The 128,173-nt window shown below is 40.8% G+C and overlaps 1 protein-coding gene across 1 annotated transcript; it reads right to left on the minus strand.

Moving 5' to 3' along the window:
• Window positions 1–2,649: 2,649 nt before the first annotated feature.
• Window positions 2,650–111,990, minus strand: MCUB (mitochondrial calcium uniporter dominant negative subunit beta). The gene is made up of 8 exons (XM_043969644.1): window positions 111,686–111,990; window positions 22,069–22,144; window positions 20,537–20,707; window positions 12,985–13,089; window positions 10,131–10,291; window positions 7,503–7,706; window positions 5,757–5,873; window positions 2,650–3,067 (listed from the first exon to the last, which is right to left on the minus strand). Exons 1-8 carry the CDS (start codon window positions 111,755–111,757, stop codon window positions 2,990–2,992), a joined length of 984 nt encoding a protein of 327 aa, XP_043825579.1. The 5' UTR covers window positions 111,758–111,990; the 3' UTR covers window positions 2,650–2,989.
• Window positions 111,991–128,173: the final 16,183 nt, after the last annotated feature.

The following is a 128,173-nucleotide window of genomic DNA, read 5'->3' on the forward strand; positions in this document are numbered from 1 at the left end:
TTTTATGCCTTTGTATCCCCAGGACTTAGCACATAGTGGGTATCAAAATCTCATGGTTTGGGTCATTGAAGTCAAAAGAGCAATTTACGTCACTTGTAATTTACATCATGTCAGAATGCTAAAAATGCAATTGGATGTGCAGTGAGTGGTCCAGTTACTTAAGCAAAGATAGAAATAGTAAATACAGGACTGTCGGTTCTTGCATCCTGGGTCTTGTGCTTGAATTGTGGTGAGCAGTGCCAAATGAGGCCATGGGCTCAAAGAAATGATTTGCCTGACATTTGATTGCACAACTCTGCCTCACTTAAATAGAATTTCATGTACAAAGCAAGATATATATCACCAATGATGTTATTGGTCCTCTGAAAACAAAGGATGAAAAACTAACTGTGAGTGTAGAGACAAAATGTGAATCATCAAATTGTTACCTGACATTTTCAGCTTTGATATTTTGATCCCAGGTATATAGGTCCTCATGCAGATTTTTAATAATACATACTCCTCCAGAATGACTCTGTTCTTATCTTTCCTGAAATCTTTTCTAGAGCTTTTGATACTATATGGATACCACTAGAACACAGAAGCTTTCTAGCTTTGCCCTTGCCCAATGACCTGCCCATCATCTTTTTTTAAAAATACATATTGGATTAGTTGGTCAGAAGCATTTATTAAGTACTTATTGTATACTAGGCACTGAAGACAGAAATGAAATAAATAGTCCCTACTCTCCTCAAATAAAAATATATGCAAAGTAATTTAATCAAGGGGAGAGGGAGTGGTAGTAGCAACCTTAGATCTGAAAAAGCCTGTTGTATGACCCAAGCTGACCTTTGAAGGAGATTTGGGACTCTAAGATGTTCTGATATACAGTTCTTTGTTGGTAATATGCTGTGGCTCACCTGTGTCCACCATGATTTTTTTTCCCTTGGTTGATGGTCACATACACTGGAGAATATGTTTAAAACATGCATGTTTGAGGGAAAAGTTTGTTAAAAACTTCCTAAATGCAGTGCAACCCATTCTCTGCCATTTCAAGCCTGGTTCATGACATACATATGCCTTTCATTCAACTGCATGATCATAGTCTGAGTAATAAGACATTCTTCCCCCACTCAGGCTTTTCATGTGTTAATTGTTAGGCTAAACTTGAGTGATTATGACTCTCATTTAGGAGGCTTTACAGTGTCCAGGGCTTGATGGAACGGGCAAAATGTCTTTCACATGTGGCCAGAGGCCCTCACCATTCATAAGGTTATAGGGGTATTATGGGGATACAGGGAGGACTCACCCCTCTGGTGGGAAGGCTTGCTGAGACCCCTTTTCAGGGCACTCAACTCTTACATGCAGCACGCACCTTGGCCACACCCCCTGTAAAGCCATCTCAGCACATGTGCTAAACCAGGTTGAGGGTAACTGATAGGCCTCAGATCTGTCGGTGAGTTAGGGGGGTGTCTACCCCACTTCCCCTGGCGGAATGGGCGAATGAAAACAGTTTGCTACAAAGGCAGCCGAAACGGGCATTATTGGGCTTGGTAGACATCGAAAATGCTAAGGTCATCTGCTGCATCCGTGGCCATCACCAACCATCTTGACTTTTGTCTTGACTACTGGACTCTGGAGGAGAGAGTGAGGCTGATGACTTTGCAGCTGTGCCTTACATCTAATTCACACAGGAGTCAAGACATCACTCTGTGATGTCACTGTTGGGCTTCAAAAACAAGGTACGAGAAAACAATTCTTTTAACTGCACTGGATAGCCAGCATCCTTGACAGTGTAAGCATGTATCTCCCTGTCCTATGCCTGCTTGATATTAAAATGTTAAGCAAGACAGCAAGATACTAATGTCAAGCCGATTGCTGAACAAAATCAGTGCTTTTTAAGAAACTCTTGTCTGGTCTTAACATTTATGTGGCAGATACTTTCTAGGAGGAAAAGGCTTTAAGGCAGAGATAAGCTATTTTGTAACCATGAACCCTTTGGGGAGTCTGATGTGGCCTACAGACTCCTAAGAACAGTAACATTTTTAAATGCATAAAAATAAAGTAAAAAACAAAGCAAACCAATTATGTCAAAATACAGTTAGCAAAATATATATTTTTTAATTACTCCAGGGACCCCAAGTTAAGAACTCAAAGGTGACATTCCTGTTTGATCAAATCCGTTACATGAAATAGGAGGTGGTGGGGGATCCCTGTTATGTATTTATTCTTTACCTTTCAGTCAAAAACATGACTAAAAAGATATATGTGCATATCATTTACTGCCTGTTCTCTTCTCAGGACTCCCATCAAGGATGCCCTTGACACATGCATTGAGAAAAGTCTCATAAAGTTTTTGTAGAGATTGGAAAAGCAGGTACATAGGTGGAAGTCACTGGTATTTTCTTGATTCGCCTTTTTAGCTGTAATTATTTTCCAAGCAAGTTAACCCTGAAGTTATTTATCTCTCTGGGCCTCTTTCCTTATCTGGAAAATGAGGGAGCTGGACTAGAATGACCAGATCTTAGATAACCAAACACTTGTTCAGTTGTTTTTCAGTCATTTCCAACTTTTCATGACCCTTTTTGGGGTTTTCTTGGCAAAGATCCTAGAGTGGTTTGCCATTTCCTTCTCCAGCTCATTTGGCAGATAAGGAAACTGAGGCAAAGGGGGTTAAGTGACTTTCCCAGGGTCACACTGGTAATAAGTGTCAGAGGCCGGATTTGAACTCAGGAAGATGAGCCTTCCTTTCTCCAGACCTGGCATTCTATCCACTGTGCTACCTAGCTGCCCAGTGTAACAACAGACCCCTCATCAGCTAATTAGAACTGAAAAATCAAAACCTCATAAGATTTAGAATTCAGAATATTTCTATCTTCCAAGAAAAACTTCATTAACTAAAAATGTTTATTTTTTCCTCGTTGAAACATTTAAATCTATAGTAATGGTCATGAAACATCCAGTTCCTAAGACAAACTAGTAAACATTCATAAAATAATAAAAGCAGCTGTTAATTCTTCTCTTTGATTTCCTGGACTGGTAGCCGCAAGTCAAGAGGCTGGCGCAGACGCTGCAGAGACTCTTCAGCCTAAGAAAGTAAAAGGATGGAATAAAAGAATGAGAAACGTAATTGGGCAAACTCAAAATGTCTTTTTCCCTGTCGTGAGACACTGGCTCATCATGGCTGCATTTAACATGTCCCTGGTTTATCTTCAATTCATGATTTGTATAATCAGCTTTTGCTGCTACAGAGGAGAAGCCAAGGGACCTGCAAATCCAGGGCCTCCATTACAGGCCTTCATTTTCCCTCCTTTGTCCCCATCTTACTATCCTGAAAATACACACTGGGTGGCACATGGGAAGTGCTTAATAAATGTTTATTTGACTTGAAAACTGCCATCAACAGAGGCCCACACTTTTTGGGTTACTATGAGTCCTAAAAGGCCATATGGCATAATGCTTGAGTCAGGGAGACCTGGGTTGAAGTCCCACCTGACTCCTTCTGGCTGTGTGACCCTGGGCCAGTCACTTGATCCTGTGCCCCCAACTATGCTCTTTATATTCTTAAATTGTAGAACCAGTGTTGATTTATATTGGTAGAGGAAGCAGACTCACTAGGAATTCCCTACACTAATAAAACCACAGCTTTAGTTTTATTTTTTTCTAGGTCTAGTCTTATTATTATTTTTTTAATCACATAGCAGGAAAAGCAATTGCTACCTTTCTAGGACTAGGATGCAATTCTAATTCAGTGTTGTCTTTCTCCTATAAGGTGTAAATTTTCCCGGCATTAATTTTTTGTTTGAACTTTAAATTTTAAAGGGCCAGTTTGATGACCTTTGGAATTCTCTGCTAGCCAACATAACAGTGTAACACTTCCTAAACACCCTTTTAAGAGTGACTGCAGGGGCAGCTAGATGGCGCAGTGGATAGAGCGCTGGCCCTGGATTCAGGAGTACCTGAGTTCAAATCCAGCCTTAGACACTTAACACTTACTAGCTGTGTGACCCTGGGCAAGTCACTTAACCCCAATTGCCTTACTAAAAAAACAAAAAACAACAACAACAACAACAAAAAAAGAGTGACTGCAAACCTGACTAATGTGGAAATGTTTTTACATGTATAACTTATCTTGAATTGCTTGCGTTCCTCAAAGGGGGTTGAGGAGGGAGGAAGGAAGAACATTTGGAACACAAAGTTTTAAAAATCAATGTTAAAAATTGTTTTTATATGTAATTTGGGAAAAAATAAATTCTAGACAAATGGGGAAAAAACAACTAGTTTTCATGGTGAAGGAGGGAACAGATGGCCTGGGAATCAGAGGTCAAGGAAACGAAATTTCATCCATGTATTTAAGGGAAGTAAGTTTTAGAGGTAAAAATTCTCTGCTGGTCTAAGCCATACATATTTCCTTAGGCTACTGACACTTCAGTAACCCTCCCATCAAAAGCTTTGCCCACTAAGGTGCTTAGAACTATATGAGGAAGATAACATATGTCTTGTATAAGCCTATATCTTATATACCTTTATGTTGCTGCCCCAACCTAGGGGCACACACACAACGAGTGATTAATAAGCATTAATTCAACTGAATTTTTTTTTAAAAAGAGTGACTGTGTAGGGTGGCTAGATGGCACAGTAGATAAAGCACTGGCCCTGGATTCAGGAGTACCTGAGTTCAAATCTGGCCTCAGACACTTGACACTTACTAGCTGTGTGACCCTGGGCAAGTCACTTAACCCCCATTGCCCCGCCAAAAAAAAAAAAAAAAAAGAGTGACTGAATTAAAAGAGCTGGTCAATACTTCATGATTTTGAGATGAAAAGATCAGCCTAGCCGAAGAGTATGGAGGAGCAGGTAGCAGAGAAGGTACTTTATGTATTGCCTGAAAGGAGTGATGAGTTAAGATCACAGTTGTTACTCTGAGCATAAGGAATTTCTTCACTATCATGTTAAGCAAGTGTGCGCCCACTCTCTTCCCTCAGATAGTAGTAAAGTGTGACTCAGGTATAAATACAGACTGGTTTACTCTTGAATTTGCTTATAGTGAGTGCCTGCGATGTTATTATTGCTTTTATTTTATTGTTAAGTAGACAGTTGTATTTAGGATCTAGTGGTTATCATCACTGAGTGGCTGGTTTTATATAAATGGGGCACACCAGTCAATATATTCTTGCATAACAGTTACCCCATGGGACCTAAGAAAGTGTGAATAGAGCCATATGGGGTATTATCTGAGAACTCAGTCTTGTCAGTACAAGGGCAGAATGGGATGAGCAAGCCAAGTGGGTGACCAACCCCGACCCCCCCCCCCCCCGCCCCATGTATACCAGTAGAACCCTAATGCACACATTATGTAAGGAAACACACTGTAAAGTATAAAACATTATATAAATGTGAACTCAAGATAAAACCTATAAAATTCTAAGGAAGATATACTGGTATGGAGCCCCATTTCATATTTCAACATTCATCTTTTTAAAATGGGGGGGAAAAGCAACCTGACTTCATCTGGGAGGAATTTTGAAACCAGAAAGCCAATAACTGGACAATCCTGAGGCAAGGCAGCACAAATCTGGCTTTGAGATACTCAGATAGATACTTTAAAGAAAGATACCGGGGGCAGCTAGGTGGCGCAGTGGATAAAGCACCGGCCCTGGATTCAGGAGTACCTGAGTTCAAATCCAGCCTCAGACACTTGACACTTACTAGCTGTGTGACCCTGGACAAGTCACTTAACCCCCACTGCCCCGCAAAAAAAAAAAAAAGAAAGATACCTCTTCAAGATCCTCTTTTAACTTGTTATATTGTTCCACATCAAAATCCTTCTTCTTCAGTCTTTTGTGGAAGTAGTAGAGGAATTGTCTATCCTTAATGAGTGAGTAAGAATAATCCTAAAAAAAAACAAAAACCCATATATTAATGTACTTCTGACTCCAATTTTGGCTTAATAAATAAACCAAGGGGCATCTAGGTGGCACAGTGGATAAAGCACTGGCCTTGGATTCAGGAGGACCTGAGTTCAAATCCAGCCTCAGACACTTGACACTTAGTAGCTGTGTGACCCTGGGCAAGTCACTTGACTCCAATTGCCTCACCCAAAAAAAAAAAAAACCCAAGGTAGAGAGAATCATCAATGATTTGTGTTGGACATGGCATTTTAAAGCTAACATGTAAAGCAGCAAGGACTACTGGATGAGAGTGCGGGGCTTGGGAGTCAGGAAGATCTGGGATCAAGTTCTGCCTCTGAAATTGACTAGCCGTGTGACCCAGGACAAGTCTTTTCACCTTTACACGACTGAGACAATTGCTGACACACCTGCAGACCTCAGTCATGGCCTCCTCATGCTCCTCAAGTGGTTCAAGTCCCCTACTCTGGTGAGATCACAAAGAACTCTTAGGTAAGAGGAGGGTGTAACATCTGGCATCATTTCAGATCTATGGCTACTTTCCAAGACATACTTGACAACAGAAGCCAACTCTATTTTGGAAAGATTCTGATCAAATGTCTTTATTATTGTGGTATTTTGAACTCCAAGAGCCCCCAGACATCCTCTGGTTCAAGCCCTTCATTTTATCAATGAGGAGCTTGAAGTCCAAAGGGATTGAGCAGCAGAAATGGGATTTGAACCCACTTCCTGAGAGACCAGATGCAGTACTCTTTTTTTTTTTTTTAAGTGAGGCAATTGGGATTAAGTGACTTGCCCAGGGTCACACAGCTAGTAAGTGTTAAGTGTCTGAGGCCGGATTTGAACTCAGGTACTCCTGACTCCAGGGCCGGTACTCTATCCACTGCGCCACCTAGCTGCCCCCAGATGCAGTACTCTTAACCTTATGCTCAACTGCCCCTATTCGATTTTATCGTCAAGTGAAAACATAGAGAAAAGAACTGGAATTAAACTCAACCTTCATGATAGTAATGGGTGGTCTCTTCCTACATGGGCATGGTCCCTTAGGTAATGGAATTGCTTGTAGTTGTTATTGTTGTTGCTATGACTACTATTACTACTAGTATTACAACCACTACCTGCCGCCACCACCTGCACCACAATAACAACAGCTACTAACACTACCACAATAATCACCACCACTGTCCCCACTACAAGTACAATAATAAAAACTACTACTACCACCACAACCACCACCACTACTACTAGCTAGGATTTATATAGTACTTTAAGTTTTGCAAAGTGCTTTATAAATATCTCGTTTGATCTTCATAACAACCCTGGGAAGTAGGTGCTATTATAATCCCCATTTTGCAGATGAGGAAACTGAGTTATGCAGAGGTTAAGTGACTTGCCAAGGATCACACTGCTAGTAAATATCTAAGGCCACATTTGAACTCAGGTCTTCTTGACTCCTGGTCCAGCTCCTCTATGCACTTCGCCACCTATTAAAGTATGAAGGGACAAAAAATTGACAAGCCTATCCAACCACTGATTTAAGCAGTCACTGATTCTGATAATTTATATGAATAGTCTTTCCTAGCCACAAAAAGATTGTCCTATCTGGAGACGCACCTGTCGAGTAAGGAGGAAATAAGCAAAGAATGTCATGGAGCTGCCAAAAGTGATGAAGTAGGTCACAGGTTCCATGATGTCCCAGGAGTACACCCACCATGTGAGCCATGCCAGGATTCCACCTTGAGTGGACATCAAAGCCAGCCCAGTCCACAAGAGTCTGTTGGTTTTGGCCTCTGAGCCAGCTTCAATTTTGGCTTTCAGCTGAGGAAGAAAAAAAAACAATACCTGATTAATCCACTTAGGACTGCAACATCTGCCCCTTTTTGGCACAAACCCATGATTTCACTGGTGATGAGCAATGGTTCCCACTTATTTGTATCATGGTCCAAGGAGTTTGAAACTAAGAATTCTTAATGACACTTCAGAGTAAATAGAATTCTAGGAAACACTCAGTGAAGAAATGCCCTCTGCCAATGCAGATGAGTACCTGTTCTCCAACTTGTGCTAAGAGGATTGGCTGAAGACCTGACAAGTGAAGTTACTTGTCTATTAAATTGTAAGCTCCTTGAGGACAGGCACTGTCTTTGGCCACTCTATGTATTCCTAGCACTTAGCATAGTGCCTGGTGCATAGTAAATGATGGATGGATGGATGGATGGATGGATGGATGGATGGATGGATGGATGGATGGATGGATGGATGGATGACTGAGATGGCCGAGATCCAGGCTGTCCTCGACACAGCAGGGGTGTCAAATACAAAAACAGATCGCTGTGGGCAACATACTGACTTATTTATTTTGTTAAACATTTTCCACTTTCACGTTACTTTGAATCTGACCAAACTCAGGCATTCTGAAGGCACCTCTGGGCTAAATCACTTAAACTTAATCTGACACCTCTTCTGAGATGCTATGAAAGCCCAGAGTGACAACAGATAAAACACTTCCAAATGGATCCATTAAAATGATGGCTTCAAAGAGTAATTCTCCCACCTGTCCACCCACCCCCTGTCAGTGCATTGCAAATATTGTTCCACTTATATCCAACTGTGGGAACACTTTGCACGTAAACTGACATGAACAAGGAAGTGATCGAGGCAGCATCTAAACTGGGCCATGCTGGGCCCTCTGAAGGGACCACAGGGTCAAATGCACTCATGTATCCTTTTACTCCTCCGTTATTTGGAACTCTGGCCAAACCAGGGGAAGAAGAGCACAGGGACAAAACGCAGCGTTTGAGATGGCGAAGAGGCTGGTTATACTTACACTCCGCACCTTTGCCCACACATGGCGCTCCCCTGCCGGGAGTGCTGCCTCTCCTCCCCTCGACCTCCAGCTACTGCTCTTGGTGCCTGAGCTCAGGTTCCCAAACCCTCCAGGTGTTAGTGCCCACCCCTTCCCATCATGCTCTCTCACTTCATATGAATTCTAGACTTATCTATGACCTTACTGGTCTATAAACTCTTCAAGGTTGGGGGCTGTCTTCCTTTGTATCCCCAGCCAATCAGAAGAACAATTATATATGATATTATCCCAGCTAGCTTTATATAGGCCTACTGTGTGCCAGGTGACATAAATATCTCATTGGATCCTCACAGCCACCCTGGAAGACAGGTTATAACTGAGGCAAACAGAGCTCCATAGCTAGCCAGTCAGTGTTTGAGGCTAAATTAGAACTCGGGTCTTTCTGCTTCCAGGCCGGTACTCTATCCACAGCCTCACCTGCTGGACATTGATCGGGCACCTGCTATGTTCCAGGCACCGTGCTGAGTGTTGAGGATTCAAAATAAGGTAAAAGCCTGTTCCTGCTCTCAAGGAGGCCCCTATGAGGTGCAGGGGACATAGCGCCAGGCCTGGAGTCAGGAAGGCTCTCATTTAACTGTCTGCCTCATCTGTAGAATGAGCTGGAGAAGGAGACGGGAAACCCCTCCAGGATCTCTGCCGAGAAAACCCCAGATGAGGTCACCAAGGGTCAGACAGGACTGAAAACGACTGAACCACAACAGTCCTGAGGAGCATCCAGTCTAATGGAAAGAGACAACATGCAAACAACTACATAGAAACAAGTTACAATACCGGATAAATAGGAGATGATCAATAGAGAGCAGGCACTAGAATTAAGAGAGATTGGGAAAGGCTTCTGGTTCCTGACATAGTAGGTGCTTAATAAATACTTATTTATAATTCCTACATCTAGAGCCGGAAGGGAGTTCAGAGGATATCACTAGATGGCTAACCCCCTTACTTTACAGATGAGGAAACTGAGGCACACAGAGTTTAACTGACTTGCCCAAGGTCACATAGCTATCAAATGGCAGAGGCAAGATTTGAACCCAGGTCCTCCTTTGGCCTTGAGAACCATCATGCTTTCCACAACTCCCACACAAGGGAAGAGTCAAGTGAAATGATTTTTTTCTTTGCTAATGTTTTGCTTGTACTGTTTAGCTTCTTAGAAAGCACTGGATTCTCAGGTCTTGATGCTGCTTGTTGGGTTGAGCCCCAAGGGCACCATATTCAGAGCCCCTGAACTGTGGACTGACCAGCTTTGGAAATCATTGCTTGGCTCCCAGGTCTCTCCCGGCTTAGCCAAGCTTGGAGCCCAGGGCAAGGGAGGCCTTCTCTATGAATTCTGATGCTCTTCTGGTATGTCCAGAGAGGATGGCCAAGGGCTGCCCATCACCAACCTCCTCCATGGGCCGCAGCTGTTCCTTCAGCTCCTCAATCTTCTGTAGTAAACTGCGCTCTTTCTTGACCTGATGCTCCTCCACGTGCAGGGCGGTAAAGAGTCTCTGCACCAAGGCCCTGATGTCATCCATGTTGGTCGCGTGCTCGCTACTCAGTCTTTCTGAGAAAAGACACAACAGTGACCACAACTGAGGGGGGAGCAAGTCAGGCCTGACACTCGCTGACAGCCTCAGTCCTTTGCCAGCCAGCTCCTGGACAGGTACTTCAGGTTTTTGCTTTGATATCATCTCCCCTCCCCATCTTTTAAAACAAAGACATGTTTTTATTTATTTATTAGTTTTACCCCTCACAAAGTAATTTATTTTCATTCAGATTTGAAATAACAAGGACACTCACCATTCAAATATAGTTCTATTTTTTTTTTTTTGCGGGGCAATGGGGGTTAAGTGACTTTCCCAGGGTCACACAGCTAGTAAGTGTTAAGTGTCTGAGGCCAGACTTGAACTCAGGTCCTCCTGACTCCAGGGCCGGTGCTCTATCCACTGCGCCACCTAGCCGCCCCTATAGTTCTATTTTTAATTTTTTTAAATCCACATTTTTTTTAGTTTAATTTTCCAATGAGCAAACATTTTCTCTTGCCCCACTGGGGGGAAAACCCTTGTAACAAATAAGCATTTACTTTCTCTCCTTCCCATCATCCTCTCTCCCCAGCTAAAGCTTGTAACACAAAAGATCAGGCGCAGTGAGACAGAGCCAGGCTTGGAGTCAAGAAGACTCATCTTTTTGAGTTCAAATCTAACCTCAGATATTTACTAGCTGTGTGACGCTGGGCGAGTCATTCAACCCTCCCCAACTTTGAAAGGCCCTAATCTTTCCTCCAATTAGAAATCAGATTATCTAATGTTATATATCCTGGTTAATTGTTTCCTTTTGATTATTTTAATCTTTTTTTTATTAATTATTTAATCTTATTTGATTGTTTTTGATGTATAAAAGTCTGTCTCCCCCTGCCCCGTTTTAGGGATACACGCCTAATCTGAGAAGGTCTGCTCCTGGTTTATTAGGCAACTGCCATGCACTGCTAAATAAATCAATATGCTCAGAAGATTGAACCTTTGTTTCCTCAATCATTTCATCTTTCTCCTGCCAAAATATAAATTATGTTGGCTGGTTTACCGAACTGCATTTTTTTTTCTCTCTCTTGTTATTCTTTGTAACAAGAAGTATCTCACTGGGTAAAGTGGAGAGAAGGGGAGTTGTATCCAGAAATAAAAGCAATATGAAGATAACATATCTTTCCCCCCCCGTCTTCAATTAAAAAAAATAGAATAACAAGTACATGGCAATGAAAAGACATTTGGAGGAGCCAAATTAAAAATATGAGCAGGGAACGTTGAGCTTTTTGGCACCTATTACGCTGCTTGATAATACTTGTTAAATTATTTAATTTAATTTAATTACATATTTATGTAATTGTTTTTTAAAAAGCAAACTCAAACACCTCCTCAAAAAGCACACATACATATATACACAAAAGATCTATCATTTTGATGGCTATGGTGGGATAAAGGAGTCAGAGTTGGGACGCTGTAGGCCTGGTGCGAGATAGTAGAGGTAATGGCATCCATGACCAGCAGGGGCCTCAAACCCTTCTTTGGCCAACAGGTATTTAACAAACACTTGGAGTCAAAGTATAATGATGAAATGTCTTTTCACTGTTCAAGGAGCTCACTTAATGTGAGAATCAATATGAATGCCTAATAAGTACAGAAACAAACAAACCTCCAGAGGAAAGAAACCATAGGTTGTGTTGGGATTAAAGGGAAAATCTTAAGAAAGGTGAGGTCTGGGGCAGCTAGGTGGCGCAGTGGATAGAGCACCGGCCCTGGATTCAGGAGGACCTCAGTTCAAATCCAGCCTCAGACACTTGACACTTACTAGCTGTGTGACACTGGGCAAGTCACTTAACCCCCATTGCCCCATCAAAAAAAAAAAGAAAAGAAAAGAAAAAGCGGGCAGCTAGGTGGATAAAGAGCTGGCCCTGGATTCAGGAGGACCTGAGTTCAAATCTGGCCTCAGACACTTGACACTTACTAGCTGTGTGAACCTGGGCAAATCACTTAACCCCAACTGCCCAGCATCTCCCCCCCTAAAAAAAGGGAAAAAAGAAAAAAAAAGAAAAATGAGGTCTGAGCTGAGCTGCAATTTACAGAAGAGGAAGAAAATCTAAGAGAACTCTGAGCATCTCCACCGGAAAGGATTACTGTTGGAAATAATAGGCGCCAGTCAAAGCCTAGGCTTTCAAAGCCAAAGAGGAGGAGCCAGATGACTGGGAGGAGCCAATGTCCGGGCTGAAAGTTCTACAAATACGGATTCTTCTCAGATCTCTTCATCACCAGAAGAACCCAAGGCCCTCCTGCCCCAAGCCCCCCAAACTCAAGGCAAAAATGAAGATTTCTGGATGCTTGTGGCTGTAAGGGCTAAAATTCCAGCTAGTCTGTCTAAAATATCTCATGAATGTTCCGCCAATAAATTATAAGCTTTAGCAAGAGTTTAGACTTTTAAGCATTTATTAAGGAGAATAAGAATTTGGTGAAGACAGAGAGAAAGGCCTAGATTCATCTATCTATAAAAGGGAGAGCACATTTTTAGCTCCACTCTCCACCAGAGTCCAGATGGAAACAAAGCTAGAGCGCCAGACTCGCCCCTTCTTCCTCCCACAAGCAAACATCACTTCCTGACACCAAAGAAAAGCCCCATGGCTAGCCCTCAGACGCCTTCTCCTCATGGCAGAACTTTCCTAAAGTAGCTCTCCAATAGGTGACATCATTCCAATCATTACAGGCTTCTTACCTTTCTTAGGACACTGAACATCATATGTCATATCATTTATCATCAATTTAAAGTTATTCATCAGCAAAATCTCCATCGGGGTTGAAGCTGGAATACTGTTCCCATCTGTAAAAGAGAAAGAGTTCATTGAGTGAAAGCAAAATCAAGTGTCCAGCCTACAGATTTCTCCATAACAGGTACACAGAGAGTGAAATAAATGAATCTGACACAATTACCTTTTGTAATCGCTACCAAGAATGTTGTTTTCATGTCTAATCCAATGCTGACTTCTCATTCTCAGCTGAGATTTGTGCCTGACAATGACAGATGAGGAAAACCAACCCAAAGTAGCGATGCTGACTAAGCAAGGGAGACAGGATAGGCTTTATTCGATGAGGAACTGAAATGTTGTATTTGCTTGGAAGACCTCTGTGCCTGTCTCCTTCCATAGGAGGCATGTGGTATGGTGGAGAGGGAGCTTGAGATCAAATCCCACATGACCTTGGCCAAGTCACTTTAAACCTTTCTGAACCTTGGTTTCCTACTAAGGGATTTTATATCTCTTTAGGTTACTTTTGTCTCAGATCCTATGATCACAATGCTGATGTTTGATGGACCCTTAGATATCTTCTAGTCCCACCTCTTTATTTTAAGTGGTAAAACTGAGGCAGGTGGAGCCAAGATGGCAGAGAGGAAGCAGCAAGCTGCCTGAGCTCTCCTTCTGTTCCCTCAAAAAGAACATTAAATCAAGCCTCTGGACGGATTCTGAAACTACAGAACCTGCAAAGGGACAGAGAGACACAGTCCTCCAACCAGAGATAATTTAGAAGACTTCAGGAAAAGGTCAGTCTGACTGGGGCAAAAGGGAGGCCCAGCGCAGGGCAGCAACCCAGCGCCGAGGGGGTCGGGGCAAGTCAGCAGGAGCTGCAGGCCACAGCTGAACAACTGAGGCCCCTGGAACCTGGTTCAAAAATCGGGTGGCCAAGAAGGACAGTGGAAAAACCTACCTGCACCGGCCGAGAGGGCCACGAACGGGTCAGGCGGGATTAGGCGCGAGATCGGGCGCCTGGCTGGCCGAGCATAACCAGACAGGAAGTGCAGGGCAGGGGATCTCCACACACCACAAAGGCCTCAGAGTAAAAAGCTGGTCACACAGCACCTATACCCCCGCACAAGAAGCCCAAAACAGGGACCAGGTGCCCCCAGAGCAGACCTCAACTTAAAAAATAAATAAATAAGCTGCAATAATGAGTAAGAAGCAAAAAAGAGCCCTCTCCATTGAGAGCTTCTGTATCAATAGGGAAGAAGCAAACACAAACTCAGATGAGGACAATAGCCTCAAATTGCCTACATCTGAAGCCTCACGAGGGAAGGTGAATTGGTCTCAAGAACAAAAAGCCTTCCTGGAAGAGCTCAAAAAGGATTTTAAAAATCAATTGAGAGAGGTAGAAGAAAAAATGGGGAGAGAAATGAAAGCAAAACAAGAAAACTATGAAAAAAGGATCAGCAGCTTAGAAAAGGAAGCACATAATTTCACTGAAGAAAACAAAGCCTTAAAAAATTCATTTGGCCAAATGGAAAAAAAGGTGCATAATCTCATTGAAGAAAACAATGCCTTAAAAAATTAACTTGGTCAAATGGAAAAAAAGGTGCATAATCTCACTGAAGAAAACAATACCTTAAAAAATCCATCTGGCCAAATGGAAAAAAAGGTTCATAATCTCACTGAAGAAAACAATGCCTTAAAAATTAAAATGGGACAGTTGGAAGATAAGGAATCCATGAGACACCGGGAATCAGTCAAGCAGAATCAAAAAAATGAAAAAAATAGAAGAAAATGTGAAATGCATCATTGGAAAGACAACTGATCTGGAAAACAGATCGAGGAGAGACAATCTGAGAATCACTGGACTGCCTGAAAGCCATGACCAGAAAAAGAATCTAGACACTATATTCCAGGAAATTATTAAGGAGAACTGCCCTGATATCATAGAATCAGAGGATAAAATCATCATTGAAAGAATCCACCGATCACCTCCTGAAAGAGACCCCAAAAGGAAAACTCCAAGGAATATTGTAGTCAAATTCCAGAATTATCAGGTGAAGGAGAAAATACTCCAAGCAGCCAGAAAGAAGCAATTTAAATATCATGGAGCCACAGTCAGGATTGCTCAGGACCTGGCAGCTTCAACATTAAAGGACCGCAAGGCTTGGAATATGCTATTCCGGAAGGCAAAGAAGCTTGGATTGCAGCTGAGAATCTATTACCCAGCAAAAATGTGCATTTTCTTTCAGGGGAAAAGATGGACATTTAATGACATTGTGGACTTTCAATCTTTCCTGGTGAAAAGACCAGAACTGAATAGAAAATTCTATCTCAACATACAAGACTCAAGAGAAGTTTAAAAAGGTAAACAGAGGGGGAAAAAAAAAAGGTTACCCTATTAGGTTAAACTGTTTATATCCCTACACAGAAAGGTAATACTCATAACTCTTAAGAACTGTAAATGTATTTGGGCAGAGAGAAGGGCTTTACATAGAGGGTATAAATATAAATTATCTTTGATGTGATGATACAAAAAAGAATTAAGGGGTTAAAAAGGGAGTCTATGGGGAGGAGAGGAAAGGGGAGGTGGAATGGGATGAATTATATTATATGAAGAGGTGGAAAAAAAAGCCTATTACAATAGAGGGAAAGAAAGGAGGGGGGAACATTGTTTCAACCCTATTCTCATTAGATTTGATTCAAAGAGGGAATAACATATACGATCATTGGGATAAAGAAACTTAACTCATTCTTTAGGGAAGCAAAAGGGGAAGGGAAAGGGGGGACTGATAGGAGGACAAAAGCAAGGGAGAAAAGGGTAAAGAAAAGAGAGGGGGGTGATAAAAAGGGAGGGCAGATTGGGGGAGGCAGGGGTAAGAAGTAAAACGTCGGTGAGAAGGAATAGGGTGAAAGAAGGGAAAAGTACAAAGAGGGTAAATAGGATGGAAGGGAATAGACAGTCAGTAATAATAACTGTGAATGTGAATGGGATGAACTCTGCTATAAAACGGAAGCAAATTGCAAAGTGGATTAAAAGCCAGAATCCTACAATATGCTGTTTACAAGAAACACATTTGAAGCAGAGAGATACACATAGAGTAAAGGTAAAAGGCTGGAGCAGAATATATTATGCCTCAGCTAAAGTAAAAAAAGCAGGGGTAGTAATCCTTATCTCAGACAAAGCGCAGGCAAAAATAGATCTCATTAAAAGAGATAAGGAAGGAAATTACATCTTGCTTAAAGGTACTATAGATAATGAAGTAATATCAATATTAAATATGTATGCGCCAAGTGGTATAGCATCCAGGTTCTTAGAAGAGAAGTTAAATGAGTTACAAGAGGAATTAGACAGTAATACTATACTAGTGGGGGATCTGAATCTCCCCCTCTCAGAATTAGATAAATCGGTAGCCGAAAAATAAATAAGAAAGAAGTGAAAGAGGTGAATAGATTACTAGAAAAGTTAGACATGATAGATGTCTGGAGAAAATTGAATGGGGATAGAAAGGAATATACCTTTTTCTCAGCAGTACATGGCACATTTTCAAAAATTGACCATGTATTAGGGCACAAAAACATCATAGTCAAATGTAGAAAGGCAGAAATAGTAAATGCATCCTTCTCAGATCATGATGCAATAAAAATTACATGTAAGAAAGAGCCAGGGAAAAGTAGAATGAAAATCAATTGGAAACTAAAGAATTTCATTCTAAAGAATGAATGGGCCAAACAAGAAATCATAGAAAACAATCAATAACTATATCCAAGAGAATGACAATAATGAGACAACATACCAAAATCTATGGGATGCAGCCAAAGCAGTGCTTAGAGGAAAATTTATAGCTCTAAATGCTTACATGAATAAAAAAGAGAAAGAGGAGATTAATGAACTGGGCATGCAACTTAAAAAGCTAGAAAAATAACAAATTAGAAATCCCCAATTAGACACTAAATTAGAGATCCTGAAAATTAAAGGAGAAATTAATAAGATTGAAAGCAAAAAAACTATAGAATTAATCAATAAAACTAAGAGCTGGTTTTATGAAAAAACCAATAAAATAGATAAAATATTGGTTAATTTGATTAAAAAAAAGAAAGAAGAAAACCAAATTACCAGTATCAAAAATGAAAAGGGTGATGTTACCACCAATGAAGTGGAAATTAAATCAATAATTAGGAATTATTTTGCCCAACTGTATGCCAATAAATTTGACAATCTAAATGAAATGGATGAATATTTACAAAAATACAAACTGCCCAGGTTAACTGAAGAGGAAATAAAATCCTTAAATAAACCCATATTAGAAAAAGAAATTGAACAAGCCATTAATGAACTCCCTAAGAAAAAATCCTCAGGGCCAGATGGGTTTACGGGTGAATTCTACCAAACATTTAAAGAACAATTAATTCCAATATTATACAAATTATTTGGAAAAATAGGTGAAGAAGGAGTTCTACCAAATTCATTTTATGACACAAATATGGTGGTGATACCAAAACCAGGCAAAGCAAAAACAGAGAAAGAAAATTATAGACCAATTTCCCTAATGAATATTGATGCTAAAATCTTAAATAAGATATTAGCAAGGAGATTACAGCAAGTGATCACCAGGATAATACACTATGACCAGGTGGGATTTATACCAGGAATGCAGGGCTGGTTCAACATTAGGAAAACTATTAACATAATCAACCACATCAATAAGAAAACCAACCAAAATCATATGATTATCTCAACAGATGCAGAGAAAGCTTTTGACAAAGTACAACACCCATTCCTAATAAAAACACTAGAGAGTTTAGGAATAAGTGGAGCTTTCCTTAGAATAATAAACAGTATCTACCTAAAGCCATCAGCAAGTATTATATGCAATGGAGATAAATTAGAGGCCTTCCCAATAAGATCAGGGGTGAAACAGGGATGTCCATGATCACCCCTATTATTTAATATTGTCCTAGAAATGTTAGCTTTAGCAATCAGAGAAGAGAAAGGAATTAAAGGAATTAGAATAGGCAAGGAGGAAACAAAACTATCACTCTTTGCAGATGATATGATGGTATACTTAAAGAATCCTAGAGAATCAACTCAAAAATTACTTGAAACAATTAACAACTTTAGCAAAGTAGCAGGATATAAAATAAATCCACATAAATCATCAGCATTTCTATACATGACCAACAAAGTCCAGCAGCAAGAGATAGAAAGAGAAATTCAATTTAAAGTAACAGTAGATAATATAAAATACTTGGGAGTCTACTTGCCAAGACAAACCCAGGAACTCTATGAACACAACTACCAAACACTCTTCACACAAATCAAATCAGATCTAAATAATTGGAAAGATATCAATTGCTCATGGATAGGCAGAGCTAATATAGTAAAAATGACAATACTGCCTAAATTAATTTACTTATTCAGTGCCATACCAATCAGACTACCTAAAAATTATTTTATAGAGCTAGAACAAAATTCATCTGGAAAAACAAAAAATCAAGAATATCCAGGGAAATAATGAAAAAAAAAAATCACAGGAAGGTGGGTTAGCAGTACCAAACCTGGAGCTTTACTATAAAGCGGCAGTCATCAAAACTATCTGGTACTGGCTAAAAAATAGAGTGGTAGATCAATGGAATAGGCTAGGCTCAGGAAATACGGGTGTACTTCCCATCCCACTCAATTGCTCTGATTTTTTCTCTTATAACAGGATTAATGCAGAAATAGGATTAATGTTATTATGTGTATATATATGTGTGTGTATAGATATCTATATCTATATAGATATATAGATATAACCTATATCAGATTACCTGCTGTCTAGGGGAGGGGGGAGGGAGGGAGAAAAATCTGAAATTGTAAAGCTTGTATAAACAAAAGTTGAGAACTATTTTTACATGTAATAAAAAAAATAAAATACCTTATATGTAAAAAAAAAAAAAAAGAGGTAAAACTGAGACCCATCAAGGTGGAGTGATTTTCCTGAACCAAATGTACTCTAGATGGTTAAAAAAAACCAAACTAGCAGCTTTATTAAACCATGAACAAAGATCTTCTGAAGTTTCTCTACCCTCTTTATCACCTGCAGGAGTTAAGTAATATATGGAGAAAGGTTAATGGAATATTATTTACATGCTCACCATTCACTTGACTGAATGACAACAGACCCAAGAAGGTTACTTCAAAGATGTGCACAATGATGGAAAGCTGTCACTCTTGAGTTACAACATTCAAGGCACCTTGCCCCTCTGCCGACACTTGTGTTTTGTTCTTCCAAGGAGGCAGGAAGTCAAGTCTGCACCTGCCTCCTTTTGGACCAGCTGGTTTCCTGTTTGTCTGCCTTGGGTGAGATTATTATACCCTCAAACTGACAAAGTACTCAACTGTTAGCCCACACAATGGATAAAAGAAAAAATGCAGTAGGCTCAAAACACCAATTTCAAGCATAAATTAAATACGGAGGCAGACACCCTGACCATGTGGCCTTAAAAAAACCCTGTGATCTTTTCATCTAACTTTGCAAGAGACAATAAAAACATTTCCATTTAAACAAGTTCCAACAGCCCTTTCAAAATGATCTCACTATAGAAAGGAATAGTTTGAATACGATTTATGGAGTATGTTAGTGTATTACCCCATCTGCAAAATCGCAAGAAAGCTCTTTTAAGGAATCAAGAATTAATTTTTTTTTTTTTTTGGCGGTGCAATGGGGGTTAAGTGACTTGCCCAGGGTCACACAGCTAGTAAGTGTCAAGTATCTGAGGCCGGATTTGAACTCAGGTACTCCTGAATCCAGGGCCAGTGCTCTATCCACTGCGCCACCTAGCCACCCCAACAATTAGTTTTTAAAATTGTATTTCCTCTTCAGGAGAATGCAATGTATCAACAAGGAGCTTGTTCTTAGTTCAAACCCATAGTAAATTAAAGTGTAATCTGAAAAATGTTCAATATTTTTCAACATATTGATTGATTTTGCTGAAATTTCTCTCTTTTTTAATTTAACTATTGTTTAACGGGATGGCTCTCTAGGAGAGTGATATAGGGAAAACAATCGAGGCAAAGTTAGAGATGCTAGGACTCGAATGCAGATCTTCCTGAGCTCAAAAGGCAAGTCATTCTTCTCCCATTAGGCATATAAAAATGACTCATTTCACAAGAGTTAACCACCAGCCCTGCCCTTCTGCTATATACTTCCTGACCAAACACTATTTTTGCACTCTAGTTAAAAGAAAGAAAAGATTAATAACCAAGTCTGCATTTTGATTCTGCGTCAAGAACTTTAATCAGTGAAACCTTAATTTTATTTTCTAACGATTCAAGGATTGTTGCCCAGTTTATAACTAAAAAAAAAAAAAACAAAAAAGAAAAAGAAAAAGTGTTCAAGAGATGATGATGATGATGTGAAAGGCTTGGAAAGAGCCCCCCCCCCCCTTTTTCTCTCTGTGGAAAAGCAGAGAACCAAAATGAAGTTTGGGAGGCAGGGAGTGAGGAGAAGACAGGGGAGTTAGGCACAACTGAAGGTTAATAAATACCTGTGGTGAAGACAGCTGCAGTTCGAATACCTCTATCCTCATTCTGAATGTCCTGAAGGAATGAACCAACTGTGGTTAACATGGGTTTGATTGTAAAACGACAGCGCTCCTGCCTTGATGGCAAAGTTAGGGTTATCAAAGGAAGACCACATCTGTAATTAATGACCACCTCTGTTAAAGAAAGGGAAAAAAAAGCCAAATTACAATGTGGGATGGGACAAGGTATTTCTTTTTTTTTTTTTTAGTGAGGCAATTGAGGCCAAGTGACTTGCCCAGGGTCACACAGCTAGTAAGTGTTAAGTGTCTGAGGCCGGATCCGAACTCAGGTATTCCTGACTCCAGGGCCGGTGCTCCATCCACTGTGCCACCTAGCTGCCCCTGGGACAAGGTATTTCAAAGCTACTTCTTCCTTTCTGGAGAAAAGCAACAGGTACTGAAATTAAGAGAAAACTATAACTTTTATTTCTGCACTCATTCTAGAATCTTAGGATTCCACTTAGGATTTTAAGCTTTTTGAAGACAGAGATGGTTTTTGCCTTTTTTCTTCATCCCCCAGTACACCATCCAGTGCCCGGTACATAGTAAGTGCTTAATAAATGCGTGTTGATGGACCAAATGGCATTTTGTACTCCACTGAAGCTTGCTCAGCTTATACTATATGTAGCTATTTACAGTAAATGTCTTATTTCCTCTACTCAACTATTGTCAAAAAGGAAAAACAAATACAATTCCACATACTTATGGGCAGCTAGGTGGTACAGTGGATAAAGCACCTGCCCTGGATTCAGGAGGACCTGAGTTCAAATCCGGCTTCAGACACTCGACACTTACTAGCTGTGTGACCCTGGGCAAGTCACTTAACTCTCAATATCCCATAAAAAAAGAAAGAAAAGAAAAAAAAAGAAATACAATTCAACTGTCATCAAGTCAAAAAGCATTTATGAAGCACTTATTATGTACCAGGCACTGCAGGAAGCATTCAGCACACTGAAAAAAAAAAAAAAGGCCCCAAACCCCAGCATCTGCCCTCAGGGAGCTCACTTTCTAATACAGGAGGCATGCAAACTAAGCAGATAGATGAGATAGCCAGCTCTGAGAAATGCAGGAATTAACAGCTGGGAGAGAACCCCCATGGGATTTGAGCTGAGTCTTAAAAGAAAACAAGGAGACTAAGCTGAGAAGGCAGAGCATCCCAGGCATGGGGCAGGGACATGCGGCGTCCGGGGCAGACCCGGGGAGTCACATACAAGGAGTCTGGGAAGGGAAGAAGGGGCCAGGTTAGGACGAGATTTAACTGCCCAACGAGAAGTTCACACACACACACACACACACACACACACACACACACACACACACACGTGTGTATGCAAGTAAATCAAAAGAACCTTGGAGGTCAATGGAAGCCGGGGAGCTCACTGAAGGGTGGTGGCGTAGTCAGACCCAACCTGCTTTACTAGAAATTGAAATCCATGGCTGCGACTTTCTTTGAAAGTGCCAAATCAAAAAATCAAAGAAGACGGTGACAGACTTACCATCAGATGGCACCAGCACACCATAATGGCGTGATGGATGGTACTTCCTATTTCCAGTTGGCCTCACCCACAGAATCTGGAAGAAAAGAGAGAAACTTTGACCGGGCACCTTTCTATCAGGAGTCAAGAGACTCATTAACACTGGATTCAGGAGAAGCATTTATTAAGCACCTGCTATGTTCCAAGGCACTGCTCTAGGTGGCAGAGATATAAAGACATTAAATAGTACCTGCCTTCAAAAAGCTGATGTTCTCCTGGAGGAGTAAATTACTCAAGCCTACACGAGTTTCCAAACTGGTTTCCCTCATGCCACATCTCTTCTTTCGAAGGAAGAGTCCTACAAAGTGCTGTGGTTCATGTAATTCCCTCCTTGAGAAATCTTTAATGAGTCATCTTCCTCTTCAACATCGTCCTCAATACTATGCGCCAGGCCCTGTGCTCAGCACTTTACAAACATCTCATTTGATGCTCACAACAACCCTGGGAGGTAGGCTCTATTATTATCCCCATTTTACAGGTGAGGAAACAGAGGCAGACAGAGGGGAAATGACTTGTTGACTCTATACGTGACGACTATATTGGGAGCTAGGTGGTGCAAGTGGATGGAGTGCTGAGCTTGCAGTCAGCAAGACCCGAGTTCAAATCCAGTCTCAGAAACTTACTAGCTGTACGAACCTGAAAGAATCACTTAACTCCTATTTTCCTCACTTTCCTCATCTGTAAAATGAAGATAATAGCACCTACCTCCCAGGATTGTTGTGAAGATCAAATAAAAATCGTAAATCGCTCAGCCCAGTGCACAGCAAGTTCGCTATCATCGTTATTATCAATGATAAGCAATCTGGGTTGCAGTGAGGGTCAAATGAGATAAAATTTGCAAAACACTTCAGGGCCCAGATCAGGCAAGTTAAATAAAAGCTTGTTCCCTTTCTCCCTTACTATACACTGTGCATAAATGAATAAATGAATGATCCCTCAGTGGAGGGAGCACTTCATTTGAGAACCATCCCCACCATTGCAGATTGCAAGCACTCCGTGCCTTTATAAAATCACAGATGAGGGGCAGCTAGGTGCTGCAGTGGATAGAGCACCGGCCCTGGAGTCAGGAGGACCTGAGTTCAAATCCGGCCTCAGACACTTAACACTTACTAGCTGTGTGACCCTGGGCAAGTCACTTCCCTGATGTTTTCCTCAGTTTCTTCATCTGTAAAATGAGGAGATGGGACAGTTGGCCTCCAAGGTCTCTTCCAGCTCTAGATCTATGATTCCAACTCTTTGGGCCTCAGTTTCTTCATTTGCACAATGATAGTTGGCATCGGATTTAGAGCTAGAAAGCCACAGTGATTTCTTTAAAAACCAAAACACTTCTGAGGAGGAATAGGAAAAGAGAAGAGAGAGGAAACGTCACGGGAAGGGACCGGGGTGGAGGGAAAGAGTTAGGATGATCGATTATAATGGCAAAACACATGGTGCCTACTTTGCTGGGCTCTTATGAAGAAAACTCTCTGTCAAGCTTAAGGTACTGTATACAGGTTATGATGAACAGGATACTGTCAGAATAACCTGGAGAGACCCACATGAACTGAAGCAGAGTGAAATGTACTGTATACAAAATAACAGCCATAGTGGGGGATGATCTGCTGGGAAGCATGTGATGATTTTCAGCAAGGCAATGATCCAAAACAACCCTGAAGGACTTATGAAGATGGCAGCCCATCTGCAGAGAAAGAACTGATAGTATCTGAAAACAGATGGAAACACATCTTAAATTTTGTTTTTCTTTTCCTCTTTGACAATTCCTTAATCTGAAGTTTTAGGGTTTTTTGACTATTTTCTCTCACAACTAGCTAACATGGGAATTTTTCCATGACTACTCATGTATAACTTATTTTGAATTGCTTGAGTTCTTGTGGGTGGGGGGTGCGAATGGAGGGGGGAGGAAGAGAAGTTGGAACACAAAGTTTTTAAAAAATTGATGTTAAAATTTTGTTTTTACATATATTTTGGAAAATAAAAGTCTATTAAAAAAAACAAACAAAAAACCTAAGACTGTCATTCCCGATGGACAAACATCAGATGCAAATAACTGGGGCAGAGATTCTCCAAGCGTCAACAACAATCTTCAGAGCGAGCTCCCCACAGGAGTACTTAACGCGATCAGGAAGTAAATGAAAAAGAAAGAGAAATGGCTGCACTGACCATCCAGGAGAATTGATTCTTCATCCCAACCCCAGCCAGAAAGCTTCGGTCTTTCAAAGAAACTGAAAATAGCCCCTAATAGCCCCATTATGGGACTAATTCCTGAGCAGAGACAATCAGTTCGGCCACCCTCAAGCGTTCTGATCTTCCTAACCAAAGACAAAGGCAAAGAGCCAAATCAATAGTGTAGTGGTTCTTATACCTCAATCATAATGAATCCAATTTTTAATTGCCAACTTCTCCCTATTGCTATGGATGTATAGGTGGTGGAGTGGATAGAGCATTGGGCCTGGAATCAGAAAGACCAGAGTTGAAATATGGGCTCAGACACTTAAGAGCTACGTGACCCTGGACAAGTCACTTAATCCTATGTGCTTCAGTTTCCTCATCTGTCAAATAAGCTGGAGAAGGAAATGGCAAATCACTCCACTAGCTTTGCCATGAAAACCCCGAATATGGTCATGGAGTTGAACATAAGTGAAACGACTGACCAACAACCCCATTACCATCTGAATGTTATATCTGCGGGATGGAAAAGGGAGAAAGGCAGGCCTGGGGTTAAGGGGTCTATTCAAAATAGGACTTTGACAGAGTAAAACCTGGAATTCTAAGTTGGACAGACCTGGCACTAAATAATTAGAAGAAGCCACAAAAAGAATCTGGAAGTGGTTTGGGTTAAGTAAGATCTGTACAGTGTGAAGCCGACTTGATTGACGGATGTATGGACGAGGCTTGACTAAAGCCAGGGTTGCTAGACAATACTTAAGAAAAATTAGCAAAGCAACGTTGAAATTCATGTGTTAGGTAGTTAAACTGAGGGCTCTTGGGCGTCATGAACCCCTTTGACGGTCTGATGAAACCTATGGACCCCTTCTCAGAATCACACTTTTTTTTTTTTTTTTAGTGAGGCAATTGGGGTTAAGTGACTTGCCCAGGGTCACACAGCTGGTAAGTGTCTGAGGCCAGATTTGAACTCAGGTCCTCCTGACTCCAGGGCCGGTGCTCTATCCACTGCACCACTGAGCTGCCCCAGAATCATACTTTTAAAAAAATTCCTAATTAAAGGAAATACCAATTAGAAGGTAGTAAAAATAAAGATGTAATTTGTTCCAATCCAAGTTCAGAGACTCCCTAAAATCTATCCATGTAGCCCTTGGAGGGAGGGGGGGCCTATGGATCCCAAGCTAAGAGTTAGACCCAAGTCTTCCTTCATGATTTCCTCTAAAATTATGTAACAGTCCCCAAAAGTAAGACATCCCATTTACCTCCTCAAAGGACCACTTCATCCTGGCACCACGCTAGATCTTTCCATCCAATCTAGTTGCATCTACTCAAATCTGAACCAGTTTTATTGTTAGGGCCTCCTCGGAGGCAGCAGGGTAGAATAAATAGGATGTGGTATCTGGAGTCAGGAAGAGGGAGGTTTAAATTCTGCTCCAAAGAACATGACTGCCGGAAGTGGCTTAACCTCTAGAGGCCTCAGTTCTCTAATCTTTAAAATGAGGGGATTGGGTTTAATGACCTTTAAGGTACCACTGCAGCTCTTTATCTACGATCCTATGGAAATACTTTGTAAACTTGAAAACACTGTATAGACAGTCAGCACAGTGCAGAGGAAAGAGCAATGGAGCTGAAGTCAGAGGACCTGGGTTCAAATTCAGACCCTGTCATTTAATACCTGTATGGTCTTGGTAAAGTCACATCATTTCTGTGGGCCTCAGTCTCCTCCCTGTAAAATAGACTGGGGAAGGGGAGGGGTGGATTGCATGATGTCTAAAGTTCCATCTAGCTTTCGACCTGTGTTCTCTGGATCATCTTCCACATCGTATCAATCAATATTTACACGTAAGACAGTTAGGTGACCCAGTGGATAGAGCACTGGGCCTGGAGTCAGGAAAATTTGAGTTCAAATCTAGCCTCGGAAACTTACTTAGCCATGTGTAAATAACTTAACTTCTGTTGGCCTTAGTTTGTGAAAGTGCCCGGCACATGTATAGGTGGTGGACTGGATAGAGCATTGGGCCTGGAATCAGAAAGACCAGAGTTGAAATATGGGCTCAGATAGTAGGTGTTTTATAAATGCTTATTCCCTTCCCTTGAAAACCTCTACTAGGTTTTACAATCATAGTGATCTTCTTTAATATGCCTGAAAATGGTGGACTTAGTTCTCCCAGTTCCCAATGCATCCTGTGGTTGTAAAGTAGCTACCATTTCATAGAGTAGAGAAATCATTCAAACCTGGAAAAACTGCCTGACTCATGCCCTAAAAGAATGTGGATCACTGACTAGGATGATAGGAAACCATCCACAGAATGTAGAGCCTGACTCCCTTGTCCTATGATGTTGGGCTTCCAATCCAGCACTGCTGTAGAGCCAGCATCCAGCACCATCGATGAAGGGGAGAAGCATCTCTATGGTGCCTACTACATACTACTGTGCTGGTCCTCACAACAACCCTACCAGAGAAAGAGGTTAAATGACTTGTCAGTCTTCCTGACTCAAGGCCCAGCATTCTCTCCACTGCCTCTAGATGAGGCTAAGGGGCTTTGTGTATCCCCTCCCCTGAGTATTTTTGCCCTTAGGCAGTTATCCTGCACTCCCCTGCATTGGTCTGCCCCCAACATACACACCATGTTTGCCTGGCCTCCGGGTCTCTGTTCCTTCAAATGGAATCGTTTTGCTGTCAAACTCTTTCTGGGCAGGTCTCTCTCAAAAGCCTGCTATGCTAAGCCTTCCTTTATCTTCCTCTGAGGCTGCCCAGTAGAACACAGCCCCACACTGGTTTGTATCTCTCTTTGGTGCTTAGCTCATACCACCAGGGAATGATAAAGAGAACTGAGATGGCAAGAAGCAAAGAACAACAGATCTGGGAGTCAGATACCCCAACACTGAATGCCATTTCTTCCACTTACAACCTCACGTGACTTTGGACAAGCCACTGGACTTGTCTGAGATTCAGTTTCCTTATCTGTTAAATGATCAGGTTGGCCACTTTAAAGCTATCATCAGATGATTCCCCAAGAAAAGGTAAATTCCTCAAGGAAAAGGCCCACTGACTCATCTCTGTACCCTTGAGAAGGCCTGAATACTTAAGAAATATTTATCTGGTGGTGAATGGGTGAACATCAACCAGATTCAGTCACCAAAAAAGTCTCTGGCATCTTAAAATACTGTTGCCCAGGGTTCCCTGAGGTCAGTCTTTATTCTCATAGTCTACCCTCCACAATCTTTCTGCACAAAGATTTTTAATCATTTTTAATGCTTTTATTTGGGCCTTCTCCAAGAAGGCTTTTTGAAAGCCTTTAAAAGAATGCACGTGGGAGACTTTTCTTTCATCCTCTAATTGTCTTATGTATTAGAATAATAATGATACCAGAATATCTGATATGAAGAGCCTGAGTTCTTAAAAGTGGCATTTGTTATTTTAAACAAAAGTGTAAACAATATAAGTAGAATGGGACTAAAATGGTGCAGGCTCTAAGTTATAGTTTTATTTCTACCATGAGCAAAGAGAAAGAGACAGCACGTATGTGTATGTGTGTGTGTGGGGGGGGGAGGGGAACAGGCACACATGGTAGGTATGGATAAATGATTTCCAATTTTGATTATTCAAAATGTAGGGTCTCATTTTGAATAGCTGTTGTTTTTTAAGCCTATTCTAACCTCTCCCTAAACTGTGGCTTAATTCTATTCAGCACTAGGGAATTCAGCACATGGTGCCTGCAGTTGAGTTGGTATTAACAAATGCTTGTTGAATTGAGGTGGGAGAGCAAGAACTAAAGACCAATATGCTAATGAATTCTGATGCAAAACTTTTAAGTACATTTTAGCAAAGTGATGACAGGAATATTCTTTTTAAATTATTCATTATGAACAAGTTGGATTTACCCTAGAGAGAGAAGTTTGGTTCAACATTTGGAAAACAATTAGTATAAATAATTATATAAATAACAATTATATACATATGATTATATCAGTAGACTTGAACAAAATAAATAATTTCTTTAGTTAAAAAACCCTAAAGGTTAGAAGAACTCTTCTTCAACATGATTAAAAGTAATATCTAGGGGCAGCTAGATGGCGCAGTGGATAGAGCACTGGCCCTGGAGTCAGGAGTACCTGAGTTCAAATCCAGCCTCAGACACTTAACACTTACTAGCTGTGTGACCCTGGGCAAGTCACTTAACCCCAATTACCTCACTTAAAAAAAAAAGTAATATTTAAAACTAATAACTATAATTATTTGAAATAGAGAAATAGTGGAAACTATTCCAGTAAGTTCAAGGACAAATCAAGACTATCTCTTTTCCCTGTCTCCCATCCCTTTTATTTCATATGGTACTAGAAATGCCAGCAACAGGAGTAAAACAAAGAAAAAGAAACTAAAGAAATAAACATATTCAAAGAAGAGAAAAAATATGCTTTTTTGCACACGATTTAATATTTTACTTAGAGAAATCCAGAGAATAAGTGTGAGGAAATGGGGATTGGTCTCCTCTCAGTAAGAATATGATAGTCACCATTCAAATTACACTCCTCCGCACCTGTTGGAGGAAAAAAGGTCTCCTTCTATCAGTAGAACTACAAAGTACTCTTTACAAAAATAAAGGAAGATTCAAATAATTGGAGACACTGTTCATGGCTAGGACACACCTATATAATAAAAATGGTGATACTTGCTATAACAATGGTATACCAATCAATCTATTGAGGGGCTATTTTAATAACAAAATATTTTTGTAGAAACAGAAAACCAAGAATTTCAAGGGAGATTATGATCAAAAGTAGGAATGAATATTTGGTATTACCAGATCTTATATTATAAGCAATATTAATTCTATTAATCATATCATATTATATTTGCTTATATTATAAAGCAATAACCATTGAAACTATTTGTTTTGTTGTTCAGTTGTTTTTCAGTCGTGTCCAACTCTGTGACCCCATTGGGGATTTTCTTGGCAGAGATATTGGAGTGGTTTGCCATTTCCTTCTCCAGCTCATTTTTCAGATGAGGGAACTGAAGCCAAAAGAGTTGCCCAGGGTCACTCAATAGTGAGTGTCACTCTGAGGCCAGATTTGAACTTAGGAAGGTAAGTCTTTGTAATTCCAGGCAGGGAACTCTATCCACTTTACCACTTAGCTGCCCCATATTTGCTATTTGTTAAAAAAAATAAACAGAGAAGCATATTAGAATAATAGATTAGATAAAAAAAGATACAGAAGTAATATAATGGTCAATAAATCCAAGATCACAAACTATTTGGGTGAAAAAAAATCCTTATTTGTCAAAAATGATTGGGAAAAACTAGAAAGCAGTTAGCTAGAATATTGTTTTACCAAGTAACTTGCTTCCACAAAGTACAATAAACTTCAAATAAGCAGACAATTTAAATATAAAAGGTCACCTCAGAAAAATTAGAAGATCTCTTACAAGTATGATTAAGGGGAGGGGCAGCTAGGTGGCGCAGTGGATAGAGCACCAGCCCTGGAGTCAGGAGTACCTGAGTTCAAATCCGACCTCAGACACTTAACATTTACTACCTGTGTGACCCTGGGCAAGTCACTTAACCCCAATTGCCTCACTAAAAAAAAAAAAAGTATGATTAAGGGAGAATTCATAACAAGGCAAGGGATAGAGAAGATCACAAAAGACAAACAGCCAATCCCACTTTAATTCTACATAAAATCAACAGACTAAGAAGCTACAAAACAAGTAAAAATGTTTGCAAAGAGCAGTTCTGACATTCCAAATTTAAAGGGACTTGACATAAATACACATGAAGAGGCACTTCCTAAAAGATAAGTTATCAGAAGGATATGAACAAATTGTTTTCAAAAGAAGACATGCAAACTAGCAACAAACAGGAGAAAAATTCGTTAAAAGAAGACGGTGAGGGGCAGCTGGGTGGCCCAGTGGATAGAGCACTGGCCCTGGAATCAGGAGGACCTGAGTTCAAATCCAGCCTCAGACACTTAACACTTAACTAGCTGTGTGACCCTGGGCAAGTCACTTAACCCCAATTGCCTCACCAAAAAAAAGAAGAAGAAGAAGAAGACGATGACAACGGTAAGATATCAACAGCAAAAGGACAAGTCCAAATAACTACTAATACAAGAAAGAACAATAACTTTGGAGTTAGAAGTTCTGGGTTCAAATCCCACTTCTGTTGCTATTTATATATGACTTTAGGCAAGCACCAAACCTCTCTCTGGTTCAGTTTCCTTATCTGTAAAAGGGGTGAGTTGACCTCTAAGGTCCTTTCCAGTTTTAAAGTTGTGATCCTACACACAAAGAGACATACACCCTCCTAAAACTGGCCAAGATGGTAAAACCCAGCAACAGTCACTATTTGAGGGTCATGTATCAGAAGACAGGCACATGAATATGCTGTTAATAGAGTTATCATTCTAGGAAACAGTTTGGAATGTGAGAAACATTATTGATTCATTTATAACTCTGATTCAGTGATCTCACCATTGAACATATACCTCAAAATGTATATGCCAATGACAAAAAGTTCCCATAAATGCCAAAATATTCCCAACAATGCTTTTTGTAACACACACACACACACACACACACACACACACACAGAGGAATATTATAGAATCCATGAATTCAGGAATGGCTGAACAAATGATGGAAAGTGAATGCTATGGAATAGTATACAAGAGGAATAACTATAAGGCATTCAGAGATACATGGGAATAATAGTATGAAATGAACAATGTCAACAGAAAAATATATATAATCACAATAATAATGTGAATAAAAAAAACTACAACAACGGAATTTAGATTAACTATGTTATCAGTGGTGCTTTCTCAGGTCTGATGATGGGACATGTTTCCTTTTTGAAAGAGGTGATAAGCAATGAATACATTTAATCTTACACACTCCATTCATAGTCTTTGATGTAAAAAATAGTTCTTTTTCTCTTTCTTTTTTAAATAAGGAAGGACATCATGGAAAGGAGAGTTTACTGGGAAATAATAATAACATAAATATAAAATGCATCTTTTAAAAAACTATCTAGGGGGCGGCTAGGTAGTGCAGTAGATAAAGCACCAGCCCTGGATTCAAGAGTTCCTGAGTTCAAATCCAGCCTCAGACACTTGACACTTACTGGCTGTGTGACCCTGGGCAAGTCACTTAACCCCCATTGCCTCGCAAAAAACCAAAACCAAAACCAAAAAAAGCCCCTATCTAAAAGAAAGGGAGGTGCAATGCTGAGAAAGACAAACTTTGTTTTGCTATTTTGTTTGAGTCTGGTAGCAGCCAGGGATTGGTTCTGCCAATTTATTGAGGGGAGGCAGGTTTGGGGGGTAGGTTTGGAATATGTATATGCTGAACAGTGATTTTATATATATATATATATATATATATATATATATATACACACACACACACACACACACACACACACACACACACACACACACACACACACTTATGACATTTCTTAGTTGAAACTGTAGCAAAAACTCATCTTCAGATCAACCCTCAGGAGAGGGAGGTACAAGCAAGGACCAAGACAACATAGGAGAGGAAAGTTATCTGAATCTCTGAATCCTGCAACTAAGGCAAAATAATGGTGCCCTAAGTCCACTGGGCCCAGGCTAGTCATCTCGAGGTTGGCCAATGAATGGGTAATTAGGAGCCATCACACCAGGCCTTACCAGGCAAGATAAACCATACAAACTTAGGGTCTGGCCTCAGAAAGGCCTGAGGGGGAATGGAAAAGCCAACCACTGGGTCATCCTCTCCCCCTCACCTCACATACCAATTCACTGCCAAGTCTTGTGAGTTCTACTTCAACATTTCTTCCCTAAGAAGGCCACCAACCTAGGTCATGCATTTATCACCTGGACTATTGCAAGTCTTTTTTTCTTCTTCTTCTATGATGTCCTTCCAAATTTATTATTTATTTTAAACATTCTTTTCCTTTTAAATTTTGAGTTCTGGGACAGGTAGGTGGTACAGTGGATAAAGCACCAGCCCTGGATTCAGGAGGACCTGAGTTCAAATCTGGCCTCAGACACTTGATACTTCCTAGCCTGGGCAAGTCACTTAACCCTCATTGCCCCACCAAAAAAAAAAAGTTACAAAATACTTCTTTCACAACTCTAGGAAGTAGGAAGAGTAAGTATTGTTTAAATTTTGAGTTCCATGTTCTCTCCCTTTCTCCCACTCCTCCCCCACCCAATGAAAAGGGAAGCAATATATATGTGTGAAATATATATGTGTGTGTGTGTGTGTGTGTGTGTGAAATCATGCAATGCATATTTTCATATTAGCCTTAAAAAAAAGCAAGAAAAAGAAAGTGAGAAAGTGATACTTCAATTTGCACTCAGAGTTCATCAATTCCCTCTCTGGAGGTGGATGGCATTTTCCATCATGAACCTGTGAGTGAGATTTTCCCTACCCCTTAGTTATAAGAGATTTAAAAAGATTTAATTATGATAATAATCAGTATATTAACTAAAAATTGTGATTTATTATATTTAGATATTTTATTGTATTTTATTAGTAGATTAAGTCTCTCTTTTCTACTCAATGTCAGATGATATTTTCCAATATTAAGCAATATCAGATAATATTTTAGAAGTCAGGAGTAATATGCTTGACTAAAGGGTCATGCATTAAAGTTATGACCATATGTTCAGGGAAGGGGTCATCTATCAGAGTTATGACCCTGTTACTGCAAGAAGGCTGATAAGATTATTGGAAAATGATGATGACTTTGCCACGTGGGCTGTTTCAATATTTTCTAAGAAGATTGTCTTAAATTAACATGTAATATTTTCTAAGAAGAGTGCCTAAAATTAGATTGTAGTGGGACAGTTAGGTGGCACAGTGCATAGAGCACTGGCCCTGGAGTCAGGAGTACCTGAGTTCAAATCCAGCCTCAGACACTTAACACTTACTAGCTGTGTGACCCTGGGCAAGTCACTTAACCCCCATTGCCTCACTAAAAAAAAAAAAAAAATTAAAAAAAAAATTAGATTGTATTAAGCCCTGGAGGGGTATAAAACCCTGTTGAGTACTTAGCTCTGGGTCTTTCAGATTCTGCCTTATTGTAAGATAGGCCCTCTCTCAATAAACCTATCTTTAAATGGCTTGGAGACTTTGCTTTCTGTTTCTTCGTCAGATTGTCTTGGATCATTGTATTGATCAGTGGCCAAGTCTTTCACAGTTGATCATCATTACAATACTGCAATGATCTCCTGGTTCTTCTCACTTCACTTTGCATCTGTTCATAGAGGTCTTGCCATGTTCTTCTGAAATCACTCCCCTTGTCATTTCTTACAGCACACAGTCATATCCAACGACTTGTTCAGTCACTCCCCAACTGATGGGCAGCTCCTCAATTCCCGATTCTTTGCCACCACAAAAAAAAGCAGCCACATATATTTGCGTAGATGTGGGTCTTTTTCCTTTTGCTTTGGGATACAGACCTTGTGGCAGCCTTCTAACTGGTCTCCCTTCCTCAAATCCTCCCTCCAATTCATCTTCCCCAAATCTGCTGGAGTGCAGATCTGACCACATCACTCCCCTACTCCCTTAACTCCAGAGACTCTTTGGCATAAGCTGTCCCCTACCCCACCCCCAGAACGCATTCCTTCCTCCACCCCTAAGGATTTCTAGGTTCCCCCCAGCCTTGGCTCAAACACACCCTTCAATATGAAGCCTTTTTTGATCCCCACAGCTGCTAGTGGCTGCTCCGGCCCCACATCCCCTTGTACTCATTAGTTGTGGTCCTTCATGCTCAAAGAGGACCACAATGACATCAGTATGTTGGGGTCAGGGTACAGTGTGTCTGGCTGTGGCTGACCAGACCTACGTGGGCTCAGAAGGCTCAAACAAGCATCAGAAGGCGCACAAATAGTCCATATGAACAAGTGGAGTGGAGATGTCTCTAAATTTGCATGTCTCACGTTTCTTTTGGGCTCCTGCAATTCTTCTTGGCTCAGAGAGTACACGTCTATGCCTCCCCAGACAGAACGTTAGCTCCCTGAGGACAGAAACAAAATGTTTTTCTTTATACTTCCCCGTTCCCAGATTGACTGATTTGTAAAAGGAAGGGCTTACTCAGACCAGACAGATCATCTCAAGTTTTCAACCTCCACATTCTTGGACCTTGTGATTCTAGGTTAGACTGACTGATAGGCGGCTCCTGCGTGCTAGTCAGTCTAGGTGCTAGACACCAAAACAGGCATAAAGATTCCTCTTTAATACTTGAGCATTTCACCCAAATGTTTGCTGACATCACACACAACACCCACAATGCCTCTCCATGGGGTACACAGTTCCTGTGCTCACTGACAATCACATGTATTTGAATAACCACTTTTCTTAGCTCTTCCAGGGAAAGAATTGAGAGCTGGTTTTAATGATGATTAACCAGACTGGGAAATGCAGGGCTGTTAATTGGACGACAGCCTATTATTTGCTAGATAATGCAATTTATGCTGTCTGGGCCTGAAAGATGAAGCTCTAGGCAACACAGGAAAACAATCATACCCATCAAAGAGGGCAATTACATAGCTGTTTGATTGAGAAAAGTTTGTTGGGATGTGTGGCAAGATCATTAAAACCCAGAGCTCATCATGAGGCTGTAAAGGAAAAGAAGGCAATGCTGCAGGGGAGCTGATGAGTTTCAAAGAAAAGTGGAGGCATTTTCAAAGCAATCTATACCATTATGTTTGAGTCACTTACTCTAGAGGAAGGGGGCCTCATTTCAGGGGGTAGGTGAAACAGGACACAATTGGGAATGAGTTTAAAAGGCAGTCGCCAAACTGCTGACTAGTGGTCAAGCATTGTCTGGGAGGAAAACATCCAAAAGAACAGTAGCAATCACTACTAATTTTAAAGTATGTGTACGTGTACATGCATATATGTATATATGTACTACATGGGAAGCTAGGTGGCACAGTTGACACAGCACTTAGGTCAGAAAGACCTTCAAATTCAGCCTGAGACATTTATTGACCATGTGACCCTGGGCAAGTCACTTAACCCTGTTTGCCTCAGTTTCCTTATCTGTAAAAATGAGCTGGAAAAGGAAATGGCAAACTACTCTAGTATCTTTGCCATAGAAAACCCCAAATGGGGTCACGAAGAGTCATACATGAAGAGGATCACAAGAGTCAGACTGAAAAATGACTAAACAATAAGAAAAAATGTATTTGTGTATGTGTGTTTGCATATATGCATGAAGTATCAAATCCTAACTGTGATGCCCAGAATTGTTTCCCTATAAGGTCCAACCACAAACCATGCTAATCATGAGATATGCATATGTGTGTGTGTGTGTGTGTGTGTGTGTGGATAGATAGATAAATAAGTAGTTATATACATATACACATAAATGAAGATAAGTAGTTATCTGACAGTCCCTTGCCCAACAAGCTCAATTAGTCAGAGCAAATAGGTCAGAACCAGTAAGCACCCCCTCAAAATGAAAACAAATCAAAGTCAAAGTAATACAATTCACACATTTAAAAGAATATGTTAGAGCCTCACTCAAAACCAATTTACTCCCACTTTAGATATAATTGTAACAAACCTGATCCCTTAGCACACAACAATATTGGAAGCAGAAAACTAAAATACTGCACTGTATTTATTGTACTGGTAATGATCTGCTAAGTGCTAGCATTACCAACAGCCCTAAAAAGTTGAGGAAACTGAGGCAAACAGAGGTTACGTGATTTGCCCAAGGTTATTCAGCAAGTAAGTGTCTAAAGCTGAATTTGAACTCAGGTCTTTCTGATTCTAGGTCTTGAGCTCTATCCACTGTGCCACCTAGATTCTAGGTTGCAAACTCTAGATCAGCAAACTTCCTCTGTCAATGAGGACTTGGGCCTGCTTAGAGAGTTGTTTACAGCACAGAGAGGGTAAGGGATTTGCCCAGGGTCATGCAGCTAGGATATATCTGAGGCAGGACTTGAACCTAGATCAGCATTCTGTACACCACTCGATGTTGTTTACGTAGTAATTAAGTTCATTTTTATTGTAAGCTCTTTGAGGGCAGCCTCTTTTTCTATCTCCAGTGCTTAGCACAATGCCTGGTACATAGTAGGTGCTTAATAAATGTTTATTGATTGATCTTGGGGGGGGGTTCCCCCATGGGAGAAGGTTTATGTATATTAAAAATCTAACCATTCAATAAATATTTATTATTGTTGTTGTTCAGTTATTTCAGCTGTGTCAGACCGTTTGGGGTTTTCTTGGCAAAGACACTACAGTGGTTTGCCATTTTCTTCTCTAGATCCTTTTACAGATAAGGAAACTGAGGCAAACAAGGTAAAGTGACTTGCAAAGGGTAACGCAGCTAGTAAGTGTCTGAGGCCAGATTTGAATTCAGGAAGATGAATCTTTCTGGCCCGGCACTTTTTTCACTTACATTTTAAAAGATGGGGAATACAAGAAATAAACCTGAGACAAGTGAGTAAAGGAAACAAAATGTCCTCCTTGCATAAATTTCAGAAAGAATAATTTTCCGGGAAATACTTGCTCTCTAAAGAGGGATGCTCACTTAAAGGTCATTTCTGAATAACATCTCTTAGAAAAACTTTACTGAAAATACCACTAGGTCTGTATCCCAAAGAGATCATAAAAAAGGGAAAAGAACCCACATGTACAAAAATATAGCTACTCTTTTTGTGGTGGCAAAGAATTGGAAATTAAGGGAATGCCCATCAATTGGGGAATGGCTAAACAAGTTGTGGTATATGAATGTAATGGAATACTATTATGTTGTAAGAAACAATGAGCAGGGGCAGTTAGGTGGCGCAGTAGATAAAGCACCAGCCCTGGATTCAGGAGTACCTGAGTTCAAATCTGGCCTCAGACACTTGACACTAGCTGTGTGACCCTGGGCAAGTCACTTAACCCCCATGCCCTGCAAAAAAATTTTTTTTAAAATTAACTTAAATTAAAGAAATGATGAGCAGGCAAATTTCAGAGAAACCTGGAAGGACTTACATGAACTGATGCTTAGTGAGATGAGAACCAGGAACTAATGCAGAAATATGTATAATATAATTGTACATATATAACCTATATCAGATTGCTTGCTGTCTTGGGGAGGGGGAAGGGAGGGAAGGGGAGGGAGAAAAATTTGAAACTAGAAATCTTATAAAAACAAATATTGAGGGGCAGCTAGGTGGCGCAGTGGATAGAGCACCAGCCCTGGAGTCAGGAGGACCTGAGTTCAAATCCAGATTCAGACACTTGACACTTACTAGCTGTATGACCCTGGGCAAGTCACTTAACCCCAATTGCCTCACTAAAATTTAAGAAAACAAAACAAAAACCAAATGTTGAAAACTATCTCTACATGTAACTGGAAAATAATAAAATACTTGAAAAAAAGAAAGAAAGAAAATGTTCTCCACATCCAGAAAAAAAGAACTGTGGATTCTGAATGCAGATTGAACCATACTGTTTCTACTTTTTGGCTATTTTTTTTCTCTTTTGAGGTTTTTCTCTTGTGTTCTGATTCTTCTTTCACAATGTGACTAATGCAGAAATATGTTTAATGTGATTATACATATATAACCTATATCAGATCGCTTTCCGTCTTGGGGAGGGGGAAGGTAGGGGAGGGGGGGAGAAAAATTTGGAACTAAAAATCTTATGAAAACAAATGTTGAAAATTATCTTTACACTTAACTGGAGAATAATGAAATACTTTTATGATTTTAAAAAAGGAGAGCAAAAAAAGAAAAAGAAAAAGAAACAAACAGAGACAAAGAAAGAAAAAACTCTACTGAAGCCAGGAAGCTCAAAATGGGCTGAATCACTAGCTGAGATCTTAACTCCAAACACTAAATCATCTAAATATTATTCATTCTATCATTTCCTCCTAAGAGTATTTATCTGTAAAAGCCCATAAGTTACTAGGGGTTATTAGGGTTATCCTACTACATCCTAGTTATTAGGGGTTATCCTGTTTCTGAAGAAGAAAAAGTTACTCATAGATTAAATATCTTCCAGTACATTCACCTAAGTCATATTTTGGAGCATCAGATATAGATTTAGAACTCAAAGGGGCCTCAAAGGTCATGCAGTCATAGAATCACAGATTAAGAGCTGGCCAATCTCCTCATTATACAACTAAGGAAACTGAGGCCCAGAGAGGGAAGGTCACAGTAGTAATAAGTGACAGCATTTGAACCCAGGTTCTTTGACTCCTAAATTCATTGTTTTGGGTTTTTTTGGGGGGTGGAGTTGTGGAGCAATGAGAGTTAAGTGACTTGCCCACAGTCACACAGCTAGTAATTCATTATTTTTTACACTATTCCTCTCAAAGTTAGCTTAAATAATTACCTTAAATTATTCACCTTACAATGTTAAAAAAAAAAACACCCAAAACTTTAAAATCTAGTAGAGGTGGTAGAAATGACCCTGTAACTGATGAAAAAGCCTAGGAATACATCTTTTTCAAAAAAAGCTAAGTATTTCATCTGAATTTCAACTTTTGGATTACATTATAGAGAGTGGTAATAGTTCTAAATGTTTTAAAAAATAAAAAAAACACCACCACTGGTAGGAAATGTAGATGACCCAGAAGGGCATTTTCCAGGTGAGTCTAGTGCCAAATTGTAACAAAATTTTGCAGCAGACAGCAGAGTAGCCCAGTCACCCGAATGTTAGGCAGTCAGCCACTGGAGATGCCCTTCCAGGGCTCAAATTATATTCTCTGCATGCCCACTAAACTGGGAGAGCTATTCTACAGAATGGCAAAGAGCCCAGGAATATGAAATAAACTGAAGACCCTGATTAGAAGCCACTGGAGGATGCTGGTGAAGCTGGAACATACACTTTAGAAACACTTGGGCAGCCTGGACCAAGACGGGAAGCCATTGTAGGGTTTAGGAAGGGCGCCATATTGATCAGGATCTACTCCTCCCAAGATCCCATTTCATCCTTGGGACAGGGGCAGGCCTGTAACAAAATCTAATGTTATCAACACCCAGGGAAGAGAGGAGGTGTCCAATATTACTGCCAGCACATCAACAGGGTCCTTTGTGTAAGAGCATGCTTCGAACAGACCAGAAATTCTGCTGACTTCATCTCACAATTGCAGCCAACAAAAGTTATACATGTAGAAGCCCACAGGAAACCAACCCTCTCTCTTGTGTATGCTCACAGGTCAACAACTGGGTCCAACTATACATGTCCCCTGCTAATAGAGGTGCTGATAGATTAGCTTGACATCCAGCTGAAATTTAATGGCCATGAAGTTGGTAATTTAATGAAGCATCATTTTGGGGTCAGTGATCTAATGTGTTCAGATCAACGTTTTTGTAGCGGGGAATGCTAGGTGGCGAAGTGGATAGAGTGCCTGGCCTGGAGTCATCTTCCTGAGTTCAAATCTGGACCCAGACACTTATTAGCTCTGTGACCCTGGACAAGTCACTTCACCCTGTTTCCCTCAGTTTCCTCGTCTGTCAAATGAGCTGGAGAAGAAAATAGCAAACCATTCCAGTATCTTTGCCAAGAAAACCCCAAATGGGATCACAAAGTCAGACACAACTGAAAATGACTGAACAACAAAATAATAAATGTTTATTGATTTTAGGATCATTGATCTTGAGTTGGAAAGGAGGTCAGAGGCCATCTAGCACTGGGAATACAAATACAAACAGTGTCCTGCCCTCAAGGGGTCAGGGAAGAAGCCTGGTGGGAAACCAAGAATGCTCTCTCCTGTTTGCCACCATGAGACACTGCTATCCCTAGCACACTGCACTCCTACCAGGATATCCTGTTCTCAGTTCTCCCTCCGGACACTCCTTCTCCTGCCCTCTTAACTCTGCCCCCCAGCATCCTTCTCTTCCTATAGATGAAGCCAAGCACTATCATCTGCATGAAGCCTTTTCTGATACACTGCTCCCCTGCCCCCGCTGCCAACTGCCTTGTATTGAACAACTTTGTATTTATTTGTATTCATTCCCTTTCTCCATCACAGACAGTGCCCAGAAAATGAACACTTCATGTCTTGTGATATTTCTCTCTGATGCCCCCACACCTAGCACAGTGCCTGGCACAGAGTAAAGGCTTAACAAATGTGTACCAATCCATTCTTGCTGCATGCCACAGTTTCTCCTTGACTCCAAACTACATCTCCCAGTGATTAATTGTGGATTATTAATAATAATAATTAATAATAATGATAAAGACAGCTAACATTAATACAGTGCTTACCACCTATGGGCCAGGCACTGTGCTAAGCAAGCACTTTACAACGATTATCTCATTTAATCTTCAGAATAACCCCGAGAAGTATCCCCATTCTACAGATAGGGAAATTGAGGCAAATGGAGGTTAAGTGACCCTCCCAGATTCACAGAGCTAGTAAGTATCTGAGGCTGGGGCACCCCCTCTAACAATCTTGTAGATTGTCAGGGATGGAGACTTAAAGAAAAGCAACTGAAATCAGTACACACGGTACACATCCCAGAATCCCCAGAGGTTTTCTGCCAATTCCACCCGAGCAAGGAGTCACTTTAGGTCTTTAGACTTGAAAAGCCTTCCATTTAGAACCCTTCACTTTATAGAGAAGAAAATATCTAATAATGATGTGCCCAGGCTCATAAAGGCAGGTCAGTATCCAAGCTAAGATTTGAACCCAGGTCCTTTGACACCAGAGCCAACATTTTCCCCACACTAACTCCCCCTCGTATTTTGCCTTCCTCGAGTGGTAGAGAGTGACTCACAAGCCCTTAAATCCTACTTTGGTGTGATTCTCTACTGACTTACTTCAGACCTCTGGATGCCCACATGGTGACCCTTTGTGACCTCATTGGGGTTTTCTTGGCAAAGATGCTGGAGTGGTTTGCCATCTCCTCGAGCTCATTTTACAGATGAGGAAACTGAGGCAAACAGGGTTAAGTGTCTTACTGAGGGTCACACAGCTAACACAGTCCGAGAGCAGAGGTGAACTCACAGAGATGAGTCTTAGATTTGTTCTCCTCCAAATCAGAGAATATCTCCTCCAACCCAGGTGGAGATCATTCTTCCCCAGCCTGATCAAGGGCCAGGTCTTCACAGGAGGGGATGCAATAACACAACTAATAAATATTAGAGTTGGGGGTTGCATCCATGTCCCCTGACTAAAGTCCAGACTTCTTTGTACTACCCCTGAGGTCCATAATCTGTGCACCCTTAACTTGTGTTTAAATGCATTTCCAATGGTTTCTTTGGTAATCCTATGGATTTAATTTTATGCATTTAAAAGCACTGTTGACCAGCCTTGCATGAGAACCTAGGAGACACGTGGAAGGTTAAGAAACCCTGCATTACACCATGCAGCGTAGGCAGCACCCGCCAACCCTGACATTTCTCCCTTAAAGGGCACCTGCAGTAATATCTGTGAAGCACCTTGCATACTTTAAAGTGATATGTAAATGCTAGCTATTGTTGTTGTTGTTGTTGCTATAACTGTGACACACAGGTATAGGGAATTAAAATAACAGCAATGTATGCCTAAAGACAAACATTTGTGTTAGCACTGTAATTACAGTCCTGCAAAGGCACTCTGTCTGAAACTGGTCTCAGCAGGAGGCCTCTGACAACAACACATGGTGTTGGGATTCACCCCTCCCACGTGGGTGACAACTCAGTTATTACTGTGATTATTCAGGGAGCGAACAGTTATCCACGACATCTCATTAGACTGTGTAACTTAAAATGGCTTGGAGTAACAAGCTTTAAAAAACAACAACAGGAGATGAAAGAGAAAACACCAGACACAGCCCAGAAAATGGATGACTTGAGCCCCATAAAGGGTGAAATGATGATGCCTTATGTGGAAACTGAGTGCTTCACAGAGGGCCAGATGGTGCCGCATGCAGGCCTAGCACATGGCCAGAAAGGGACAAGGCTGATTTTCACAGGTGGTTTGGGAGAGCAGAAAAATGTGCTGTTTCAAAGAGCAGAGGCTAAATGTCCATTTTAGCTGGTCAGCGTCTGCCGATGTTTGTCCTGAAGAGAATTGGGAGGGCTTTCATGCTGGCATTTTAAAAATTAGTAGCCATCATAGAGAATGAACATGAATGAAATGTGATGTGAAATTAAAGTGGGACCTCCCTGAAATGTTAAAAGACGTTCCTGGGGATGAAGTAATAAGAGCAGTAGTAATTAACTGTCATAGACATAGCATTTTAAGTTTGGAAAAGTGGTGTGTGTGTGTGTGTGTGTGTGTGTGTGTGTGTGTGTGTGTGTGTGTGAGAGACAGACAGACAGACAGACAGACAATTGGGGTTAAGTGACTTGGCCAGTGTTACACAATTAGTAAGTGTCAAGTGTCTGAGGCTCAATTTGAACTCAGGTCCTCCTGACTCCAGGGTGGGTCCTCAATCCATTGCTCCACCTAGCTGCCCCCTGGGCAAAGTGTTTTACATACATCTCATTTGAGACTCACAAGAACAATAATAGCTATCATTTATATAATACTTTTTTCGTTTTAATTTTTTTCTCAATTCCATGCAAACAATAATTTTTAACATTTTTAAAAAATGTTAAGTTCCATATTCTCTCCCTCTCTTCCCTCTCTCCCCCTTCCTTGAGAAGATAAGCAATTTGATATTGATTATACATGTTCAGTCATGCAAAACATTTCCATTATGTAGTACTTTTATGGCTAACAAAATGTTTAATACATATTAACCTCACAATAACCCTGGAAGGTAGGTGCTACTATTATCCCCCTATTATTCTTTGTCCTTCATTCTCAAAGAAGACCATGACAAATGTCATAACTTGCACTGGATTGGATTGAAGTGAGGGAGGGCTGTGCAAAGTCACCAGCCTCACTCCTCCAGAACCATCTGGGTCCAGTGGCAAGATATATATCAGGATGACTGGAGATGGCCCCAGATGTTTAAGGCTAGTGGGATTAAATGATTTGACCAGGGTCACCCAGCTACTACGTGTCTGAGGTGATATTTGAACTCAGGTCCTGCCAACTTCAGGGCTAGTGTTCTACCCACTGCGCCACCTAGCTGCCCGCTATTATTCCCACTTTCCAGATGAAGAAAGTGAAGATCAGAGAGATCTGTTGATTTGTTTCTCATTCTATAATTGGCATAAACCACTGGCAGAAGTCAAAACCAAGTATCTCCTAACTCAAGGCTCAGCACTCAAGTAATGTCAACAGTAAGTAAGAGTTTCTGACTGATGCAAAGGGTAAGATGTCCAGGTGATGTGTGAAGTTGTAGATGAATAAGTTGCAGGGTTTATGACAATCTTGCCGAAGTGTGAAAAGAACATTGGACTTTAAAGCCAGTCACATCTGACTCTTTGGGACCCTGTGCACGGGGTTTTCTTGGCAAAGACACTGGAGTGCTTCGCTTCACCATGTCCTTCTCCAGTGGACGAAGGCCAGCAGAGGTTAAATGACTTACCCAGGGTCACAGGGGGAGTAAGTGTCTGAGGCCGGTTCTGAACTGAAGAGCCTCCTTGACTCCAGGCTGAATGTTCTCTCCACTGCACCTTGCTGCCCAAGTTGTTTTTTTCCTTTTCTTTTTGGAGACTGCAAATGGAGCTGAACTGGTGAAGTAGGAGAAAGAGTTTGCCTGGTGCCCCATGGGTCAGAGACAAAACACAGCATTCCCTAGGACAGGGTCTGTGAAAGCACATGCCTATGCTCTCATTGGTCATAGCTTTGGAAAACCCTGAGTCCCCTTGGAGGAGTGTGAGGAGGAGGCAGTACAAGCACAATGTGTATTCGTCCGGCCCAGGCTTCTGGAGGAACTTCAGCTGACTCCACAAGGAAGCGAAGAGGATTTAGGGGGACCAAGGGGGTAGTGGAGGAAAATCAGTCACATTCCTCAAAAAAGCACCTGGTTCTCAAGCCTGGTTTATCACAACTCATTCCGTTTAGATCTCTCCCAAAATATTCTGGACCTGGTCTGGGGTCTGACCCTGCCTTCTTCCTCCCCTATCTCCTCATTCATAGGAGGCTTTCTTCATTTTGATCACGTGGTGCGCAGTTCTGAGCACTTGTTTCAGGAATGTGCAAAGGTAGCTGGTGCTGCTGAGACTGGCGATGAAGGCAGGCACATAGGAAGAACCAGCACATTCTTCTCTCCCTCTGTCTGCTTGATCTCCTAATTCACCAGGACTCAGTTTCAGGAGGAGGGGGACTCATGGACCAAGCCCTGGAAGGGCGTTCTAGACCAGCTCTATCATCTAAGAGGCAAGGAAACTGAGTATCAGAGAGGGCTAATGACTTGCCACGGTCACACAGCTATTAGACATCTGAGGAAGGATTTAAATCTAAATCCTCTGACACCAGAGTCTGTGCTCTTTCCACTATAATAAGGCAAGTCACTTAATCTGTCTGCCTTGGTTTCCCCATCTGTCACATGGGGATGAAAATAGCGCCTACCTCCCAAGGTGGTTGTGAGGATCAAATGAGTTGAATATTGGTAATGCAATTTGCAAACCTTAAAGCACCATGTAAATGCTATAATTATCTAATTTCTAGGCATATAAGAACTGCTGTGTAAAACCAAATCTTATTAACCAACAAGCAGTTATCAAGTAGAAAAGTGAACATTAATCAAAGTGAGAGAGATGTGGCCTTGAGCAAATGACTTCACATTCTCAGTAAATATCTTTTTTCTTTCTTTCTTTTTAGTGAGGCATTTGGGGTTAAGTGACTTGCCCAGGGTCACACAGCTAGTAAGTGTTAAGTGTCTGAGGCCGGATTTGAACTCAGGTACTCCTGACTCCAGGGCCAGTGCTCTATCCACTGTGCCATCTAGCTGCCCAGTAAATATCTTTTGATCTTTTCCTTTTTTAAAAAAAATTGAACAGAGAACTGAGTGAAATTTATGAGAATACAAGTCATTTCCGAATTGATCAATGGTCAAAGGATATGAACTGGCAGTTTTCAGATGAAGAAATTAAAGCTATCTATGGTCATATGAAAAAATGCTCTAAATCACTGTTAATTAGAGAAATGCAAATTTTAAAAACTCTGAGGTACCATCTCCCACTTGTCAGACAGCCTAATGTGACAGAAAAGGAAAATGATAAATGGTGGAGAAGATATGGGAAAACTGGACCACTAAGTCTGTGGAGCTGTGAACTGATCCAACCATTCTTGGAGAGCAATTTGGAATTCTACCCAGAAGGCTATCCAAGAGCATACCCTTTGACTCAGCAATACCAACAAGATCATTAAAAAGGGTACAAAAATATTTATAGCAGCTCTTTTTGTGGTGGCAAAGAAATGGAAATTGAGGGAATGCCCATAAATTAGGGAATAGCTGAACAAGTTGTGGTATATGAAGTAATGGAATACTATTGTGCTTTAAGAAGGCAAATTTCAGAAAAACCTGGAACTGATGCTGAGTGAGCAGAACCAGGAAAACATTGTACACAGTAACAGCAACACTGCATGATGATGAACTGTGATGGACTTAGCTCTTTTCAGTAATACAATGATCCAAGACAATTCCAAAAGCTTCATGATGGAAAATGCTCTCCACATCCAGAGAGAGAAAGGACTATGAAGTCTTTTAGAATACTACAATGTGGCCAATTAATAAGAAGGAAAAACAAAGTTGTTTGGCCTATGATGATTACAGTCACGAGAGTCATTCATTTATTAATCCAGCATTAACATCTTCTCCATATGACATATCCATTTGTCTACCACTCTTAATTTACTGTTTCTCATTTCTACCCTTCACTGCATAATGACTAATCTCAATTTGAATTTGCTTTGTGAAAGGAAAGAAGAAAGGAGAGAAGAAGAGAAGGAGCAGAGGAGAGAGAGGGGAAAGGAGGGAAGAGAAGAGTAAGAAGGGGGAAGAAGAAAAGGAGGGAGATGGGGAGAAGAGAAAGATGGAGGGAGGGAGAGGGGAGAAAAAAAGAGGAAAGGAAGGAGAAAGGGAAGGGAAAAGGGAAAGAAGAAAGAGCAAGGAGAAAGGAAGAAAAGGAAGGAGGGAGGAAGGGGGAAAATGTTTTAATTGGGATTTAATTAAACCTATTTCACAACCACTGTATCTCAGCTTAGCCAGTAAAAATTTTCCAACTCCAATTTACCCCGGCCTCCTCAAAATAGAATTCTTCTTGGCAACTCAAATAATTAACAGCAGATCCTTTAGCATGGATGCCAGCTTCCATTTAACATAACATCCAGCCTAGGTTTAACATTCAACAGCTGTCGGCACTAGTTGCCACCCCCTTCCTTGCTTCAGCTGTTTGTTTGAAAGCTGAAGTTTAACTTACAAAATGAAGATGAGCTACACTAAGCAAACAGAAAGCATCTGAGAGCTGGCTTCATCCTCACTGGTGTAATTAAGTCTGACTGGTTGAAATTACAACTAGGCATCTCAACGGTAATTAGTGTATCACCTAAGTGCTCCAGACATGACTTCTTAATAATAATCTGCATTGAACTCCTGCCTTTCCTTTCCCATGACATAAAAATATGCTATAAAAAGGCTTACAGCTTTTTAAAAATTTGTTTTAGGATTAGATTGTATTTTCCAAAAGTTTGTCCAAAGAAAAGGCATTACCTTGGGGGACACCTTTCAAAGAAATAATATATAGGCAATATGTTTCCATAGAGAAATCTGAGTCATGGTATACAATCATATCCCAAGGCCTCCAATTTCTGTTTTATCGAGGGATACAATTCTGTTTATCCGCAAAAGGCAGACTGACCAGTTGTGGACATAACACTGTGGACTGGAATAAAGATACAAGATTTCTAGTCTCAGTTCAGCCCCCAACTTAATTTTATGCATCTGAAAATATTCTGAGAAGGGGTTCACAGGCTTCACCAGGCTGCTTGTGGAGCAATAAGGTAGATGTAGATGCAAAAGCCTACACTCCAGTTCTGTTCTCATGCCTCACTCACCATGGCACAGAAAAGACCCTTTGTTCTCAAAGGTTATGCCAACATAATGCTACCTCTGAAGGTCCTACCAAGCTGGAAGGGCCTAGACATGGACCAAGAACCAGCCCCGCCCCCCACCCCAGTTAAGCCTGGAGAGGCTCCTTGACTTTTTAGCTCTACTTATATTTTTTTTCAGTTAGAGCAACACATGAAGGATCAGGGTGGGGGCACAATTTACACCCCACATGAATGAAATCACTGATCTGAAGAAAGCAGACATTTACCAAGGTCTAGAAACAAACTCATGTGCTGACTGGAAAAGGAAGGAGTTGAGGGCAGCTAGGTGGCACAGTGGATATAGCACCGGCCCTGGAGTCAGGAGTACCTGAGTTCAAATCCGGCCTCAGACACTTAACACTTACTAGCTGTGTGACCCTGGGCAAGTCACTTAACCCCAACTGCCTCACTAAAAAAAGAAAAAAAAAAGGAAGGAGTTGGGTGAGAGGGTCTCTTTTGCGAGGAGCTAAATTCTTGGACTCTCTTCTCAGTACCTGGCCTGTTTCCTGTTTCCTAAGCCCCATATTTTTTTCTCCCCTAGTAAACACTGTTCTATGTGTGCACAAAGAGTAATAACTGGTATTTACATATCATTTTGTGGTATGCAAAATACTATACATGAATTATCTCATTTGAGGCTGAAAACAACTTCAAAATGCAATGAAGGAGGTGCATACTACTCTCTTTTCACATATGAAGAAACTGAAGCTCACAGATATTAAGCTAGATTTAAACCTAGGTCTTCTCCATCCTTGTTCAGCACTCTAGCTACTGTATCCACACTAGACATCTCCATGGATTCACCTTCTTTTGAACTGCAGTCCTCACTGGTGTCCCCTTGGATGAGAAAGTCATCCTTCATCTTTGAAGGTAGACTCAAGAGTCTGATTTTAAGTTAGGCATGAAGTCAATACCGGAGGGGGAAACAGTAATACTGTAATCAAGTACTACAGTGCTGGCCAATCGATATTTTCCATTACACTCAGTAGTCTCAATTTTAACCCGAATCCCAATTTAGGAGTTTGAGACATGAGCTGACAACCACTCTAATCTATGACAGTCATTTCTCAATAAAATCAACAATAGATAAAAAATTCAAGAATCACACTCTATGCCCTCCTGCAGCTTTAAGCTTATTATTGAGACAAAATGGACCAGACAGCAAAGGATAGGGGAAAACCCAGAATGATGTTAGCTGGACAATAAATTATAACTGATAGAGTAACATATGTAAAAGAATGTTACCCTGTATATATTTTGTATGTATTCTGCATTGCAGCTATACTGGATGGAGGGCTGTTCGGAAGCCCTAGGTTCAAGTCTCACCTCTGACACATATTCATTGTATCTCATTGGGGGAGTCATTGAACACTCAGCTATACCGGGTTAAACTGTAACCAGCAAGTATTTAACAAAATAGATAAAAATACAATAGAGCATAGATGATGTTATTATGTGCTAGACTTTTCAAAGTCCATATGAGACCTGCAATTAGTGGTCCTTTTCTTAATAAGTCTGACACTGCTGCTAGAGTAACTGTTCCCCAGAAGAATGTGACCTACTTAAGAGAAAGGTAACACTATGTTGCTGGTGGTGGTTGTTCAGCGGTTTTCTTGGCAAAGATACTGGGAGAGGTTTGCCATTGTCTTCTCCAGCTCATTTGACAGATGAGGAAACTGAGGCAAGGAAGGGACTTGCGCAGGGTCACACAGCTCATAAGTGTCTGGGCTAGACTTGAACTGAAAAAGATGAGTCTTCCTGACCCCAGGCCTGGTACTCTATCCACAGCGCCTCCCAGCTAAGGCCCCTGTGCACTAGTCTGGAGAACAGGTACAATGACATGAAATGGAAGTGCCCTACTCCAGTTTAGAGCAGATATCTACATAACGAAGACATGGTTGTATAGCTATAGCAGAGGGCGTTTTAAAGGATCTAATTGGCCAGAGGGGCTGGTCCTCTCATTGCTTCCTGACCCTGTTCAAGTTGGTGGGAAAGGAATAAGTCGGTGATCTAATAAATGCTTACTATGTGTCAGGAACTGTGCCAAGCACTTTACGAATATTACTTCATTTGATCCTCCCAACAACCATGTGAGAGAGGTGCTGTTATTACCCCATCTTACAATTGAGAAAACTGAGGCAAACAGAGGTTAAGTGACCTGCCCAAGATCACACAGTACATATCTGTGGTCAAATATGAACCCAGGTCTTGCTGACTCCAGATCCTAGCTGCCTCTGTGAGAGAGGAAGGACCAAGCCACTAGTAAGAAAAGGGACCTCAGGCCTTTATCTCCCCACAAGGAAGCCCATGAACACAAGGTGCTGTTGATGCTTCTTTATTATATCTCTCTTTTCCAATCAGGACTGGAGATGGCAATGGTCTTGTGAGCCTTTCTCCCAGGTCAGGAAAACAAGCCATTTATCATGAATAAATCCAATAAAGGTAAACTGAGATATGAACTCTGTGCAAACCCGCTCATTAACAGTCATTTGTATAACAGTTACCCAAGTGGGTCAGACTGGCCGTCTCAGTAAGGCCAGTGACCCCACTGAGAAGGGGGTGACCCTCCTCTATTGACACACAGGAGGAGGGGCCTGGGTAGTTGGGAATATTACAAAAGGCTACACTGGGAAAAGGGGGTTGTCATCAGGTGTAGCTAACCATGCCCCTCTTTGACAATAAGGAACGTTAGTTGTTTTATGGGACTCATCTGCCTCTGGTAATCTTGGCTAGGAGATGGGCACCACTTCCCCAACTGCACAAGGACAGGCAACACACCTTTTGGGGACTGGCACCAAGTTAAGCTGGTTGGGGCTGACAAAAAACAAGCAGATGTCCTAGGGTCTAACATCATGGATGATGATAATAACTTTTTCTTTCAACCATACTTTAAACTAACTCATTGCTCAGCTTAATTTAAGAACAGAGAAGTAAAGTTTGACAAAACAGGGCAGCAATATGGAGTAGGGTCAGTTACAGCACAGAATAGGCTATTAATCATTTTAATTTCCTCACACTAGGAGTCCAAGAGCGAAGTCTAAGTGGGCCTTTCCCAGAAGCCCCAAGTGACCTGCCCTGCCAATAGAGATGTACACTCATCCATTCACTCACTGTGACATATTTATAAGACAGCCTGATGGGACAAGTACTATGTAGAAATGGTTTTAAGTTTGAGGCCACTCTCCCCAGGAACCCAGGTGGTATAAAGGAGAGAGATGATGCTTCTAGGAATTAAGGGGGAAATCCTTTTAACTGCTGTGCTGGCACTACCTTCACAGTAAATAAACCTCTGTAAAAGCTAAGTGATGGGGCAGCTAGATGGCGCAGTGGATAGAGCACTGGCCCTGGAGTCAGGAGGACCTGAGTTCAAATCCAGCCTCAGACACTTAACACTTACTAGCTGTGTGACCCTGGGCAAGTCACTTAACCCCAATTGCCTCACTAAAAAACAACAACAACAACAAAAAAAAATTCAATAGACGTTAGGGGGCAGCTAGATGGTGCAGTGGATAAAGCACTGGTCCTGGATTCAGGAGTACCTGAGTTCAAATCCAGCCTCAGACACTTGAAACTTACTAGCTGTGTGACTGTGGGCAAGTCACTTAACCCCCACTGCCCTGCAAAAAAAAAAAAAAAAAGCAAAAAAAAGCTAACTGATGTTAATTTGTTAAGAGGACGTGGGGAGGGGGGGGGGCTATTACAGGAAACATACCCAAATGGGAGTTCAAATAAACAGTATTGGAGAAGAATCACTTGTCAAGATACTATTAGGAAGGGCAGCTAGGTGGCGCAGTGGATAGAGCACCAGCCCTGGATTCAGGAGGACCTCAGTTCAAATGTGACCCGAGACACTTAACACTTACTAGCTGTGTGACCCTGGGCAAGTCACTTAACCCCACTTGCCTCACCCCCCCCCCCAAAAAAGATACTATTAGGAGACCCTCTGTTTTCCAGATCTAAGGCCCAGCAAGCAAGCTGTGCCCTGAGCTTGATGGAAACAGTAATCCTTTGCACTCATTCTATGGATGACCTCACTCTGAAAAAATCACACAATTATTGTATTGCTTTGACCAGCGCCAGGTATTCTCTGAGCTCGGACAAGCACTGGACAAGCTCAGACAAGTACCCATGAAGGTCACGAAGCCATGCCTTTCATTGTCAGGGATAAGGCTCACTGTGTAGCCATTGATATAAAGTACTGAGATCTCCACACACTGCCTCGGGTCCTTCCACTAGGGGCAGGGCCTGGGCCCCGGCACACATGTCTAATTCCCCTCCTTGCTTGCAAGTCATTTCCCTCACTTTGAGATTAAATTTCTCTCTGATTCCTGACTCTCCTGTCTCTAGCCTGATGTTTGGCTCTGACCATCCATAGGTTCCATCTGGTTGAACCCCAAGAACTCTGAAGGGGAGATGTGGTCAGCCTGACTCGGAAATCAGGAGCCCAGAGTCATTGCTACACATTCAGCACCCTTGTGTTAACTCATTGTTAGTCTGAAGACAACAAACCTTTTGTTCTTTGTCTTCAGATGGTTGAGACTAAATATAATTGTATCCCAGGACCTATATTCTGTTGGAGATCAAAAGTATCACTGCCTCTCAAGCTCCCAAACTATCACTTCTCTCAAAATATCAAAATAGGACTGGTATTTCCTCCTTTTAAATGTTCGTCATCCTTTGTGCAGAAATCGATTCACATCTTAGGCTCCAGCCACTTTGCTAAAGAGCAATCAGAACAACTTTTAGCTGCAATTGTATAACTATTACTTTTCTCTGTCATTTAAAAAATTTTTTTAAGATTTTAAAGGCAAGTCATATAACCTCTCTGAGCTTCAGTATCCTCATCAGAAATGAGGGGGATTAGGGGCAACTAGGTGGTGCAGTGGATAATGCACCAGCCCTGGATTCAGGAGGACCTGAGATCAAATCTGGTCTCAGACACTTGACACTTGCTAGCTGTGTGACCCTGGGCAAGTCACTTAACTCTCATTGCCCTGCAAAAAAAAAAAAAAGAAAGAAAGAAAAAGAAAAGAAAAGAAAAGAAAAGAAAAAAAAAGAAATGAGGGGGATTGAACTAAAGGATCACTATGGTCCCTTGAAGAATGAGTACCAATTTTGGAGCCAGAGGACCTCGAGGTCTACCTATCATTTATTCCCTGTGTGAGCTCAGGCAAATCACAACCACTCTGGGGCACAGTTTCCCCACCTGGAAAATGAGGAGACTGGGCTGGGGAGCCTCTAAGCTTCTTTGCAGGTCTAAAGCTATGATTTTAAATCTACAACCCTATGGGTTTTTTGGGGGGATCCAGCACAAATGATCATGATCATTTCAGAATAACAACCAAAAACCTTACTGTAACACAAATTTAGAAGAAAAAAAGCTACACAGTCAAGAGCTGTCAAATACTACACTCAACTTCTCTTTCCACTGTCAGAAAGAGATGTGGGGATCGCCACAAGCTGGCATCCCCTCTCAAACCACTGCAGGGTGAGTGAGGCCAATGGAGTGCCTTTTCCTAGCTTGGCTTTTCTGAATTGATCTTGGCATTTGCCAGGAAACCCCCATATTCCCTGGACAGCAGCAGCAGAGACCCAGCTTGATCATATCCTGGCCCCAACAACACTGTTCACTCTGTTAATGCCTGAAAGTATCCCCAAAGATGTCCAGGAAGATCTGGTGTGGTAATCCATAGGCTGCTTCAGCAAGAAGGAAGGTGGCCCTGAATAATACCCAACACTAAGGTTATTAATGTTTTGACTGTGGAGACACATTCTAAGAAGAAACTGAATGACGGACTGAAAAATTGGGATCTATAATAGATCAATCTGGGGAGAGCAGTAAGTGCATTCTCTAAGCCCCTTATTGACACTAATGTTGATCATTTTCTTCAGCTGCATGCAATTAGGTCATGGGAAAGAGTGGCCCTCTAGTGAGAAGCAACAGATTTGAAGACTAATGCTGTTGAGTGGAAATCTTCCACTTAACAAAGGTCACCCACCATTTCACCCACACTGCATTTCAAAACTCCTGAAAAGGGGCAGCTAGGTGGTGCAGTGGATAGAGCACTGGCCCTGGAGTCAGGAGGACCTGAGTTCAAATCCAGCCTCAGACACTTAACACTTACTAGCTGTGTGACCCTGGGCAAAAAACTATCATGGAGCAGCTAGGTGACACAATGGATGAGCACCTGCCCTGGAGCCAGGAGGACCTAAGTTCAAATCTGACCTCAGACACTTGACACTTGCTAAGCTGTGTGACCCTGGGCAAGTCACTTAACCCCAACTGCTTTGCCAAACAAACAAACAAAATACAACTCTCCTATTACCTACAGGGCATCTCAACCTGGATATCCCACCAGCAACTCAAATTCAACTATGACCCAAATCAAGATTACTTCCCCCCCTCCTAAAATTCTTCTTTCATCAAAGATCATAGTTTTGGAGAATGTCAATCATTTACTGAGTCTCCCACATTCATATGAATTGGCCTGTCTCTTTGCTGAATTCTTATCTATTTTTAAGGTCAAATTTAAATGCTGTTTCCTCCATAAAACCAAGAGTCCCCCACACTGCCAATGACCTTTTCCTCCCAAGTCTCATGTATGTTGTGCACCTCTCCAATGCATTTATTATAATGTATTATAGCTATGTATAAAGTTTGTCCCTCTACTAAACTTATAAACTCCATGAAGGCAGGAACTGTCACTGTCTAATACTAACTTTGTTTCTCCCTCAGAGCTTAGTACTGCACTGTGCACAGAGTGAGTCTTTAATAAACACTTTTTGACCTGAAATACATCCTTTTTCTTCACCCAGAGTCTATAGCTGCCATGCAAAAGAACTACAATTAATTGCCAGGGTCTGTTCTCAACAAACTCCATGTAACCTCCTCCCTCCCAAATCTGGAGGGTTTTGTTTAGTTTTTCTGAAGGACAGGGAGGAGAAGCTTTGTGTATGCTCCTGACTGCCTGAGAGACAGCTGAGCCTGTGACGTTCCTACTTGGGTTAGTGGAGTAGGGACTTCTCTGGATATAGAGAGACTACCAAAAGAAGAATGCAGGAGGGAAGCACAAACTTTTAAGTGGTGCACAGCAGATCCCCCGGACCTGTGGGGAAGCTAGCCCCTACCCAACATGTCCCTTTGACTTCAGCTCCTTCAACCCCATGAACTGCTAGAAGGGGACTCATTCAACTCAACTATCTCCAAGAGGGATATTGTACCTGAGTGGGATGGGAAGTACACCCACTGACCCCTGTAATAGAGACTTGAGGAGAAAGGAGGCCGAAGCATTGATTTTATTTCTTTCAAAAGAAAGGTGCACCACACTCACTGGGACAACCAGGAGGTGTGACACACTGGGATTAGAAATCAAGCAGTTTTTATACTTTTTACAGACATCTAATTTGAGCAAAATGCGGTAATTGGGTTCAGCAATAAATCATTCTCCTGGAATGTTCAGCGATTACTTATTTTGCAACATTTTTAGTTTCTGCAACAAATTTATCATGTCTACGTAATGTCTCAGTGCAGACTCTTTGAAACAATTTTTAAGTTGATATGCCTATATTTAGAAAGGGGGATAGTAGCTTCCCATTATTGCCTCTCTCTAGAGAAAAAATAGAGAGAGAGAAATAGGGGGCTCTAAAGGACTTTAAGAGAGATCAGATCACTAGGCCGAAGGGGGGGGGCACTTTCCATCTCAGTGGAGGGTCATATCCATATGTCCCTCTCATACCTATCCAAGCACTGAGAGCACTGAGAGTCTAGGCACACAATGCTCTCGATCTTTTTAGAATAAAAGCAACGTTAAGAGTTGGGTATCACTTAGCTTATTCTCACCAGCTGAGCTCCCCTGTAAACCTGGTTACACAAAAACCAGTCCTGACAAACTAGCACACCTTTTAAAAAAAAATACAGAATGCTTCATGGATTTTTGTGGGGGCCACACTCATTTTTTCTGCACAGTTCCAATTTTAATATAGATGATGCTGAAGGGAGCACTCTAGTACACCTCTTCATCAAAATAGTGAATAAACAAAAATTGGAGAAATTTTTCACATTAGGGGTTGGCGAACTACAAGCCATCAGCCACCTGCAAGGCACACTCATGAGCCAAGAATTGTTTTTTTACATTTTTAAATACAATAAAACTTTATGGTAAAATGTAAAAAGCGCTCTTTAGTGCCCGCAGGCCATGCAAAACCAAACACCAGCAGTCTGGAGAGATGAATGAATATACAAGTGGAAAAACTCTTCAAATGCCAAGGAGATAAACTCAGCTCGACCAATGGAAGTCTACCCATAGCTGTCTCAAGAGTGGCAGGCACAGAAAATCAAGAAACTTATTATTATTAACGTTTTATGGAGGAAATTAAATACACTGTAATATTTCACAACATTCTACTATTAATTAATGAAAGAAATTTCTTTCTTCAAGTTTTCCTGAGTCTTGTTTTCTTTCCTGATTAAAAAAAAATAATAGAAATTTTGTTTTGTGAATTGTCAGCTAATTTCCCTTTTCTTCTTTTATTTCTTTTTTAAATGTATTTTTGTTAGCAAATATAAAGGTTAGTTTTCTCTTTCATTTTATGTTCACTATAATTCAAAATTTAATCTCAAACTCCTAATTTTGTTTCTTACTATAATTAATGAAGTGTACATACAATTTACAAAATGCAACTACAAGGAATAGGCTTAAAATAAACAATTTTGCTATGAGCTTGTGGATCTAACAACTACAGAATAATCAAAAATGAATGCTGCAAAATTACAAAGAACAAACTAGACCCCAAAGAAAAGAGATAAGAAATCAACTCTCCATATTCCTTTCCTGGGGGGAGGGAGAGAAGGAGCTTCCACAGATGTAGAACACTGAATATATTATTGTATTTCTTTAATGTTGATTGGTTTTGCTATTTTTTTCTTCTCTTCCTATTTTTTTTTAAATCCATAACAAGAGATAGTTCTCTGAAGGGAAAAGAGGCAAGAACACATTTAGAAAATTAGGCAATGTGAAAGCATCAATAAATTTTCTGTACAAATTTATGGTTCTAACAATATGGAATTATTCTGCTACTACTTGTACAGATTTCTGTAATTGTGTGTTTTTTAATTACTAAATTACCCACAGCCTTGTTGGTCTCTGAAAGATATTATTTTATTTCAAACAATATTGCTGTATTTGCATAATATAATTTTGGTATCTACTTCTATGTTTTAAAGACTTCTGGACATTTTTTCAAGCTTTGCCATTTTCTCCATTTTGGTAATGAGAACTCATATGTATTCTAACTGAAATTTTATTAGCGTTTTCTTCCCTTACCTTCATAATCATGAAATTTATGTTGCTTTAGGCAAGGAGTGGGGAATGTTACAAGTAGAATTTCTCCAAGTTAGGGTGCTATGAATTTTATTTGTGGAGTGTTGCCCAAGTTTGTCTACTCTAGAAAGACTCCTCTAACTAGGTTCTCAAATATGGTATCTTTCTTTTCTCCCCATTACAGTCTAAGCTTGCTTTTTTATTTTATTCTCATTAACTATGGCTCTTTACTTGCTTTGTTCTGCTAAAGTTTTCCATTTTTCATTTTTCTTTGCATTTTCATTCAGTTTCCCATGCCTAAATTAATTTTCCTTTAATTCCTTCTATACATTTGTTATCCAATTTATTTTAACCTTTGGTAATTTCTAAAGAAGCTTCATTCTGTATGGGGCAAACTGCCTCAGTTTACCCAAATAACTCGAGGAGACCACCAAGTCAAGCAGAGACAGATTTATTACATTCTCATGAAGACGGGCAAAACCCAATTACACATTGAAGTCTTGCAAAGATATGCCCAATCCTCTAGGTTTTTATAGTAATCTTGAAAAGGACTGTCCCCACGTACACCTAGGGTGGATGAGCTCACAATCTAACATCCAATCCTGTCTCACCCAGGGTGCGTATGGAGACATGCATACGTGTTCCAGGGACAAGGGGGAAAAGGGGAGGGGGAACAAGGTCAAACCAAAGGATAAGGAAACAGGGGAGTGAGAGTCAGATGTTTCACATCTCACAGTTCCCACTGACTCCCCTCTCCAGGCCCCTGTCTCTAAAGATAAGGATGACAGGGTTAAAATTTATCTTCGGCTATGTTGGGAAGAAAAGAATAATCCATTGTTGGGACCCCAGGGCCAAGGGGATTCTGCTCTGAGAAAAAGAGACAATGTTACTTAACATCTGGTCTCAACTCAATGGCTGCATCCTGTGCCAAGTCCCGTCCTTTCTTCTTGAGTCCTGAGTATTGAATTGGTGGGCTAACTCCCTGACCCACTGACTGGGGTTCTGACACATGATAGATTGCAGACAAAACTAATATGTAGCTGACAAGTGGGGAGACTGAGCAGAAGTAAAAATACTGTTAATTGGCGATAAAACTTAAAGGAGACAGTGAGAATTTTGACAAGCAATAAACTTCTAAACAAACTATACTGGGGCAGGGCTGGGTACCTTCCAGACCCCATGGTCAGAGTTTAATCTGACTCAAATCCATAATCATATCATACAATTCCTTGGATATAAAATCAGAGAATTTCTTTACTGTGTCTGAATTTTCTTTGAGCAACCACCATTTGGATCTCTCTTCAAGGAGTAAGTGGGGGTGGCTGGGGTGGGCCTGCAAAGTACCTTAAGTGGAAGCTGTGGTTCCGAGGGCCTTGGCCCTGGAGGAAAGGCCAGAAGGTGACAGCTATGGATTCTAGGCCACTTCTGGAACATGGAGTACAGCAGCTGCAAATATCAAAGGAATGAGAATAGGACTAGAGATGACACTGGGGGTGAGCGCTAATAGAGGCTTGGCCTGGAGGTTAGAACTGCTTAGGTGTCATGAAAAGGCCTGTGCCCTCCAGAGGGATGGTGCACATGGTGGCTGCTACAAACTAACCTGTAGACATGGCTAGATGGTTACACTGCTGAAGGCTAGAAACATTATTTTATTTGAAATTAATTCCCACAATACCAGATGAATATATTTAAGTCTGAAGTAGAAATCAAACAAATGAATTTTGTTTTTTAATCCTGGTAAAGTGAAAATTGCATTGGCTCTTGAGTCAGAAGGTCTGAGTTCAAACACTGCCTCTGATGCTTATCACCTATGTGACCTCAGACAAGTCACTTACTCAGCAGTAAAATGAGGGAGACTAGAGGGTCCCTGGGGTCCTCTTCTAGATCAGTCAGTGAACATGCCCAGGAGCTGGGAGATGGAGGGTCTTGTCAGAGGAGCAGCACGGAGGCCAGTCACTGGACTGCAGAGGACACCTAGGAGGGTGAGGTATAAGCCAGCTGGAAAGATAGGAAGAGGCCGAAGTATAAAGAGCTTTAAAAGGCAAATACAGGGGGGGGGGGGGTTTCTATTTGATCATGGAGGTGTTTAATAAGGAGGGAAATGACATGGTCAGACTCATGCTTTAAGAAGATCAATCTGACCACCAAGTAAAAGATGGCTTGGAGTGACACAGGAAGACCCCTAAGTATAAGCAGTGTCACAGGAGAGGAGGGAACAGGTGGGAAGGCAGAATCCACAGGACATGGCAACTAATTGTAATGGGGGGGGGCGTACAAGAGAGAAGCCAAGGATGGCACTAGGGACACAAGACCTAGAGACAGAAAAGATGGTGGCCCACTCACCAGTAATAGGAGACATGAAAAGGGAGGGCTTAAGGGGAAATCTACTGAATTCTGTTTAGGACACGGTGAATTTAAGAGATCTGAGACATCAGGCAATAGTGAAGGAGATACTGGTGGAAGGCATCTGAGTTCCTTGGGATGGAGCAAAGGGGGCGTGCTCAACAAATGGATCCTATTTTTTTTGGTAAAACATGAAGCAAGGAACCAGAATCCTACAATATGCTGTTTACAAGAAACACATTTGAAGCAGAGAGATACACACAGAGTAAAGGTAAAAGGCTGGAGCAGAATATATTATGCTTCAGCTAAAGTCAAAAAAGCAGGGGTAGTAATCCTTATCTCAGACAAAGTGCAGGCAAAAATAGATCTCATTAAAAGAGATAAGGAAGGAAATTACATCTTGCTTAAAGGTACTATAGATAATGAAGTAATATCAATATTAAATATGTATTCGCCAAGTGGTATAGCATCCAAGTTCTAAGAGGAGAAGTTAAATGAGTTACAAGAGGAATTATACAGTAATACTATACTAGTGGGGGATCTGAATCTCCCCCTCTCAGAATTAGATAAATCTAGCCAAAAAATAAATAAGAAAGAAGTGAAAGAGGTGAATAGATTACTAGAAAAGTTAGACATGATAGATATCTGGAGAAAATTGAATGGGGATAGAAAGGAATATACCTTTTTCTCAGCAGTACATGGCACATTTTCAAAAATTGACCATGTATTAGGGCACAAAAACACCATAGTCAAATGTAGAAAGGCAGAAATAGTAAATGCATCCTTCTCAGATCATGATGCAATAAAAATTACATGTAAGAAGGAGCCAGGGAAAAGTAGAATGAAAAACTAAATAATATCATTCTAAAGAATGAATGGGTCAAACAACAAATCATAGAAACAATCAATAACTATATCCAAGAGAATGACAATAATGAGACAACATACCAAAATCTATGGGATACAGCCAAAGCAGGGCTAAGGGGAAAATTTATAGCTCTAAATGCTTACATGAATAAAAAAGAGAAAGAGGAGATTAATGAATTGGGCATGCAACTTAAAAAGCTAGAAAAATAACAAATTAGAAATCCCCAATTAGATACTAAACTAGAGATCCTGAAAATTAAAGGAGAAATTAATAGAGCTGGTTTTATGAAAAAAATCAATAAAATAATAAAACCAATAAAATAGATAAAATATTGGTTAATTTGATTAAAAAAAAGAAAGAAGAAAACCAAATTACCAGTATCAAAAATGAAAAGGGTGATGTTACCACCAATGAAGTGGAAATTAAATCAATAATTAGGAATTATTTTGCCCAACTGTATGCCAATAAATTTGACAATCTAAATGAAATGGATGAATATTTACAAAAATACAAACTGCCCAGGTTAACTGAAGAGGAAATAAAATCCTTAAATAAACCCATATTAGAAAAAGAGATTGAACAAGCCATTAATGAACTCCCTAAGAAAAAATCCCCAGGGCCAAATGGGTTTACAGGTGAATTCTACCAAACATTTAAAGAACAATTAATTCCAATGTTATACAAATTATTTGGAAAAATAGGTGAAGAAGGAGTTCTACCAAATTCGTTTTATGACACAAATATGGTGGTGATACCAAAACCAGGCAAAGCAAAAACAGAGAAAGAAAATTATAGACCAATTTCCCTAATGAATATTGATGCTAAAATCTTAAATAAGATATTAGCAAGGAGATTACAGCAAGTGATCACCAGGATAATACACTATGACCAGGTGGGATTTATATCAGGAATGCAGGGCTGGTTCAACATTAGGAAAACTATTAACATAATCAACCACATCAATAAGAAAACCAACCAAAATCATTTGATTATCTCAATAGACACAGAGAAAGCTTTTGACAAAATACAGCACCCATTCCTAATAAAAACACTAGAGAGTTTAGGAATAGGTGGAGCTTTTCTTAAAATAATAAACAGTATCTACCTAAAGCCATCAGCAAGTATTATATGCAATGGAGATAAATTAGAGGCCTTCCCAATAAGATCAGGGGTGAAACAGGAATGTCCATTATCACCCCTATTATTTAATATTGTCCTAGAAATGTTAGCTTTAGCAATCAGAGAAGAGAAAGGAATTAAAGGAATTAGAATAGGCAAGGAGGAAACAAAACTATCACTCTTTGCAGATGATATGATGGTATACTTAAGGAATCCTAGAGAATCAACTCAAAAATTACTTGAAACAATTAACAATTTTAGCAAAGTAGCAGGATATAAAATAAATCCACATAAATCATCAGCATTTCTATACATGACCAACAAAGTCCAGCAGCAAGAGATAGAAAGAGAAATTCCATTTAAAGTAACAGTAGATAATATAAAATACTTGGGAGTCTACTTGCCAAGACAAACCCAGGAACTCTATGAACACAACTACCAAACACTCTTCACACAAATCAAATCAGATCTAAATAATTGGAAAGATATCAAGTGCTCATGGATAGGCAGAGCTAATATAGTAAAAATGACAATAATGCCTAAATTAATTTACTTATTCAGTGCCATACCAATCAGACTACCTAAAAATTATTTTATAGGGCTAGAAAAAAATAATAACAAAATTCATCTGGAAAAACAAAAAATCAAGAATATCCAGGGAAATAATGAAAAAAAAAATTCACAGGAAGGTGGGTTAGCAGTACCAAACCTCCAGGTTTTTTTACTATAAAGCGGCAGTCATCAAAACTACTGGTACTGGCTAAAAAATAGAGTGGTAGATCAATGGAATAGGCTAGGCACACGAAATGCAGTAGTAAATGACACTAGTAATGTAGTGTTTGATAAACCCAAAGACTCCAGCTTCTGGGATAGGAACTCAGTATTTGCCAAAAACTGCTGGGAAAACTGGAAGATAGTATGGCAGAAATTAGGCATAGACCAACATCTGACACCTTATACTAAAATAAGGTCAAAATGGATACACGATTTAGACATAAGAGGTGATACCATAGGTAAATTAGGAGAGAAAGGAATAGTCTACCTATCAGATCTTTGGAAAGGAAAACAGTTTATGACCAAACAAGAGATAGAGTAATTATAAAATGCAAAATGGATGATTTTGATTATATTAAATTAAAAAAATTTTTTGTACAAACAGAAGCAATGCATCCAAAATTAGAAGGGAGGCAGAAAGCTGGGAAACAATTTTTGTGGCCAGTACTTCTGATAAAGGTCTCATCTCTAAAATATATAGGGAACTAAATCAAATTTATAAGAATCCAAGTCATTCCCCAATTTAGAAATGGTCAAAGGATATGAACAGGCAGTTTTCTGATGAAGAAACCAAAGCTATCTATTCCCATATGAAAAAATGCTCTAAATCTCTAATGATTAGAGAGATGCAAATTAAAACAACTCTGAGGTACCACCTGACACCTGTCAGATTGGCTAAAATGACAAAAAAGGAAAATAATCAATGTTGGAGAAGCTGTGGGAAAATTGGAACAGTAATGCATTGTTGGTGGAGCTGTGAACTGATCCAACCATTCTGGAGAGCAATTTGGAATTATGCCCAAAGGGCAATAAAGCTGTCCATACCCTTTGACCCAGCAATACCACTTTTGGGTCTTTTTCCCAAAGAGATCATGGAAAGGGGAAAGGGACCCACATGTACAAAAATATTTATAGCTGCTCTTTATGTGGTGGCAAGGAATTGGAAGTTGAGGGGATGCCCGTCAACTGAGGAATGGCTGGACAAGTTGTGGTATATGAATACAATGGAATACTATTGTGCTGTAAGAAACAATGAACAAGAGTTCAGAGAAACCTGGAGGGTCTTGCGTGGGCTGATGATGAGTGAGATGAGCAGAACCAGAAGAACATTGTACACAGTATCATCAACATTGAGTGTTGATCTACTGTGATGGACTATATTCTTCTCACCAATGCAATGGTACAGAAGAGTTCCAGGGAACTCATGATAGAAGAGGATCTCCAAATCCAGGAAAAAAAAAAAAAAAGAACTGTGGAGTATAGATGCTGAATGAACCATACTATTTCTTTTGGTTTTGGTGCTGTTGTTTTTTCTATTTTGAGGTTTTTCATCATTGCTCTGATTTTTCTCTTATAACATGACTAATGCAGAAATAGGATTAATGCTATTATGTGTATGTATGTGTATATATATATACACATACATACATACATATATATATACATACATACACATATATATGTATATGTGTATATGTGTATATATGTGTGTATGTGTGTATGTATATATGTGTGTGTGTATGTATGTGTGTGTATATATATATGTGTGTGTATATATATATATATATGTGTGTGTATATATATATATATATATATATAAAACCTATATCAGATTACCTGCTGTCTAGGGGAGGGGGGAAGGAGGGGAGGGAGGGAGAAAAATCTGAAATTGGAAAGCTTATATAAACAAAAGTTGAGAACTATCTTTACATGTAACGGGAAAAATAAAATACTCTATTAATTAAAAACAAAAACGTGAAGCAAGGTTCTCAGCTGAGAAGGTGGGAGGAAGGGAAGCCATGGGACAGCTGAAGAAGGATGAAAAGAGTCTCATCAACTAGGCAGCTATTAAAGGACACCTACCGTTCTGTAGTAGACTCAGCACGGTTTGTGAAAGCATGGGATTACCTCCTGAGGGTTGGAAAGGACCTTACACGACATCTAATCCACTCCCACCCCCATTTTACAGATGAGCAAAGATCCCTTTGACACTCTGATGAAACAAAAACCCATAGACCCCTTCTGAGAAAAATGTTTTTAAATTCATAAAATAATAGGATTGTGAAGAAAATAAATTATATTAAAATAAGGATGTAATTTTTTTTTTCCATTCAGGTTCATAGACCTCAGGTTAAAAATCCTATTATAGTCCAACCCTCTCACCTTACAGATGAGTAAAATAAACACTCAAGAGATCATATAATCAACTTGCCCACGGCTACATAGCCAGAGCTGGGATTTCAAATCCAGGTCTTGGGACTCAGAGCTCAGTGCTCTTTTCACTACTTTGATAACAGAACACCCTTAATAAATCACCTTTTGGTAAACACAACATAATCCTGAGTTACTGTCTTACTTTCTTCTTGTTTAGTTAGTGGTAAAATGTCAACTATCCCATGGCTGCCATTTTTCACTGGAATGGTATGGATTCTATCAATAACAAAAGAAAAGAGATCTAACTTGCAACTGCAATGGGAGGCCTGGGCCCAATTGGAGGCTCAACAGCCCATGGGCTGTACGAGACGTCAGGTCAGACAGCTGGGGGGGAAAAGCCCCCAGCTCCCTCCGACCTGAGCAGAGCTATCCGAGAGATCCCAGACTGGTCCAGGACAGGCTCTGGCGTAGCCTGAGGCACATGAGGCTCGAGAGCACCACCCCCAGCCCCAGCCGCAGCCCTGGCTGGCGGATTAGCTTGGTCTGTGGAGGCGCAGGAAGCCCCGAGATTTGAGTGGAGAGAAGAAAAGGTATATATAGAACCGGGAGTTAGATTAGAAGAGCGGTGGAGGGGGACAAGACAAACAGTAATGCAGGACTAGGAGCAAGGAGGAAAGGCCGGCGGACAAGATTAAGAGAGGCGGACAAGATTAGAGGGGCAGCAAAGGCGACAGAGGGCAGACTGACGGAGCAGACAGACAGACTGACCAGGAGGCAGCAGAGAGCACAGAAGTGGTCAGCACAGGGTACAGGTTGGAGAAAGTGAAGATTAAGAAGAGTTAGAAGAAAGTAGCTGAGCAAGGAAAGTGTAACATACCCTGAGGAGATCGGTGGCTAAGGCCCTTATTGTATTAAAAAGGTTACAAGGCTCAGCAGGTGAAAGGAAGAACCAGAAAGCAGTCAGGTTGTACATTTTATTTCCCTGTATTCTTAATTTTAAATAGTATCTCATAAATAAACTCTGCTTTGATTATTTAGTTAAGAGGCTTCTTAATCTTTTTCAAGTATCAATTTTGGGAGTGGAGCAGTGTGGTAGAACTTTATAAATGGCTCACATTAAGTTAAAAGCAGTCAGATAGCCAGTCAGTCAAAAGTCCCCAGATTAGTCCTCCATAGATCAGTCCCCCCAAAATTAGGCTAATCATTTAAAATATCCTACATTTTAATGGAGGCCACGAAGGGACTTACTGCCCAATTATAATTTTTCATATACTTATAATTTTTCATAAATCCAAAATTAGATTAGCTAATTATTATTATTTTTTTTTTACATTGCCAAGAAAACTCCAAATGGGGTCACTGAGAGTGAGACTGGACAACAACAATGGTTAAAAGGTGAGGAAAGGTTTCACATAGGAGTTCTCAGAAAAGTTTCTTCTCTATAAGTAGTTTTCCCACAACCTCAGGAATATTCCCTAAGATGAACTAATACTCTTGTTCTGTAATTTAATATTCATAAAAAATAAATCTGATTAGCTTTAGTGCTTTGAAAGCAGGAAACTGGTAGTTAATAAATGTCTGCTGAATGAATATATCCACTTACTCAAAGGTCTAAATAGAGGAAACAAAGCTGTCCTGGTGATGTAACACAAGCATCCAATACCTAGAAAGATATCTTTGATTATAAACTTAAAAAAAAATATCTGGGGGCAGCTCAGTGGCACAGTGGATAGAGCACCGGCCCTGGAGTCAGGAGTACCTGAGTTCAAATCCGACCTCAGACACTTAACACTTACTAGCTGTGTGACCCTGGGCAAGTCACTTAACCCCAACTGCCTCACTAAAAAAAAAAATCTGCATTCAAGTGGAGAAATAAATCTCTTGGGAGTTTGGTGAGTAGGATTCAATTCTCATCAGAATATAAAGATCCCCAACCATTCTGGAGAGCAATTTGGAACTATGCTTAATGGGCTACAGAATAAAACCACTGCTAGGTTTATATGCCAAAGACATCCCCCCAAAAGAGAAAAAGACCTATTTGTACAAAAATATTTCTAGCAGTTCTTTTTGTGGTGGCTAAGATTTGGAAATCAAAGGAATGTCCATCAATTAGGGAATGACTAAATAAGCTGTGGTATATGATGGTGATGGAATATTATTGTGCTATAAGAAATGACAAGCAGAATAATTTCAGAAAGGCCTCGAAAGATTTGTATGAACTGATGCATAGTGAAGTGAGCAGAACAAGAGAACATTGTGCACAGAGACAGAAATACTGTTTGATGAAGGACTGTGAAAGACTTAACTATTCTCGCCAATGCAATAAATCCAAGACAACCCCAAAGGACTATCCACCTCCAAAGAAAGAACTGATATTGATGGAACAGACTGAAGCATGCTATTTTTCACTTTTTTTCATTTTTTTCCTTTATTCAAGTTTCCTTATACCAAATGACTAATATGGTAATGTTTTACATAACTGTACATGTATAACCCACATCTGATTGCTTATCACTTTAGGAAGGGGAGAGGGGAGGGAGAGAAGGAGGGATAAAAATTGGAACCCAAGAGTATAAATAAAAATGTTTATTATTTTTAAAAATGAATACAAGATCCCTACTGAATCAACAAAATTAATTCTAGGAGGAGCAGTGACAACACCAAAGGATGCCAATCTCCTTACAGAATGATGAGATGCATATTTAAGAGAATGAAAAATTTCTGGCTTGGAAAACAGAACCAATGCTCATTACTTGGCTTCACATATTTACCACTTCTGGTGTTGAGAGTTCCCAAGACTCCCTATTACATTAGCTACAGTCAAAATATGCCACAGTTTCTAGAGGCTTGATAATCCACTGGCAGGCTTTCTAGCAAGCAAGCACCAAAATGCAGCTCTAAGTGGAAACTCTGTAAAACTGGTTTTACATATTTTCTATTTGGGTAAACCTCAGCATTTACAAATTTCACCCCAATTCATCATATTCAGCATCGCCTTTGGATTAAAAAAATTATACTGCCATCTTTATGGGTTTTCTGCCCCAAAGCTTAGAAGGCATTATTAAAGGGATGATTATTTTTTTTTCTAGTGAGGCAATTGGGATTAAGTGACTTGCCCAGGGTCACACAGCTAGTAAGTGTTAAGTGTCTGAGGCCGGATTTGAACTCAGGTACTCCTGACTCCAGGGCCAGTGCTCTATTCACTGCGCCACCTAGCTGACCCAAAAGGGACGATTATTTAAGACTTAGAAAAGGTCACAAGGTGTTTTCATCATTAATAGGTCATGCTAGGACCAACTCATTTCTTTTTGGATGGGGTTACTAGACTGGCAGAGCAGGTAAAGAGTTGTCTACCTAGCTTTTATCCAAACATCTGACAAAGCGGTTCATTGCTATTCTTATGGAAACAAAGTGAATGACTGAACACAAGGTCAATGATAACTTGCAAGGTCTGGTCCTGTACTGTTGATGGAGATGGCCATCGATGGCAGGCTTATCAATTTGCAGTTGATCTCCAGCACGGAAGAGTAGCTAACATAATAGGTCACAACTCCTAAGAAAAAACTGCCTCAGGAATAAATGTAAAGTCTTTTAGAAGGGTTCCAAAAATTAATTTCCTAAGCATAAAATGGGGATGCATACTGTTGGCAGTCTACCAGAAAAATCTGGAAATTTCAGTGGATAAATCAGCCCTCAAAGTAATAGGCTAAATTAAGAAAGGCACCATATTTAAGTCAGGAAAAACTTCCTATCACAACTGTCCAGAAGAGGAAGAAGACTGACTGCCTTAGGATAGAGGGGGCTTCCCCCTCACCAGAAGTCTTCTAACCAAGTCCAGATAACTCTTGTCACTTATGTAGTAGAGGGGATGCTTGCTCAGTACAAAAGGGACTGCAGGACCTCTGAGTTCCCCTCCACTTGGGAGAGTCTGTGATTCCATCCTCTTCTGTGTTCTTGCATAACATAACCAATGTGGAAATATGTATAACCTATATCAGATTGCTTGTTGTCTTGGGGCAGGGGAGGAAGGGAGAAAAATTTGGAACTCAAAATTTTACAAATATTAATGTTGAAAATTATCTTTACGGCGGAGCCAAGATGGCGGAGAGGAAGCAGCAAGCTGCCTGAGCTCTCCTTGTGTTCCCTCAAAATGAACATTAAATCAAGCCTCTGGACGGATTCTGAAACTACAGAACCTGCAAAGAGACAGAGAGACACAGTCCTCCAACCAGAGATAATTTAGAAGACTTCAGGAAAAGGTCGGTCTGACTCAGGCAAAAGGGAGGCCCAGCGCAGGGCAGCAACCCAGCGCCGAGGGGGTCAGGGCAAGTCAGCAGGAGCTGCGAGCCACAGCCGAACAACTGAGGCTCCCGGAACCTGGTTCAAAAATCTGGTGGCCAAGAAGGACAGTGGAAAAACCTACCTGCACCGGCCGAGAGGGCAACGAACAGCGGGATCAGACGCCGGGGTCTGGCGCCTGGCTGGCCAAACACAATCAGACAGGAAGTGCAGGGCGGGGCATCTCCACACACCATAAAGGCCTCAGAGTAAAAGCCCGGTCACACAGCACCTATACACCTGCACAAAAAGCCCAAAACAGGGACCCTGGTGCCCCCAGAGCAGACCTCAACTTAAAGAATAAATAAATAAGCTGCAATAATGAGTAAGAAGCAAAAAAGAGCCCTCTCCATTGAGAGCTTCTGTATCAATAGGGAAGAAGCCAACACAAACTCAGATGAGGACAATAGCCTCAAATTGTCTACATCTGAAGCCTCACAAGGGAAGGTGAATTGGTCGCAAGAACAAAAAGCCTTCCTGGAAGAGCTCAAAAAGGATTTTAAAAATCAATTGCAAGAGGTAGAAGAAAAAATGGGGAGAGAAATGAAAGCAAAACAAAAAAACTATGAAAAAAGAATCAGCAGCTTGGAAAAGGAAGCTGAAGAAAACAAAGCCTTAAAAAATTCATTTGGCCAAATGGAAAAAAAAGCTGCATAATCTCACTGAAGAAAACAATACCTTAAAAAATTCACTTAGCCAAATGGAAAAAAAGGTGCATAATCTCACTGAAGAAAACAATGCCTTAAAAATTAAAGTGGGACAGTTGGAAGATAAGAAATCCATGAGACACCAAGAATCAGTCAAGCAGAATAAAAAAAATGAAAAAATAGAAGAAAATGTGAAATACCTCATTGGAAAGACAACTGATCTGGAAAACAGATCGAGGAGAGACAATTTGAGAATCATTTGGACTGCCTGAAAGCCATGACCAGAAAAAGAATCTAGACACCATATTCCAGGAAATTATTAAGGAGAACTGCCCTGATATCATAGAATCAGAGGATAAAATCATCATTGAAAGAATCCACCAATCACCTCCTGAAAGAGACCCCAAAAGGAAAACTCCAAGGAATATTGTAGACAAATTCCAGAATTATCAGGTGAAGGAGAAAATACTCCAAGCAGCCAGAAAGAAGCAATTTAAATATCATGGAGCCACAGTCAGGATTGCTCAGGACCTGGCAGCTTCAACATTAAAGGACCGCAAGGCTTGGAATATGATATTCCGGAAGGCAAAGGAGCTTGGATTGCAGCTGAGAATCTATTACCCAGCAAAAATGTGCATTTTCTTTCAGGGGAAAAGATGGACATTTAATGACATTGGGGACTTTCAATCTTTCCTGGTGAAAAGACCAGAACTGAATAGAAAATTTGATCTCAACATACAAGACTCAAGAGAAGTTTAAAAAGGTAAACAGAGGGGAAAAAAAAAATTTATCCTATAAGGTTGAACTGTTTATATACCTACACAGGAATATAATACTCATAACTCTTAAGAACTGTAAATGTATTTGGGCAGAGAGAAGGACTTTATATAGAGGGTATAAATATAAATTGTCTTTAATGTGATGATACAAAAGAATTAAGGGGATAAAAAGGGAGTCTATGGGGAGGAGAGGAAAGGGGAGGTGGAATGGGATGAATTATATCATATGAAGAGGTGGAAAAAAACCTATTACAATAGAGGGAAAGAAAGGAGGGGAGAACATGGTTTCAACCCTATTCTCATTAGATTTGACTCAAAGAGGGAATAACATATACGATCATTGGGATAAAGAAACTTAACTCATTCTTTAGGGAAACAAAAGGGAAAGGGAAAGGGGGGGACTGATAGAAGGGAGGACAAAAGCAAGGGAGAAAAGGGTAAAGAAAAGAGAGGGGGGTGATAAAAAGGGAGGGCAGGTCGGGGGAGGCAGGGGTAAGAAGTAAAACGTCGGTGAGGAGGAATAGGGTGAAAGAAGGGGGGAAAAGTACAAAGGGGGTAAATAGAATGGAGGGGAATAGACAGTAAGTAATAATAACTGTGAATGTGAATGGGATGAACTCTGCTATAAAACGGAAGCTAATTGCAGAGTGGATTAAAAACCAGAACCCTACAATATGCTGTTTACAAGAAACACATTTGAAGCAGAGAGATACACACAGAGTAAAGGTAAAAGGCTGGAGCAGAATATATTATGCCTCAGCTAAAGTAAAAAAGGCAGGGGTAGCAATCCTTATCTCAGACAAAGTGCAGGCAAAAATAGATCTCATTAAAAGAGATAAGGAAGGAAATTACATCTTACTTAAAGGTACTATAGATAATGAAGTAATATCAATATTGAATATGTATGCGCCAAGTGGTATAGCATCCAAGTTCTTAGAGGAGAAGTTAAATGAGTTACAAGAGGAATTAGATAGTAATACTATACTAGTGGGGGATCTGAATCTCCCCCTCTCAGAATTAGATAAATCTAGCCAAAAAATAAATAAGAAAGAAGTGAAAGAGGTGAATAGATTACTAGAAAAGTTAGACATGATAGATGTCTGGAGAAAATTGAATGGGGATAGAAAGGAATATACCTTTTTCTCAACAGTACATGGCACATTTTCAAAAATTGACCATGTATTAGGGCACAAAAACATCATAGTCAAATGTAGAAAGGCAGAAATAGTAAATGCATCCTTCTCAGATCATGATGCAATAAAAATTACATGTAAGAAAGAGCCAGGGAAAAGTAGAATGAAAATCAATTGGAAACTAAAGAATTTCATTCTAAAGAATGAATGGGCCAAACAAGAAATCATAGAAACAATCAATAACTTTATCCAAGAGAATGACAATAATGAGACAACATACCAAAATCTATGGGATGCAGCCAAAACAGTGCTTAGGGGAAAATTTATAGCTCTAAATGCTTACATGAATAAGAAAGAGAAAGAGGAGATTAATGAATTGGGCATGCAACTTAAAAAGCTAGAAAAAGAACAAATTAGAAATCCCCAATTAGACACTAAATTAGAGATCCTGAAAATTAAAGGAGAAATTAATAAGATTGAAAGCAAAAAAACTATAGAATTAATCAATAAAACTAAGAGCTGGTTTTATGAAAAAACCAATAAAATAGATAAAATATTGGTTAATTTGATTAAAAAAAAGAAAGAAGAAAACCAAATTACTAGTATCAAAAATGAAAAGGGTGATGTTACCACCAATGAAGTGGAAATTAAAGCAATAATTAGGAAATATTTTGCCCAACTGTATGCCAATAAATTTGACAATCTAAATGAAATGGATGAATATTTACAAAAATACAAACTGCCCAGATTAACTGAAGAGGAAATAAAATCCTTAAATAAACCCATATTAGAAAAAGAAATTGAACAAGCTATTAATGAACTCCCTAAGAAAAAATCCCCAGGGCCAGATGGGTTTACGGGTGAATTTTACCAAACATTCAAAGAACAATTAATTCCAATATTATACAAATTGTTTGGAAAAATAAGTGAAGAAGGAGTTCTACCAAATTCGTTTTATGACACAAATATGGTGGTGATACCAAAACCAGGCAAAGCAAAAACAGAGAAAGAAAATTATAGACCAATTTCCCTAATGAATATTGATGCTAAAATCTTAAATAAGATATTAGCAAGGAGATTACAGCAAGTGATCACCAGGATAATACACTATGACCAGGTGGGATTTATACCAGGAATGCAGGGCTGGTTCAACATTAGGAAAACTATTAACATAATTAGCCACATCAATAAGAAAACCAACCAAAATCATGATTATCTCAATAGATGCAGAGAAAGCTTTTGACAAAATACAGCACCCATTCCTAATAAAAACACTAGAGAGTTTAGGAATAGGGGGAGCTTTCCTTAGAATAATAAACAGTATCTACCTAAAGCCATCAGCAAGTATTATATGCAATGGAGATAAATTAGAGGCCTTCCCAATAAGATCAGGGGTGAAACAGGGATGTCCATTATCACCCCTATTATTTAATATTGTCCTAGAAATGTTAGCTTTAGCAATCAGAGAAGAGAAAGGAATTAAAGGAATTAGAATAGGCTAGGAGGAAACAAAACTATCACTCTTTGCAGATGATATGATGGTATACTTGAGGAATCCTAGAGAATCAAGTCAAAAATTACTTGAAACAATTAACAACTTTAGCAAAGTAGCAGGATATAAAATAAATCCACATAAATCATCAGCATTTCTATACATGACCAACAAAGTCCAGCAGCAAGAGATAGAAAGAGAAATTCCATTTAAAGTAACAGTAGATAATATAAAATACTTGGGAGTCTACTTGCCAAGACAAACCCAGGAACTCTATGAACACAACTACCAAACACTCTTCACACAAATCAAATCAGATCTAAATAATTGGAAAGATATCAATTGCTCATGGATAGGCAGAGCTAATATAGTAAAAATGACAATACTGCCTAAATTAATTTACTTATTCAGTGCCATACCAATCAGACTACCTAAAAATTATTTTATACAGCTAGAAAAAATAATAACAAAATTCATCTGGAAAAACAAAAAATCAAGAATATCCAGGGAAATAATGAAAAAAAAAAATTCACAGGAAGGTGGGTTAGCAGTACCAAACCTGGAGCTTTACTATAAAGCGGCAGTCATCAAAACTACTGGTACTGGCTAAAAAATAGAGTGGTAGATCAATGGAATAGGCTAGGCTCAGGAAATGCAGTAGTAAATGACACTAGTAATCTAGTGTTTGATAAACCCAAAGACTCCAGCTTCTGGGATAGGAACTCAGTATTTGACAAAAACTGCTGGGAAAACTGGAAGATAGTATGGCAGAAATTAGGCATAGACCAACATCTTAGACCTTATACTAAAATAAGGTCAAAATGGATACATGATTTAGACATAAGAGGTGATACCATAGGTAAATTAGGAGAGAAAGGAATAGTGTACCTATCAGATCTTTGGAAAGGAAAACAGTTTTTGACCAAACAAGAGATAGAGTATATTATAAAATGCAAAATGGATGATTTTGATTATATTAAATTAAAAAAATTTTGTACAAACAGAAGCAATGCATCCAAAATTAGAAGGGAGGCAGAAAGCTGGGAAACAATTTTTGAGGCCAGTGCTTCTGATAAAGGCCTCATCTCTAAAATATATAGGGAATTAAATCAAATTTATAAGAATCCAAGTCATTCCCCAATTGAGAAATGGTCAAAGGATATGAACAGGCAGTTTTCTGATGAAGAAACCAAAGCTATCTATTCCCATATGAAAAAATGCTCTAAATCTCTAATGATTAGAGAGATGCAAATTAAAACAACTCTGAGGTACCACTTGACACCTATCAGATTGGCTAAAATGACAAAAAAGGAAGATAATAAATGTTGGAGAGGCTGTGGGAAAATTGGAACATTAATGCATTGTTGGTGGAGCTGTGAGCTGATCCAACCATTCTGGAGAGCAATTTGGAATTATGCCCAAAGGGCAATAAAGCTGTGCATACCCTTTGACCCAGCAATCCCACTTTTAGGTCTTTTGCCCAAAGAAATCATGGAAGGGGGAAAGGGACCCACATGTACAAAAATATTTATAGCTGCTCTTTATGTGGTAGCAAGGAATTGGAAGTTGAGGGGGTGCCCATCAATTGGGGAATGGCTGGACAAGTTGTGGTATATGAATACAATGGAATACTATTGGGCTGTAAGAAATGATGAGCAGGAAGAGTTCAGAGAAACCTGGAGGGTCTTACGTGAGCTGATGATGAGTGAGATGAGCAGAACCAGAAGAACATTGTACACAGTATCATCAACATTGAGTGTTGACCTACTGTGATGGACTATATTCTTCTCACCAATGCAATGGTACAGAAGAGTTCCAGGGAACTCATGATAGAAGAGGATCTCCAAATCCAAGAAAAAAAAAGAAAGAAAGAACTGTGGAGTATAGATGCTGATTGAACCATATTATTTCTTTTGTTTTGGGTGCTGTTGTTTTTTTTTCTATTTTGAGGTTTTGCATCACTGCTCTGATTCTTTCTCTTGTAACAGGATTAATGCAGAAATAGGATTAATGTTATTATGTGTGTATATATATCTATATCTATATCTATATGTATAGAGATATATAGATATAACCTATATCAGATTACCTGCTGTCTAGGGGAGGGGGGGAGGGAGGGGAGGGAGAAAAATCTGAAATTGTAAAGCATGTATAAACAAAAGTTGAGAACTATCTTTACATGTAACGGAAAAAATAAAATACCTCATACATTAGAAAATTATCTTTACATGTAATTGGGGAAAAAATAAAATACTATTAAGTGAATAAAAAAATCCCCCCTCAAGCATAATATAAGACTCTGAGCTAGAAAAGTAATTGAAATTCATCTAATATAACCTGTTCATTTTATAGAGAAGGAAAATTAGGCCCGGAAGTAAAATGACTTACCCAGGGTCACACAGGTAATAAGAAAAGCTAAGGTTCAAACTAAGGACCTCTGGCTCTAAATCTACTATTCTTTCTAGTATGCCTTGCAACCTCCCCCCACCCCATATTGATATAGTGATAGAGAGCTAGAGACAGATCTAGATATACACATATATATGTATGTGTGTGCATATATATTTGGTATCACCTACCCAATATATCCCTTCTACCTCCTCTGCCCCCTCCCAGAATTGGCCCTTATAACTAGAAAAAAATTGAAAAAGGCCAGGGGCCAGGGCAGGGAACAGTTCATCAAAACTAACGTATGAACCAGGTTTGGCATATGTTGATTCCTCACCCATAGTCCCCCACCTCCATAAAAAAATATATAGGGGAGTATATACTCATGTCCCTTCTTGGGGGGTCAAGCTTAGTCATTGTAATTTCACAGCACAGTTTTGTTTTACTGTTTACTTTCCAAGTACATGCTTGTGGTGGTGGTATATCTTATTTTCCCTGGTTCTATTTATTTCACATCAATCTTTCCTGACTTTTATGTATTCATTATGATGGCACTGGGAATAAACTGCTGAACTTGAGGGCAAGAGCAGTGTTTCTGTATTTTTTAAATAAAATTTTAATGTATTTTAAGATGTAAAAAACCATTTTGGGGGCAGTTAGGTGGTACAGTGGATAAAGCATAGGTCCTGGATTCAGGAGGACCTGAGTTCAAATCTGGCCTCAGACATTTGACACTTACTAGCTGTGTGACCCTGAGTAAGTCACTTAACCCTCACTGCCTCGCAAAAAAACCCCAAGAACAAAAACCAAAATCAAGAACAAAACCAAAAACCATTGTGGGCCATAAAAAAAAAAAAAAGCCTGGCTGGATTTGGTCCTCAGGTCAATTTGTCAGCCCCTGATTTAGTGGAACTCATAGCCCCACCAACAGTGTACTACTAACATGCAGGCTGACCCTTTCTTTTTCAAAAGTTAAGCAGATCTCCAAATTCACGTGCCCTGTTGATGATGCCTATTCATTTCTCCAGAGCTAAAATATATGCATACTTCAGAAATGCTTAATGCCTAGTCTGTTTCTTTAGACACAATACTTGGCTGATAGACAATACTGACTGTACTATTTTTTAAAAATCCATTAATTCCAAGTAGCTTATGTTCTGAATAATTGAATAAAGCCAATGCTGATTGGAATTCTATCTTCATTTCTGCAATTATTCCTTTCAATGTCATTAGAAGCTTTCAAATTCTGAGGACAAAACTGCCTTAACAACTTCAACCATGAACAGAATATGCCCACATTCATTTTAAGAACACAGAGTAATCCGTGAGAATCAGTTTTAGTTTCCCACTTACATAGCATTTACAAAGCCAACTCCATGCTACTCTCCACAGAATGTTAGAACTGGTTAATTTATTTTGCAAAATCAAAAAGAGCCTCTCTCTACCACTGCTAGGTCTGTATCCCAAAGAGATAATAGAAGAGGGAAAAGGACCCACATGTACAAAAATATTTATAGCAGCTCTTTTTGTGGTAGCAAAGAATTGGAAATTGAGGGAATGCCCATCAGTTGGAGAATGGCTGAACAAGTTGTGGTATGTGAACGTAATGGAATACTATTGTGCTGTAAGAAACAATGAGCAGGAGTTGAGAGAAACCTGTAAGGACTTACATGAACTGATGCTGAGTGAGAGGAGCAGAACCAGGAGAACATTGTACACAGTAACAGCAACACTGTGTGATGAACAATGGTGATAGATTTGACTCTTCTCAGAAGTTCGATGATTCAAAACAATATCAAAGAACTCATCATAGAAAATGTTCTCAACATCCAGAAAAAAGAACTGTGGATTATGAATGCAGATTGAGCCATCTTGTTTCTACTTTTGGGCTGTTTTTTGAGGGTTTTTTAGGTTTTTCCCTTGTGTTCTGATTCTTTTTTCACAATACAACTAATGCAGAAATACGTTTTGCACATATATAACCTATATCAGATTGATTTCTGTCTTGGGGAGGAGGGAGGGAAAAGAGGGTGGGAGAAAAATTTGGATCTAAAAATCCTATGAAAACAAATGTTGAAAACTATCCTTACATGTAACTGGAAAATAATAAAATATTTTATTTTAAAAAAGGCTTTTTCAAATAATAACAACAATAACAAATACACCAAAATTAAAAGGAAAAAAAGGAAAAAAGGAGCCTGTCCCCTCCTCACTTTACTGTACAACAGGAAGCAGATTTCCTTTTTTTCCCCTTAATAGTATTTTTCCGGGGGGCAGCTAGATGTCGCAGTGGATAGAGCACTGGCCCTGGATTCAGGAGTACCTGAGTTCAAAACTGGCCTGAGACACTTAACACTTACCAGCTGTGTGACCCTGGGCAAGTCACTTAACCCCAATTGCCTCACCAAAAACAAACAAACAAAAACCCACAATAGTATTTTTTCCCAATTACATATAAAGATACTTTTCAATATTCATGGGGGCGGGCGGGCGGGGGGGGGGGGGGGACAATGAGGGTTAAGTGACTTGCCCAGGGTCACACAACTAGTAAGTATCAAGTGTCTGAGGCCAGATTTGAACTCAGGTCCTCCTGAATCCAGGGCCAGTGCTTTATCCACTGTGCCACCTAGCTGACCCAACATTCATTTTTATAAGATTTTTAATTCTAATTTTTTCTCCCTCCCTCCCTTCCCTCCCCTTCCTGAAGACAGCAAGCAATCTGATATATGCTATACATTACAATCATGTCAAACATATTTCCACATCAGTTATATTGTGTAAGAAAAATCAGAACAAAAGGGAAAACCCACAAAAAAACCCAACAACAACAAATAAAGTGAAATATGTCTAGTGAAGTATGACTAGATGTGCATTCAGACTCCATAGTTCTTTTTCTGGATGTGGAGAACATTTTCCATCATGAGTCTTTTGGAATTGCCTTGGATCATTGTATTGCTGAGAAGAGCCAAGTCTATCACAGATGGTCATTACCAAGCAAATTTCATTTAACAGGACTCGGGCATTGAGATCTTACTCAGTTCAGACTAGGCAAGGTTAAACATCATCCTCAGTATCATATCAGAAACTCACATCTGGGCATTAGCCATAGTAACAAGCATTTATTAGCTACCTACTATATGCCAGGCCCCTGGGGGAGACAAGAGGCAGAATACGTGTTCTCTGCCATTAAGGGGGGCAGACAGATTCACAGAGGAGGGCTCCGGACTGGGGGACACAAATTTGGCAATCGGCTGTAGAGGGGGGTGTTGTTGAAGCCATGGGAGAGAATGAGGTTGTCAAGGGGGAGCATCGAAGAGGGCCAAGGATGGACCCTTGGAAAATATTCACTTTAAAGCCAGAGAAGGAAACATGAGGCAAGAGAGGGGGTGATTTTTGAAGACAAAGGAGACGGTATCCTATAGAAGGAAGCAGTCAGCAATGGCAGGTCAACAAGCACTTATCAGGTGCCTGCTAATGCCCCAGGTGCAGGGCTACGGGCTCTTCCAGATCAATCTATGATTCTAATCACTTTAATCACTACTGTCAAAGGATTCATAGCTTGAAGGACCCTTGGAAAGTAAGTTAAGTCAACAGGCACTTATTAGGTGCCTACTATATGCCAGGCGTTCTAAGGTACTTTCCAGCACTCAGTCTATGATCCTCTTATCACATGGGATCCATAGCTGAAAGGACCCTTAGAAAGTAAGTCTGGTTTGGTACTGGCTAAGAAATAGAGTGGAGGATCAATGGAATAGGTTAGGCACAGGAGACTTTAGTAATATACTGTTTGATAAACCCAAAGACTCCAGCTTCTGGGATAGGAACTCAGTATCAACAAAAACTGCTGGGAAAACTGGAAGACAGTATGGCAGAAACTAGGCATAGGCATCTTACACCTTATACTAAAATAAGGTCAAAATGGGTACATGATTCAGACGTAAAAGGTGATACCATAGGTAAATTAGGAGAGGAAAGAATAGTTTACCTCTCAGATCTTGAGAAAGGAGTACAGTTTATGACCAAACAAGTGATAGAGAATATTATGAAATGCAAAATGGATGATTTTGATTATATTAAATTAAAAAGCTTTTCTACAAATAGAAGCAATGCATCCAAAATTAGAAGGGAGACAGAAAGCTGGGAAATAATTTTTATAGCCAATACTTCTGATAAAAGCCTCATTTCTAAAATATATCGGAAACAAAATCAAATTTATAATCCAAGTCATTCCCCAATTGAGAAATGGTCAAAGGATAGAAATGGTCACAGGCAGTTTTCTGATGAAGAAATCAAAGCTATCTATTCCCATATGAAAAAAATGCTCTAAATCTCTAATGATTAGTGAGATGCAAATTAAAACAACTCTGAGGCACCACCTGACACCAATCAGATTGGCTATTATGACAAAAAAAGGAAAATAATAAATGTTGGAGATGTGGAAAAATTGGAACACTAATGCATTGTTGGTGGAGCTGTGAACTGATCCAACCATTCTGGAGAACAATTTGGAATTATGCCCAAAGGGCTATAAAGCTGTGCATACCCTTTGACCCAGCAATTCCACTATTAGTTCTTTCCCCCAAAGAGATCATAAAAAGGGAAAAGGACCCACATGTACAAAAATATTTATAGATGCTCTTTTTGTGGTGGCAAGGAATTGGAAGTTATGGGGATGCCCATCGTGGTATATGAATGTAATGGAATACTATTGTGCTGTAAGAAATGATGATCAGGAGGAGTTCGGAGAAACCTGGAAGAACTTTCATGAACTGATAATGAGTGAGATGAGCAGAACCAAGAGAACACTGTACATAGTATCAGTATCATTATGTGTTGATCAACTGTGATGGACTTGATTCTTCTAAGCAACACAATGGTCCAAGATAGTTCCAATGGACTCATGATGGAAAATGCTCTCCAAATACAGAATACAGAAAAAAAAAGAACTGTGGAATTTAGATGCAGATCAAACCATACTATTTCTATTGTTTTTTGCTCTGATTCTTCTTTCACAGCATGACTAATGCAGAAATATGTTTAATGTGATTGTACATATATAACCTATATCAGATTACTTGCTGTCTTGGGGAGGGAGGAGGGAGAAAAATTTGAAACTATAAATCTTATAAAAACAAATGTTGAAAACTATCTCTACATGTAACTGGAAAATAATAAAATATTTATATTAAAAAAAAGAAAGTAAGTCTGGTCAAGAGCATTTAAAAACCTACTATGTGCCAGGTACTGAGTTAAGTGCCAAGGATACAGATGTGTCAAGATAATGGAATGTGGTAGATAAGGAGATTTAGCAGATACTCAAAGGCCCACCTGGAGATTACTCTAAACTGATTGAATTAAGTGAGAGTGACTGACTGCTGACTAGCTTACTTCCAGTTAACTAGACTGTAAGCACATCTGGCTGGCCCTTAAGAGGGTATTGTTCTCAGAAGCTAAAAACTTTGAACTTAACTCTAAACCACCTTCAGGTCCAGTGAACCAATGAATTTGAATGATGCTAGCCAATCAGCTTGAAGAACCTCCTATTTTTGGGAGGAGAACACGAAGTAGGAAGTGGATGCTGATGGAGGGTTGAGGTTCATTTGGTGTGAGACATCGGTTTGGTGGCAGAGGACTTCAGGAGTGGGAGGTTTAGGAAGGCTAGGATTTCCATGCTATAAGAAATCTGTTCTCGATCTTTCTCTTTCTTTACTATCTTATATCTTGTAACAAATTCTTAAAAAACCTAAACTCATTTATCAGTGATTTTAGCCAGTTTCCCCCTAAAACTGGGAGAACAGATTAGAACCCACATTTAGAATTTTAAAATACACACAGAGAAAGGCAAAAACCAGTTTCTGCTCCCAAGAAGGTCACAGTCTAATGAGGTGTGGGGAGTGGGGGCAGAGGGGGGGGGGGGACGGACACAGGGTCACAGATTTAGAACCTAGATGTCTCTCATTTTTACAGATGAGGACAAATGAGGTGCAGAAAGGCTATGATTCACCCAGGGTCACATAGCTATCAAATGTCTGAGGCAGGATTTGAACCCAGGTGATCCTGACTCCAAGTTCAGTGCTCTATCCACTATGCCTCACTAAAAAAAGGCCAATGGATTTGATGGCAGAGCAGTTTCCAGTCAAGTGACAAGGATAAGTATTAAGAGAGGAAAGAGTAGGTAATGAATCCCTGATCTTAGGTGTAAATAAGTCGTTCATGAAATACAGCAGATTAGTAGGTACATGGGATGGCAGGGTCAAGGATTTACTTTTGAAGGACTAGAGGGAACCAAGCAAGCTTGCAAGGTAGTGTAGCAAAGTAGAAAAAGGGCTAGGCTTGGAACCTCACAGACCTGGGTTTGAATGCTGCCTCAAACACTTGCTAGCTGCGTGTGGCCCTGGGCAAGACCATTCAAATGTCACTCAGACTCAATTCCTCATGGTTAAAATGGAAATCACAATAGTATCTACCTCCCAGGGTTGCTGTGAAGATCTACTATATGTAAAAGGTCAGCAAGCCTCAAAGTTGCTGGACTTGAGGCATTATTGTTATCATATTAACTGGAGATGGATAAGAGAGAGGACAACTGCTAGAACAAAGGCCTGGAGGAAACCGGAGAGAGTGGGATTAGTCTTGGCAGGGAGTAATAATGGTACCTTTACTTCTGTGACCATAGGGAAGGAACATAGAGAGAGTAATGATGCTGAGAAGAAACTTAATTTGTAAATCAGTCACTTGGTTCCCCAAAAGCAACATATTCAAAAGGACTGTTTTCTGCTTATTTCCCCAAAGAGACCTAAAATCCCAATTTCAGGGGGAAAATAACCAAATGGGGAACAAAAAGACAACCACTTTTAAACAAGGCAATCCAGTCACTGGTAGTCGGTAAAACTTTACATAAATGGTAGAGAAGTAGGGCAGCTGGGTAGCCCCACAGTGCATAGAATACAGGGCCTGAAGTCAGGAAGATGAATCTTTCTGAGTTCAAATCTAGTCTCAGACACTTACTAGCTGTGTGACCCATGGCAAGTCACTCTTTGCCTCGGTTTCCTTCACTATAAAATGAACCTGAGAAAGAAATAGCAAACCACTCTAGTATCTTTGCCAAGAAAACCCCAAATGAGCTAGACAAGACCGAATAAAAATGACTAAACAAACAAGTATCCCCAGTGATGGGTATTAAGAGAAATGATTATTAATAAACAATGATTTGGAGAAATGCAGAATATCCCCCCTTTTTTCTAAAATCCTGATTTTAAAAGTTCGATCTAGGGGCAGCTAGATAGCACAGTGGATAGAGCACTGGCCCTGGAGTCAAGAGGACCTGAGTTCAAATCCGACCTCAGACACTTAACACTTACTAGCTGTGTGACCCTGGGCAAGTCAACTTAACCCCAATTGCCTAACCAAAAAAAAAAAAAAAAAGTTCAATCTAACCTTCTCCATCTAGACCCCACCCATGTGGGTCAGCCACTGTGTTCTGCTCACTGGGGAATAAATTCTTTGAACAGATTAACCAATGCCAGGGGAACTCAGAAGTGGATGGGTGCAGCCCCTTATTCATTCTCTCATTGTTAACCAATCAGGGTCGATGGCCACCCTGGGGAACATCCATCATAACTGTCTCTGGTCCAAGACAGTCAATGCTGGCATTGTTAATAAAATGATTAAATTACTCAAATTATCTTTCTCAAATCTTTTTAATTGCCAGAGCATATTAGCAGGTGTTTAATAAGTGTTCAACGAGTGACTGATTAACCTGGGCTCAAACTGAAAAACTGAAGTCCTGATCCACGACCTCCTTCTGTTCCAGACCTCCTCTCCAAGCTTCCTCTTCCTCCCCACCCCCCATGAAGACTTCATCTCATACTCTACTGAGCAGAGGCCATTTATTATGAGCTCCCTCTTTTCTGCTTCTCTCCTCCCTTTCTCTTCTTTCTTCCAGTCTCAGGGAGCCCTTCTCTTCAGCAAGGCCAAGCCTTATATACATACATACATCATACATACATACATACATACATACATCATACATACCTCCTTAGTCTTATCCCCTCCCTTCTATAGAAGCCTTCTCTCTCCCTTATCTCTAAATCTCTAATCTCTCCCTATCTACTGGTCCCTTTCCTACTAACTTCAAACATGCCCTAATCTCCCCATCCTTAAAAAACCCTGACTAGGGGTGGCTAGGTGGTGAAGTGGATAGAGCACCAGCCCTGGAGTCAGGAGGACCTGAGTTCAAATCCGGCCTCAGACACTTAACACTTACTAGCTGTGTGACCCTGGGCAAGTCACTTAACCCCAATTGCCTCACTAAAACAAAAACAAAAACAAAAAAACCCTGACTAGATCCTACCGTCTCCTCTAGCTATAGTCCTGTATCTCCTCCCTTTCTCTGCCAAATTCCTCTAAAAAGCTGTGTACATTCTCTGCCTCCACTTTTCCCCTTTTCACTCTCTTAACAACCTGTCCAGCTTTCAATCCCATCACTCAACTGAAACTTCTCTCTACAAAGCCACCCCAGATTAAGTCTTCATGGTCAAATTTGAAGTGCTTTTCTCAATGTACCACCTTGCGAACCTCTCTGCAAACCATCCCTGTCAATCACAGTTCCCTTCTATATTTTTGTGACATGGCGCTCCTACATCCTGTCCTCAATCTTCTTTGCTACATCATCATCCTTTTCTCCCCCCCTCACTGTGGGTCTTCCCCAAGGTTCTGTCCTGCAGCCCCCTTTCCCCTTATTACACTCTCTTATTTGGTGACTACAATTGATTTTCATGGGTTTAATTATCATATCGGTGCTGATGGCTCCCTTATCCAGCACCAGGAGATAAATCCATCCTCTCTCTCCCTCCCTCCGTCCCTCCTTCCCTCCCCCTCCCTCTCTCCCCCTAGTCTAACATCACACATCATCAACTGAACATTTCTGATTTGCCCATCCTACAAGAATCTCAAACTCAATGTGTCTAAAACAGAATAAATTGCCTTTCTCTTAAAACCAACCCTTTCCCAAACTTCCCTAATACTGTCAAAAGTGCCAGGATCCTTCCAAGTCATTTACAACCCCAGCGTCACCCCTCAATTCTTCACTTCCCCTCAGTCTATATATCCGCTCATCTGGTGAATGTCATGGTTTCTACTTCTACGGTATTTGTCACACATCTGTCCTTTTCTTCACCTACACAAGCACCACTCTAGCGGAAGCCCTGATCACCTTACACCTCGATTGTTCTCCCTCCTCTAATGCATGCTCAGGACAGCTGTTCAAGCGATTCCCTTTAAGTGCCAATATGAACTGATCATGCCCTTTACTCAAAGAACTCTACGGCTCTCTATTACCTCCAAGATCACAAACCAATGCCTCTCTCGGGCATTTAAAAGCCCTTTTCAACCTGGACCCAACCCACCTTCCCAGCTACATCAATCAATCAATCAATAAACATTTATTAAGTGACTGCCATGTACAAGGTACCATACTAACTGCTGTGGGTACAAAGAAACAAAAGTGGGGCAGCTAGGTGGCACAGTGGATAAAGCACTGGTCCTGGATTCAGGAGGACCTGAGTTCAAATCCGGCTTTGGACACTTGACACGTACTAGCTGTGTAACCTTGGGCAAGGCATTTAACCCCCACTGCCCCCCCCCCAAAAAAAAACCCAAAGGAAAAAAACAAAGAAACAAAAGACAGTTGGGAAAGACTTCCTATAGAAGTTGGGATTTTCGTTAAAGGAAGCCAAGGACATAACTCTCCTTCATGTATTCATTATACCATCTGATTAAACAGGATCAAACAGTACTTATTTTTTGTCATACAAGGAGGGCAACAAACATTTATTAAGCACCTACTATATACCAACTTTATAAAGCAGGTGCTATGATTAGCATCACCCCCATTTTATAGATGAGGACTCTGAGGTAGACAGAATGACGTGCACACAAGTAAGCCAGTCTTAGGCCACACCTAAACTCTTTCCTGACTTCAGGCCCAGCTCTCTACCCCCTGAGTCCCCAGGTGCTTCTGCTTTATCTCCTGTCTAGAATGCATTTTCTCTTGACTTATGCCTCTTCGACTACATAGTTCCTTCAAGACTCAGCTCTTTCTAAACAAAGCTACTTTATTTATTTGTGAGGCTAGAGCTAAAAAGTCAAAGAAACTGGACTTCAATTCTGCCTCTCATACCCCAGTCAGGGAAAAGTAACTGGGGAAAGGTTAATTGTCAGGGTGCCAATTGATAGGGGTAGGCTGCCGTACCTGGGGCAAAAGGCAAGGATGAAGGCCACTGGGACCAGAGCAGAAGCAATAAGGAGGCCTACAAGCCAACATCTGGACAGAGAGAGACTGAACCCAAGGAACCACCCTCCCCAAAGAGACTACAAAAGTAGGAGGAGGCAGTGCCACCAGACCAGGGGGGCTGGAGTGACAGTTAACCCTCAGGCAGAGGACGTCAGGACATCTAGGAAAACAACTACATTCAAGAGTCATCATGAATGGACCGGCTAGGTTCTCTTCTGCCTAGAACCCCAACGTAGCTCCCTACTCTTTTCTGCTCTCATCTCAGATCTAGAATCTAGGAAGGAGACTAGCAAGTTAACAGGAGAAATATTTGTTCTGGGAATATTAATAAGATGACTAAGGAAAATGCAAAATTCTCAAACATCGAATCACAGACAGATACCTGAGAGGGACCACAGAAGTGTATAGATTTAGAGTCAGACAAAAAAGGAAAATAATAAATGTTGGAGAAGCTGTGGAAAAATTGGAACACTAATGCATTGTTGGTGGAGCTGTGAACTGATCCAACCATTCTGGAGAGCAATTTGGAATTATGCCCAAAGGGCAATAAAGCTGTCCATACCCTTTGACCCAGCAATACCACTTTTGGGTCTTTTTCCCAAAGAGATCATGGAAAGGGGAAAGGGACCCACATGTACAAAAATATTTATAGCTGCTCTTTATGTGGTGGCAAGGAATTGGAAGTTGAGGGGATGCCCATCAATTGGGGAATGGCTGGACAAGTTGTTGTATATGAATACAATGGAATACTATTGGGCTGTAAGAAACCATGAGCAGGAGGAGTTCAAAGAAACCTGGAGGGTCTTGCGTGGGCTGATGATGAGTGAGATGAGCAGAACCAGAAGAACACTGTACACAGTATCATCAACATTGAGTGTTGATCTACTGTGATGGACTATATTCTTCTCACCTATGCAATGGTACAGAAGAGTTCCAGGGAACTCATGATGGAAGAGGATCTCCAAATCCAAGGGAAAAAAAAAAAGAACTGTGGAGTATAGATGCTGAATGAACCATACTATTTCTTTTGGTTTTGGTGGGGTTGTTTTTCTATTTTGAGGATTTTCATCATTGCTCTGATTTTTCTCTAATGAATAATGCAGAAATATGTTTAATGTTATTGTGTGTGTGTATATATATATATATATATATATATATATATATAAAAATATATAAAAACCTTTATCAGATTACCTGCTGTCTAGGGGAGGGGGGGAGGGAGGGGAGGGAGGGAGAAAAAAATCTGAAATTGGAAAGCTTGTATAAATAAAAGTTGAGAACTATCTTTACATGTAATGGGAAAAAAATAAAATACTTTATTAAAAAAAAAAAAGAAATTGATGGATCAGAGCCTGCAGAGAGGATATAGAAAAGTTGTTGGTTCCAGGAAACTGCTGTGCCCCAAAGACTTTCCTATGATAAATTATAAATAAAGGTCAAACATGGGGAAAAAAAAAGATTTAGAGTCAGAAAATGTCTTGGAGGTCAACTAGTTCAAAGGCCTCACTATATAAAGGAGGGAACTGAGGCCCAAAAAGATTAGCCGATCAGTCCAAGGTCACCGGGCTAAAAGCAAGAGGGCTACAAATTGAACCCAGATCCTCTGACTTCACCATCAGTGATGTCCTAATGAATCCTAGGATAGACTACAAAAGAAGGAAAGAGACTGATACCCCTAAAGGCAGATGTGTAGAATCAATTACCATATAAATCTACCCATTCCAGAGAAAACTGCTAGAGGAACTTAAATTACTGCCAATACAAGGGCCAAAGTAAATAAAAGCTTCAGGGGACCAAGGCCAAGACTTTTTACAAAGCCGGAACTAGTTTTCAAATAAGTCACTTTTATTTTTGACAAAGAAGAAATTTCATTTGAGGGCCCAAAATAGATTCTAGTAAAAAGAATAACTACATTTTGAACAATCAAAAGAAAACACATAACTCTTTGTTCAACAAACATCCTTGAGGGCACAGGATTGGACTGGAGGCCCATTTCTAGAACTCTGAAACAGGAAGAGATCTCAACAATCAACTACCCTTAAATCACTGCCCTAAGAATGTTTCCAAAGCAGGCACCAAGAAGTGGATGCAACAACTCTCTATCTTTCTCTCAGATATCATGGGAACTTTAAGACAGGTTTCAAAATTATTTTCCTAAAATAATATTTGGTCACAAACTTCAACAGCATCTGCACTTTGGAAATTAAAGCAATATTTCTAAAGGGGTTGTAAGCACTGTACTTCCTAATAATGGAGGTAGGGAGAGGTGATAACCATCTATTAGGCACCTATTTTATTCGAGGCACAGTGCTCAGTACAACGACCTTGGGGGGGTAGGTGCTATTAAGACCTTAAGACCCTCTTTTAAAGATTCTGGAACTCAGGTGGACAGTAATTAAGTGAGTTATTCAGATACCTGCCCCAGATACTTGCTGGCTGTGTCACCCTGGACAAGTCATTTACCTTCCCCCTGTCTTGGTTTCCTGATCTGTAAAGCTGAGAGTCACAAAAGCACCCACCTCACAGGACTGGTGTACATACAAAATGTTTGTAAAGTGCTTTCTTTGCAAACTTTAAAGGAGTAATATGAACACTAGCTGCTATTATTATAATACTCAAAGCATATTATAAAAAGTGGGTCTTCTTTCAAAGGATGTTCTTATTCGGTCAGCACACTTGTTCTAGATCTCCCATCTAAGAGCAGATGAACAACTGCATCTTGATGCAGCACTTTTCCTGACCAAAAAAACCCCAAACCCAAAAGCCTGTGAGTCTAAGCAGCTATTAAGCATTATTATTCCCATTTTTACAGAGGAAGAAACCAAGTCTGAGCAACACTCAGTCCAAGGCCAGTGTTCTTTCCACCACACCCACATCTCTGCCAAAGGTTCCACCCAACCCCCACCCAGCTCTAACATCTCTTCTATTTTCTAACCTAGATATCCAGTTTCTTATGTGTTGTTAAGAAACGCAAGCTAGGGTTTTTTACCCTCAAACTGGAGAAAAAAGAAATTCAAGACTCTGAAGGTGCTGCTCATGTGTGGCTGCTCCAGGGCAGGTGCTTATGCTACAAAGTAGGCTCACAGCCTCAAAGATCTAGTGAGTCAATCAGTCAGTCAACAATCCTTACCATGTGCAAAACACTGTGCTAGATTTAGAACTGAAAGGGACTTCAAAAGGTATCTGGTTCAGCTCCTTCACTTTACAGATGATATGAGACAGTACAATAAATACTGTCAACAGGCAAATCAAAATGTCACAAAACTGGACCATCACAGATATCATGGTTTGCAATGAACTGGACTTAAGTGAGGGAGGTCTCTCACTTTCTCCTCTAGAGCCATCTGGGTCCAGTAGCAAGATATGCATCAGGATGACTAGAGATGGCAATTGAGGTTAAGTGACTTGCTCAGGGTCACACAGCTAGTAAGTGTCTGACTAGAACTTAGGTCCTCATGACTCCAGGGCCAGTACTCTATCCACTGCACCACCTAGCTGCCCCCACTGGGTTTATGAACATGCATGTGGAACCCTAAGCAAGTGCAAAGAGTTCACAATCCAAACAGAGGCCTGCATATTTATGAAGTCCAGCTTGGGGTATAAATGTCAAATTATGTCAGCCAGGGACCAGGGTGGCTTCCTCTTTGACATGTGCCCTGCCTCGTGTACACTCTGGGTCCAGTGTTCCTGAAAAATATGGCAACTCCAAAGGACAAATGCAGGAGACCCATTAAGTGCCTGGTATGTGTCACACTGTACGAGATACAAAGAGGACAATGCAGAGCTGAGACTAAACAAAAGGGTGTGTGTTCAGCAGTTCCACAGACCGAATTAAGTGCTAATGAAGTTAACCTCCCTGGAGAGTAGAACAGTTGTTATAAGCTAAGTGACCGGCTCTTGTCTTAAGTCTCTTTGTCAATGTGTTTATATTGAACCTTTCTTTTGTGTGTAGGAAATAAATATCTGACCCATACCTAATTCACTGAGTGACTTTCTACTCCCCGCTCTGAGGAGTCAAAAACCGAGCTTTAAGTAATTTTTTTCCCCTAGAATGCCAAGGTGGGAGTTTAACAAGCCAAGAATGTGAGAAAGGGAGCTTACTCCCTCTCTTTAGAGGCCAACTCACTCAGGACTAAACCTGGTCTAAAAAAGAGGGGGCTGCTTAGTGGAGGGAAAAGGGGCACAGAATCTTTGGGACCCAGAAACACATCTATAAAATGAGCTGGTTGGACCTCAGGTCCCTCGCTGTTATAGGATCTCCTTATATAGGATAAGAAGGAAACCTTCTCAATACAGAAAAAAAAAATATTTGAAACAAATCTCTCAGATAAAGTTTTATTATCCAAGATAAAGACAATAAAGACCAAAAGTCATTGCCCAGTAGATAAGTGGTCAAACGATAGGTTCTCAAAAGAACTGGAAACTACTAACAACCATATGAAAGAATGCTTCAAGTCACTAAGAAGAAACAACTCTGAGGTTTCAGAATAGTCAGTGTGGTTAGCGGTGCCAAGGTTCAGGGACAGCAACGTGTGTGTGTTCGAGTGCTCGTGTGCACACACCCATGGGGCAGAGGACAGAGAGCACTGTTTTCCTGCTGTTTCAGGCTGTCTCTGCCATTAGACCGTGAGCTCCTCAAGGGCAGGGGCTGTTCTTTGTCTTCTCTGTACCTCCAGCACTTAGCATAGTGCCTGGCACTGACTAGGGGCTTCATAAACTCTTGCTGAGTAACTAAACTGAAGATTGATCTTTACAGTCAGAGCGATGATCTAACAGAAATGGTGACACTTAGAAAACCACACATGCACATTATCTCTGCTGCGCTGTACTTTTATTGATTTTGTTCAGCTTCTCCCAATTACACTTTCACGCAGTCCCAGAAATAGAGTGCCATCATCAGAATGAAAGCCGTCATCAATACAGTGCTCACCATATGCAGACACTGTGCTCACTAATAAGGGCTCTGTAATTATAATCTGATCTGATTCTTGAGACAGCCCTTCGAGGTGGGCACTGATATTACCCCCATTTTACAGACAAAGACACTGAAGCAAAAGTGGCCCAGTGACTTGCCCAGGGTGAATCACACAGCCAGTATGTATCTGAAGGCAGATGTGAACTCATCTTCTGGATGCCAAGCCCAGAGCTCTAACCACTGCACCACCTAGCTACTTAACCCAAAATTCTGTGAGATAGCCATCTGAGAAAAGCAACTACAAAAAACACTGTCCCGTAAATCTGGGGTGTGTTCCCCCACAAACACAGCATGAGTGAGAACAGTGGGCACACACATAGGGTATTCTCCTAGAAATGCACATATTAAAGAGGTGATCAGGGCAACTTCCACCTCTGTCACTGCGGGGTCCTGATGTCTTTTTTCTGTCCTTTGCATGGTGTCCTCACAGCATTGCCCCTAGGCACAGTCTCTCTTCTGACCATGTCACTCTACTGGGTTCCCTGGGCCTTGTCCCCATGAAGGTACAACCTCTTATGGGTCAAGAAGCTCTACTGGCCAGAGGCCAGGGTCTGAGTGTGGAGGAGAGAAATCCCCTCTTCTCCAAGTGAGGACTGATTCTTTCTCAGGAGCTGGGTGCTTCTTTCATAGCTGGTTCTCTTCTGGCCTATCAGCACATTCCTCAGAACGTCTCCTGCCTTCACTCACTTCCTTTAATGTGACTGTCCCTTGATGTCCACTATGGGCATGGCCAGACTTTCACTACTACCTTCTTGACCTTGTAAAGGGGTGATATTACAAATACTCACTCGTACTTCCTTTAAGACTTCCTATCTGTCATTTATTTTGTCAAATGGGAACAGAAGGGAATCAACTGATGAATTCTCTCCTCTCCACTCTCCATCACATCCTTACCAGGATTTTACGCCGATCACAAGTCCAATAAGGAAAAATAAAGTTGTTAATCAGACAGTATTTCTATCCATTTGAAGTTTTTCTTTTAACCTAATTCAGCCATTAGCCACATGACATCATTTTACATCTATCAGTTGGAAGATCTTGTCACAAGTCTTCACTTCTACTGAGCTGAATACAAAACAGCAAAACCGTCAATCCTTGCTTTTAGTAAAAAGGAAGTCAAGTCATTTTTTAAAAAGCACGTGGATTTAACTTATTTATGTGGCTTCTGAGTCCAAATCCATTACAGGAGAATCGTAGAAAAAGAATTCAAAATTGAGTTTTTAACGATTGCATAAACACAAACTGCATTTCTACTGTGCTAGTCACTTAACATCTGCTTCCCATTAAAAGAGGCTTATTCTGTTTACTTTCCAGAGAATGTACCCAATTTTGCATAAACTTCTCTTTCAGAACTGTTGCAAAAAGTAATCAAAGGAAGTGTCCATATTCATCTTCTGGTTTTGGGTACCCTTCTGCATAACTGCTCTGTAAGCCAAATTTTTAAAACATTTAGCTAATGGAAGTTACTTAATTCAAGAAAAGACTTTCAACAAAGAACACTCCTTTACTTAGCATTCATTGCTCCTTGAGGAAAGGAAAGGTTTGGGGTTGTGTTGTGTTGTGTTTTGGTTTGGTTTTTTCCCCTCTCGATTGCTAGAGTTCAGCATAAATGCCTGGAACATAATATCTCTCCTTAAGTCCTCCAGAGAGATTCAACCCAATAAATAAGCTCTCTTGTACATCCTTCCAAGACACCAATGTCCCATTTGAGCTATCCTTCCGCCATTACTCTCTCTTGCTATATATATAACTAGCCCATCATCTTTGGGGCTTACTGATGTGCTGCTACTTGACACTGGGCTAGTTATTCAACTTCCAGGTCTCAGTTTCTTCATCTGAAAAATGATTTACAATTTACACATTGACTACAACTCTGTAAAAGGACAGTGACTTTGACAGGTTTAAGAATTCTGATTCTGAAAATGATTAATGTTGACTCCAGAAGGATTAGGTATGCCTCCCATTTTCAGACAGAGAGGTAGTGGACTAGAGCACTGATTCTGATATACGGTTTTGTTGTTGATCATCTGATCTGTTGTTCATATCCCATTCTTTGTGAACCCATCTGGGCTTTTCTTGGCAAAGATACTGGAGTGGTTTGCCATTTCCTTCTGCAGCTCATTTTACATTTGAGGAAACTGAGGCAAACAGGGTTAAGTGACTTGCCTAGCATCACACAGGTAGTCAGTGTCTGAGGTTATATTTGAACTCAGGAAGATGAGTCTTCCTGACTCCAAACCCAGTGCTCCTATTTACTGCACACCTATACCCTGTGGAATACGAGGTCAATACAAATTTGTTTCACCTGACTGTACTTATTTAGTATAAGGAAGGGTTTTTTTATTGGGAGAGAGTATAATAGAGTTCATTTCTCACCTGGCTGCTCTCCTGTATTCATCATTGTCTCCAAAAATTCATTTTCCTACAAAGACCTCACCAACTCTGAAACTCACAAGTAGGTGCCTAATAAATTTGAGATGAGGGTGAAGTAGATAGTGATGTAAAAAAAAAGACATGAAAGCAAATAAAAATCAATGAAATTTTAAAAAGAAAATTCACAGAAGTCAGCACAATGACTTTAAAAGGGGGAAAGGACAGGAAGAACAGGATTGGTACTATCATGTTAAAATTATTTATACTTTTTCAGACATCAAGCTTTATGTGGAAACTGATGATTTCATAGGCAATCCTCTTTTCTGTCTTTTTTCCCATGAAAATGGTTGTGTTTGTTGATGACTGTCAAGTTTACAATTTAAAAATGTATTAAAAATTAGGGGGTCTGGGGCAGCTAGGTGGCGCAGTGGATAGAGCACCGGCTCTGGAGTCAGGAGTACCTGAGTTCAAATCCGGCCTCAGACACTTTACACTTACTAGCTGTGTGACCCTGGGCAAGTAACTTAACCCCAATTGCCTCGATTAAAAAAAAAATTAGGGGGTCCTTTCCTCTAGATAAAAATTCTCATTGGCAATATGCCCACTTACTCCTAACATGCATCTTCCCATTACCCTTTGGGCCACCTGAAATTCTGTTTCTTTATTCCATAATACATGGTTATACGGCATCACTGGGCAATTAAAAAGATGGGCTCTGATGACAGAGATTATAAAAAGTTCCACACACTTTCCTTCCATATTACATTTCCTTACACATACCATATGTAATATCCTGTTAAAATAGTTAGCTGTTTAATTATATTAAGCTAATTAAAAAAAAAAACACCACAGTCCCCCTGTAACAGATCAGTTCCACAAACATTTATTAAATACTAACTATATGCAAGGCACGGTACTAGAACTATCTAGAATAACAGTGGTCTACTCTCTGCCCTCAAGACCCTTAGGGGAAGGGGAGGTGAAAGAATCTATGTATAATTTGAACCCACTGGTTCCAATTCCAAAGCAACAAAAAACAAGTTGAAGTCCTCTTCCTTTTGACACCAGCTGAAAACAACAATTGTCCCTCTGCGCAGTATTCTCTTCAAACCACCACCACGATTCAGGACAATCATTAGACAGGTGATAAAATGATCTTTGTGGTACGAATCCACTTATGACATTTTCTTGAAGCCAATTCTTCCTGTCTCACATCAGTGAGGTGGCTGGCCTGGCGGACAGGATGCCCGGGCACACACCAGCTAGAGGAATCTCTCAGTTCTCTGGGAAGCTATCTGAGGCTAGTAAGGGATGAGAATGTGCCTTGGCAGAAGGAGGCTCATCACCTGGAGATTCCCTATGCAGATGAAATTACAGCTCCACTCCCTATTCCCCTCCCTTCACTTCTATCCTGTAGCTTCCCACCAGGCCAAGTGGGCACATGCCAATCCATTCTCTCTCACCCTCTCCTATCAAATTAGGAATCCTAACACTGAAGGCTCCATTATCCCTTTAGCACAGCTTTGCAAACACAGCAGTTAGGTCTTTTCTAACTCCCAGCACTTTATGTGGGGTCTACATCACTGGTGTCAGACTGAGGCCACAAAACTGTGTATAAGGATCCCCATGGGACATACTGACAAAACCATATAATACAATTAAATATGTTTTACTATCTATTATTGTCTACTGTCACTATCTATGTTTTAAGGAAAGCTAAATGGCACAATGGATTGAATGTCAGGCCTGGAGTCAAGAAGATTCATCTTCCTGAGTTCAAATCTGACCTCAGACACTTACTAGCTGTGTAACCCTGGACAAGTCACTTCATCCTGTTTGCCTCAGTTTTCTCATCTATAAAATGAGCTGGAGAAGCAAATGGCAAACCACTCCAGCATCTCTCCCAGAAAACCCCAAATGGGGTCACAAAGAGCTGGACATGAATGAAACAACTGAACAACAACAAATGTTTTATTGTATTTTTATTTATTTTCTTAAATATTTGTCAATTACATTTTAATCCGCTTTGGTGGCAGTAGGACAGAGCATTAGAAATTTCTAGTCTACACTATCTCCAGGTTAAAAAATATCACTACAGGGGGCAGCTAGGTGGCACAGTGGATAAAGCACCGGCCCTGGATTCAGGAGTACCTGAGTTCAAATCCGGCTTCAGACACTTACTAGCTGTATGACCCTGGGCAAGTCACTTAATCCCCACTGCCCTGCTAAAATTAAAAACAAAACAAAACAAAACATCACTACAAAGCACTACTAAGAGGGACCGCTATGTAGTAGAAAGAGGACTTGGGTTCAAATTTTGGCTCTGCTGCTATCATGTCAAATTTAATTTCTCTGTTCCTCTCTTCCTCTTCTGTAAAACAATGGGGTTAGAATAGATGGTCTCAGAGATCCCTTCCAGTTTTAAATCTATAGTGGAGAGAGGGTCTATAAGTGGGGAGAGTCAGGAAGACTTGTGTTCAAAACTTGGGTCTGGTACATCTGAGCTCTGAGACCCTGAGTAAGTCATGTAACCTTTAAGTTATAGAAGAGTTGCAGTTACCTCATGGGAAAAGTGTTCCTTAAACAGATAAAATCATGAGGCTAGACTCAGCTTCTCCTCCCCACCAAAAAACAAGATAAAATGAAAAAACCCTATGAAAAACCAAGATATTTTTACTGCCCCAAAAGTCAATCCATCGGTGCTCCAAGATTAGTCAGCAGAATTGTAACAACCCAGTTTCACAGATCCAAAAGGAGGTTGGATAGCATGAATGACACCATGAGAAAACATGACAGAATGTAAACTCCTTGATGGCCCAGGGACTAGCACAGTTACTGATGCATAGTAGGTCCTTAAAATTGCTTAGTGATTGACTAAAAACAAGGCGGAAGTTAATAGACACAAGAACTGTCCGTGCTGAGAGGTTTATCAATAATATGGCATGGTGGGGGAAGGGGGGCCCTGCCCATCACCCAACCCTCAAATGAAGATGTTCTATTTTTAACATAGAAAAATATAGTAAGTTTGCCAAGTCTGTCTTTACAATTGTCACTGCTCCCTCAGGTCATGTGCCTCTGGGTGCATCGTCATTTCACCCATGTCCCTGTCACTCATTTCCCTCCTTCTATGTCACAAATCAGACAATCTGACACTGGATCCATTCAGCCGGAACCTTCTCTGGCTTCCATCAGTCAGCCAGTCTCCTCAGTCACAATTCTCTCCATCCCCAAGCAGATGTCATTTGCATATGCAAACAAATTCTGACCTCAAATTCTAATCAAATAACCATCACAGTTCTATTTTTCCTCCTTTCCCTGGCCTCTTCTGACACACAGTACAACCAAGAGGCTGTTCTCTTTCCCATCAAGTTACAGCCTCGAGGGCAGCTTATAATGAACCCAATGAGATGTCAAACAGATTGAGTTCTGTGTTACTGTTCCTTTTCTAAGCAGGGATATTTTTTTTTAATGCTGAGCTTGCATTATCTCCTCCAGGAAGTTTGTTAGGGAGAAGCTTACAATTGTCTCTTCCAGTTAAAAAGTATTTTTGGGTGGAGTACAGTTGAGGCCACAGTGCCACAAAGAAAATCACACTGTTGAACACACTCCAAAAGTTCTGTTTCTGAACAGAGGCAGGGAAAGGAAAGAAGAGGCGATTCCCATTGGCTTTGTCCTACAGTATGAGGCTGAAACACTGAAAATAACGTCAAGAACTTTTCTACATGTCGGTTAGTTTTGCTGAATTGTTTCCTCCCTCCTTTTTTTATTCTTTATCGTAAGAGATGGCTCTCTGAGAGGAAGAGAGGGGACACATTGGGAAACGTGAGTGATATAAAAACAAAAGATAATCAATAATAATTTTTTTAAAGATATAAGAAAAAAAACAAAAACAAAAAAAGATATAAGAAAACACAGCCAAAGCACTGAGTGAGCCTGCATTCTTACCATTCCTGGCCAAGTAAGTCAAAACAATATCCATAACTTAATAATGATGGTCTCCGAGGGAAGTGAACTCACCTGAGGAAATTAATTAATCAATAGGCCTTTTTGTATCTGCTCTTACTCATCTTTTCTACATGTTCATCTGCCCACTGTTCATGCCCCTTGTCCCACTAACAACAGGGTTTCTCATCACATGGCTCTGCTCCTGTTGTTGGGGACAGCATCCAGGGAGATACCCAAGTCCAGATCCCTGTTCCCCCATGCCAGCCTCCATCTCCTCCCCATGACTTTCCCTCATAACTCTTATCACTCTTCCTCACTGCTTCAGAAGTGAGAGGCTTCTCGATGGACCTTTGCTAAATTTCCCACATCCCACAGACCTCTATACATCGAGTTGTCACCAAATGTTGTCTTTCATTATGACATGTCCCACATCCCATCTCCTGCTCTCCACTGCTACTGCCTCTTAATGACTTCAATGAATGAATGAATCCTAAGCAAAGAGAAGCCTGAATTTAAATCTAAGCTAAAGGGCAGGTCCTATTTCAATTGTGTCTTTGTGTGCCCCCAGTGTTTAGCACCGTGCCTGGCATACAACAGGTGCTTCATAAATGCTTGCTGACTGATCGACTCTATACTCATAAATGTCCATGTCGTCTCCTCCATAGAATGAGAGCTCCTTGTTGGCAGAGACAGCCTTACTTTTGTCTCTGAATCCCTTGCACGTAGCAGTGATCTGAAGTCAGTAGTTCCACAAGCATTTATTAAGCACCTACTATGTGCTACACAATGGTGATACAACAAAAGGCAAAACAACCTCGCAAGGAGCTCAGAGTCTCCTGGGCAAGGCAACAGGCAAATGACTATGTACCAGTATAGTCTCAACTATGACAGTGGCCATGTCAGTGGAGAGCAGGAGCCAGATGGGAGATGTTATGTTTATCAGATTTGATAGATAATAGGGGAGGGAGGGGGGCCTGCCAATGAGGCCCCAGTCCTTAGGTGAGTAAGATTGTCCCTACCCCTTAGATATAGGCTTGAATCAGTCTTAATGCTCTCATATAGTATAGACTGTAACTGCTCTGTCTTCTCATACATTAAGCATTCTCCTTTAAACCTTTAAAGGTTTGTGCTTAGGATGGACGCATCAGGGTAAAAGGCAGAACTCCCCAAATAGCCACTGTGGAACTGCTCTGGACCAATCAGTACTGGTAGAATAAGAAATAAAGCAAAACCTTGATAACAACCCTCAGAGTCGACCAAGTGGCAGAATTGTGTAATAGCGAGACCCAAGATGGCTGCTTCTAAATCTTTGGATGGGTTTTCTACTGCCACAATGTGAAGTCATGAGCTATGTAGCTTAGCAATGATGATAATATAGATAATGCCGGTGGGTGCAATGGGAGGAGTTTTGTCTAAAAATAGTAGAGTATAAATACTCTTAAGCCCTGTATGGGTATAAAACCCAGATTCCTGTTCTGCTCAGGGTCTTTGGCTCCTAGACCTGAGACCAGCTTCATTGTGAGACAGGTACCCTCTCTCAATAAACCTATTTTCTACAGCTTGGAGACTTTGCTGTTTTGCAACACTTAGAACATGCCCAATATGCTCTGACTGCTGCAGATCCACATAGAGGACTGGTGAGCCTATTTCTGGAAATGTCTGATGGAGGGCTCCTTTCCCTACCCCACCCCTTTGCAGAGAGGTAGGAGAGTATTTTCAGACTTTCCCTGATTTTTCCCTTTTTCTTTTTTTTTCTTAAAAAATGTCTGTTATACGAAATGGTTCTCTGAGAGGGGAAGAAGGGGAAAGGATACTGGGGAAAATGTTAATTATGTAAAAAATGCAATAAAATTTTATTTAGAAAAAGAAGTATAGACCATGATAACCTCTGAGGTCTCTTCCCACTCTAAATCGATAATCCTGTAACTGGTAAAAATCTACTGTAGTTATCTGCCTGTTCAGCCGCAGTACTGAACTGATAGAACAGGACAGAACAGGGACGGAACTGAGTGAATCTAACTCTTGCCCCCAAGCTCTCCTACTATACAAGGCATCTAACTTAGGGAAAATAAAGATATTGGAACTAATTTCTAAGAAAAACATAGGCTGATAGGAGAAACTTCAAATTCTCATATATTTTTTTTTTAATTTCAGTGATTTGTCATTGAAAAATAGGCACAGTCAGGGACTCAATTAACATAATATTCCTTTCACTTTCTCCCCAAAATGGTCTGACTGATATCTAAGTTTCCAATTAGCCTTTAAGCTACTTTAATATTGATTAAGAAAATGTACCTCTTTACCTTATAGTACCAGAGATTGAATTGAGTTGGAGGTCAAATCAGACTTCAAGAGAAAGTCTGAGGTCATCCCAAAGGTCAAATGCTGGGGTAAAAGTACAGTACTACATTTCAAACAAAATCCACAGATCCAGCTGAAAACTCCACTTTGGAAGTTTAGGCTGGGGAACTTTGGGTTCCCTTTGGAGTTTTGCCCAAGAATTACTGTCTTGTGACCTAATTTTTCATGAAGGCCTCTCTCCCACCTCCTGCAAGTAATACTCTGAATTATTTAACTTTTAATGCTTAAACTTTCAATGCAGGCACTAATTATTCCTGGTAGTCACATGGTAGGAGCACTTTGTGAATCTGACACAAACATGACCTAATACTTGAACAATCCATTTAGAAAGTCACTTTCTATGCAGAAGCATACTTGCTACTTTGCCCACATGTAAATGTTGTTGTTGTATCATTTTTAGTGGTGTCTGATTCTCTGACTCTTCATGACCCCGTTTGAGGTTTTCTTGTAAGAGATACTGGAGTGGTTTGCCATTCCTTCTCCAGTTCATTTGACAGATGAGGAAACTGAAGAAAATAGGCTTAAGTGACTTGCCCAGGGTCACACAGCTAATTAGTGTCTGAGCCCAGATTTGAACTCAAGAAGATGAGTCTTCCTGACTCCTGGTCAATCACTCTATCCACCGGGCCACCAGAGTTAACCTGAATTTTTTCAGGATAGATTATTTAAAATTTCTTGGGGGGCGCAGTGGATAGAGTACAGGCCCTGGATTCAGGAGGACCTAAGTTCAAATCTGACCTCAGACACTTGACACTTACTAGCTGTGTGACCCTGGGCAAGTCACTTAACCCCAATTGACTCACCAAAAAAAAAAAAAGAATTTATAAAATATCTACTGGGTATTCTGTTAATTTGGCTAAACCTATATATGTTACACATGTAATATATATTTGGGTAAAATATATATATTCATTAACATAAAAATCTAAATCTATATATGTGGGTAACATATTTGGGTAAAATGTATAAACATGTATTTAACCAAATTAATATGTATCATATATATTTGATAATCCTCTCAGTCTCTGTTTTACTAAGATTAACTGTTTAAACCATGAAATAACTAAGATATAACTACATGGCTCTGATAATTATTTTTATTTCTTTTGTTGTACTTTCACCTTATTTATTTTTTGTTAATTTTTCTTCCCTCTCCTTTTTTTGGGGGAACTTAACCAGCACAAATAAGATGAATCAGTCAATAAGCATTTGTTAAATAATCTTTATGTGCCCAGGCACTGTACTAAGGACAAGAGATACAAAAAAGGGCAAAAACAATCCCTACTCCTCAGGGAACTCTCATTCTAAAGAAAGTGATAATATTAAAAAAAGAAAAGAAAAAAGAAATTCAGAAGAAGAAAAAACAAAACAAAACTTTGACTATACAAAATATCTACACAGGGGGGCAGCTAGGTGGCGCAATGGATAAGGCCTTAGATTCAGGAGGACCTGAGTTCAAACTCAGCCTCAGACACTTGATAGCTGTGTGACCCTGGGCAAGTCACTTAAACCCCATTGCCCTGCAAAAATATATATATATATATATATATATATATATATATCTACACAGGTTGTAACTCAAAAGGAAGGCATGTGGGGTGGGTGAGGCAGACAAAGGTTGTGAGAGAAATTACTATTATACCATTATATTAATAATTAATCATCAAATTGCAATCCAGGCTTTTCTCCTTTTTTTCTCTTAAGACCCATCTCCAGTAAAAGATTAGTCTGGTTGATGACTTCTAACCCTCAAGGAACACACTCAGATTGACTCCACCCAAGGAGGAGAACTCATTTCTGATTAGAGTATAAATAGATTCCAGTCTGGGCCAGCCCTCACCCTGAGGGAAGGAACCCCAGCCCAGATGAATTCCTCTGTGCACACTGCTGCAGGCCTGCAGAGCCTCATGATCAAGTGATGTTCTCAGCAGGAGGAACTGAAGACTTCTAGCCACTTCTTCATTAAAAGTTCAGCAAGCAGGGTTGACTTTCACTTGTCAGGGGAGTTTTCTTTCAGGATTATTTGAGGTTTTTAGAGTCTCCATTGGGAGTGTTTGGTTACCAAGAGAAACCACTGACTGTCAACTTATTGATTACTGGCTAGCCTACTCAATAAATTGATTATTAATTACCCAGAAACTCTGTTTTTCTTTACTTTCAGTCAGCCATATGCAAAGGAGAAGAGAAAGAGACAACTCCACACGAGGTCAAGAATCTGTATTATGGATTCCTTACTTTTCTTTAAGTATGTAGTAAATAAGCAAGTTCTTTTCAAAGATGCCCTGCTTGTCTGTGCTCCCTTGTGTTTTTCTAAGCATTTTCTAAATCCTTCTCTTGTCCAGGTTCACTTCATTCTGCAGCATTTCATACAAGCATTCCCAGGTTTGTCTGACAACCATCTCATTTGTCGTTTTTGTTTTTTTAGTAAGGCAACTGGGGTTAAGTGACTTGCCCAGGGTCACACAGCTAGTAAGTGTTAAGTGTCTGAGGCCAGATTTGAACTCAGGTACTCCTGACTCCAGGGCCGGTGCTCTATCCACTGCGCCATCTAGCTGCCCCCTCCATTTAGTTTTTTAATGCATCTTTTTCTCCTCTAATTTTCAAGATTATTTCCTTTATTGTCACTTTGGATTTGTAGGTATTTTCAATTTTACTTACATATTCAGTTCACCAATCCTCTCTTTTACTTTCTTAATGTCTGTTCTTAGGGTTGTAAAAGATTTTTCTCTAAGGACTGGTTTAACTGCATTATAGAAACATTAGTATACTGTCTCATCACTGTCAATGTCTCTCTAAGAATTATTAATACTATGTCAATGTGTTTGTATGAATTGTTTTGACCCACTCATTTTTCAGGATGTCATTACTGAGTCTCCATTTAGGTGTCTGGTGCTTTCTGTATGGATGACTATATTCACTGTATAATGGTTAGTAAAAGATGGGCTTGGGGGCAGCTAGGTGGATAAAGTGGATAAAGCACTGGCCCTGGAGTCAGGAGGACCTGAGTTCAAATCCGACCTCAGACACTTGATGCATAATAGCTGCGTGACCTTGGGTAAGTCACTTGACCCTCATTGCCCATCCCCCCCAAAAAAGAGGTGAGCTCAGTCTGCTCTTTTCATTTATCATTTCTCTGTGTCCTAGTACATTGTGATTAACTTGCATTTCACCAGCAGCCAAAAAGTTATTACCATTTTAGACTGACCTTCAATAATTTTTTCCTACTTCCTTTTTTTTTAAGGTTCCAGAACTGTGATTTAATTGACGTGGGGCAAAGGTAGCAAACATTCCTGCCCACAACCCTCTCAAGTAAGACCTAAACCAAATTAAAATGTAATTGGGAAATATCTAACAAAATAAATAAAAATACAATAAAACAATGTTAATTTGAGTTCTTCTAAGTCAACATGTGGCCCACAGGGATCTTTACATATGGTTCATTGCTGTTGTTCAGTCCTTTCAGTCTAGTCCAACTCTTCATGACCCCATTTGGATTTTTTGTTTTGTTTTGGGGCAATGAGGGTTAAGTGACTTGCCCAGGGTCACACAGCTAGTAAGTGTCAAGTGTCTGAGGCCTGATTTGAACTAAGGTCCTCCTGAATCCAGGGCCAGTGCTCTATCCACTGCGCCACCTAGCTGCCCCCCCCCCCCCCGCCCATTTGGGGTTTTCTTGGAAAAGATACTGGAGTGGTTTGCCATTTTCTTCTCTACCTTATTTTACAGATGAGAAAACAGTGTCATACAGCTAGTAAGTGTCTGAGGCTACATTAGAACTCAGGTCTTCCTGATTCCAGGCCTAGCACTGTATCTACTGTGCCACCCAGCTGCCCTTATATATGGTTTAGTGGCCCCCATTTCTATCTGAGTATGATGCCAATGGTATAGGAATTTCCAGCATGGAGACATGGATGCACTGGTGCAGATATGCAACTCCATTATCTCCCTTGGAGTTGTAGAAAATTATCAAGGGCAGGATGTGGTTTGCCCTTAAATATTAGAAATAGGAAGTTGAACCCAGTATGGCAAGTCCAAGGACCTGGTGTTCAAATCTTAGCTCTGTCACTTATTATTATTATTTTTTTTAGTGAGGCAATTGGAGTTAAGTGACTTGCCCAGGGTCACACGGCTAGTAAGTGTTAAGTGTCTGAGGCCGGATTTGAACTCAGGTCCTCCTGAATCCAGGGCCGGTGCTCTATCCACTGCACCACCTAGCTGCCCCCATCTCTGTCACTTATTATAGGCTCAAAAGCTTCTTCTCAAGGAATGTGACCCCGACTCTAGTTTTCATTGTTATGCTGTCTTTTTAAAAAACGGTCTGCTGTTTGAAAGCCCAACTGAACTAAATCATTTTGACAAGTGATTTACTGGTTACTTTTTATCAAAAATCATGGGCAGCTAGGTGGCGCAGTGGATAGAGCACCAGCCCTGAAGTCAGGAGTTCCTGAGTTCAAATCCGGCCTCAGACACTTAACACTTACTAGCTGTGTGACCCTGGGCAAGTCACTTAACCCCTGATTGCCTCACTAAAAAAACAAACAAACAAACAAAAATCATGATATGTATCAGGATGCTTTCAGAGGACCTTTAAAAACCTCCTAAGCACTCAAGGTGTGACATCACCATATTTAAAATGCAAATGAGCATATAGTATATCTGCTGCTTGTACAAGTTAATTCCAGAAGTGTATGCCTGGTCGTTGACATGAAATTAAGAAGTTAATTGATTTTAGCTGTAAAACAGTAATAAAGATAACTCACATTTATATAGCATTTTAAGTTTTCTAAAGTGCTATTTCCAGGTTAGGTAGATAAATAGTATAAGTTTTATTATCTCCTTTGCTATAAGTATGAAAACTTTGGGCAGAGACACTGTAATTCTTTCCCAAAAATTTGTTGTTGTTTTTCAGTCATTTATTTCAGCCATGTCTGACTCTTCATAACTCCATTTCAGAATTTGCTTGGGAAAAATTCTGAAGTGGTTTACCATTTCCTTCTCCAGCTCATTTTAGAGATGAGGCAGAGGTAAATTACTTGCCCAGGGTCACACAGCTAGTTAAGTGTCTAAAGCCAGATTTGAATTCAGGAAGATAAATCTTCCTGACTCCAGGTCTTGTGCTCTATGAACTATGTCACCACCTAGCTGCCCCCCTCCCAAAAACATTAATTCAAAATCCAGTGTGTCTCTGGTGGACAATTAATTAGCCACAGTCTGGGTTAACAGTAGTATACCAAAGACACTGAGGTCCAGAAGATTTGGGGATTTATAACTATTTTTGGTAAATTAGAGATCCTTTAGTCCAATTTTCTTCCTTTTACAGTTAAGGATACTGAAGACCAGAGTTTATCATTAAAGTCCATCCCATTTCCTCAAGGTTATTTGGTAACAATTAGTTATTTGTTTAAAAGCCTATTGAGCTGGGACAGCTAGGTGGTGGGGGCAGCTTGGTGGCACAATGGATAGAGCACTGGCCCTGGAGTCAGAAGGACCTGAGTTCAAATCTGACCGCAGACACTTAACACTTAGTAGCTGTGTGACCCTGGGCAAATCACTTAACCCCAATTGCTCACTAAAAAAAAAGAAAAGCCTATTGAGCTGAGTAGGGGAGGAGGAAGGGGAGGGGAGAAGAGGATGGGGCTCTGCATTTTAGGCAATATCTGTTAGAGACAATTTATTAATATCTAGGTATTTCTGTTGAGAGATAGACAGCTAGAGACAGATAAAAATAGAGAAAGAAACAGAAAAGACAAAGAGAGATCTGAACAGGCAGTTTCCCTTGTTTACTGAAAATATCTCTCACTCAAATAACATTCACTTACATTTTTATAGTAACCACGAAATAAAAGACAAAATTCCATAATAAGCCTAAAACAGGTACAACGTTCAATTCTAGGTTTTGATTGGCTTAAACATAATAATAGCAATTTCCATATTGATGAACCCCAAGTTCTCTTCATGGTGTTCTTTACCTATCTAGTCTCAATGTACTCCTCCCCCAGGCAGCAATCTCCCTAATAATGGCTTCACATACTCCTAAAGTCTTGATCTCCCCTTCCTAGGAGATATTTTACAGCATGTCCCACACAGAAATGGTGTTGATGTATCTCCACCCCCATGGTCGATTTGGCAGCACCAAGCACCATTTTGTGCAATTTGCCCTGTGCACATAAATTTCTAGCCATGGCTCTGCCAGGCCCATTCTCAAAGTCTTCATAGCTTGGAAGGGATTGTCAGACTTTATGCTTAGCTGTCATAATCCACAAGACCCCAAATCCACCTCCACATGTTGATGAATCATCCAAATGGAACTTCAGTGGAAATTATTTACTTACCTCCTAGAAAACAACCTGACTATTCTTTTGCTAAAAATTCTTCTCTTTGGAGTATCCTGATATCCACAGTCAATGAATCAAATAAGCAAAGTCATATTTCCAACATGGTTTTGGGGGAAGATTTCTTTACCAGTTTATAGCCTGCAACTTAAGCTTTCCAAAGAAGTTAAATATAATTGTCATAAAGAAATTTTCAATATATTCTAGGTCCCCTAGGCTATCGGAAGCACTGCTGCCAATGCAGCAGTGGAATGCTCAGAGGGAACTATGACCTTATCAGGGCAGATACTCCCTGCACCATTTTAATCCTGACTGATTTTTATCGAGACTTTTTCATCAACCTTTCACAAAGGAGCCACATAACTCAACAGAAAGCCTTTATCTGAAACTTTTAATATGAGAATATTAAAAAGAAATGAGTGTAACATGTCAGCTAATCACTTACTGCCTCATTCCTACTCCATAAATGGCCTCTACTCCCAGTCAGAGATGTCCTTGATGGGTATCTGCTATTCCTCTTCTCATATACAAGTCATCAGATAATAGGCTGCAGCTTCCTTATACTCACCATATCTCTTTCTATCACCATTTGTATCCCCTAAAAATGATTCCTCTGAGTTCATGGTGGCCTATGAGATGAAAGCATATGATGCTACTGGGAGATGGATTTTGGGGGTATCAGGCAATTTGAGATCCATGAAAATGTAGTACAACTACCCAGGCAGTTCCACAGCACTGCACCCAATCAAGGTTAGTTCTGTATTCATTTTTAGACATGATTTTTTTTGGGGGGGGGGGGAACGGGGAGGGGGGGAATGACAAACTTGAAGGCAAGAGTGAAAGAATAGGTGGCCATGCCAGGTGAAGAAAAGTTGAAGGCACCTTCAGTTTGGAGAAGAGATCTGGGGAAGTGAGGAGAGAGCAGCACTAAAGCCTAGCGGATAAAAACTATCTTCACATATGAAGGACTTAGCGATAGAAGATTTGAACCCAAATCTTCTTTATTAATAGGAAGTTAGATAGGAATATTTTGACTTGATTGAGGCAAAAGTGCCTAACATTAAGAATGGTGAGAACAGGCAGCATCAAGAAGATAACACCCCCAATGACCACCACCACCCCCTACTTTTTTATCTTAAAGCAGAGGCTGGATTTATGAAATGTATGAATTGTATGATGGTTAGAAGAGACTATAAGATGTAAAGACTCAAAAATATTTCTAGAAACTCTTTTCATGGTGGGAAAGAACTGGAAACTGAGGTAGTACCCATCAATTGGGAAATGGCTCAACAATGGGAAAGGGGGGCAGCTAGGTAGCACAGTGGATAGAGCACCAGCCCTGGAGTCAGGAGGATGTGAATTCTAATCCGGCCTCAGACACTTAACAATTACTAGCTGTGTGACCCTGGGCAAGTCACTTAACCCCAACTGCCTCACTAAAAAAAAAAAAAAAACAATGGGAAAGGGATGGAATGATGAAGGGGATGGTTTCAGAGAACCAGGAGAACAATTCATACAGTAAGAACAATACTGTAAAGACCAAAAACTTTGTGGGGCAGCTAGGTAGCGCAGTGGATAGAGTACTGGCCCTGGAGTCAGGAGTACCTGAGTTCAAATCTGGCCTCAGACACTTAACACTTACTAGCTGTGTGACCCTGGGCAAGTCACTTAACCCCAATTGCCTCACTAAAAAAAAAAAAAAAAAGACCAACAACTTTGAAAGACAGGAATTCTGACCAACCAAATGACCAAACACAGCTCCAGAGGGCTCACAAAGAAAGGACACTGCCCTCCACTTCCTGAGAGAGGATGGACTTAGGGTGCAGAATGAGACTTGTTTTTAAGATAGCCAATGCAAGAATTTGTTTTGCTTGTTTGTAATCGTTTTGTTATTCTTGCTTTCTTTTTTTTTTCTTTTTTTTTTTTTAGTAAGGCAATTGGGGTTAAGTGACTTGCCCAGGGTCACACAGCTAGTAAGTGTTAAGTGTCTGAGGCCAGATTTGAACTCAGGTCCTCCTGAATCCAGGGCCGGTGCTCTATCCACTGCGCCATCTAGCTGCCCCTATTCTTGCTTTCTTAATGGTGATTGGGGAGGGAGGAGGAAGGGAAAGGTGAAAGAGAGAATGTGTACCTAAAAATAAAATAGAATTGAATTATTTTAAAATGTAAAGACAATTCCTGCCTTCAAATATTTACAATCCTAAAACATAATGCCCAGAACTGAACACAATAGTCCAGATGGGTCTAACCCAGATAGAATACAGTGAGATTATTACTTCCTCTATTCTGATTTGTACTCTTGTTGATGCAACCTAATATTACTCAGTGTCAATGTGGTGCAGTGATTGAAGAGCCAACCTTAGAGGAAGGAAGACCTGGGTGCAAGTCCCACTGCTGCCACATCCTGGCTGTGGTCCCTTACGTTTCTCAGTCCCCTAGGCAACTCTTGAAAATGACAAATTGTAGAAAGGTTGCTGATCTACCCTGGAAGGGGGCATTTCTTCAATGTACAGACAGGTCTACACCCAAGAAAGAAATTGCATTTGTTTTTAACCTGCCACATCACACTAAATCTCCTAAGCCTTTTTCACATGAATTGCTGCCAATCCAGGTCTCCTGCATTCCATAGTGGCACAAGTGGCTTTTTTTTAATCCTCATGAAATCTTTACATGTAACTCCAGTCAATTTCATCTTCTTTGGTTTGGCCCATCATTCCAGGCTGTCAAAATCTTTCTGAAGCCTAACTTTGTCATCCAAAGTATTAGCTAGCCCTCCCAACTCTGTCCCATCCAAATTTGATATTTATAAGACTGTTAAGCCAAACAGGGCCAAGGACCCTGGGACATGCTACCATAGACCTCCTTAAGTCTAGGATTGCTATTTCTGTACATTAGTTTCTTTCTTTTCTACAGAGATGGCTATAAATAAAAATTGTTCAAAAAATATATTGCACAAAACTAAAATTCAGGAAACAGAAGACAGTGACATCAAGAGTGACATACTTATTAAATGCAAGAGGCTAAACTAAATGCACAAATTGTGATGGGATAAAACTGTATTCACAAATTTAGTTTCAAAATTTTTAAAATAAAAAATAAAAAAAGACAAGCTTTGTATTGAAGCCAGAAGGGCAGGCTTGCTTTTATTTCATTTTTTTGCACTGCTTGAAAGAGCTCAATCTTTTTTGTCAGAAGCATCAGGGGTTTTTCAGTCCAAAAAAAGCAGGGAGCTACAATTAAGAAATGCACAATTAAGCAGGGGCTTTTAGTGTAAACATTATACATGAGGCAGAGTAATTACTCAAGGTTGGATTCCCCACTAGCATTACCATCAGCAACAGCAGGAGTCCCTGATTGTCCTGACAACTGCTCAGCTAGAATGCTGACATGCAGAGATGCTGTCATAAGAAATATCCATGGATGTTACTGAGGCTTCAGCCACCAGCACAGTGGGTGCCCTTCTTCATGAGCTCCAGTTCCCTTTTTAGTTCTCTGTCTTTCCTTTCTCTTCCTTTTTGTCTGTCTTCTTTTTTCCCCTCTCCGTTCTGCTACATTAGGGCTATTGCCGACAAACTGCTTCTTTCTACCTACAAAACTTTGCCATCCACTAGATGCCAGCCAATCAATCAATCAACATGCATTTATTAGGAATCTACTAAGTACTGGAGATAAAAAGACAAAAATCTCCTCAAGGAACTTACAGTTTATACCACTAGTGTAAGAAAAAAATGAGTCTATTTTCTACAAATCACTTCACTTTCCTAAAAAGCACCTTCAAATTTTTGAAGATGCCAGCAGCAGAGAAAAAGCCTTCTAAGATATACCTGGGGGCTTGTCTTTCTAGAGTAGTGGATCTTGAACTGTCAATAAGCACTTAAATACTATTTAGGGGCCTATGTCAAAGATAACTTATGAGGAAAAAACATAATGGACCAATGGTTTTCTACTCTCCCGGGGCTTTCAGATCAAATAGGCTCAAACAATTAACCACAGATCTTATTAACTGTCACTGGATCAAGACCTTGAAGGTTGATATTCCCAGTTAAAGCCAGACCTCTCAAGGGATTTCAGTGTATTTCTGCCAATTTTTGACCTGTGTAGCAAGAGCGTTACGGGATGTATATAAGAGAAGCAAACAAGTAAAATATTATTAAGTGCCTACTATGTGCCAGGCACTGTGCTAAATAGTGCTACAAGATTAGGGCAGCAGTGTAACTTAATCTCTGATGTAATAAAGCATCACATGTTAAAAAAAATAGCATTACAACAATGAACTTTCATTATTACTGTTGTAATAACTGAAGTGGTTTGCCATTTCCTTCTCCAGTTCATTTTACATATAAGGAAACTGAGGCAATGTGGATTAAGTGACTTGCTCAGGGTCACACAGTTAAAGTGTCTGAGGCCAGATTTGAACTCAGGAAAGTGAATCTTCCTGACTCCAGACCAAGCACTCTATCCACAGCTGCCCCATTCCCAATGTAACCTTGGACAACTCCTCTTTGGGCCTGTAAATAAATACCTGTAAAATAAGAGCATTAGACTAGATGTCTGTGAGTTTCAGACCAGCTCTAAGAGACTGTCATTTGGTTTCCCAGGGCTCCATGTAAAGAACCCCAATATCTATCATTAAAGATTTGCCTCTCTCTGTTCTGTGCTTCTTAGCAGTCACCATTTAGGTTCTTGACAGAGTGTTGGGGAAAGGAATACCAGCCAGTTCACTTCAGAAAGGAGATGTACTCAATGCTTCACAACCATAATGGAAATAGAAACAGGCAAGGAGCTAATGCTTCTTGAGATTCATGCACAGAGGTGAAAGAGAAAGGATAAGGGGTTCACTTAGAGCATCATGCCACCTCTATGATGCTCTCACATTCAGTTTTCTATTTCTGCCTTGTGTCTGCTACTTGATTTCAGACTCACTTGAGAAGCTTAAAACCTAACTTCATACCTTCGTGCCCAGCAGCTATCACGCTGTGGGCACATAGTAGGTGCTTATTAAATATCTGCTGGATTCAAGGCGTGCCCACTAATTGTTATACAGCCTCAACCACTGCACTGCCCCATTCCATATCTCAAGAACACAATAACTCTGGGGGAGACAAACAGGGGTACCACCCTCTGACAACAGACAAAGAACTTGGTAAACGGATTTTGAGGAAGTATTTCAAGGGAGGTAGCAAACAAGAGCACTGTAAAGGGCTCCAAGTCCATCAAGGGTTTCCCCCTTTCTTCCCTAACAATAGGTTGCTGACAGAATCGTTTTACTAAACAGTTTTTTGGGGGGGGGAGTGCAAGGAATACATTGTTAATAGATTCCCGGCACTACTGAGAACTCTGCAGCCCTGAACAAGGGGAAGAGAATTAGAAGATGAAAGCAGCAAGATGGAATCAAGACTTAGCTCTTCCCAACCAGTTCCTAAACAAATCGCAAAGTTGCTATCATTCTGCACACAGTGAAAAGCCCCCAAATTAATTTGATCTTTAAAGGGATGAAAGGATCTTGAGTTTGATTAGTAACCCACTCTGCGCAAAACAAAACTAATTTGACATTTGCCCTTCGGTGTGTCTTCAAGTCCCTTATTATAAGGCTCAGAGACGTCAGGACCCTTGGCTTCAGTCAAACCCTACTGCAATCACCATTTCTTGCGCTCTGCTTTCTTACTACTGTTTCTTTATAAATCCACACTCTTCCCCCACCCCCTTTCGTTTCCCCCTCCATGAACCATCTCTGAATTGACTGTAAAACACAGGTGTCAAGCTAACGCATCAAGCTTAACGAGGATGATTCATCCACCCACCAGGGCCGGAGGAACAAAACCCAAGGAATCGTTCCTTGTTTTCTCTTGGAAAAGACGACTGCTCACGGTTGCCTGAGCCTCCGGTTTCGAGGTACAATTCCCCTCTCCCGACTTACCAGCGCACAGTACCACCGCAAAGCACCGGGCAAAGCCGTCTTCTGCCCAAGTCAGCCCATGACCATTTCTGCTCCTAACACCTGTCTTCCCAAACCACATCCGCCCAGGTGGGTGAAGTTGGCGCTGGAGCAAACTCCCTCCCTCCCGCAAAGATCAAAGCTGTTTTGTTTTGTTTGCCAGTGGGAGGTTTACGGAGTTGCTCTGTCAGTTTCATTTGCTTATTGGGGGGGGGGGGGGGTGTAGAAGCAGCTTAGATGCAGAAGAACTCTGAACTTGGACCTGAAGTCAATGCCACCTGTGAGAACTTGGACAAGTGAGTGAAAACAAGTCACTCCCCTCTCTCCGAAGCCTGGGATTTTCCTCTTCTGTAAAATGAGGAATTGGGAAGTAAGGGACCTCCGGGGGTCCCTCCCAGCTCCTGATCTAGGATCAACCTGGGCAAGGCACCGATCGACCATCGATCGACCAGCCAAACCGGCCCCTGCGCACAGAGACACGGTGACATGCCAACAACTCTACAAGCTGGGGGGGATCTCTGAAGTACAGCCCAGTGCCCAGAGTAGAAGGACCGTGGGCTGCCTGAATGAGTTGCGTTTCCGCATCAGTAAGTGGTCTCTTCTAGCTCTCTAAGCCCAGGACCCCAGCACCTCCTCCGGGCCCCCGTTTCTTCATCTGTAAAAAAGGGGGGGCTGGCCTGGGAGTCCCCGGGTACAGAGGCGGAAGCCCGCGCTCCAGCCGCGGCGTGCCCGGGCCGGGCGCACACAGCTCCCAGGGGGCATGGAGCCCACCGGGGCGCCCGGAGCAGAGCCCCGCCGCAGCCACGATGCCCGCGGCAGCCCCGGCCGCGGACCGACCACTCCTTCTTCCGTCCCCGCCCGGGGCGCTGGCCGCTCGGCCAAACAAGTTGCAAAACTTTGGGGAACGCGCGGCTGGCTCGCCTTACCTGGGCAGCGGCGGACGCTGGGGGCGCCCGGGGCGGGCGCGGCAGCAGCCAGCGGCCGGCGCGCAGCAGCATCGCGCCGGGACGAGCGTGGGGAGGCTCCGGGCCGGGCCACGGAGCTCAGCGGGCGGAGCTCGGCGCTCCAGAAGCGGGGCCAAGGGGAGAGGAAGGCGGGGGCGCAGGAGGAAGGCGGTGCCGCGGAGCCCGGGCCAGCGCCCGCCCCAGCCTCCGCCTCCCGGGGCTGGGACAGATTAAAGGGGAGGGTGCGGTTCTCTCTGCCTCCCGGGCTCTCCGCGAGCTCCAGCGCAAGCCGGCTTTCTTCCCGCCGACCAAAAACTACCCCCCAACCTCCCCACCCGCGCCTTCAGTTTCGGGTGGAAGGGAGGGCTCTGGCCCTTTGCCGCCGCCCCCTACTGCCCACCACGAGAGAAGCGGCCACTAGTGCCACGAAGCGCCCGGGGAAAGGTCAAGGGGTTGGGCTCCCCTCCGCCGATTGCTTAATGTCTGTGTCCATTTGGGCAGGACCGGGAGGACAAGAGGGAGGGGGTGCCAGGGGGTCCGGGAAGAGCAAAGAAGGGAGCACGGGGACACGGAAGCGGCCCTAAAGAGGACCCAGGAGGAACAAAGAAGAGGGGCACGTGGAGCGGCACAGCCTGGTTAATTTCAAAACCCCCGCTAAAGGTTCCTCCTTCATCTAGCGCGGCCGGCCCTGCCTTCAGCGCGCTCACAGTCTATTGGAGGAGACTAAGTGCTTCACCATGTCCGTACAAATCTAGACAGGCTAACTTGCCATTTCAGAGGGAAAGCAGCAGTATGACCGGATTGTAGGAGTCTGAGCCAGGAAGCCTTGGGTCCACATCCTGACCTGAGGACTATTGCCTGTATGATCCCTAGCAAGACAGTCTCTCGAGGCTGTAAATTATAAACTGCAGAGAAGGTGCCAAACTGTGTGTTGATAGACGGGAGTAGCCCTGCAGGGAATATATTATACCCATGAAATTACAGGTCCAGCCCTATCTTCCATCCAGGTCTAGAAACCAGGTCTCCAGGCCTGTGCTTTAGGGCTAATGAGTTCTAGGTAACTAAGTCATTCCACGGAAACAGGAAGAAAGCAACTTTGGTAACTCCTTGGAGCTAGTTTTCCTTTTGCTTTAAAAGATAAAAAAATGAACATCAGTACACTCAGCCCAGCCAGACCCTATATCTTCTAAGGCCAAAGTGGCATACTTTGGACCACCTTCTGAAATTCTCAGTGTCTGAGTAGTTACGTGGTCCACATGTACAAATAACACTTCATTCTGTCCTCATTACTCATTACCAGGATGTACAACAGTAATCCTGGAAACTAACCTGATCCTTCTAGTAATAAGGGACCCTTAGCCTGAACTTTGATAGGAACAGTGTGTCTGCCTCAGTTGGCAGGATGCGTTATTCAAGTCCTGGGGGCTTCTCCCCCCTTCTCCACCATTCCTTCCTTTTCCTGCTGAGTTAACAATTAACCAGTAGAGCAAGTTTTTCTCAGATAAGAACAAACTACATCATCCAAGCCCTAAAAGCTTATTCCCACTCCCCAGAATTTTCCTTCCTTTTCCCTGCTGAGTCCTCAGAGGTTTTCTAAAGATAGAGAACAAAGGATTGTGAAATCTCAGGGTCTGGCTGTCCCAAGAGCTGGAGGCAGCAGTGGCACCACATGGGGAGGGGGCGGTTCTACATGTTTAGAAGTGTTGTGAAGAATGAGAACCCTGATGGGGGAGGGACTTTGCATTAGATCTAGGACAAAAGCAGGGACTTCACTAGAACAAATTGCAGTACTCCGTGGGGTGCTTGCCCATCCTTGCAAGACTGAGAATAGATGGCCTTCCTGCTTTGCACCAGACAGGGGTCCTGCCTCAGTTTACCTGTTTCTTACAAACTTCAAATTAGTTACATAGGAGCAATTTATCACAAGAGACCTTTGTCAGAATGAGTCATATTGAGTGCAAGTTTGCCAAACTTTTCTTTAACATACTTTATTCTCTTTTGTTATTGCTTAAGGCTTTGTGTTTCCCTTGTAGAACAAACAACAAAACCCCAGAAGATTGTATATTAATAAAAATTATTTTAGTCTGAGTTACAGTGATTGATCTGGAAAGTTTGATACAATATATTTTCTTGCCCCGTGTTGAAAAAAGTTAGGAATAGTGTTCTTTATTTAAAACAAGTGTATTGAAATTGTTATGCATTAAAAAATCCACACCAGAAGTGTTTAGAGGTAAACTGTCAAATCTAACTCAGAGTATAATGGAAGGCCTTAGAAGATATAGGGTCTGGCTGGGCTGAGTGTACTACTGATGCTCATTTTTTTTTCTTTCTGTATATTAGTCCCTCCCTCTGTTAGGAGGCTCATACTTTCTCTCCCCTTCTTTTTCCCATTTCCCTTCCCTAACAAGATTAACATGCCCTTGGCTCTTTCTTCTTTAATTTCTTTTGCTATTACTCATTCAAAAGACTGATATTACTGTAGTCCAAGAATGAGGATGAGGGTGAGGGCCTGAACCAGTATGGTTGCAGGGGGAGTAGAAAAGAGGGGATAGATGCAAGGGATATTGATTGCCCAGGTAGGATCAATAAGATTTAGCAACTCATTGGATATACAAGGTCAAAGGCGATTCTATGATTTTGAGCCTTTGTGACTGGGTGAATAGTGGTTCCAGCATTAGAACTAGAGGAGTTAGGAAAGAGAGGCAGGTTTTGGGGGGAAGATGATGAATTCACTTTTGGATATGCTGATTTTTGAGGGGCTGCTGGGTATGCAGGCAGAAGTGTACATCAGGTACTTGGAAATTGGAAACTAGAGTTCAGGAACCTTTCCCTAGACTGGAGACAGTAAGTTGATAATTGAGGTCTTTAAGTGAGTGAAACTGCCAAGGAAGAGAGTATGGGGAGAGAAGATCAGGACTGTCCATCTTTGAAGGAGAAACAACAACCAGCAGAACCAGAAGAGAACAGCATCAGTGAAATCAAAGGAGGAACCACTCACTACCAAAGCAGGTGGGGCTGGTCACATGGTCAAATGCTATAGAAAGGGCCAAGGCCATTGAATTTGCTGATGGTTGGGGCTATTAACGTCTAAACTGGTCAGCTAAACTAAAGGACAGACACACCTTGAGAAGGGAGATAAGCCCATTAGGTGTGGCTGCTGCCTGAGTGGCACCAGGGGGACAGAGATAGAGCTGCCCCTCACCCGACTTCTCCCAACCCACCCCCAATAAGGGACATTCCACTCGTAGGTGATCACTCCCATCTACCATCTATAAAAGCTATGGCCTTTCTCCTCTTTGAGGAGATAGGTATCTCAGAGAATGTCTCTGAACCATCTCTGCATGAGAGAAATCCAAGGACTTCTCTCTTGGTTAACTTTCTCTAGCGCCTTAATAAAAGATTATTTTATTCTAATTGGATTTGTGTGTGAGAGGGTGTAATACCTAAGGACTCCCACCAAGCCAACCTATTTCCCCTGTGACAATGCCATTCAGCATTTGGTGACAGCAGTTACCACACAGTGGTACAGTAAGCCATTAAAGAGTGAGTCTGGTGGAAGTGCAGACATACATGTAGAATAATCCCTTAAGTTTGGCAGTGAAGGGTAATAAGAGGCAGGAAGAGGGGGTTTAGGTTGGGGCATATTAGGGTAGGGGCAAACGGAGGCGTGTCTATGGGCTGAAGGGAAGAAGTCAGGAGAAAAGAGGAGAAGGAAGATGGATGGAGAAAAGGATACCAGGCTGAATTAAGGGTGTTGGAGGGGTTAGCTTTATTTTGTCTTCTGATGAGAAATCCAGGGCTGGTGCTTTATCCGTGCACCACCTAGCTGCCCCCTCTCTTTCTCTCTAAAGCTAGAAATGTTTTGGAGTTAGAATATTGTTAAATTAATTTAATAATTGTTTCAGGCAGACTTGTGCCCCAAATGCAAAGTACAATATTAATATTTTGAGGGGGGAAGCTAGGTGGCACAGTGGATAGAGCACCGGCCTTGGATTCAGGAGGACCTCAGTTCAAATCTGGCCTCAGACATTTAACACTTACTAGCTCTGTGACCCTGGGAAAATCACTTAACCCCAATTGCCTCACCCCAAAAAAATAATATTTTTTCATCAACAGGTTAGTGGCATGCAGAAGCACACTCGCATCTAGCCTACCACTTATTATGTGCCAGGCCTTCTGTGTGAGTTCAAATTTGGCCTCAGACAGTTATTGGCTGTGACACTGAGCAAGTAGTCACTTTAACCCTATTTGCCTCAGTTTTCTCATCTGTAAAATGAGCTGGAGAAGGAAACAGCCAACTGTTTCAGTGTCTTTGCCAAGAAAACCCAAAATGGAGTCATGAAGAGTCAGGCATGACTGAAATGACTAAACAAAAGGCAGAAAAACAGTCAGAAGCCACAGAGACAAAGAACAACCTGAAAAACAGAAAGACACTCAAGCAAACACAATGTCACTGAAACCAACGGAGAGGAGAATTTTCAAACGGAGAGAAATGCTGCAGCTCTGGAATATGAGCCCTCTGAGGGTGGGCACAGTTTCCTTTATTCTGCTTTGAGTAGTGCCTGACACGCATTTGTGGCTCAGTAAATACTTGTTGATTGCAATATGAATTGTTTGAAGGTTGAAGTCAATGAGTAGGAAAAGCTGGGAAGACATTTTTTCTTCCTTGAAAGATGGGGGTTGGGGCGGCTAGGTGGCGCAGTGGATAAAGCAGTGGCCCTGGATTCAGGAATACCTGCGTTCAAATATGGCCTCAGACACTTGACACTAGCTGTGTGACCCTGAACAAGTCACTTAACCCCCATTGCCTCACCAAAAAAAAGAAAGAAAAAAAGAAAGAAAGAAAGATGGGGGTTAAATCAGGAAATGGGAGCAGGGAGTTGAGGATGTAGATAGAGAGCTTTTTGTAGAATTGTGGCTTTGAATCCCCCTGCTCCCTTTTCTGATGCAGAATCAGCTGACTTATAGGAAGGTAAGAAAGAGAAGAGCTGCAGGCTAAATTCAAGATTTTTTTTGAAGATAGGAAAGACCTGTATATGAACAAAGGCAGTTTGTTGTTGTCTTTCAGTTGTGTCCAACTCTTTGTGACTCCCTTTGGGGTTTTCTTTTTTCTTTTCTTTTCTTTTTTTTTTTGCAGGACATTGGGGGTTAAGTGACTTGCCCAGGGTCACACAGCTAGTAAGTGTCAAGTGTCTGAGGCCGGATTTGAACTCAGGTACTCCTGAATCCAGGGCCAGTGCTTTATCCACTGCACCACCTAGCTGCCACCCTATTTGGGGTTTTCTTGGCAAAGACACTGAAATGATTTGCCATTTCCTTCTCTAGTTCATTTTATAGATGAGAAAAATGAGGCAAACAGGGTTAAGTGACTTGCCCAAGGTCACTAGTGAATGTCCAAGGTCAAATTTGAACTTAGGTCTCCCTGATTCCTACTCCTATGCCACCTTGCTGAAGGCAATAGGGAAGGACCAATGGAGGAGGAAAGACCAGAAATTTAGAGAATGGGGATAATTGAGAAAGGAAACTCCCTTAGGAGAAGCAGAGATGGCCTGTAGGTCACAGGAGGGAGAGCAGCAGGATCAGCTTTAGACAATCTTTCATCTCTGAATCCAGGCCTTCTTATTTTGAAGTGGTTGTTGTTGTTTGTCCTTGGTTCCCGAAGAGGACCATGACATTGGGGTAATGTCATGACTTGCACTGAATTGGATTTAAGTGAGGGAAGACTGCGCAAGGTCACCAACCTCACTCTCTCCTCCAGAGCCATCTGGGTCCAGTGGCAAAATATATATCAGGATTACTGGAGATGGCCCCAGATGCTTAAGGCAATTTGGGTTAAGTGACTTGCCTGGGGTCACCCAGGTAGTAAGATTCAGAGGTGAGATTTGAACTCAGGTCCTCTTGACTCCAGGACCAGTGCTCTATCCACTGTGCCACCTAGCTGCCCCCTTATTTTGTGGTAGACTAGAGAACTTCACCGCAAAGGGCAATGGGTAGGCTAGACAGTATGGCACTGAAAATGATTTGTTCCCCTATGTTCCAACCACTAACTTGGTCACTGAGCCCCACTGACCCAACTGTGTATAACCATTACTCACCTTCCATTTTTGCACCACCCTCTTTTATCTTCAGTCTTTTTAATCCAATGGGAAAATCCATAAAAAGATCCTTTTTTTCTCTTTGCAAGTAGAAGAGCTTGGTCCACAGTTTGGTTTATTTCCTGCAGCTGCAAGAATAATGAATATCTTGATTAAGTAAAAACCATAAATAAAACAGAGTATACAATAAATTCTTTGACATTTTATAATACTTCACACATCCCCTTTTATTTCTTTCTCAGAGACAAGCAGAAAGAAACAAATGATAGACAAAGATAAGCTGAGATGAACAGTATGGACAAGGGAGGTCACCATATAACAGCCTCAATCTTGAAAGGAGGGATGAAGGTCATCTTTTGAGAGTAAGTGGGAGGGAGGGAAGAATGAGCGCAGCTCTGAAATTACTGTTGTAGGGAGTGAGCCTGTCAGTGCAGAGAAGTAATAAAAATTATTAAAAGTAAATATAAAATAAATAATAAAATGGTGAAAGGGGTAACGATGATATCTGAGGTCTCTTCTTGCTCCAAATCTATGAAGCTACGATTATAGGGTATAACTGGAAACCAAATAGAAGGAAGTCTGACAGTTTGAATTTGCTGAACTTGAACTTAGGAAGATCTATATTCAAATCCTCCCAGTGTCATTTAATAGTCGTGATCCTCATTGAACCTCTTAAAGTCTTTGTTTCTTCCACTGTAAAATGGTGATAATAATCCCTGCAGCACCCTCTTCTCGGGGTTGCCAAGAGATCAAATGAAGTACTTATTATGTGAAAAGTGCTTCACTAAATGAGCATACAAGTACTACTGATCATTGTTATTGTTATTATTAAGAATAATTTTGCTGTCATCTTTTTATTGGTAGGGTTCAGATAGAAGCAGTCCTGGGACAGCTCATTATCTTGCTATTATTCTTTTATTTTTAATATTCTACAAATGATTGATTGAATGGACAAAATAGCTACATTTTATAGTAAAAAGTATTATCATTTCGGCTCCCCTCCGATGGGCTAGTAGGGCACAAGACAATGGGGGAACAGAAGCGGAAGGGAATAAGCATTTATCAAATGCCTGCAATGTTCCAGGCAGTGCCCTAAGTGCTTTACAAATCTTATTTGATCTTCACAACAACCGAGGAAGTAGCTGTCATTATTATCCCCATTTTACAGTTAAGGAAACTGAGGCAAACAGAGGTAGGTTGTTTTTTTGTTTTGTTTTTTTTGCGGGGCAATGGAGGTTAAGTGACTTGCCGAGGGTCACACAGCTAGTAAGTGTCAAGTGTCTGAGGCCGAATTTGAACTCAGGTACTCCTAAATCCAGGGCCGGTGCTTTATCCACTGCGCCACCTAGCCGCCCCCCTGGGTTGTTTTTTAAGGACATGTACTCCAGTTATCACATGATCTTGATCTTCCCTAGGTCTCCACATTTTGTAAACTGAAAAGCTTATGAGTTTCTGGTATGGCAACATCTCGAAAACAAGTTGTTCTTAGGTTTTCCTGGATCAATGTCCTATAGGTGAGGAAACAAAGAGATTGAATGAGGATCACAGCTATTAAGTGGCACGGGGAGGATTCGAACACAGATCTTCCTAAATTCCAGTTCAGCAGGTATGGCCTCCATCCACTGGGTCAATGTGACCTCCAAATTCAAGCTTAAAGCCTTTCTTTAGAATATGTTAAGAATGTTATACTTATTGAGTCCAAATGTCATTGTGATATCACTGAAGAAGGATTCTATGCAAGGAAAGAGCTGTTGAACATGTTCTTCAGCAGAGCCAGGTAGCTTGATAACATCCGTGTACAATTAGTGTTTCATGAGATTTTTTGCTTTGACTCTCTTTATTTGGAAGCTGTGCTTATTTCTCTTTAGAAAAGATGAAAATCAATTTCTCCCACTTCACTCCCACTCAGCTGCCTTCTATGCCTGGAACTTCCCTCAGCACCTAGAACCTTCTCACCTTGGATCATCCCTCTGCTCTGGCCTTCTTTTCCCATTGGTGAGTGTCTTTTGGGGACTTCATTTTGGGGAGGGACTCATCCTTTATTCCCCTCCCAACTCTACTTCTGACTTTTTTTTAACTTCACCATCGTCCCCTCATCGATCCCCATCCCCTCCTTTTTACTTGTCTTTCCCCACTAGAATATAAGATCCTTGAGGGCAGGGGCTGCCTTTCTTTTTGCTTGTGTATGTACATCCGACACATAGTGAATAAGTAATCAGTGTTTGTTGCCTGGATATAAGCTAGGCAGTGCCATAATGAGACTTAGACTGTCTGCCTGAAAAATCCATTCACATTTTATGTGAATTGGTCTTGACGTTATTAGGTTGGTGACATACCTTAAATAGAATAGAGCTATGTGCTTCTAAAATAGCCAAATCAAGTTACTTCTGCCATGGTAGCATTTGATTCCTGTCCTTCAAGGTATTCCTTAATAAACCCATCTTTCCTCCCATGGTTCATACCACTAAACAGCTCCTGGATATACTGCTGTGTGCAGATCCTGAAATGTTTTTGCAGTTTCTGTCCAATAGTGCAGGAGAATATTTATTTATGATGGTTAGAGCAGATACCAGATTTTCCAAGTTACTCTATCTTGGCATCATTGTTCTGCTAGTTGGAGTCATGCCATGAACCTCAAAAAACCTTTTTGTAATTCTAGTCCATGTATAACCATACCCTTTTCAAGAGCTTTTGTGCTATCAGGGTCGTTTTAGTCATCTGTTTTGTCATTAGGTCCTGTATAATTTCTGAAGTTTCCATTAAGTGAAGGTTCTGGGACCACAGGGTCTTCTTGATCATTACTCTGCAGTGGTTGGTAATGTGTTGATTTGGTGATGTGGATGCTGTGGACAGAGAGCCTTGCCTGTAACTGGTGAGATCTGCTTGTAGTTGGGTTGTGATATGGTACTCGTGCTCATAATGAAAAGATTTGTGTCTTCAGTCCATTTTATGGGTACACAGCCATTCACACTGAAGCATTTCCAGCAAGTGGGCTATTGGTATTGTCAGTTCATGCCAAACCATCCTGCCTTCTGGTGGTACCAGCACCCTAAGGATCACTACTTTTTCACTAACTTCCATGGCAAATTGATCATCACAATGATGGTTATTAAGGCCAGCTGGCCACCTAGTGGTCAGATTCAAAAGAACATTTTTCATTACATTGGCCTAGGTGCTAACTCAATCAGAAGTATCACCAGAGCCCGATTAGCTAGTGTTTCAAGGTTCCTGCCAGAACTTCATGGCTTCATGTTTTCAGGGCACACAGCATCACCAACTGTCATCCCTTTAATATTCTGCTCCCTCCTTTTGTCTCCAGCTGTGACATGGACAATGGGCTGGGCATTTAGAGACTTGTTACTAAAAGGAGTGTAGTACTAGGACAAGTAGAGATGATGGTGGTAATAGTAGTGGTGATGTTGGTAGTGGCAGTGGTGGGCACAGCCTCAAGGATGTTTAGGGCCCCATTTGAAAAAAGAGAATGAGCCAGGGCTGAGGCAGCATGGTAGACTTAGCAGAAAATCCAAAGAGAGATCATTTAAGGTGATGGAGCGAACAACTGAAAAACCCGATCCTGAGCTCTAGGGTTAGGTAGGATGGCAGTGAAGTCATTGGGAGAACAGGTATGGATTGAGGACCTTGTAGATAGAGACCAAGCTCAGTGTGTAAGGATTATCATTAATTAGTATCTTCTTCTGATCTTAAAACATGCCATTTGTTTTTAGGTAGTCTCGGTTAAGTGACTTGCCCAAGGTCACACAGCTACTGTCTGAGGCAGGATTTGAACTCAGGTCTTCCTAACTCTAGGGCTGGTGCTCTATCCACTGAGCCACCTAGCTGCCCTAACAAATGCCATTTGAAACTTGGTAAGGTTTAGAAAACTAGAATTTTAGAACAAGAGATCATCTAATCGAACTTCCTCATTTAACATATGAAGAAACTGAAGTTCAGAGAGATTATTGTTGTTGTGTCTGACTCTTCATGACACCATTTGGGTTTTGTTTTTGGCAAAGATATTAGAGTGGTTTCCTTCTCCAGGTCATTTTACAGATGAAGAAACTGAGGCAAACAGGGTTAAGTGACTTCCCAGGGTCACACAGTAAATGTCTCAGGTCAGATTTTAACTCAGGTCTTCCTGACTCCAAACCCAGCATTCCATCCACTAGGTCACTTAACTGACCTCAGAGAGATTGGACTCATCAAAGGTCACATAACTAGCTAATGATTTTTTTCAAAATCCTAGATTATGGGATCACATTTGCTTATTGGAAAAGCACCCCAGAAGTCATCCAGTCCAGGGAGTTAAACTGGATACTGACATAGAAAACCACATATTAACATCATCTATGTTGTATTATATTTGTATACATTTTGTTTTTTATTTTATTAATTTGTCAATTTTCATTTATAGGCTGCAGTGGTGATAGATCCTCCATACCAGGTGCCGTGAGGAGAGGCCATGAAAGCTACTGAAGAGAGAGGAGGACAGAGCACTAAAGGGAAAGCGAGCACACAGCCCACTGAAAACTGTATACATTTTGTTAAACATTTTCCTATTACGTTTTTTTTTCTTTTTTTCTGATCACCTCCAGAAAGAGATCCCAAAAGGAAAACTCCTATGACGTTTTAATCTTGTTCAAGCTCACTCAGGAGTTTTGATACCTCTGATCTGGTCCATATTCAGTCAGGAACAAATTCTGAAATATTTGTCACAAGTAGAGCTAACTCCTCCTTTATTCCAGATGCTATGTTTTTACTATAACCTAAGATGACAGGCTTTTTGGCTTCTATGTCACATTGCTAATTCGTTTGGGATTTCTTTCAGATGGAATATTGTCCATCTACTTTTCTACCAATCCTATATTTTGAACTTGATTATTTGAACCCAAATGTAGAACTTGACATTTATCCCCATTACATTTCATCTTATTAGATTCAGCCTAATGTTCTAGCCCAACCGATTCTTTTTGGATCCTGTCATCTAATGTGTTAGCTTTCCTTCCTAGCTTTTTGTCATCAGCAAATTTTTCATATGCCATTTATACCTTCATCTAAGTAACTGATAAACAGGGGGTGAAATAGATCCCCAAGTCACTCCAAACATACTTTAGTTTACATATAAGGCCTATTTAACAAGGTTTGTCTTTTGGGGAAGATACAGGAGATTGACTCTGTATCTGAGTTTATTCAACTTTATGTCATTGATGGAAACATGGGGACATGATTTGTGATCCACAGTTCACTTGTTTTCTGTTGTGAATTTAAGTCCCCCTAGTTTATAGCCACTAATGCTTGCATAAATTGATTGGACATAAGCAACAGAGATTAGGATGATACAGTTGGGAAGAAAGGCTGTATATATATGTGTGTGTGTGTGTATATACATACATGCATATATATGTATAGTTTATATGTATAGGTTATATGTATACTCTGTTCTGGCTTTTATATGTATATGTATACATAAAACCATATATATGTCTGTGTGTATAAAAATAGCTGGGAAAGGCCATATATAAGTGTGTGTGTGTGTATATATGTATAGTTTATATGTATACTTTGTTCCAGATATTATAGGTATATGTATACATATAAACTATGCATATGTGTATATATATGTTGTTGTTATCGAGTCATTTCCACATATATGATTATCACCAAGTTGGGGTGATAGTTGAGATTGAAAGTTATGTTGACTCAGTGACTCATTGTTCCCAGCCCTGCTTGTCAATCAGTGTTGGGGGAGGCTTTGTTAGGGAAGGTGACACTGAATGTGTTGCTTTTTGCACTACCTGCTCTTTGTCAAGTATTCTTACCTGCAAATTGTTGTGTACTTGCTCCCTTGAGGAGGAACCAGAATGTAAGTGCCTAGCTTCCTTTTGCTGATGACCTATCTGAATTGTCTTTAACTCATTATAAAAGTTGCTAATAAGAAAAAAAACCTGGCCCCATCTTGGATCTCCAGAGATCAGTCTGTCAACATGTTGTTTCCTTAACATACTTGTAATAAACTCTTTTTAATTCTCTTTGGTTTGAATCGGGGTAAAAGCTGGAACAAAGAAGTTTCCTTTCAACAGAGGAGATGAAGTCCAGAGGGAAAGATGAGTAGAGATTTCCTATAGATGCTAAGGTCTTTCAGATTCTCCTGTTTATGGATGACATTGGGCTGATTACACCAAGGCCTAGAACATGAAAGCCTCTTACATGAGCATCATGTTCACCCACAAGAGTTTGGGCTGAATATTCTCCACAGGAAAAACCAAGTGGATGAAGAATGTCTATTATCCAGACTATGTTACACAGTAAATTAAACAGTCTACAGAGGTAGTTTATCTACCATCTGTCCATTCATGCCTCTATTAATCTGTCTGTTTACATGTGTGTATGTACATGCACACCTACCTCTTGGACAGATACACAAATGGATGTAAGCTGGATCTGGAATTGAACAGAAGGAGACAAGTAGACTAGATTGTCTGTGAAAAAATGTGAACTTCTTTAATGCCCCCAAGCTTCTCTCAGAAACAAACACCCATTTTGTTAATGCCAATATCATCTAGAAATAAGAATAAGGAGGAGGAGGAGGAGAAGAAGAAAGAGAAGAAGGAGAGGGAGAAGGCTTTATATGGAGCTTTAAGCTTTGCAAAGTACTTTATATATATTATCTTATTTGATCCTCACAACAGCGCTGTTTATTATCCCTACTTTTCCATGCTTAGCACAATTCTGTCACATAGTAAGTGCTTAATAGATACTTCTTGACTTGACAGATGAGAAAACTGGCAAGAGCAACTTGTCCATAGCTAGTAAGGGTCCGAGTCAGAATTTGAACCCAGTGCTCTATCTGCTGTACCACCTAGATTAATTGTAATCTAGTTCAGGCAGCCCTAGGACATTTTGTGGGCCCATTTGCAGCATGCCTTGAGTTTGATATCTCTGAGGCATTGTTACATTCTTTTAGCAAAAGAAGATCCCCCCCTAAACCCGAGATCTGCAAAGTTATTGAGGTCTGTTCTCTCGGCTGGGGCCCTGAAGGTTTTTCCCAACTTGAGCAGCCCATGGCAGTATAGAGCAAAGGGGTTTCTTCTCAGGCCCTAGGGGACCCTAAAGAGCAAAGCAGACAAGCCTTCCATTTCCCCCTTCCTTCTCAACCTATACTTACAAGTAGAGGATTCTTCTTCCTTCAGCCATATGGTGGTTTTTTCTCCCATCAACTTGGTTCTCATCAATAGATGCAAAACCTTTCTCCATCCAGTCAGATCAGTGTGGATAAGGCAAGCTCTAATCTCCTCCTTCCCTAAACTCTCAGTTTAGATGCTTTTCATCTTCCATTTTTTCAAGTAGCAGAGAGCAGTCTTAATTCTGTCTCCTCTGTTTCTTTCCCTGGCTCCTTCTGCCTTTTCTCAGGCTGTTTCCTACAATAAAGGCATTTTGCTCTTTTTTTTTTTTTTTTTTTTTTAGGCAATGGGGGTTAAGTGACTTGCCCAGAGTCACACAGCTAGTAAGTGTCAAGTGTCTGAGGCCGGATTTGAACTCAGGTACTCCTGAATCCAGGGCCGGTGCTTTAACCACTGCGCCATCTAGCTGCCTCCCGCTCTTTTTTATCTTAGGGAGAAAAGCCAAAATTCATATCCTTGACCCACAAAGGCAATATGCAGTTGTCTCATAACCACCAAAAAGCTGTCATTGATAATCCTGATAGGATTTCCTAGCTTTGTTGTTGTTGAGTCCTTTTTTTGGTTGTATCTGACTCTTGGTAACCCCATTTGGGATTTTCTTGACCAGTATACTGGAGTGCTTTGCCATTTCCTTCTGATTTTACAGTTGAGGAACTGAGGCAAACAGGATTAAGTGACTCACCCAGGGACAGACAGCTAGTAAATGTCTGAGGCTGGATTTGAACTCAGAAAGATGTCTTCTTGACTCCAGATCCAGCATTGTGACGCTTAGCTGCCCAATTTCCTAAATATCAACCTCAAAAGTCTTCATAGTGGCCAAAGATGTTAATTAGCTGCTTGAGACAAGTTATCTCCACCATCTTTGTCTTCAGTAAGTACTCTCCTCCAAGGGTTGCCTTCACTAAGGCTCTCTCAGAACTGTGCGTTTCTCCCCAAGTTCTTTTCCATGGGACTGATTTTCCAGAGTTTCAGAACTCTCCATGTTTTTGTTCCTTTCCATGAATAAAATTGTCCTGATCCAAAATGGGCAGCAACTTACATAGTATATGCGAAATATACACAAAATAATCCCAAGATAAATGTATGGAGAGAGAGCATAGCAGATGGAAGGGTCAGGAAAGGCTTCATGGAGAACATGGTGTTTGAACAGAGCTTTGAAGGCACCAAGCATCTCAGAGGCACAGGGCAGCTGGGGGTACATTTTAGGGTTGGGGGACAGACAGGGCAAAGAGGCCAAGATGAGATGGAACGCCATGTGTAAGGAACAGTGGGAAGGCCAGTTGGGTTGTATCATAAAGTATGGGAAGGGGTATTTTGTTTACTAAGGGTAGGAAGGTAGTTTGGGGTCAGGTTGTAAAGGGCTTTAAAAGCCAAGCAGAGAAGATTGTGTTTGATCCTAGAAGCAAGAAGGAGATATTGAATTTTATTGAGTCACATGATCAGATCTACCCTTTAGAAAAATCATTTTTGAATAGTGTAGATTGGAGAGGGGCTAGAGCTGAAATAGGGAAACTACTGAGCAGGCCATTGCAATAGTCCAGGCAAGAGGTGATGAGTACCTGAACAAGAGTGGTACCTATATACATTCTACATTCCAACTTCTTCCTCCTCTTTCTCCCCTGACTGGAAATCATACGCTTTTTCTAGAGCCCTTGGCTCTGATGGGTGACCCTTCATCTCTCTCAGACAGTCCAGAGCTTTGGCTCTGAGAACAGTAATCAAATCAACACCGCCATTCCCAGAAAGGATACGTCAATCATCACCCCACCCCATTGTATTATCTTCTTCTAATAAAATATAAGCTCCTGGAGGGCAAGTAATATCTTGCTTACTTATAATTTAATATCTAGAACTTGGAATAGGATCTGGAACATAGTAAACATGCAATAAATGCATGGGGACAGGTGCAAGTGAGGTAGCAGTGACCAAAGATTTTCACCTCATTCGCTATGTGGGGTGAGGGAGAATGAGGAGTTGAGGGTAACACTGAGGTTGTGAACCTAGGAATCTGGGAATGTATTGGTGCCCTTGACAGAAATAAAGATAGATGTTCAGAAGAGAGGTGAGTTTTGGGGAAAAGGGACATTTTGACTCAGATGTCTATGGGGCACTCAGTTTGAATGATCCAAATAGTCAGTTGGAGATGCATAATTGTAGCTCGGGATAACATGGCTGGATTTATCTATTTGAGCATCTTCTACATAGAGATGATAAATACACAGTAGCTGATGAGGTCTCCAGGTAAGAAATAATAGAAGAGGCCCCAAGAAGAGCCTTGAGGTACACCCCCATTTAGGGGATGATTTAGGTAATGAACCAGAAAAGAAGACTGAGAAGAATGGTCATATAATTAAGAGAACCAAGAGAGAAGAGTGTCACTAAAACCCAAAGGAGAGAGAATATCCAATAAGAAAGAGTAGTTAACAGTGTAGAATACTGTGGAACGGTCAGGGAGGATGAGAATTTGGAAAAGACCATTAAGTTTGGCAATTAGGAGATCACTTGGGAGAGAACAGTTTTAGTTGAATGATGAGGTTGGAAACCAGATTGCAAAATGAGTGAGAGGAGAGGACCTGAAAGATAAAGGGAGCAGAAAATTCCCCCTTGCCCCCTAGTTTGGTTTTGAAAAGGAGAAAAGGTATAGAATTTGAGGGTATTAAGAAATGGTGTAGGGGTAGCTAGGTGGCGCAGTGGATAGAGCACTGGCCCTGGAATCAGGAGTACCTGAGTTCAAATCCGGCCTCAGACACTTAATACTGTGTGACCCTGGGCAAGTCACTTAACCCTAATTGCCTCACTAAAAAAAAGAAAAAAAAGAAATGGTGTGAATAGATCATAGGGCAGCTAGGTGGTGCAGTGGAATCAGGAAGACCAGAGTAACTTCAGACATTTACTAGCTGTGTGTTCCTGGGCAAGTCACTTAACCCTGTTTGTCTCAGTTTCCTCATCTGTAAAATGAGCTGGAGAAGGAAATGGCAAACTATTCCAGTATCTCTGACAAAAAAATCCCAAATGGGGTTACAGAGAGTTGGACACAGCTGGAAACAACTAAACAACAACAAAGAAATGTGATCAGAAAAAGATGCTGGGCTAGTTATATAATTAGAGCAAAGGGATAACCAAATTAGAAAATTCAAGGAAGGGACTCAGCATATCTACTCTTGTAATTTATGGTAGAATAAAGAACTGCACAGAAT

Source organism: Dromiciops gliroides, chromosome 6 (genome assembly GCF_019393635.1).
Source record: "Dromiciops gliroides isolate mDroGli1 chromosome 6, mDroGli1.pri, whole genome shotgun sequence".
Taxonomy (NCBI): Eukaryota; Metazoa; Chordata; class Mammalia; order Microbiotheria; family Microbiotheriidae; genus Dromiciops; species Dromiciops gliroides.

Coding starts and splice junctions, on each gene's coding strand:
- MCUB (XM_043969644.1), bottom strand. CDS start 111,757: ATGCTGCTGCGCGCCGGCCGCTGGCTGCTGCCGCGCCCGCCCCGGGCG. Junction 7,707..10,130: donor AGCTGCGGCCCATGGAGGAG/GTTGGTGATGGG, acceptor TTTCTTCCTCAG/CTGAAAGCCAAAATTGAAGC. Junction 3,068..5,756: donor TAAAAGAGGATCTTGAAGAG/GTATCTTTCTTT, acceptor TTACTTTCTTAG/GCTGAAGAGTCTCTGCAGCG.